Source organism: Gopherus evgoodei, chromosome 5 (assembly GCF_007399415.2).
Source record: "Gopherus evgoodei ecotype Sinaloan lineage chromosome 5, rGopEvg1_v1.p, whole genome shotgun sequence".
Lineage (NCBI taxonomy): Eukaryota > Metazoa > Chordata > Testudines > Testudinidae > Gopherus > Gopherus evgoodei.
In genome coordinates, this window is record NC_044326.1 from 75,759,209 (window position 1) to 75,881,104 (window position 121,896).

At 40.4% G+C, this 121,896-nt stretch overlaps 1 protein-coding gene across 1 annotated transcript; it reads right to left on the reverse strand.

Annotated features, from left to right (window-relative positions):
- Window positions 1–26,486: 26,486 nt before the first annotated feature.
- CPE (carboxypeptidase E) lies at window positions 26,487–112,921 on the reverse strand. Its single transcript, XM_030564550.1, has 9 exons — window positions 112,352–112,921; window positions 53,478–53,674; window positions 50,350–50,517; window positions 49,134–49,251; window positions 45,078–45,260; window positions 35,129–35,268; window positions 33,463–33,562; window positions 31,068–31,186; window positions 26,487–29,270 (listed from the first exon to the last, which is right to left on the reverse strand). Exons 1-9 carry the CDS (start codon window positions 112,653–112,655, stop codon window positions 29,172–29,174), a joined length of 1,428 nt encoding a protein of 475 aa, XP_030420410.1. The 5' UTR covers window positions 112,656–112,921; the 3' UTR covers window positions 26,487–29,171.
- Window positions 112,922–121,896: the final 8,975 nt, after the last annotated feature.

A 121,896-nucleotide genomic window follows, 5' to 3' on the forward strand; every position in this document is an offset into this window, starting at 1 on the left:
TGAAGCTATTTTAGAAAAACATACAGCTCCAGTTGTAGATTAATAGTCACCATTCAGAGTGAATGTGAAGAGTATTGCTTTGAAAAGCCTCTGTTGACAATATTTAATATTGATTAAGCATGAAAAACCCCTAGACAACCATTAGCTGGTTATTGGATCAAGACCTGCTGTTCTCCCTCTTTTATATACTTTGCTATTTCTTAAAATCTTGCATTGGTTGTGTGAATGTACTCTGTTATCTTATCTCCAAAATGCACTACTTCCCAAATAGCAAGTGAAAGGGCAATCTTTATTCAGTGTACAGAGACCTTGACTTTATTAACAGTAATGCACCATGCAGTGTTCAAATTAATAGCTATTCTAACAGCTCTATTGTACGGTTTTGTTTTGTTATCGAGTACTCTTGAATTTTCCTGCATACAGAAATGAAGTATACTGCGATTATCAAAAAATTGAGTCCCTTCCCTACTACATTTGTTCTGTAGATGCCAGGTTTTTTAGTTATTGTAGTTTTAAGAGGTAAGATGGTCTCTTTGTTCTCCTGACTTCTCTTAGGCAAGAAAAATATGAGCAGCTACAGTACTAACCAAATAAGAACATTGCAACTTTATATTTGCAAGGGAGGTGCATATACACAATGCATAGCGTCCATTCTAGATAAACATACTATTGATTGTTCTGGAAGGTGGATGGTTATCCAGGAGGTACTACAAAATAGAATATTTCACTAATAGTGTCTTTACAGGTGAGCACTTACGTCTGTGCCACAATCAGGCAGTTTATCTGGATGTGGGGCAATAGCGTTATCTGGGTATAGACCAGGATTAAAAAATGAACACCATGGGGCGGGGGGGAGGGGGGAAGGAAACCTTGCACACCTATGTGGCAAAGCTTTTTAGTCAAATCAGCGTAGTGTATATTACACCTCATTCTCTTCTGCTACCCTTTGGTCCCAAAAATGTGAAAATGCTAACTTGCTCTGTAATAGGTATTCACTGAGGCAATGGGATTAACTACTATTTAAGAAAGTGTAAATACTTATGATTTACAGCATAAGGCAATGCATATAAAGTTATTATCTCCTTGAATAGATATTCATCATCTGGCACAGTAATTGAAGAAATTTCACTCCATTGGTTTGTTTTTGCTTGTTATTCAGTTGGAGCAGCCTATACAATATTGCAGATTCTCATGATTTAACTGAATTTCTAACATTTCAGACATTTTAAGGGTCTTCATTAATTTCTGCCTTCAGTCTTGCAAAGCTTTGCCCTTATCTTCAGTCCCATGGGAAATGGCCACCATCTCCCATGGAACTGACTTCCCTCAGCAAGATGACTACCATCTCATTTGAACTGCTGCAGATCAAAGTGAGGCTGCTCCGTGGCAGGGGGTGGGAGGGGGGAGCTGTAGCATCTCCCAAGGTTTCTGGTGGGGTTAAAATCAAGATGCTCTCGGTCAGGTGCCTAACATGCTTAAGTGTTTTGCTGAATTGGGGCCTTAATATGTTATACATAGAACAAAAGATTATTCAATAGATTACACTATTCTGAACATAATTTATCCATCTGTTATTATATAGACCATTTATTTATTTTACACTATTTTTGTTATGGACTTGTACACTCAATTTTGGATGATGCTTGGATATCTATGTGACACTCTAGATACATCAGAAAGATCTATCTGATCTTTGCTACCTCAACTTGGTTTATTCCTTGTACCCACTAATCTGCAAAATAATAACTGTTTAAATTGTTATTGTATATTTCCTCTTAAAACTAAGTTATTGTCTACATTACTGGGATTCAGACTTGGGGTAACTACATCAATGTTGTTAGACTGGGCCAAATTCTCAAACATGCACTGAATTAACACAATTCAGGGCTTACACCAGTGCTGCTTATTTTGGTGTAAACCCCCCCTATATAAACCCCCACTTTGCACATTGATATAGTGAAACTGATATGAATTGGTATAGTGTAGACAAGGCATAAATCCTCTCAATCTAATGAGGATAGATTATGTAAATCATTCCACAAAGACTAAAATATGCATGGGTAAAGTATTAAATTTCAATCTTCACTAGCGTAAATGCTGCAGTGAGATTTACAAGTATAAGAATGTTACAAGCTTGCAACTCACCAAGCCTGGCAATGCCACTAGCCATTCTTTGTAAATGTTCTCTCAGCATTCTGTAGTGGGTATTTTCCATTTTTTAATCTTTTCTACTATTTTCAGTTCTATATAGTTTGCTAGGACACCGCCCACTGCAGCACAAGAATTCAGCAGAGGAAATTTAAACAGTGTTTATGTAAGCAGGGACTGAATGAATGCTTCCCTGACACGTAGCTGGGAGGAGGGAAGAGACCCTGGGTGTGTTTATGTAAATACAGTTTGCTTCTGCTTTGCTTAGGGCTTGGCTACACTCGAAACTTCAAAGCGCTACCGCGGGAGCGCTGCCGTGGCAGCATTTTGAAGTGTGAGTGTGGTCGCAGAGCCAGCGCTGCACGTACTCCACATCCTCATGGAGATTAGCTTGCAGCACTGGGAGCCGCGCTCCCAACGCTGCGGCACTGTTTACACTGGCGCTTTACAGCGCTGTGTCTTGCAGCACTCAGGGGTGTGTTTTTTCACATCCCTGAGCGAGAAAGTTGCAGTGCTGTAAAGTGCCAGTGTAACCAAGGCCTTAGATTTGCTAGATATTCAGCTGATGGAGCACTGTTTTGCTCTTTGGGCTTGAATATCCAAGCCCTGTGAAAGTAAGGGGGGGGGGCAGATCTCCCCAGCCAGGAGATCAAACAGGGTCCTCTGTATGACTGGTTCAACCTGTTCCTCCCCACTGTTCAAAGAATAGAGCTAAATAGTCTTCATTGGGAATTGCTTGTGTTATGTTAAATGGCTCACTGAGAGCTGAAACCAGTTGTGGGGAGATTGTATTCCTACCCAGAGCTGAAATCACTTGTGGCAAGACTGTGTTTCTGCTCAGTCTGCACAGAGCTACAATAACTAAGAGACTGCAAGCAGGTGGCCAGTGGGAGCTGCCAGCAGGGTGGCGGCAGAGAGGGGCAATGAGCAAGTAAGATGCCTCTTATCCTCCACCTAGACCGGCAAGAACCTCTCTGGGGAGATCTAGATAGTAGGAATTGACCAGTCCCACCACCCAGTGTATTGTAGAGTTAATTAGATTCCTTTCTTAAAGTGGCACGAACAGCAAAGTAACTTTGCTAGAAAAGTCAGAGGGGGTGGCAGAGAAACTTACAGTACCATATTCCTCCCCTTAAGTACACCTGCTTCCCCCCATTCCTCCCCCCCAAAAAATTATGGTTCTTCTTTCCGTGGGGGAAGGAGCACATAGGAGCGTTTACTGTCTTCTCTTTCCCCAAACATTCTTCCCCTCTGTCCCTCCAAGTTTCCAGAGTCCCATTCCCTATCCCATCACAGCAGCACCTTCCCCCAAAAAATCCTCTCTCTCTCTCATAACACACCTCATCTTCCCTAACCCAAGACTTCCCCCAAGCCTATCTTCCCCAAAGGAGTCTTGTGTCCTGACAATGGTGGTGTTCACCCCTAAAATGCCCACCGTGCTTATGTCTACAGCAACTCCCCTCTTCAAGATATCTCATCAAGACTGAATTCCCAGTAAGCCCATCACCACCAGCACTGTGCCCCCACAAAACTCACTCCTGACCTATGCTCCACTCAGCTCCCTGCCATTTGTCTTCGTGTGTTGAGTTCTGGGTGCTGTCGTAATACCCGAACCTCCTTCATGGGGTGCCAAGTGGGTGGAGAAGCTGCTGCTGGGGATCAGGGATCAGTCTTTCCTTTCAAGGCAGCGAAGCCCCTTCCTAGCTGGGTCCCCTGTTCTCTTCTTAGAGCTAGTGAATAAAAGGTTGTGTTGAGGGAGCCAACCAGTGAGTTGTGGCTCCAGAAAGAAGTCTCCTGTCTGTTCAGCAAAAGAGATAGACTGGCCCCTAATGTTAGAGGACATTTTATCTCCTCCCTGCACATCCAGTCATCTCAACAAATCAGGTGGGGAAGGAGATGGATAGAACTGCGTGAAGCAATGGGCTCAGACTGCTCCCTCCTACTGCCTCCTTCCCTCACCTCCAAGTGGGAGCTGAAAAGTAGGTGAAGTTACATTACTTCCAAGTTCTGCATGCACCGACTAGATCACCACACTGGTTCCTTCTGGCTTTAAAAATCTATGAAATCCTAAAGATGTCTCTGCAAACGAAGTCTAAAGGGAGAGACTATTGAGAAGAATACAAAAATTCACAAAAATTCCATCAAAACTTTTCCCATTTATTTTTCTAAATTTAGAAAATTCATCATTCAAAATGTTCACTGAGATTACAAATGTCAATAGAGGTTGACTATCTCTATTCCAAAAGTCCCTCCATTAAAAGAATCAACAAACAAGGTAGTTGTGCCTGTTCTCCTCAAACAGAGACTGTCTTGGCCTGGCCCAGCTGCACCACAAAATCGTTATCTATTTCCTCTCAGCCCAGGAATCTATCAGGCTCCATGGATTGCAAAGAAGCCATCCTTGTTTTGGACCCTTTTTACTTCTCTTTCCCACAGAAGCAATCATTTCTCCAGCAGAGATTAAGACACAAAATTGAAGTAATACACATGGCCAGGATGTAATTTTCAACAACTTAAAAAAATTTTTTTTTCAGATGTGTCAAACGGACTTATCACTGAGGTCTAAAGGCCTGATTTTTAAAAGGTATTTAGATGCCTAAAGAGCAATAGGAGTTCAGTGCAATAGGAGTTCAGTGCAGATAGAAATCCCACTAAAAATCCCACTAGGCATCTATTTGCATCTTTAGACACCTCATGTTTTTGAAAATATGACCCTATGTCCACAGCAAGTAAATCTGAAAACGAACTCATTTAAAAAAAATCCAAGTACAAAAAAATCTTTATAGAAAAAAGGAATTGGTCTCCTTACTAAGAGGTCTAAAAGAGTTGATTTCAATCATTAATAAGTGATACCAACTATATCCCCAGTGTTCCATCATAGCCTATAATAGGGGTTGGCAACCTCTGGCATGTGGCTCGCCAGGGTAAGCACCCTGGCGGGCTGGGGCAGTTTGTTTACCTGCCACGTCATCAGATTCAGCCGACTGTGGGTCCCACTGGCCGCGGTTCACCCTCCCAGGCCAGTGGGGGCAATGGGAAGCCACAGCCAGCACATCCCTTGCTCACGCTGCTTCCTGCTGCCCCCATTGGCCTGGGACAGTGAACCACGGCCAGTGGGAGCCACGATCAGCCAAACCTGCGGAAGTGGCAGGTAAACAAACTGGCCCGGCCTGCTAGGGTGCTTACCCTGGCGAGCCACGTGCCAGAGGTTGCCAACTCCTGGCCTATAATGTGATGTTACTTAGAAATGTCACCCAAATGGCCAGAAACTAACTCTTAACACTTATTCATCAAAGTAATCCTGTTGATTTAACTGAGATGTTAAGTCAAAAGGACTACTCTCTTGAGTCAGGATTGCTTATGGGTTGCAGTATCTTCCCTTAAAATATACAGGCCAAATTTGAGAGAGAAAGATATTTTTTTCACTCTTAAAATTCAGTACTGCTTACTTGTTTCAGTCCATAGCTGTATAACTTTTTTCCTCTTTTGGAATGTTTCAAAAAGGTGGTTTTGTTTTTTAATATGTTTGGTGAGAGACCTTTGCAGATGATCTTTATAACCAATGTATTTTTTTAAACTAGATTCATCAAGATTTGCGGTAATTCCAGAACTGACCCATGTTTCTCCTGGGTACAGACAAAACAGATGAGACAGGAGTCTGATCTGGCAATTTTAACTGCTTGAATAGGGAACTCTGAAATTATGTGGCTGGGTGTAAAAGGATTTTAGCCAGGCACGATTTTAATAAATATTTAGAAATTCACTCTAACTATAGACCCATCCTTTAAGTTAAAAGGAACCTTTTAGAACTTAGACCCACCCTACAAAGTAAGGAAAAAAACACTCCGCCTTCTTCAGAACATTATAGGCCACTGTGAATCCTTTGGCTTCAAATGAGTTATTCAATGTATATATCAATGTAACTGAGATCAGAATCAGACTGTGTGACTAACTTAAAACAAAGAAGAACAGAAAAATAAAGCCCACAAGAGACAAACTGCAAAATGTTACTCCTCCTTACATAATGCTTTGGAAACAACAGAGCAATGAGAACAAAATTTCAGCAGGAAATCCCAGGGGAGCAATGGGATAAGATTTTCTGTAGAAGCCTGTAACTGTAGCAATGTCCCAAGCTGGCTTGAATTCCGTTGTAAAACAGTTAGATATTTTAGCACTTCAACCATCCAGAACTAAATAGATGCTTCTTACTCTGAGTGTTGACAGAATTGTGCACATAGAGAAACATGTGCATATATGTATGTTTTGGTTCTGCCCCAAAATTCAGCCTTTTTGGAGCCAAATCAATGCATCACTAGAACAAGTTTTCAACAGTGATTTTCCTCTCTCCCTTGGAGTTGTTTCTGAAAGCCGCTCTGGAGAATTTTTCAATTTATACAAAAGAATATATAATGTTGCAGCCACTACTCTGAAGCTAAACTCAGTACTTCTTGGTCCTTCATCTAACCTACCTCCTCATTTATAAAAATGAAAGAACATACAAAATACCTCCTATTTTTGGTTAAGAAATGGTACTATGGTGTAATTCAGAAGCACAAGTTTCACAACTTGTGTGATATCCCCATTGTCGTTTGCAGTGTTGTTGTAGCCATGTTGGTCCCAGGTTATTAGAGACACAAGGTGGATGAGGTAATAGCTTTTAGTGGACCAGCTTCTGCTGGTGAAAAAATAAGCTTTCAAGCTGCACAGAGCTCTTCTTCAGGTGCCTTACCCATCTTGTCTCTAATATATTGCCCAATAGTGACACACAAACAATGGGTATGCACAGGTTCTGTTGCTTTCTGCAAACTAAAGATCACAACTCATCTGTGAATAAGTGTAATTCCACTCTATAAGTATTTTATATACAGGTCTGGATAATATGTCTTTTTGAGATGGATTATTTCAATTCAAGACTGGGGGCACTCTTAGGGACATCTTTAATTTTGGAGAATTAAGAGGACAAAGTTTCATTTCTTAAGATTAATAAACAACACCATCAAAGCAAAGTGAAATTGAATTAATCCCAGAAAAGTGCAAATACCTCCACTAGCCAGGCTGCAGGGGCATTAAACCAGAAAAAAGTCGTAATAAGTCTTTTAAAAATTCTTATTTCCTGTCTGTGCCATCTTCTTTGTATTTCCTTAGTACTATCACACAATGGAACATCACAGATGCCAAAAATGTTTTACAACCCATGCAATCTGTGGTATTTTTGGTATCACAAGTAGATGCATTGTGGAATGCCTTCAGCAAATCAAAGTTCTAAGCGGGTTTTCGCAGAGAATTTTTTTAATGACTTAATTTAAGCCCCCCACACCTGGCTAGGGAATTCATTTAGCATGTATTATTGGCTTAACTCCATTTTCACTTTTGCTTTGTAGGTCACCTTTTTTAAAAAATTAAAATTAACATATCCCTTGTGAGATATTAGAGTGGCAGACATCATATGGACAAGAATCAGCAGTATTGAAGTGGACTATAGGCACAGCAAATAAATGTGAAGAATTAAGATACCAGAGTAAAGAACAGATTCTCAAGGCTTATTTTCACTAGTGTATCAGACAGAGTCAGGGGAGCGTCAGCATGTCCAATGTATCACATGAATAAAGCACTGTGTTCTGGTCTGTTACGCAGACAGACAGGCCCGATTAGTGTTATGTTGAGGAGAGAACTGTAGATCAGAGATCTGAATGTGTGGCTGAACAATGGGCACAAACAGAAGGAAACTTTGTTTGGGGGGGGGGCATATAATAGTTGAAGAGGTTTATACTTGTTGGAGGAGGTCTAAATCTTTTAAATGCTCTAAGATGAGGGGCTATATAGAGGAGACAATGGGCTAAGACTGTGCAAACACTCAGGGCCGGCTCCAGGCACCAGCCGACCAAGCATGTGCCTGAAGTGGCACCTTGGGGTGGGGTGGCACTCGGGGGTTGTTTGTTTTTTTTGGTTCAGCCGAGCGGCACTGAAGGGTTTTTTTTTGTTTGTTTCAGCCAGGCAGCGCTCGGAGGAGGTATGTGTTTTGATGGCGCTCGGGGAGGAGAGGGGGGCCCCTAAGGCAGCGCAGTGCTCGGGGCGGGCAGGGGGCTTGGGTGCATAGCATTTGGGGGCATGGGAGCCTTGGGCGGTATGGCACTCGCGGGGGGGGGGGTGTTACGGCAGGACAATGCTTTTTTTTTTTTGCTTGGGGCAGCAAAAAAAAGTTAGAGCCAGCCCTGCAAACACTACAACCTAGGTCAATAAGTTTCCTAAACCATGTGTGCAGTATGTGTGTCTAGTCCCTGCTAATGAATGGATCTATGATGGTTTGTAATGGAGGCTCATGTTCATACGGCTCTTAGGACCAATAGTAAGAGCATGACCTTGCAGTGGGTGGAGGTTAAGGATGAAGCATGGCTCAGTGAGTTTGTGTCATATATTAGAAGACAAGGCCCATATTCTGTTATTGGGATTCAGTGTTAAGCAAGGCATTACAATAACTTTTATACTGATCTCTCGATTAATATTCAGGGACATACTTAAGGAAACAAATGTCTTCTTGGTCCAACACCAGAGGCAAACAGTCACCTCTCTTCTTTCACAAGCCACACTAAATCTTGAGCGAAGAAAATGAGTGAATTCTTGTCTAGGTTCCCTCAAATCAATCTGCTATGTAAGTCCCGGTCCCTGTGAGTAAGTTCCATACAGAAGCCAGCAGGGAGGAAGGAAGAAGTAGCTAAAAAAGCAGATGGGTGGACAGGGCGGAAATAATAAACAGTGAAAGAGACTTCTATACTGGAGAAGGTACTGGAAGAACTAATCAGGGACAGAATAAATGAACACTTGGAAAGTAAAGATAAATTAAACAATGGGATAGAACACAGAATGGCATTTGACAGAGTGCCTTTTTGAGAAGCTTAGGGTGATTATTGCTTAGAACTTCATACCTGCAGCCGCCAAAGTAAAATGCTACTCATAAATGCTGCTGTCTAGCACATTTTGTGGTTTCTTTAAAATAACTGAATTGAAAATTCTAAACAACATCTCTCTCAATAAAGATGTTTCAGACAGATTATAGGATAAGAATGCTGCCTGTGGAAAAAGATACAATGTATTGAAACACACTCAAATTTTTATGATTTAGAGAATATGTATTTGGGGCTTATAAACACAAGGGCTATCATAGAAGGGTTTCTCTGCCTGATTCTTTTTGATATTATAAAGCTGTCTTAAGAACTATCTGGACAATAATCAGGTGCTCTGCTGTGAACCAGAGGATAGCAGATCACACTATAATATCACTTAAATAATAAGTGAGTGCCCTTAATACCACCAAATAGGCAAATAAAACTTCTAAATATATTAAAAGCATCATTGAACAGTTGCATACATAAGACTTTCTACAAAAACTTGTCATAATATTCAGTCAGTTGGGTGAGATGTTATCTGAACACACACAATAACTTAGTTATTGTTGTTAAGTTAATTATCAGTTTTATTGAGCCCCAAGGCAAATCCAGAAAACTACAGCAAAGCCTAAGGGAAAGAAAAGGGTGGGTAGACAGAGTATACCAGCCACATAGCACAGTAGCATTTTGGGATATATAAGGAGGCTATGAAATAGGCATAAATTCACCAGAAAAGAGGAAATGAAAAGAAAACATCTGTGATGTATAAAAGATTCTAAAGGGTGTTCACAGAAGGATGTTACAAAGCTGTTTGAGCTAGTGTCAAATAGGAGTAAGGGATGCAAACCTAAATAAAGGATTTTAGTAGATTTCTGTACACTAGTAGCAGTTAATATGTGGAACAAGATACTAAAACATGAGTAGTCTAGATAGTTCTGAAAAGAACTAGACAGATAGAACCATATTAACGCAGTCGCAAGCAGACAACTGCATCAGAATCAAGAGTTGCACCCTCTTATGCCTGTTGGGAATTTGACCCATATTAGAATAAGGTAAAACTTATCTTCACAACTGCATCTTCAAAAGAACTTCACAGAATCTACCTGAAAAGGAAGTCATGGTATGTTGTTAGTAGTAATTTCTTTGAACAGGTGTTGTACTGCCATCTAGCGATCACTGTGTATATTATATACAGGCCCAATAAAGAAAGTAACAACGCCGCTAGCCGTCACCTACAGCCCCTGACTAAAACCTCTTCAACGCATCATCAAGGATCTACAACTTTTCCTGAAGGACAATCCCTCACTCTCACAGACCTTGGGGGACAGGCCAATCCTTGCTTACAGAGAGCCCCCCAAATCTAAAGCAAATACTCATCAGCAACCACACACCACACCACAAAAACATCAGCCCAGGAACCAAACCCTGCAACAAACCCCAGTGCCAACAGTGTCACACATCTATTCAAGGGACACCATAATAGGACTTAACCACATCAGTCACACCATCAGGGACTCGTTCATCTGCACATCTACCAATGTGATATATGCCATCATGTGACAGCAATGTCCCTCTGCAATGTACATTGGCCAAACTGGACAGTCTCTACACAAAAAAATAAATGGACACAAATCTGACATCAGGAATCATAACATTTAAACACCAGTAGGAGAACACTTCAGTCTCCCTGGTCACTCAATAACAGACCTGAAAGTGGCAATTCTTCAACCAAAAAACCCTTCAAAAACAGACTACAATGTGAAACTGCAAAACTGGAATTAATTTGCAAACTGGACACCATTAGATTAGGCCTAAATAAAGACTGAGAGTGGTTGGGTCATTACAAAACCTAAACCTAATTTCCCCAATACTAATTTCCCCCTACTGTTATTCACACCTTCTTGTCAACTGTCTGAAATGGGCCACTCTCATTACCACTTCAAAAGTTATTTCTCCTCCCTTGGTATCCTGCTGTTAATTGAATTGTCTCATTAAACTGACCTAACACTTGGTAAAGCAAATCACATCTTTTCATGTATTTATACCTCCTTCTGTATTTTTCATTCCATGCATCTGATGAAGTGGGTCCTAGTCCACGAAAGCTTATACCCAAATAAATGTTAGTCTCTAATGTGCCACAAGAACTCCATGTTGGTTTTTTTGTGTATATTGTGAAACCCAGGAATCACTAACGTAATCACACATCTAAATCACTTCAGGCCTTGCAAAACTGAGCGGAGCAACACATACAAATACCTTTAAAAATCTGGACATTAGTACACATATAGATCTGTACTTGTTGAATAATCTATACAAATCTTAAATTAATCTTCACAACATCCCCTGTAAAGTAGAAGAAATACCTGCTTATTTCATGGTTGAAGGTGGGTAGACTAGCTTGTTTCAAATAAGAAATTATCTAAACTGAGACACAGTGGTTATCCATGTGTTTTATCCAAGGCTACGCAATGAATAAATGGAGGAGCCAGATTAGAACCAAGGAGCTCCTAGTTTCCAATTCTACATGTAGTCCCCTGCTCATGCTGCTGCTGTAGTAATTGAGTAATCTTGTCCTCATATCAGGACCTCCCCGAACGTTGATATTCATTGAGAGACCCAAGTCAATGACCGTTGCCCAATTGTCCTGTATGGCAGCTGGCCTAAAGGAGAAATGTATCCTGCACTGGAGACAGGGAATGGGAAAGAGTGCTTCAGATGGCCAAAGACAGAATTTTTTAAAAATGAAATCAAGGAATCAAAGTTAGACTTTCTGGCTGTGGAGCCAAAGAACCTACTATGATTCCATCACTTACTTTCTACCATCAGCTACATATGCACACTTTCACAGTGGTTTTATACTGCCTCATATAACCAGTGGATTTTATCATCCCACCTCTACCTCTTATTGCTTGTACTAATAGTTTGCCATGTTAGCACACTATTTTATTTTTTCAATTTAATTCTTTATTTTATGCTGTTGCATAGGTTGCAGTTTCAATAAATGTATTTCATAGTCTGTTTTCTGTTTATCAGTCATCCTATTTTTGCAATTGTATTTGCTATTACTGCAGCTAATATTCAAAATATTTTCCCTTACCTAAATTCAATTTCAGTTTACTACTCAACAGCACAAACTGCTTAAAATTATACTTCATAAAATTACAACACAATCTATGCTGTGGTTTTAGTAGCAATCCACTAGACTATAAGAGACATTTACATTATGTCCTCTCTATGGGAAGGATGATCTTATGCTTAAGACACAGGAGTGGGACTCAGGACACTGATATTGTCTTTGGTTTTGCCACAATCTGCCTGTCTGATGCTAGGTATGTCACTTAGGCCATTGCTTTTCAACATGGTGCACTTCAGTTAGGTACTAACATCTCTGTGTAGGCACTGAAAAAAAATCTGTGCTTTTATTTAAGAGGTGAAGAACCAAATTAATGGGAAGTTCTGCATTAGTTATGATAGCATGATATGGCACTATGACAAGGGGGAAATGTCCTGATTGTAAATTAAATTTCAGGATGGATAGAAGCTAATTCTTGTGTACCAGATGTGTTAGGCTCTGATTCAGTAAGCTACATGTAAGCACATGCCTACCTTTAAATGTTTGAATAGTCCCATTCATTTCAATAGGGCTACTCACGTGCATAAAGTAAAGGTTGTGTGTACGTAGCTTGCTGAATCAGAGCCACAATCTTATGAAAACATTAAAAAAGTAGATAATTTGCCCATTTTTAATTAAATAAAGCCATTTGCAAAGATTAACTTATTGATATAGTAATTACATGTTTTACCTAGTGAATTGAATACAGAGACACTTAAGAAAGAAAATAATGTGGGTAACAAGAAATTTTAACTGCCATATTTTTGGTAAAAAAAAAAAAAAAAAAGTTTCCTAAAGAGTCAATTGGAATGGTAGTGTAGGCCTGAGACCTGATCAACCTCAAATTCCACCCCTGCCATTAAACCAGCCTTGGGTGAAACTCGGAGTTCACCACTAAAATTGAAAAAAGGAATGTTCTGCTACTGATAAAGCATCCCCACCTCAAGAATGTCCCTAATGAGAGTTATAACCACCAAGGTTGTGAAGACACTGGAAAATTAGGAAGGATACAGAAAGAGACTCAACAAGTGGCAAGATAAGCTCTGACTAGAGTTACCAGATAGCAATAGTAAAAAAAAAAAAACTGGACAGGGGGTGTGGGGTAATAGGCACCTGTACAAGAAACAGTCCCAAAAAACATGACTGTTCCTTTAAAAATGGGACATCTGATCACCCTAGCTCTGACCACCATTTTATGCTGACCATCTGCACAAATTGAGACGGTCACAATTAAGTTACAATATGAGTGTGAAAGATAAAAGGTTAATAACTTGGGCAGGAAGGAGGACACATAGGTGTCAGAGCATAATGGATTAAAATTTTTGTTATTTAGAAGTGTGGAATGATGTGAAAGGTTTAGTAAATGTGAAGGAGGGAGCTAGTTTTACCTATATAATGTAAATGAAAAATAAGGCTCTTTGGGAACCATTTCCGGACTGCGGTTCATCATCAAGCTGCTGGAACTCTGACCTCTCTGCATGACCATGAAATGCAGAGGCATCACTGGGAACCCTCAGATGAATGAATCCTGACTGGCCATTGGGTGATATTTGTCTGTATATTGGGAGTGGTGAGCATAAGAAATTTGCTTGGTATATGTATTCTCTGTGTGTGGCTAATAAATAGATGTTTAGAGCACAGCTGTGTAAGGCTCTTTTGCTGGGAAAAGGTTCCACAGACCTGTAGAGCCCTGAGCCCCGAGGGAAAGGACAGGTACTTATATTGACTGGGTTTCTTCCTGAGCCCTGTGGGTAAGGATAGGAAGGGAAAGGATGTGGGGTGCCTAAATTGATTGGGTCACACTTTGAGCCCTCAGTAGGGTATAGGCAGGGTGCCTTACATTGAAAAGGTAACAGTAGCAACTGTGTGTAATTGGGTATTTTTAAATCCTAAAGGGGAGGATAATGTGAAGCTCAGAATAAAAGTCTGAGGAGGTTTGCATCCCTGGTCAGGTTGCTAATGATATTGAGACTTCACTAACATGCTGATAACTAGCCTCTCATTACCCACCTTAAGTTATAACAACACTATTTGGCACTCAAACTAGCAAACAATTTTACCACTTTTAGGCAATTGTTACAATACTGTACCAGCATGGTAAGGATGTGTGACTCTCACAAGCAAGAATTAGGGCAAGAAGCTTCTCAGCATTAGCAGAATAGTAAATGCTTAATCCGTTTTAAGACGGGTATGAGATGAAAACTGACCCCCAGTGTACCTTTATGTATCAATTTTGCATGTCCACCTTCACCAATCTTTTTCACTGGATTCAAGAAAAAGTTCTTAGCCCCTCTAAAGCACATATATATATGCAAACACATACATACACACCCCTGCACTTAAAGAGACCTGTTAGTTTTGCACAACTCTAATCAGTTTTCATTTTACCTTGTCGTTATTTCCACCAATAAAACAGTTTTAATGGTTGAAAACTGAACAAAATTCATAATTTTCACACATTTGGTTCAGGTGTAAAATTGGCCATTTTCAGAAAAAAAAATTACTTACTCAGCAAAATTTCCACTGAGTTCAGTAATTGGCAGATTGGACCCTTAACTGGGAAAGCAGTCTTCTATTGAAATGGGAGATTTTTCAACTATTTAAAGAAAATGGATTTGAAGTTGAACCCCCTTGTTAAAAAACTAGGATATTCTAAATTGTAGTCCTAAACACTTCATCCCAAAGTTGTCCTGCTGTAGTGTGTCAAGTGCTTACTGTCACATTTCTGTTTTATAAGGGAAACAGTCAAATTTGAGGCAAGAGAGTAATATATTTAGGAAAACAGTGTAATTTCTCTCTTATCTGTGTCAAGGTGAAGTTTTTCCACACAGATCCAGTATCTCCACCAACTGATTCTGATAACCAGTTGTTTCTGGAACTTTGCTCTTTCAAATATTTCAGGTATGTGGCACTTTCACAACATGACACATTAAGCCAAATATTCATACACAAGAGGAAGCAGGTAATTGTGAGTGAAATATGCAGTAGCAGCATGTGCCAAATTGCCATGCCCGATGACATCTGAAAACTGGGAAGGGGGATGGTTGTAGGACAAAAATATGGACACAAGGTCATTTTCTACTCTCAGTAATAACGTAAATTTAGAGGAGTCTGAAAACTGAAGTTGATGGATTTACATATATAACTGAGAGCAAAAGTTGGCTATTGATTTTGATGGGAGCTTGATTGGACCATAGGTCTTGATCTTGTAATATGCAGAGTCCTATTAACTTCCGTTGGAGTTGGGGAGCACAGCATTTTGTGTGGAAGTGAGCAACAGCTTGTTTGCTTTAATATCACCCTTTTTTCTACAATGAGTTAATGATTAAATTATTAGAAGTTCATCCTTTCCTGGCAGATAACTAAATTTCTCTTTTCTTTACATGTTTTCCTCAAACAGTAGATTTGAGAGAGCAGGGTGTGAGTTTTTGGGGAAGTGGAGAATTTGTGGCCTTCCCAGAGGGGATCAGGATCTGGGAATCACTGCAGGATCCAGTTCAGATGGTGGAAGTTCCCTCGCTTGAGAGAACAAGTTCCCAGAGCAAATGAGAGATGCATGTGAGTTTGTTAGTACTGCAATTCTAGCAGTAACAGTTAGACTCACAATATCTGACACCTTCTTTAATCTAGGACAGGGTGTCAAATACTGAGTTTAAGGGCCGGATTAAGCCATTTGACATACAGTATTTATGTAGCCCACATGACATTTAGCATCCATCCAGCATCTATCCTTACAATATTTTTAAAGTAATTCTTTAGCCCTTGTAGTTTCAAGGTAGGGTGACCAGATGTCCCAATTTTATAGGGACAGTCCAAATATTTGGGTTTTTTTCTTATATAGGCTTCTATTACCCCCTACCCCCATCCTGATTTTTCACACTTGCTATATGTTCACCTATTTCAAAGACAAACTTTCCGACCATCACCTGACTGTAACCAATACAGAAATGGCTGCCTCAGCCTGCAGAGGGCTGAATCAAGACCCATTGGGGGTATTTACTCTAACACCCAGTTATGGCACTTTAACATAAGCATTAACTATTTAAATCACTTATTGTTTTAGCAGACAGCAAAGGGAAGGAGGTGGGAGGGAAGTCGGCAGGGTGTTCAGATTTGAAAGTTGCTTCAGGAGAGGAAATGCAGAGGGATAAAAAGAGGACTAACACTAAGACAGGGAAGAGGGAGTGAAACAGAAAAAGGTTGATGGGGAAGTAAGAGAAGCAAAGCACAAAAATAGCATTGTTCCTAAAGGTGAGAATATTTTCCCCATTGAATGATGCTGAACGAGAAAGAACAGAACAAATAATGAAAGTTTACTTTCCACATAAAGGCTATAATTTACACTTGGTCTTAGTCCCATTGACATTAAGGTGAGTGGGTTGTGGAGAAAGGCTGGTGTCTACAATAGCCCTAAATTGATGCTTTGGTCCACAGATAATTAATAATGGAATTGGACCCTCTATTATAGGTCATACTAAAAACATATCCCATCAATATCTAAGCACTACCAGCTTTATAACAGAGGCAGATATATAATCACTTGGGTATTATTATTACAAGCTGTGTTAGTAAAGCGTTAGTTGGTAGACACATGCAGAAATTTCTTCAGCTTCTGACTTTTGAAAGCAAGATTTTGATCCAGTCAAATCCATTCACAAATTATAATAGTCACATAGAGATATCATCATCCTCTCTCTGACTGGGAGTTACACAAACAATAAAAACTACATGCCCACATGGGGAAGACAAGCTAAGACTTCTTAGTTCAGCACAATGTATATCCTCCTTGTTTTTCTATATGAACAGCTTCTGGCAATGCATTTATACAATGTTAAATTCAGAACAAACAAAGAAATCTAACATTTCTCTGTCATCTGCTAAAGCAGCTAGACAGGAATTAGAATCCCAAGAGCCATCATTGTTTTACATGAGGAAGTAAAAGTGTCACACCTAGTCAGCTTGTTTGTCAACTACTTTACTCTCATGTCAAATTTTAAAAAGTACAGTTCAGGGAACATTGCAGAAGGGAAACTGAAACCCCACCTAGCCCATTCCATTTCACCTCGAGTGACATTTAAAGAACCTTGACAATAAAAATGATGTCTTGAGGAGAACCCTTCAGGTCAAGCTAGTGAGCACTGAGTTTCAAATTTTAGTATTATTCTGAACATCTTTAAATTAAAATGTTATCCTCTATTAACTCTGTGTGCATGGGGAAGTAAAGTGAATGTAAACAGGGATTTATAGTGAACAAAACTGTGCAGCCTCAGCTAAAGACATAATGTTTGCTACTGCATGGGTTAACATGATAATGTACTCAAAATCATAGGACTGGAAGGGATCTTGAGAAGTCATCTAGTCCAGTTCCCTGCACTCAAGGCAAGACTAAGTATTATCTAGACCATTCCTGACAGGTGTTTGTCTAACCTGCTCTTAAAAATCTCCAATGATGGAATTCCGCAATCATCCTAGGCAATTTATTCCAGTGCTTAACCACCCTGACAATTAGAAAGCTTTCCTAATGTCCAACCTAAACCTCCTTTGCTGCAATTGAAGCCCATTGCTTCTTGTCCTATCCTCAGAGGTTAACAACAATTTTTCTCCCTCCTCCGTGTAACAGCCTTTTATGTACTTGAAAACTGTTATGTCCCCCTCTGAGTCTTCTCTTCTCCACACTAAACAAACTTCATTTTTTTCTATCTTCCCTCATAGGTCATGTTTTCTAAACTTCTCACCATTAATGATAGTCTGTTTCTGCAATGATAAAACAGTCTGAAGCAGGCTATGAACTTTGTTGAACAAAATGGTTAATTTGCCTCCCCCTGTGGAAGTATAGTTTCTATTGCCATTAATAGCCATTATGAGATTTTAATTATAGTATATGCATGTCTAGGTGAACTCCAGCATTAGGAACTTAAGTTGGAGGCAGGCACACTGTAGGAAATAAGTCTCTACCTAAAGGAGTGGTGTAAGTAAAGGTAATCAGGGAGAAACACAGTTCACCCTTCTGCTGAAAGATGATTCTGTGGTTAAGGCTGTTACAGGGGATTCAGGAAATCTGAGGTTTTGTACTGATTTAATTCTCACTCCCCTCACTGAAAAATTACATGATAGTACCCTTAGTGTATATGAACATTTGTTATTCAGAGACAGCTAATATTTAAAGGAAAAAAATCTATTCTATCAGCTTTCTACCTAAATTTCTGTATGCTTATTGTGTTCAGTTCCTCATTTGTCACTGTGTAACTACAGTATACTTAGGCCAGATCCACAGCTGGTAATAACTGGTGTAGCTCCATTGAATTCTATAGAGAAGGGATTGTTTACATCACCTGAGGTTCTTTAAACTATACTGATGTGAGTATAGGATATAGTGAAGAAATGTTTACCTAAAAAGAAAGATTAGATTAGAGATAAAGCTTAAAAAAAGTAGCTACTAAATGACAGCCATTATGAGCTCTGAGTTAGAAAAGTTAACTCTGGGAATTATTAGTTGGTAAACAGATGTTTGTAGGTGCAATTTTTTTTTTAAAATCACCATTCTTAAGATGTTCTTGTCAGTTGTGAAAATTCATGATATGATTGTTTGATGACCCTTAGTGGAACCTCTCTTTGAAGGAGAAGAATTAGTCACAGATTAAAAATATAGTACAACCTTACTATATTTTCCTTAAGCTTTATATTTGTGTCCCTGTCAGTAAGTTCCACTCACCCCTTGGGCACCTCTTCCTGGCCACTACCAGGGATTAGCTCTTTTCAGTTGTTGCACCTTCCCTCTAGAGATGTCTTTACCTAACACTGCAACACCAAGGGCTCCTTCTTCATGATTTGGCCATCTGGCCAAATCACTATGCTTGTTTACCTCTTCCAGAACAGCAAACTAGCTAAGTCTTCCCATTCACTACCTAGCCAGTACCACCTCCCTAGTACATCCTCTGCAGTCCCTTTCTTTACTCAGCCTCTGGACTTTATATAGGCCCCTCCTATTCCCATCCAGCTGAGCATCATTTAATCAGTCCCTGCTCCCTGCCTCCTCCTCCACCTGGAGACTTAATTGGTCCAACTAGTCATCTTAACTCCTCCAGGGCTTGTAGGGGTGGTTACCTCATCATAAGCCCCTAACATTAGAGTTAAAGGATTGCAAAGGGCTCAAATTCCCAGTACTACTCGATGGCTGAGAATAGTCAAGCCACTGTAGCTGTCTGGCTGCAGTTAATACAGTCTCCTAATATTTCCCCCTATGAAAAGTTGTTTGGTTTAGACCTGTGATCCAAACTATCCAAAAGGCCCAAGGCAAAAAAAGGAGCAGTTTAAAGTACTCTAAAGGACTGTTTTCCTGAGGTGGAGAAGATGGTGGGTTAGAGACTGTGGGCTCATAGAAACCATTTTGAAAGTCTTTTCTTTCTTTGATACAAATACATCTTGCAAGGTAAGCTGGGAAGTGTAATACCAATAAAAACACGTGGTCCACCATTTTGAAGGTGAAATCATTCCTGAATGGCGTGTGCTAGAAATTAAAGGCAGCATTTCAGAATGGTTGACTTAATGATTTTCACAGGGCCTTTTTGTAAATAGGACCCCTTTCCCTGTAGACTGGTTCAGTGAGGAACAGAACAGTGAGTAAGCCAATTGCTGCCCAAACAAAGAACAGAAGCTCTGAGGCTCAACTTCAGATTTGTTGTTTTATTTTAAGTTCCACACAAATAGTAGATTAAAAGAACATCGAGGTTGCAAAGAAAAGCACTCAAAGCCAGAGAAAGCTGAAATTAAGGATGTGTGCATGACTTTATCTTTGCTTTCCTTGTGTGACTTTAATACTACATGGCCTACCTATCTATCTACCCCAAGTCTTATATACAATCTCATACTATAGTTTGCCATGACATTGGAGTCTTGGTGGTGTAGAAAATTGTGAGTAAATGGAGACCGAATAGGGGATCCACAGTGGTCTGTAATCACATGAAGGAACACATCATTGCCCCTACATATCCGTCATCTGCACTCCCTCATCCCAAAGAAGCTGCCCTATCCCTCAGGAAAAAAACATAACATCAAATCAAGATTTTTTAACTGAACTTTCTTTTCATTAGAAAGCAGGAATCATCTCTTTAACAATTCCCGCACAGAGGCCCAGAATAATGGGTAACTTCTTACAAATGCTGAGACGTGGATGTTCTGTGACTGTTCTGTCAACTGCTGCCAGCATATCCCCACCTTTCAGATGCTAAATTTGTCACTAGCAATATATTCCATTTGCCTACCTGAGCAGCTAGAATCCAGAACTAGAGATGCTACCTGCCTGAGCTTATAGATTTTAAATGCAGAAGAGACCATTATGCTCATGTAGTCTGATTTTTGGCATAACATAGGCCACTGAATTTCACTAAGCAGTTTCTGTGTCAAGTCCATAACTCATGGTTAGGCTAGAGCATATCTTTAAATCAAGGTTGGATGTCTTTCTAAAAGACTTCAAGTAATGGAGAATCCACCACACTGATTGAGTTGTTTCAATGGATAATTACACTTACCGTAAAGAAATTGTGACTTGTTTCTGTCTGAATTTGTCTAGTTTCAGTTTCCAGCCATTGGATCTTGCTATGTCATTGTTTTATAGACTGAATAGCCCTTTTTTATGCTTTGACAGCTTTGTTAGTTAGAGAAAGATTTCCCATTCACATACCAGAGAACACTGTTAGAACTAATGAAAAAACATTTTGCTGCCTTGAAAGTTAAGTGTTATCACTGTACTCTAGCAGTTCAGAACATTTTTTAAAAGTTCAGATTCTGGTTTAAAAATAAATGAGGAGTCCAACTGAAGGAGAATTGGGCAGGGGTGACACCAGCCTCTTTCCAGTGAGGGGGAGGAGGCTCAGGTGGGCCTCAGCCCCCATTCACCATGAGACCCCAATCCTGCCCCTTCCCTCCCCACAAGGCCCTGGCCCCTGGCCAGGTCAGAGGCCAGAAGCAGGAGCCAACCAGTGCGTGATGCTGGCAGATTGCAGATGGTAAGGCCACCCTTGCGGGGGGTGGGAGCCTGGCTTCAGGGCGGCCAAAGCCCTTGCAGTGCTCGGGGAGCAGCAACAATGGGGCAGGGCCCAGGGGCAGGTCAGTACAGGCCACTGTGGGGAGGCACAGACTCTCCACCTGCCCTTGGTGGTGTGACTTGGTGGGTGGGGTCATGGGCTGTGGGCTGCCCCCCTCCAAGGCTCTCTCCTGTGCTGTTGCTGGAGCTGTGTGCTCAGCCAGCAGCCACTGCTGTCTCCGCTCTGCATTCAGGTGGCCAGAGAGCGGCAGCTGCTACAGGATGGCTAATGCAAAATTTTGGGTGGCTATAGTCTCCACAACCCCCACCTCCCAATACCACCCCTGGAACTGGATATTTATTTTTTCCAGCCCCAAGAGATCATCTAGTCCAACCCCCGGCTCAAAGCAGAACCAATCCCCAAATAGTCCCCTCAAGGATTGAACTCACAAGCCTGGGTTTAGCATGCAATGCTCAAAACACTTAGCTATCCCTCCCCCCATTGAGTCATTTAACAGCCTGTCCCTCTAACCTAGGTTTTATACATATACATACATAAAATATAGGGAAATACGTACCACAAAGATTGATGATGAGGTTAGAAAGTGAAAACCTTTGAGAACTACATAGTTCTCATGTAAATTTTTCAAAAGCATTGCCTTTTGCACTACACTAAATATTTGTTTGCCCATGCAGTGGACTTTCAATGGGACTTAGCTCCTAAATCACTTAAGTGCTTTGGAAATACTTTTTTTTTCTTTAACCTGTGTATTTCTGTCCTAGGGATATTTGTAGGTTAGAAACTACAATGCTTTATAGCTAAGATGAAAACAGAAATGTCTCAGATATAAAGTAAGGAGAGAAATTAATTTCAAAAGTCTATGTGAAAAAGTTTTCCAAATAAGCGACTTTTCAGAAGAAAACTTCCATTAGATCAATTTCTATATTCCAGTGACAGTTGTTTGCATTTAAGTGTGCTCTGTGTGTGTGTGTGTAGTTTTCCAGGAGGCTATTAACTAAGCACTCTTGTAAGGTAATATGCCAGAAATGTATGTAAAGCTATACCTAACAGCAGTGAATACTTGTCTTGTTAATTTGGGTTTATCCTGGCAACTTGTAATACCATCAGAAAACTAATTGCCCTAATTGATAATGTCTTCCAAATTTTTTCCTTCTTAAAAAAAAAATCCATTGCAAGCTATGTCTAACTTTTAAGATATTACGAAAATGATCACAAGATTGTGCAAATGTTTCATGTCTTGAAACTGAAATGGCATATAATCATATATACAAAAGGTCATTTGATGCTGGGGTTGTAGTGTATATTTGGGTCTAGATGGAAGGAGCAAGCTCAAGATGGTGTTTTTGCCTTTATTGGGGCAGGAATGTATCGTGTTGTTGTGATCTGGTTTAGCAGTAATTTCCCTCTTCACTCAGTCTTGCAGTCTGCTGCAGAAGGCTCAAGACAATTATTCCCTTCTCACCATTTTAAACCAGCACCTTATTTTTCTCACTTCCATTTGCACACCTGTGCATGAGAAACAGGGACATGCAGAAAGTTCTAACATTGGCAGGCCAAGTCAGAAGCCACACCTCCACTCTGAAACTTTCCTTTTCAGAATACTATGGTATCAAGTCAACAAAGCATTTATGCATGTAATTAACTTGAAACACAAGAGTAGTCCCACTGAAATCAATGCATTTTGCTGGATTGGGACCAATGTGCTATGGTAGTCACACAAACCTATCTTTCAGATGACTATTTTTAATAAACAAGTCTCATTCGCAAATTCCTATCACCTATCCTACCATTACCAACAGTCCTTTAGTGTTTGGAGTTTGTTTACCTTCTCTTGGGCGCTAATGTTGTTGGAATGTGGAAGAGGTTTGTTGATCCTGCACAGCAGGCGTTAGATATTTGAGTCCCAGAATGTGCTGAGTACAGAGCAAGAACTTGGCCAACACTGCTCTCTCTGTGCAAGGGTGCTGCTTTTGCTTCCCTTGTTCCTTCTTTATTATTTATACTGTTTTACAGTGTGGTCACATGAGGCAATGTGGTTTTCCTATTATTGTTTAGTATTTCTACCCAAGTAGCTCCCAGAGGCCCCACACAGCACCCATTTACTAGGTTCTGTACAAACACATACAAAGACACAGCCTTATGGAGTTTATGTTCTAAGAAGTGGTCTAATGGACTATGCATGGGATTTCAATTAATGAATGCTTGTGCGCTACTCTGTGCTGTTACAATGACTACCTCTTCAGCCTTGTTAGGTGTCTTTGGGCAAGATTACCCACTGTGCTGATGCCCAAGAGCAGAGGGAGGGCACAGGGTGCCTTCTATTTGTACCCATGTGTGATGAAGTGGGATTTTTTAGTAATATTTTGATGAATCCTATATGTGCCTCAGTTTTCCTTTGTACATTGCATTGCTATCCAGAGGTGGGGAAAAAAGGGTTAAGTCTGCTCTCAAGGCAGCACAGGAGACATGAGTGTGTGTGTTGCCATCTCTCTGAGCACAATGAGTGGGTCATTAAGGAACCAGCTGGAATGTGCTGAAAGTGACCCATATCAGTGCAGAATCCAAAAGTGACCAGAACATCCTAGCGAACAATGACCTAGGGGAAGGACATCCCCCAACCTCTCAGCAGGACACTGAGCAGAGACCAGCAGAGGTGCACTAGGCCATGAAGTGTGTACAAGCTTCTGACTAGGAATCTATCTCCAGCGGCTTCAGAGGGAAGAGTTCACATGAAACAGAATGCTTGAGCCTCAGACTCGGAAGCATTGAAGCTGTATCAGGGCTGTAACTACACATTTTAGTGCCCAGGGTGAGCAAGCATATTTGCACTCCCTCCTAGACCTCAACATGCGACTCTTTTATTCCTACTCCCATCCTGCCCTGCAATTCCCACTCCCACTCACATTGTTTGGAGAATTTTTACCCCACTCCCACTATTATGGCACTAGGTCCTGCAGGATCCCAGTCTTGCAAGACTCTACCCTCTACCATTTTCCTACCACTGATCCTGTGGATCCATGACATCAGAGTTTGGTTCTGGGCACAGTGTGGTTTTTGTGTTCCTTTGAGCCCAAGGACTATGCAAGACTATAACCTAAAATGAACAAGGAGATACCAGGACCAGAGCCCTCTTCTCTCTTCTGTGACCATGCCCCCGGCTCTAGAATGCACTATGCATATTTCATAATATTGGGTGAAATTCTGGCCCCATTAGAGTCAATGGGAGTTTTGCCAGGGACTTCACTGGCATCAGTATTTCACCTATTGTCTTAGTGAGCTCCCCCTGGGACGGTGTACCACCACAGTGCCCCCAATGTGGGCTCAGCCCTTAGGAGCACATAATAAAGACCTTGCCTATTCTGACTTAATTTCCTCATCTGTAAATGCACATCATACATGCCTAAGAGAGAGATTGTAATGATTAATGAGCCAATGTTTGTGAAGCACTAATTATTAATAGGAGGCCACCATCAAGACAATGGGAGAGGTGGTAATCCAAAGACACTCCTTCCTTTGCTATAAAGTTTGACAGTTAAATTGTTGCAGGGGAGGAGAAGACATGCATTTATTTTGCTTACCCTATAAAAGTCTAGTAGGTGGCAGGTGTCCAGTTCCCTGATGAACCAGACATGGAAATGGGTTTGGAGAAAGATGTCCCCTAAAGAACCTGGGGAACAGGTTTGGGGGTCCAAATATCTAGTACAGCAAGGAGATAATCCCTCCTGCCCTATACACTCAGCCCTCTTATGAGGGAGCATAGTAGGCTTCCAGCAATGGGCTGGGACCAGCTGTGGTGTGGTAGGGGACTAACAGCAAACTTCACCAGGTGGAAATGATTAAGGAAGGAATCTGTACTATGAATTTTTGCTAATTAGTTCCCAGATGAGTGAAGTTAATAAGCTGCAGCCTAATTAAACCACACAAACCTTCCATTTTGTCTTTCTTCCTACGTCTGGGACAACCAGGTAGATGTCTGACTAGGAGCCTGAAACAAAGCCCAATTAAGGGGGTTTCTATTGATTTCTCTCAGCTTTAGATCAAGCCCTAAATGTACAGAGAAGATGTTGACTGCACTGATTCTAGGGCTCCAATCTGCTTGTAGCATTTTGTTGCTAAATATTTAGCAGAAAGATCTAGCTCAGGGTTTCTCAAACTGGGGGTTGTGACCCCTCCAGGGGTCATGAGGTTATTACATGGGGGGTTGTAAGCTGTCAGCCTCTACCCCAAAACCCCACTTCACCTCCAGCATTTATAATAGTGTTAAATATAAAAAGAAGTGTTTTAATTTATAAAGGGGGTCACACTCAGAGGCTTGACGTGTGAAAGGGGTCTGCAATATAAAACTTTGAGAACCACTGATCTAGCTCATATCACAATGCTGAACTGTTTCCAATAACCTTCCCAGATGCTGACTGCCCCAACTGTCCCCTACACAGTTCCTAAAACTGCCAGCTTCTCTCCTGGATGACTTCTTCCATGCAATCGTGTCTTCAGTATAACAATCTGTGGTACCTTGAGATAATAAAAAATGTAATATAAAGGCCATAACGATACTATACAGAGTGCATTATTCAGTCTTGCATTTAATTCAGTGTAGATCTAGATCTGTAATAAAAGGTGCTTATGTGTTGGTTGTGAAAATTAATGTTGAAATATAATATCTAGGACTCAGAGGAGCAAAGTGAAGGAGACAGGCTGAGCAGAAATCAGTGTCTGAAGGCCACCCAATACAGTTATACTACAAGCCCCTTAAACACTATTGCAAAGATTTTGGCAATACTGCTGTACTCTTGCAATCTTGTGGTGTCTGTCTTAGAGCCTTTGCTCCTGGAGGCATAGGATTATGCGAGAGCCTTCGTTTTTCATTTTTTTTTTTTAAAAAGTAAGTTTCTGGCCCACATGGTTGTGTAGAAAAAGCTTAGAAACAAGAACCAAGTGCATCCTAGAGGTTCAGAAACCAAAAGTTTTGTTTTTCTTAAATCTCATGATTTTTAAAATTCATGATTTTTGAATGCTGGGGTTGGCAATACTGAAGTAGTGAGCATATTAATAGCTGGACATTTGTCACCTGCATTATTGTTAACCATGGTATCTGCCATTCTAAATATAGAGATTCCAAGAAATACTGCAGTAAGATCAACACCTGAAACATGGCACACATTCTGGGCCCTTTTAGCATTCAGGAAATGAAAAGGGGGTGGAAGTTGGCCATAGAATGTACTCATACATTTTAAACAGACCAGTCTATTTATTGTACAAGAGTACAGTATGTGCCTTTTTCAACCAAAGAACTCTGCATCACGTAACACACTTTTAATCTTCCATTGCAACATATACAATCCTACAGGACAGATCAGTTCAGCTAGAGAAGCTACATAAACTATTTATTGACACTCGTGATTATACTGTTCTTAAGCATTTTTACATACAGTAAGAACAGTGGCAGTGGTTCTGGTGCTGTAATATTTAATTACTTCAGCCTGTTTCAGTACAACTAATAGCAAGCAGACATCTGAAGTAAAACAATGATAGCTTAAGGGACATTACATTTCATTTACAAATGCATAAAACAATAGACCAGATTGGCATGCATGGAATACAAGCAAGGCTTAGAAATACATTATGAGGTTCAGTTTGATGTAATGTCTGGACTATACCACAGAATTCCCTATGCAGAAAAATTGGCTACATGATAGGAGTTGCACCATATAACAGCACCTTCTGGCCTAACATTATGCTGTTTTATGTTTTATTTTGTACAAATGTACACTTGCCTTATTACAAGAATTTACAGGGTGAAAGCAATTTTGTAGCCATTGCCAAATGCCAGCACTCCTTTGTTTTAATTCATACCACTTTTTTTTATTTTGCCCATTTTATCAGAACCCAGATCAGTAGTTCCATACATATAATCATACAGACAAGTGGGTTTGTATTTAATGTCTCTACATTTTAAGCTACTATGTAGTAAGTGTTCATGTCTGTGTGTCTCCTCGACTTTTTACACATACTGGGGTGGAAGGTAAGGTTACATTTTTTTTTTTTTTAACCAAAATGTCTGTGCATTGATGTCTCTTTTTGGTGTTTGTTACAAAGGTTCTTCAGCATGATTCTTACTAGAAGAGTTCCCTTGGGATTTGTAGTCCAGCATCTACTGCTTTACTGTAGCAATGATCTACATGTTACACAGTCATTTTTTGGTTCAACAGGACTCAGGTTATTCATTTTCATTAGTGTTCAGTATAGGAACATATGCAGTATCTTGGGCATTTTATTTTAAAAGTTAAAGAGCTATGTTTGTTTAAGAAATGCAGGAAGTGCAAGGACACAATTTGCTGTGAATGTCAAGCTAGAATCTTAACTTGATCTGCTTAAGGCCTCTTCCTGAACACATGAAGTAAATGGTAGTATTCACATTGACTTCAATGGAAGCAAGACTGGGCACTGATGATCTAATTTTCAATCCTGCAACCGCCATTGACTGAAAATGCAGGCTAATAAAACTACAGATTTATTTGAGAGAGGATGATACAATATTCTATTTCTTCTGTTCCATTACTCGTTGGGGAAAAAAGTCAAACACCTGATCCTAAATTAAATGACACACAGCAATACACTCTAAACTTTCAGTCAGATCCTAGCTGGTATAAAGTGGCATAGTTCCATTGATTTCAATGTAACCATGTCAATTTACACCAGCTGAGGATCGGGTATTCTGTGTTTATACTTTTACATTTAGACACCTGAAAGTTTCATTTTTCATGGACTAAATAATGAAACAAACTGGTTCAGATACTTAAAAATAAACTGGAGGTCCAAAATTTTTTCCAGAACTGAAATGTATATTTTTTTCCTGTAAAATATTTTGGTAAAATTTTAGTATACATATATATATTTCACTTTTACCCACCTGTGTTTCTCCTAGATTTAGACAAGACCAGCAGCAGAACAAACAAGAGTTTCAAACAACACTACTACTGCCTGGCTCAGACCATTGAGCACTAAAAGGAATGCCTGTCCTTAGTTGATTTCTAACCCATTTTGTAAATTGAAGAGGGTCAGATGGCTTCGGATGAGCACTGGAATTTTTGGCTACTCATCCAAACCACACTGAAACCTTTGTCAGTTCTTCCATAACTGGGTATCTAGTGGTTATATATCAGCTGAAACACTGAATGTTTTCCTCACGGGAACACCCCACAAGCACAAGAAGCATATTACCAAAATGCACATTTTGCAGTGTTTCTTCTTTTGCAATACAGAATTTTAATTTGGTTAGTGAGTGACCAAAAAGCCTCAAATCCAACCTTGGAGTATCAGTAACAGATTAAGGGATAAAGTTACATTATTCCCTGTTATTAATATTGGGTCTTCAGTAAAAATGCTTATACAAGTTCCTTCCACATTACTAAAATGAAGCTATACGTTTGTTTCTTATTTGTTTAAATAGCTTCCACCACCAAATTTTATACAACTTTATACTGGATTTTAATTCCTGTAAAACATTACTTACAACACCAAACTGTTATTGTACACCTTTTCAACTACATTCATTATAACTCAATACAGAACATCTTCTGCTCATATATATCGCCAGACATTTCTGGCAGTATCTGAAACTGACTAAGAATTATGGGTATTTTTAAATCCAGAGTTAACCTACAAATTCTGGACTTGCAAATTACACATAGAAGATTGTATTTCCACTTAGGCTGCTGAGACATTCACTCTTTTTTGTGTATCGTATATGTAGGAGAGTGAATTTTCTATAACAGTATGAAATAAAAATTAATAATTTGTATTTGTCTAGTTAGTAGCCTAGTCATTTTTTTAAGTAGTGCTGGTACTAATCAAAAGATTACTGAAAAAAATCAAACTTAAATATTGCGAACTGCACAAGATCTAAAATATAGGGTCTGTCCACAGCACATTATACTAAGTCAACACATAATAGATTAAAAGCTGCAAATTCAAAGACTTCATTTAGAAATTTAAAGTTTCTGACATCATCTTCCACCACTCCATCAACTCTTCTTTCTCTTCTTCTTTTCTTTCAGACAATGACTCCAGCTCAAAATCAACCTAGGTCAGAGAAACAATCCAAAAGGTGACTTTTTAAACACATGCTGCAGGGAATGTAGGGCAGGGAAGGGAAGTCCATGTTTGGATTAATTAACTGAAAGGAATTATAGGAGAACAAATATTTATTGGGGGAAGTGCCCTCATTTTAAGCTAGGTTTTTCAAAAGAGCCTAAAGGAGTTAGGTGCCCAACTTTTATTGAAATTCAATGACAGCTGGGCACCAAACTCCTTTAGCATGCAATGATATGAATTACCATTGTGGCTTTGCCTACCACTACAGGGAGAAAAACATCAAGATCAGAATTCAGGTAGTTGTCTGCTGCATGGCAGAGCAACACATATGCTACCTTATGCCACCACAGAGTTCCTTCTCATATACAACACATTATTTTAGGTATGTAATAGGGTGACTCGCCCACTGAGGGCTGGAGCTAGCCAAGGCTGATTACAAAAGCAGACACCTGGGATAGAGTAGGTGATTGCCCTAAAAAGAGCAGCAGGAGGAAGTAATGAAGTCTTGAAAGCTGTAGAGACCGCAGTGAGCATGACAGGCTTCTGTAGGGAAGACCATGAGAGTGCTATGGTGGCTCCTATTGGAGTGAGAGAATGGTTTGGGCCTAGAACCAGACCAGAAAGCTGAATTTTAGCCAGGTGAAGTCTGAGAGTACTGGGCCCAGCTCATACTAGACACCCTGACTGGGAGAAGGATGTGGGGCCTGGGAAGCCAGAGAAAGCTCCTGCCAAATACAGCCTAAAAGACTTTGAATTGGAGCTAGATGTGTGAAGAAGGACTGGGGTATCTCTACCTATAGGAGGCTGACTAGACTGAGGTTGAGGCTGGAGGGGAATGTTTTAATTACTTATCAACTGTGAATTACTAAGGGATCCTGAAAAGGGGGGGAGGGGCATTGGTAGCAAGAAACCATGGGCCATGAGAGGACACTCAGTAAATAGCAACCCTGCTACAATGTGCTGTAGTATGTCCTAATAAATGGTGTCATATTAGGTTGACTCATTGTTCACTGTCTACCAGAAATAATTTTAAAGAGAGGCTCTGATCTAAAATCTTCCCTGATGCATCTACATCATCTCTAACTACAGAGTTACATAGGTTTGTCCTACTTTAGTTTTTACGGGGAAAATTTACCTTTGTGCAGAGGGTCAAACCAACACTCATAAGTTACTTAAGTCCCACTGAAGGGCCAAATAAACCCAAAAGTAGGACTTAAGTGGTGTAAGTGTTCTAGTGCTGGCCCTCTGCACAGAGGTTAAGGAGATTTTCACCTTAACTGAATATTCAGTTGCCAAAAGAACATGAGAATGGCCATACTAGGTGAGACCAAAAGTCCATCCAGCCCAGTATCCTGTCTATTGACAATGGCCAATGCCAGGTGCCCCCGAGGGAGTGAACCTAACAGATAATCTAATAATAAACATCAAATCTAAACTAAAATGCCAATGTCCACCTGTGTGTGTGTGTGTAATTTTTACCCAGCTATGCGTTTCCTGCTTGGAGGCAAGACCAGTAGCAAAAGAAATGAGACACCTTCACACAACACTGCTCTTGCTTGGTGGAGGCCAACAAGCATTAGAAAGAAAGAGTATGCAGTCTGACTAGATATCCAACCCATTTTCTAAACTGACGAGGTTTGAGTATATAGAGAGTTATGAATGAAAATCAGCTAAGGTTTTGCTTTAGACTTAAGTTTTTTATGAACTATATGAATATACATATAACAATACTTCACTATTCTTTTTACATAAGGAAGACAAACCAACCAATGAGGAAGAACTTACCCCAATGGCAGGGCTAAAGGGAACAGCCACTTTTTTAGTTATTGCTAGATAGCCTGGTGCTGAGGCTGTAAGTTTGTAGTTTCCTGGTGTAAGCAATCTCCAGTAATCACCATCATTGGCTGAAAAGAAAGAAAAACATTGAATCTGAAGAAATGAAACGCATTATCCCAGGCTAAAAAAGATGGGCTGTAAATGCTATTACAATATAATCCCGGAAATACCAGCCTGGATTTTGATATCCAAGCAATTATGCAATGATGAGAGCCAATTTTTATTTATAAAAAGTAGTTTTCAACAAATATAAATCACTCTTCGCTACTGATAAAGCTCTTGTGGAAATAGGTAATCTGAGAACGGTCACTCTATACTAAGGAATCTCTTTAGGTATATAGTATCTTTTTAATGTATATAGTTTGCCACCCATCAACATGTGTGTGAGTTAAGGAAATAAATCCCCATTCATCAAGATTAGAATACTAGCAATTATATAACCAGGTGAGAGAAGCATCATTTTTATCAGGCTGACCAATAAGTGAAGGGAGGGACCAGAATATTCTATGTAATCTTTCCTTACAGTGAACCAATGAAGGAAAAAATAAAAAAAGCACAATCCCAAAGCTGCACCATAGGACTAACCATTTGCTCTATTACACCAGTTTTACACCAATGGGTGGATAATGAGGCCCACTGGGCATTGTTTATAGTGTAGTACTTCTTCAGAGTTTACAAAAGTCACTTTGACAAGAATTCTCCATCCCTTCATACTACATAGAGTTTAGAAGAACCTTTGGAAGGGAACTCAGCAATGCCACTTGAAATCACTGCCATTTTCCTAAATGCTTGCTGAGCAATTCTGCAACTACACCAGCACTTTTAAAAAAAAACTTTCATGCCTAGAAGGGAATATTATAGAATTGTTCATAAATAAAATGGACAGTGTCAGTATAATCAGAGTTGGTGAAAGTTCTATTGAGAAAGCTTCAGGAGGCATCAAACTAAAGTGCTCTCCAGATTTTTTCTTTAAAAAGACAGATTCTGTGAAAAAAAATGATCTATTATATTAGCTGGCACTGTAGCAAGACTGTATGTTAAAACATACACAAAGGAGCAGAATTAAGATTCACCATTCACTTTTGAGATTTCCTGACTTTTGACCACTTTATTTCTAAACCTTTTGATATTGCATTCTGACCTTTCAACTGGAGGGTATAATCCTCTCTCTTTCCCCCACGCCGGCTTCTTTCCTTCTCTTAATCCCTATGCAGCTCACTTCTGGTTGGTGGCACTACTGCCCACTTTGCCTGTAACATGTGGGCATATCACAAAGCGAAATGCTACTCGGACTGGGTGGTAATCCCATGAAATACAATTCAGTGGAATAGTGGGATTCAGTGCCAGGGAAATGACTGTAGCATACAATAATCCACAAAATATGGGAAATTTATTTAATTAGCACCTTGCACCAAAAAAAAATGCTATTTAAAATGACAAACAATGAAAGTATAGGTAACACTTCACACATTGTCAACGTGAAACTACCTCTGAATCAATCTCGAGGGTAAGATTCAGCAAAGATGAAAAGGTACAACACTACTAAACAGCATGTTTAGAACAGGAAATGAAGAAGTACACCATCTCACTGAAGCAGCAAGGAGCTTATCTAGGCAGAAAGCAATTACCCAAACTGGAATTTGGCAAGGAGATTAGGGGTTAACACTCCTAATCCTGCAGAAAGTGCAATGGGATCTTTAATGATCACAAGGGATTTGGAGCAGAGTTTTAGGTTTCATCCTTAACATAGCACTTCCAAAAGTACATTGCTCAAGAACATAGTCTGGACATACACCAAGTCATTATGGAACTGTCACTGGTGTGTTTGTAGTTCAAATTGATGTATCTAAACTAGTTTTAATCTTGCTAGCTCATATCCCATAGCAGTGAAGCCACACCAGCTGGCTTAGAGATGTCAGCCTGAGCTACAATTACATCCCGTGATTACAGTCTAGACATATTCTCAGAGAGAAAGGTGTCACCTACTGAGTCAGCAATAATACTTCATTTAGCATGTGGGATTAGGACTAAAAGTATTGGCTCACTGGATTAGACCAACAATTTTAGTCCAAACCAGTCTCCAACTGCAGCCACTATCATCACCTTCAAAGAACAGTGCAAGAAATTCTGCAGATGGCAGATATGAAATATCCTGCCCACCAGGAAAACTTCTTCCTAACCCCAGGATATCTCCCATCTAAGTACCGATGCAGCCTGAGCACACTTAGCTATACTAATCTCTGATTAGATCGGAGATGCTGTGTCTCCAGGTTGCATGCTACAGAGGCATAGCAATATATTCTAGCACTCCTCCTTAGTTAATCACCTAAGGTGTGACACCCACCTGATGTAATGTCATGGTTTATTCCCTCCACAGAAATGGTAGCATTGGCAATCGGGTTTCCCTGAAGATCTCTAACAAATCCTTTCACTCCCCGATGTATCTGAAAAAAGCCAGAGATACATGGGAAATTACTTATGCTTTTTTTCCTAAAGGAAAAGGCAGCTGTTTTAGTCAGTAAAATATCTGAGACTGCATGTTATCCACCCCATAGCTACATGCTGAAAATAAGCAGCAAGGATAATTTCTGAACCTCACACTGGAATATTACAAAGTGATGAGCCAACGGAGTTCAGCTGTTGATATGACTAATTTGTTTTTTGCTGTGCAGCATTCATTACAAATGTGCAGAAAACCATGAATGGAAGTATGCATTCCCTTGAATCCTTTTGTTATTGAATATTCTCACACTCAATGAAAGGTGTTGGGAGACAGCCTGATAAACATCTTTCCCATAGGCTGTTAAGTTTTCTCAAATATAAGAATTTTTGGTCTGATCCTGCAAGGCATTAAGAACTTAAAATGAGTTGTGAGCAGCCTCAACTCCCAGTGAAACCAGCTCGTTTACATGAGGCAATCAGCCCTTGGAGGACTGAGCCCACAAGATCCAATCCCACTCCTATTGTAGTTAATGGTAAAACTCACATTAATGTCATTGGAGCATGAATCCTCGTTTGGAGACTGTACCCTGGGTCCTCTGGTGTGATGTGGCCATTTTTGTTGCAATACCATTGGACTGCGACTCTAAAACCAGCATCACCAGCCAGTATAGGGCATTTAGCAGGCAGAACTACTACCAGGTGCAACAGGTACAGATGGGGATAGGGTATGCAACTGAGGCTTCTCTACATTCTGTTGTTCTTCAGCTGTCGTTTAGGCACCATTAGCAGCTGCCATAATTTAGACAAGAACATCCTTTAGACAGCTCTAATTTATGACAAAGGATTAGCCTGGCACATAGCACAGGAGAGCAGAAAGGCCATGTACCCTCTACTGGGTAACACTACACTCTCCTCAGCCATAGCTGAGAATCTGGCCAGTAAGTATCATGAAGGAAAGTCCAGAAGATGAGTAAAATCCTCTACCAGGTGAGAGCAACTGAACTTTGGTGATCTAGCCAATAGTTCAATAGAAGCAGGCAATTTAAGGTGTCATGGTATCGACAGTTCTGAAAATTCCTTGTCAGGCCATATTTAAATTAAAATTAACTCATGTGCAAAGCTGAAGCTTTTTTTAAGACAGTTAACTGGGGGATCCTGTAGCAAAAGGGTGAAATTCTGTAGTGCAAATATATTGCCTCTTCATCCCACATAAAACTAACAGGCAAACTCCGTGATTTATTCATTGCAAATATTTGATCTGGCAAACTTTGGCATTTTTTTCATAAATAAATTATTCAAGAATAAATGTGTCCCATTCTTCAACAACTGTACTAACAAGCTAATTTTCTCATCATAATCACAGGCATATACCTGTTAACTATAGCATATCAACCAAAAATCAGATCTCGATCCCGATGGGTTTGAATTTTTAACAACCTATTAGTTCTGGGTTTACCCCATGGATGTGTGTGGAGTAATCATAATTACAACGTATAATCAGATTAACACAGTTGGCAGTTTCTGTTTAGTTGCATTACTCTACAGAAAACTCTATTTTGACCATTTACCTGCTCAATATAATTGACAAGTGAGTTCTTGTTGTCCTCCCAGTAGCTCTTCAGAGTTTCCTCTGATGGGAATTTTTCACAGCTGAGCTCCACTGTGATTTCAAAGCAGTTGCTGCTGAGGTAATTGAAATCCTGCATTCCTGCAATATCAGCAGAGAGGTATGTTGACACTGTTTGCATTGCTCTGAGGTAAGATGTACTGACAGTGTCCAGTGTGGAATGTGGAACTGTTGGCAAGGAGGGACTTATGAAATGCTATGGGGAATTAGGAGAAATCTGCATTAAACACAATGAGTCAGATTCTTCTCTCCCATTGGTGTAAATCTAAAGCAGTGGTTCTTAACCTGTGGCCCAATTAGCACATGGCTGTGGCCTATGTGACATCCTTGGGCCATATGAGTAGTATATATATTTTGTGTATGCAGCCCACGTAACAGAGAGCTGTATACATGGCACACAATGGTAAATAGGTTGAGAACCACTGATCTAGCATAATTCCACTGAAGTTACTGGAGTTTAAACCAGAATGAGAGAGAAGCAAATCAGACCCAATATACTGTTCTTGGGGGGGAGTTCACTAAAAATGCTCATTTCACAGAAAACACTGAATTTCTTGGCAATCATGACTGCATGTAATGATTGTACCAAATCTGGCCTGCATATTCCTATGGTACATTTGGCATGGAAAGCCTTTTTTTTCCTCCTTAGGAACTAAAAACAATTTCCAGGTGTGGTTCAATTATTTCCAGATGAAAAAAGAAACTGACCATTATGTGCACTGTAAGCCTCTGAATGACAGCTAATGACAAGGCAAATAAAACACCACATAAATACTTTGAAAAAGGTATTTATTAGGGCTGGTCACAATTTTGCTTTTCAGCAAAAAAAAATTGCTTTTCATCACAATTTTTAGGGTCTACTTTCCATGGAAAAATTTTTCAATGATTTTCTGCAAACAAACAACCCTCATCCCCAAAATGAAATGTGTTCATTTTCACTGAAATTTTCAGCTGGGGTGGGAGAATGGAGAAGGGAGGCCCATAATTTCCAATCAGCTAGAGCATTTATTTTTCTTGGTTTGTTTTCGTTTCTTTCAAACTCAGCACCAGAGTAAAAGAAATGGGAAATAGACTTGAAAATGATAAATGAAAAACATTGTTAATGCAACTTTAATTAGGAGAATTTAAAAATGGACAATAGTATTTTTGATTAGCTTTGCATTTATATGCTCATCTGCCTGACCTCAATGAGTCATTATATTCACTGAACCAGTTTCTGTGTCACCCACTCCACCTCCTCTGCACAACTTAGGCAGCACAAAGAGGCGTGGAAGCCAGTCATGTTTCCCCGGATGAGGATTCACCCATTGTGGGGGAGTTCCCAGAAAACACAGGATTTGTATAGCCAATTCCTATGCCACCTCCTTGTAGTTTTCAGTGTAGGGCAGGAAGAAGCCTGGCTGAAGTACAGTATACCTTGGCAATCCCCATATGGATTATTGTCAAAGGGCAATTACAGTAGTCCCCAGGCTGCTCTAAATTCCCGTGACTGGGATCTCAAAACTGGCCTCAGAATCAGGGAACTGCAGTCAGCTTCCTGATGCCATCCTGCCCCTTCATGGTGGGCACAGTAGAGAATCTGGTCCAATACATGCAATGAGCCTGAATTCATGTTACCTGTCAAGCTATAACTTTCAAATTTCATGACTTGTTTGTAACCTACTTCTATAGCCTCTAATAGCTAGGCAAAACCTTCATTTATTCTAAAGTCCAATTTATCTTCCCATGATTACACTAGAGACCATTTGGACACAACAGAAAATATCTGCTGTGCAATTTCTCAGTTTTTATTGTTTAAAAAATAGGCGGGGGAGGTTGGTTGTTTTTTTACCCGAAGCTCTCACCTGTGGCCCAGGTATTGCAAAGGTATCTGAGCAAATAGACTCGTATAATTCAAAACTCATACACGCATAGGACTTGCCATACTCTACCAGGCTGTGCTAATGGGTTACACAGACTAACTGTGTGTTGTGTGAAGGCCTTTTCTTTCATACAGTTTTGAATCTGCCACTTTTCAACTGAAGTGTCCTCCTTTCTTTGTACTGAGGTTGCACCTGAAGGCCCAAGTAAGATTTGAGCTGCTCATGTTATGTGCAGTACAGACAGAAAGAGACAATCCCTGCCCCAGAAAGCTTACGATCGAGAGAGAGAGAGAGAGAGCGGGAGAAAGTATTGTCATTACAGATGGGGAATTGACACAGAGAGACTAAATGACTTACAAGGAGAGGCTGAGGGAACTGGGGTTATTTAGTCTGCAGAAGAAAAGAACAAGGGGGGGATTTGATAGTCTTCAACCTCTTGAAGCGGGGTTCCATAGAGGATGGAGCTAGGCTGTAGTGGCAGATGACAGAACAAGAAGCAATGGTCTCAAGTTGCAGTGGGGAAGGTCTAGGCTGGACATTAGGAAACACTATTTCACTAGGAGCATTGTGAAGCACGGGAATGGGTTACCTAGGGAGGTGGTGGAATCTCCATCCTTAGAGGCCTGGCTTGACAAAGCCCTGACTAGGGTGATTTAGTTGGAATTGGTCCTGCTTTGAGCAAAGTGTTGGACTAGATGACCTCCTGAGGTCCCTTCCAACCCTGATATTCTATGACTTACCCAAGGTCACACAGGATATCTGTGGCATAGTCAGGAACTGAACCAAGGTCTCCTCAGTCCCAGTCAAGTGCCTTACCCAGGTACACATCTTTCTAATTACACTTTTAAATAAACTGCCTCTTTACCATTCCCTCCCATTGTCTCTTTCACCATAGCTGACTGATCATTCTATCCCCGTTCCATCCTACTCACCACAGAGAGAGAGAGAGATACCTAAAAATAAAAAAGTGAATAATAAAAGATCTTTGAGATGGTGCATACAGTAACTGAAATTCTGGAGAGGAAATGTCCTGTCCTATGCCCGCTGTCCTGTATCACTCCAGCCCCTAGTCATGACCTCTCACCCTCTTGGAAGAGAGGGAATATGAGGAGACTCTGTGCATAGGGGACAGACTTCACCTTTTACTATAATGCAGTAGTCATATTGTACATTAATGGGTCATTACTGGGAATGGCTTTTGATGCTTTGCAAACTTCAGACTATCACCTACAACTTTGATTCACGTCCCTCATTGCTGATTCAGAGTGGGGATTTTCTAGGGAACCAAGTGAGTTGAATGTTCCTTTAATCTTTTATTCCACTCCCTTGTAGTTAAGGGAGTTTCACAGGATTTACGTTGGAATAAATGAGTTTAGAATCTGGACAAAACAAATTTTCTTCCATTTTAAAATATAAATATTATGTTGGGGGCCAAATCCTCAGAGCTGGCTGAGCATCTGCAACTCCCACGAAGCTCTGTTACTAGTTAATATATGAACTAGTGTAATACTTTATTAATATGTATGGGTAGTATATGAAGACAAAGTACATCAGAGCATTTGTTCTTAGGACTGTACAAACTAAAGCTTTGGGGGTGATATGCAGAGAATGAGCATCCGACCTGCCTCATGGTAAAACCCAAAATAAAATGTCCTTGGCTTTGACTCAGCAATAGGCAACATGAAATGTGATTTATGTCAGCAATGAACTGACAAAGTGCCAGGCACGACTTACAGCATGCCTGAGAATAAAAAGACACTTAAACAATAGACTAATTACAGAGCAAGTTAAACTGCTTTGAGATGCTATTTTTAGGCTGATACAAGAATCTGATCAGACTCAGTTGATCAAGTGCCCTTGCAGGGCTACTTGGAGTACTGTATTGTACATATTACAGCATTAAACTGTAATGAGTGAATAACTGCCATAGGAGGCTTATGCTTGGGAATGATTTGCTATTATCTCTTGCTCCTGCCTATATTATACTGTACATAGATATTACACAGAGAAACTACTTTAAGAGAACATTATTAAGATGGCAGAGTCAAGCACTCAAAAATTTTGGAAATGCCAGAATTAAGGTTCCCTCTGTAAACTTAATTCAGCCCCCTGATATGTATATATTATGATAATCTCTAATTGCAAGATCACACATTTTTTTTTCCACAGGGCCATTCCTCATTCAATACACTGGAAATGAATCAGGATTTGCAATGAAGGAGATTTGTGTAAGGGACCCCAGACTCCTCCTAACTAGCCTGCTATTTTCATCCTTCATCTAATCTCAGTCTCCCCCATCGACTGGTTCCCAATCTTCATCCCTCATGTCCTTCCCTGGCTCCCAGTTCCAGTCTCTTTGCCCAGTCATTCCTACTCTTCCCCCTGGATCCTAGTCCCCTTCCCAATCTCCTTACCCAGGCAGCCCCATCTCTCCCTTGCTTCTAGTTCCCTGTCCTAATATTCCTGACCAGCAAGTCAGTCAGTCTTCCCCAACCCCAACTCCATATACATTTCCCTCTTCCTCCCTGCACACTCCACCAGTCTCCAGTTTTCACACTCCCTGGTGGATCCTCCCAATCTGTTTTGCCACCTCTGAAAATCTAGCTGTTGTCCCCTCCACATTCAAACCAGGCAGCTTCCTCTTCTATGCTTCCTAAACCCAGCAGTGGGGGCATTGTGAATGTATGACAGACATGTTCCCTACTCTAAGTTCAGGTGCCTGGACCCCACCCAGCTCACAGCAGCCCAGAGCTGCAATTGCAAAGTCCTGCACAGTCCTGGGCTCCAGCATGTCTAATGTGGATGGAATCATTTGGAACCTGCAGGAGGGCTGCCCTGGAGCTGCAGACCCTGGAATTGCCAGAGAGCTGGGCAGACAATCTGGCAGACAACTAGGCAGGTTTCCAGAGGAACTTAATCAACATTGAACCCTCTCTGCCAAATATTTCAATAAACTGGCAAATTCTGACCAAAGAAGTTTCACTGGAATTTTTCCAACCAGCTCAAGCTTCCATTGACTTAAGTGGGAGTTTTGTCAGAGCAAAGAATTGAGTTAAAACTAAAGTCTGCCTCATGCCCCTGAAGCCTACGGGTGGAACTATTTCCTTTCCCCACATAGTAAATGGGGTCAACAACTTCTACCACGTTGCATCCCATAATACTTTATGGAAATATGCTTTTGAATGTATATATGACATAACCGGAATATGTTTTATGCTACATATGCCACATAACATATCTCTGTAAAGGTTATGATATACTGAATCTATTAATCCTATTTGTATGCATGTATCATTTTTGTATTCAAAGTTATGAATATTGGCTGTGTACTGGTTTGATTTTAAGTTACCTTAGTAAGGCATGTGCAAGAAGTATGGGTAATAAGCAGGAAGAACTGGAAGTGCTAATAAATAAATACAACTATGACATTGTTGGCATTACTGAAACTTGGTGGGATAATACACATGACTGGAATGTTGGTGTGGATGGGTATAGTTTGCTCAGGAAGGATAGACGGGAAAAAGGGAGGAGGTGTTGCGTTATATATTAAAAATGTATGCACTTGGGCTGAGGTGGAGATGGACATAGGAGATGAAAGTGTTGAGAGTCTCTGGGTTAGGCTAAAAGGGGTAAAAAACACAGGTGATGTCGTGCTGGGAGTCTACTACAGGCCACCTAATCAGGTGGAAGAGGTGGATGAGGCTTTTTTCAAACAACTAACAAAATCATCCAAAGCCCAAGATTTGGTGGTGATGGGGGACTTCAACTATCCAGATATATGTTGGGAAAATAACACTGCGGGGCACAGACTCTCCAATAAGTTCCTGGACTGCAATGCAGACAACATTTTATTTCAGAAAGTTGAAAAAGCTACTAGGGGGGAAGCTGTTCTAGACTTGATTTTAACAAATAGGGAGGAACTTGTTGAGAATTTGAAAGTAGAAGGAAGCTTGGGTGAAAGTGATCATGAAATCATAGAGTTTGCAATTCTAAGGAAGAGTAGAAGGGAGTACAGCAGAATAGAGACAATGGATTTCAGGAAGGCGGATTTTGGCAAGCTCAGAGAGCTGATAGGTAAGGTCCCATGGGAATCAAGACTGAGGGGAAAACAACTGAGGAGAGTTAGCAGTTTTTCAAAGGGACGCTATTAAGGGCCCAAAAGCAAGCTATTCCGATGGTTAGGAAAGATAGAAAATGTGGCAAAAGACCACCTTGGCTTAACCACAAGATCTTGCGTGACCTACAAAATAAAAAGGCGTCATATAAAAAATGGAAACTAGGTCAGATTACAAAGGATGAATATAGGCAAATAACACAGGAATGCAGAGGCAAGATTAGAAAGGCAAAGGCACAAAATGAACTCAAACTAGCTATGGGAATAAAGGGAAACAAGAAGACTTATCAATACATTAGAAGCAAGAGGAAGAGCAAGGACAGGGTAGGCCCACTGCTCAGTGAGGAGGGGGAAACAGTAACGGGAGACTTGGAAATGGCAGAGATGCTTAATGACTTCTTTGTTTCAGTCTTCACTGAGAAGTCTGAAGGAATGTCTAATATAGTGAATGCTTACGGGGAGAGGGTAGGTTTAGAAGATAAAATAAAAAAAGAGCAAGTAAAAAATCACTTAGAAAAGTTAGATGCCTGCAAGTCACCAGGGCCTGATGAAATGCATCCTAGAATACTCAAGGAGTTAATAGAAGAGGTATCTGAGCCTCTAGCTATAATCTTTGGGAAATCATGGGAGACGGGAGGAGATTCCAGAAGACTGGAAGGGGGCAAATATAGTGCCCATCTATAAAAAGGGAAATAAAAACAACCCAGGAAACTACAGACCAGTTAGTTTAACTTCTGTGCCAGGGAAGATAATGGAGCAGGTAATTAAAGAAATCATCTGCAAACACTTGGAAGGTGGTAAGGTGATAGGGAATAGCCATTATGGATTTGTAAAGAACAAATCGTATCAAACTAATCTGATAGCGTTCTTTGATAGGATAATGAGCCGTGTGGATAAGGGAGAAGCAGTGGATGTGATATACCTAGACTTTAGTAAGGCATTTGATACGGTCTCGCATGATATTCTTATAGATAAACTAGGAAAGTACAATTTAGATGGGGCTACTATAAGGTGGGTGCATAACTGGCTGGATAACCGTACTCAGAGAGTAGTTGTTAATGGCTCCCAATCCTGCTGGAAAGGTATAACAAGTGGGGTTCCGCAGGGGTCTGTTTTGGGACCGATTCTGTTCAATATCTTCATCAACGATTTAGATATTGGCATAGAAAGTACGCTTATTAAGTTTGTGGACGATACCAAACTGGGAGGGATTGCAACTGCTTTGGAGGACAGGGTCAAAATTCAAAATGATCTGGACAAATTGGAGAAATGGTCTGAGGTAAACAGGATGAAGTTCAATAAAGATAAATGCAAAGTGCTCCACTTAGGAAGGAACAATCAGTTTCACACATACAGAATGGGAAGAGACTGTCTAGGAAGGAGCATGGCAGAAAGATCTAGGGGTCATAGTAGACCACAAGCTTAATATGAGTCAACAGTGTGATACTGTTGCAAAAAAAGCAAACGTGATTCTGGGATGCATTAACGTGTGTTGTAAACAAGACACGAGAAGTCATTCTTCCGCTTTACTCTGCGCTGGTCAGGCCTCAGCTGGAGTATTGTGTCCAGTTCTGGGCACCGCATTTCAAGAAAGATGTGGAGAAATTGGAGAGGGTCCAGAGAAGAGCAACAAGAATGATTAAAGGTCTTGAGAACATGACCTATGAAGAAAGGCTGAAGGAATTGGGTTTGTTTAGTTTGGAAAAGAGAAGACAGAGTGGGGACATGATAGCAGTTTTCAGGTATCTAAAAGGGTGTCATCAGGAGGAGGGAGAAAACTTGTTCACCTTAGCCTCCAATTATAGAACAAGAAGCAATGGGCTTAAACTGCAGCAAGGGAGATTTAGGTTGGACAATAGGAAAAAGTTTCTAACTGTCAGGGTAGTTAAACACTGGAATAGATTGCCTAGGGGAGTTGTGGAATCTCCATCTCTGGAGATATTTAAGAGTAGGTTAGGTAAATGTCTATTAGGGATGGTCTACACAATATTTGCTCCTGCCATGAGGGCAGGGGACTGGACTCGATGACCTCTCGAGGTCCCTTCCAGTCCTAGAGTCTATGAATCTATGTGGGAAGCTTCTTTAGAAAGCAATTTGCAAGTTAAGTGCCCAATCAAGAAACACTTAACGGACAATGGATCTTGGAAGGCTCCAATCCACAAAAGAAGTCTACTTGAGGACATTCAAGGTAGCATGTGAACCATGGCTGCTACTGGCAAGTTCTGAGTCATGCATGGATATGTGACTCCAAAACTCCATCTTGGAGCTGGACTTTGCATAGGAGAGAGGAGGGGGTCTCCACTCACAAGAGAAAATCTATTTAAGCTGTTGGAAGACCCCTCCATTTTGTCTTCAGCTGGCTCAGGAGATATCCTTTGGGGGTGGAGAGGCTACCTGAAAGAAACTGGAACAAAGGACAGTAACCACAGGGGTGTGAGTGATTGCTAGACCCAAACTAGAAGGAGGCTAGTCTGTAAAAGAGGCTTATTGGAACATCGGAGGGTGATATTTTATCTGTGTTCAGTTTCTTACTGTATTAGGCTTAGGCTTGCGTGTTTTGTTTTATTGTGCTTGGTAATTCACTTTTCTGTTATTACAAGAAGTAGGATTTAAGTGGTTCCAAATATTTAACACAATCACTTTTTACTTATTAATTAACCCAGAGTATGTATTAATACCGGGGGGAAGGGGCAAACGGCTGTGTATCTCTCTCCATCAGTGTTATAGAGGGCAAACAGTTTACGAGTTTACCCTGTATAAGCTTTATACAGGGTAAAATGGATATATTTGGGGTTTGGATCCCATTGGGAGTTGGGCATCTGAGTGTTAGAGACAGGAACATTTCTTAAACTGCTTTCAGTTAAGCCTGCAGCTTGTGAGATGTGGTTCAGACCTGGGTCTGTGTTTGTAGCCAGCAAGTGTGTCTGGCACAACCAGCCAGGGTGCTGGAGTCCCAAGCTGGCAGGGAAGGCAGGGGCAGAAGTAGTCTTGGCACATCAGTTGGCAGCCCCAAGGGGGTTTCTGTGATCCAGCCCATCACATCTGCCACCTCCACTGGACCCTGCAGAGAGCTCTGAATGAGTCTCAGGATCCACTGACAGGGAAGAGGCAAGAAATGAGAAAGGGATGCAGGAATCTAAGGCCCTGATTGGGCTCCCATTGAAACTGATGGCAAAACTTCCGTTGTCTACAGTGGCATAGAATGAGGCCCTAAACACCTCCTAGAAGGCACTCTGCACCTTTCAAGATTGTGCCCACAGTGAATAGCGGTCAGCAGTCTGCCATCCCTTACCCCAGGTATCTTTCTTTTTTTCTCTTAGATCGCCAGTAGTGATAAATTACTCCATACTCCCATAAGCAATAGTGTAACTGTGTTTAGTGGGCATTTTTCTACTGTGCATGTATAAAAATCAACATTTCAATGGTTTATACATCCATTATTTTTTAACATTTATTCTCTGAATTATCTGTTACAAACCTGGAGATAACAGTTTTCATACCTTTTTGTGAAAAAAGACAAATAAATTTTAATTGCTCTCTGACTGTAGAAAATGGCTTAATTGCAGTTGTCTGAAAACTGAATTGCTTAAACACTCTGCGTCTTCTGGGTATGTAGGGTGAAAGATAACATATTTGAACAAGCATCCTGGTCAGATTCCCTTTTCACTTTGTGTATGTTCTGAGCTGAGCACATAAGGAGTTCCATGCTTACCTCCCATTTGCTTCATGGGAGTTTTGCAGCTACAGTAGTTAAGAAAATATTCCCTAAGGATCCATCTGAGATTCAGCTTGTGTTACACCAGCAATTTTGTTCTATTAATTTGTCACTGAATATCTGATTTTTAAAGTAACCATAATTACTGACCATCCTCAAAAGCAACTGAATCTGTACTGTACCATGAAGTGGCACTGACCTCCAGGAACACTGTACCAAGCACCACCGTTGGTTGTTCCATCTACAAAACTACTGTCGTCATCATTCTTACGACATGGTGGTCTGTTTGGATCAGACATGGCTGGGTTAAAGGATGAATAGCCCCGAGCTAAGCTTTGAAAAATCGCATCATCAGGGCAGGAGCTGTATTCATGAGTGCTACCTAGAATAAAAAGTCAGACATGGATTAGCAGGTTAGTCATACAGACTAGGACTACTGGATTATGAACTCATTAGGGCACGGACTGTGTCTTTTACTTTTCTGTGAAGTACCCAGTGCACATATAGCAAAATAAAATATTTAATAATTCTATTACTTCAAATATTAATACTACCTGTATTGCTATTTAATATTCATATCAATATTATTGATGTACCTGCATTAATATTACTGTTAATTTTACAGTACTAAACACCCCCAACATGTGCTAGGCATTTTATAGACCAAAAGAAACAAAAAGAAGTCTTTCCCTAAAGAGTTTACAATCTAATATTAAATGATATGATGAGCGAGAGTAACAAACAATAGGGAGAAAATGAGTTGAAGAAGGACAAGGATTACAAATAAGATCAGATGGTTATTCATTTTAAGCCTGTGCACTTGTTAGTAGTTGAAGTAATAAAATACTACTACTACTATGTGCAAACTGGTAAAATGATTCTGCTGCAGAGTAAACCATTTTATAAGAGACTACATGTTGCCGAGTAGTGCTAGCAAAGAGAAACTGCAATACAGTTATTTTCACTAACATACATGTCATTTTCATAACTGCATTTATTAAAGTACCAATAGTTAAATCTTGACATCATAAAGAACTCATCCAACTAAGTATGTCACTAATGTCTTAGTTTGCAAGCCATAGACAAACAGCCTCTACTTACATGTCAGCCATTGTACATATAACCACTGGTTCACATATTTGGTAATTACCACATGACAATGGACTATACTTCAGACAGATGATGAGGATGACATGGAGAGTTATACATTGTGGGCAGAAAGGGTGAAATCCTGGCTCCACAACGGTTAATGGTAAAAGTCCCATTGACTTCAGCGGAGGCAGGATATCACCCAAGCTGCTTTTGCCATCTGAGGGCTTGTCTACATCAGAAAGTTGCAGCGCTGGTGAGGGAGTTACAGCACTGCAACTTAGGAGGTGTACACATCTGCAGGGCACCACCAGCGCTGCAACTCCCTGTTTGCAGCGCTGGCCGTACTCCCGTTTTGTCTCGGGTGTAGAGGATCCAGCGCTGGTGATCCAGCGCTGGTAATCAAATATAGACACTTACCAGCGCTTTTCTTGACCTCCGTGGAATAAGCAGGTATCCCAGCATACCTGAGGAAGCCTCTGGTAATCAAGCTGGTCTCCTTCCCCGGCTTGCTCTTGCGTTCCCCGAACCCCAAGCAAGCAGGTCTCCTTCCCTGCGGTTTGCAGGGTGGTTCGGGGAACGCGAGAGCAAACCGCGGCGAAGCTGGTCTCCTTTCCCGGTTTGCTCTCTCGTTCCCCGAACCCCCGAGCAAGCAGGTCTCCTTCCCTGCGGTTTGCAGGGTGGTTCGGAGAACACGAGAGCAAACCGCGGCGAAGCTGGTCTCCTTTCCCGGTTTGCTCTCTCGTTCCCCGAACCCCCCTTGAAGCCGCCCAACAGCGCTGCAGTGTGGCCACATCTAACACCACTTGCAGCGCTGGTTGCTGTAAGTGTGGCCACTCTGCAGCGCTGGCCCTATACAGCTGTACTAATACAGCTGTAACAACCAGCGCTGCAAAATTTTAGATGTAGACATGGCCTAAGTCACATTGCTTGGGAAGTTCCTAGCCTCATGACTCAATATTTCACTACCATTTCTTCACTGACAGGAGTCCAGACCTTCAAAACCCATTCCCTTCTCCCTGATTAGGAAAATCTAGTGTATGACTACAAAGGATATAATGTAGGGCAATGGTCCCCAAACTGTGGGGCACGCCCTCCTAGGAGTGTTTGGGGAAGCACACTGTGTAGCGGGGCTGGGGCCAGCCCACACGAGGGACAGGGAGGGAGTGCCATGTTTCCAGATCCCTTCTAGTCCCAGACCAGCTTCATCCCCATCCTTGTTCCTTCCCTAATCCCATTCACCCCACAGTCCTGCTTCTGCCCCCGACCAGGTCCAACCCCAGTCCTAGCTCCACTCTGCCCCCAGCCAAGCTGTGCCCTCATTCACTCTCCCCAGACCACCTTTGCCCCCAGTCCCAGCTCCACTCCATCCCGACTCTGCCCTCATTCCCTCTCTAACTCCAGACCAGCTTCCCCCATCCCCATTTCTGCCCCCAGCTCCATTTTAAGCCTGTGCTCTGCTGCTAAGGAAGCCTGGGCTGTGCAGTAATGGGCGAGACACGGATAGATTCCGTTAATGGTAAGGTGGGGGCACAACTGTATAAGTTTGGTGATGTAAGGTAACTGTTTCAGGATCTTCTAAATTAATTCATCATTACAAGTTTGCACTAAAATTATAGTGCAAATGGATAAAATTTCCTGAACCTGATTCTCCACTGTGTTATATCAATTATATGCCAAGTAGCCCCACTGAAATCAGGCCCTTCTAACTGTAGAAAATGTATCTTCAAAAACTAGAGTGAAAGATGACGTTAACTATCTTTGAACCAATAAATATAACTAATTAATGGATAATCTACTTAAATGGGTCATTACTATACAGTTGCATGGTATTTTCACTCCACTCCTAGGTGATTAGGCCTCAGCTAGAATATTGTGTCTAATTCTGGGCACATTTCAGGAAAGATGTGGACAAATTGGAGAAAGTCCAGAGAAGAGCAACAAAAATGATTAAAGGTCTAGAAAACATGATCTATGAGGAAATATTGAAAAAAAAATGGGTTTGTTTAGTTTAAAAAGGAAATTGAGGAGGGACATAATTTTCAAGTACATAAAAGGTTGTTATAATGAGGAAGATGAAAAAAAGTTCTCGTTAACCTCTGATGATAGGACAAGAAGCAATGGGCTTAAATTGCAGCAAGGGAGGTTTAGGTTGGACATTAGGAATAACTTCCAGTTAAGCACTGGAACAAATTGCCTACGGAGGCTGTGGAATCTCTGTCACTGGGGGGTTTAAGAGCAGGTTAGACAAACACCTGTCAGGAATGGTCCAGATTAGTGGTTCCCAAACTTTACCAGCCTGTGAACCCCTTTCACTAGCACGTCAAGTCTCGCGAACCCCTCCTTAAAAATTAATATTTCCAGGGATTTTCTTCTTTACCTGAGTATAAATTATAAAAGCAGTGATCTTGGAAATACAAAATTTGTTTTATGACTTGCTTATTACACACTATTTATTATTATTTATATCATGATAGTATTTTTATTACATTATGAAAATGGTAACACTCTTCCAAGATCTCACTTTCGTAGCTTGTATCACTTTGAACAAGCCTGTTATAAGACAAGGCTCCTATGTTTCATCAAGGAGTATCAGATATGAAACAGCAGGAAGGTATTTAAGAAGCCAGCTCAAACAGTTCCTCCTACACAAGCATTCAGGTCTTGAGCAGTCCAGGCAAACAACGCATGTACAACAAAGCTTAAATTTGTTCTTCATAATAATTTTAAAAACAATACTAGCTGTCTATTTAATTTTAAAAACAGCAAAAAATATCCACCTCCCTTTCTGTTTCTTATAAGGAGTCTTGAACTTTAGATTTCCTCAGTATGATAGACATGCTTGCTTTGATCTGCTTAGCTCTTGGAAGTCCAGGGGCTGCAGGCTGCTGGCCCCATGCTGCCTGGGATCCCTAGGGATAGCTCCATCCGCCATTAGGGATTTTTTTTCCTGAGACACGTGTAACATTTCACAAACCCCAGTTTGGGAACCACTGGTCTAGATAATACTTAGTCCTGCCATGAGTGTAGATGACCTACTGAGGTCCCTTCCAGTCTTACACTTCTATGATTTGGAAAGTGAATCTTAGTTAGCAACCATGGAAGGACAGCATATCTACATCCAATTTGTGTCTTTGGACATACGAAGCTAATGTATAATACACACCACTGCGCGTTTCATCATATGGATAGTTTGCAACAAGGTCTCCTCCATGAAGGTTGGCTGAGAGGACAAAGGGAATATCCATAATCCAGTGAATGATACTTTTAGTTTCAGGAGCAAGCTATAACAAAACAGATATTTTCAGCAATTAACCTTGATAATCCATGTAGTAGCATACCCAGCAGTCTAATGCCTTTTAAATACAAATTACAGGCTTGATTCTGATCACACTTATGGCCCAATCCATCTAAGTCAATGGGAATCTTTCAACTGGCTTCAAGGCAGCTGATTGACATTAGATGTCATTAGATTGTACAGATGTCAATCTGGAGGTAGCTGCATTGACTTTGGTGAATTCACATTAAAAAAAGGTGTAAATTAGGTCAGAATTAGACCCTATATTTATTGCATCTCAGTGTTTGACTTTACCCTGCTACACATAGCACAGGAAATATTGCAAATATTGTGGTAATTTTGAAAGCCATGAAAAAATAAATGTGGATTTCAGTGACATCCACTGTACATTCTATGCTGTACAATGGATAGATAGTTAAATTAAACCTGTGCTTAGCTGGTAGCCACTTTTCATCAACAGGTTGTCAAAATCTGTAATCAAAGGCTGGCTTTTAGAGCCATAGCCACCTAACAGTATACGTCAGTGTACCAGGAGTAGTTCCTGAAGCATTCTGCATGTGAAGATCAGAAGTAGGCAAAACCTCTCCAGACGTGTTAAACCCATATATATTTAAGAATATGGGTACATAAACAAGAACTGAGTTTCCAGCAGGGAAGATCAATGTTAAAGTGACTTCTGGCAGTGTTCCACAGATGGCAATACCAGGGCTGTCTGTTCGACAAGGGAAATGTAGGAAACAAAATCAAGGATGACTTCATAATCTCTGGTCTTAAAAAAATTAAGGTTGGAATTAAGGAGAGTGACTGTGAACTAACAGAATGGACCAAAAAAGACTTGCTACAAGAAAGGAGGAATCCAGTTTATGAAACATTCAATAGAAAGAAATTAATGGTGCACTAGGAGCGGACAGATTTAAGATCACAAAATAGATTAGTTTAAGTAACAAAATAGTCCAAGTCCAGAACTTTGTCTTATTTATTTAAAAACATAGGCTTCTTGATGTAAGAGCCAGCAAGAGAGCTCTCTATGGAAAAGGATGAAACACACTCAATGATTTGGTGGAAAGTACATGACATTATTTACCTTAGGATTCTGGTCCACAGCTTTCCTCATGTTTTTCAGTAGGTGATTGTTTGGGCCACCTTCTCTCTCATTAACGTAAGCTATTCTATCCAGGTCAGGGAAATTACGGTTCAGGTCTATTCCTTGAGCATTACTTCGGCCGACAAACCAGTCTTTGAGTTCACCAGGCTGAAAGGGAAGAGGGAACAGAAAGAGAAAACAAAAGTAATTCAGGTCATCTGTATAGACCAACACATATGTATTAATATTATTATTTGTATTACTGTATTTGTATTATTTGTAGCACACAGGGGCCCCAGTCCTAGCCCAGGACCACACTGTACTAGGCACTGTACAAAACAGAACAAAGATCCTGCCCCAAAGGGCTTACAATCTAATTATCAGAAAGAGACAACAGATGGATAAAGACGGGAGAGTACAAGTAAACGAGACAATATAGGTGACAGGCAGTGGTCTTTGCACGATGGCAGCCTAACCATTCCGTGGTTTTTGTACACATCATAGCAAAGGAGAGTTTTGATGAAGGAGTTGAAGGTAGTTTTGTGGATGTTTAAGGGGACCACCTTCCAGATGTGAGGGGCAGCATGGAAGAAGGCATGAAAGTGCTCGTGATGGTGGAGGTCAGCATCATCGGCAAATCAGAAAACAGCAACAGGTCAATAGTGAAAGAGAGATGATAGATAGGGTGGATTGACTATGAAGTGCCTGGAAAGTGAATACTAGCAACTTATATTTGATGTGACAGGGAAGGGAGAGGCCAGTGGAGAGATTGAAAAAGAGGGGTGACAAGGGCTAGGAAAATTATCTAAGGAGCAGGATTCTGAATGGATTTGAGCAGGGCAAGATTGCATTTGCCAAGGCCGAGAACCGGATGTTACAGTAACTGAGACACAAGATGATGACAGTTTGGATGCGAGCTTTAGCTGTATGATGGACAGGGAAGGCTGTATCTTTGAAATGTTATGCAGAAAGAATCAGCATAAACCTAAAATAAATTTGCACTCTGGCCCAAAGCCTTGTGTCATAACTTACTAAGGCAAAACTCCCACTGAAGTCAACAGTGTTTTATGTGAATTTGCACTGAGAGAGAACTTTGGGATTTGGCCCTAGAGTTGGATTATTGCAGATCAGTGAGTGTTAGTAGCTTAAAGCTGAGGTTAAAGGCAAATTCTCTTAGGAAAGGCATCCTTGCATGGCAGAAAGTTCAGATTTGTATTATCATGCTTCAGGTCGTATTATTTCTAAAAGATCAAATACTGAAGTTCTTATGCAGACAAACTCCTATGAAAGTCAATGTTCCTCATCCAGAGGAGAGTTGCAGCTGTTCAGAATTTATCAGGGATCAGGAACAACGTGAGTTTTGCATTAGCAAGAACTTCCAGATTTGGCTATGATGCTTCAATTTGCATTAAAAAACCATATTTATTCCCTGAAGCCGACCAGTGACAGCGTGTACATAACTACTCTGATGATTATTTGTATTCTCTCTCATTATAACTTTAGCTAATGGAAAATTCATGGCAAAGATATCATTTTGGTTTAATTTGTGGGGTGTATCAAACCTGCCATAAAGCTCCGTACACTGTAGCACTATACAAATAAAATTTAAGTAACACTAAAAGCAATACATGTAAAGACCAGTTTCCTTCTGAAGACAGGAAAGAGGTGCTTTCCCATTTTAAATCAAAGTTTTACAAAAGTGATTTAACTTGAGAAGGATATATGGCGATCAACTGGTAATTTATGGGAAATATAGATTCCACTTTGCTGCCACTAGAGGGAGTGCTAATACTGAACATTTTTTAGAAATAGCGATGGTAACTGATTCAAACATGACTGTTTCATTTCCATGAGTTTAACAATATTTTAATAAACAGAATCTTACTTATTTAATAATATATAAGCTTTCATGTGGTAAACTTCAAAATTACTATAGTAGTAATTTTTACAATTTAATGTACTCAAAGTCTAATGAAAATATATTTTGTTAGCGATCTAAACTATAGTTATTTGATATTTTTATTATAAATCATAATAATGATCACGTCTTTATTAAAGGTGCAATTATAGATCTTAATAGTGACCATACACTAAAGCCCCAATCCTGAAAACACTTCTTCAGATATTTAACTTTAAGCATGTCAGTAGTCCCATTCATTTCAATGGGTATATTCATTGGAGTAAAATTACAAGTGTGCATAAGTGCAGAATGGTGGATGAGTAATCCATTAATACAATTTTATATCTGCATGATAAGATCACAATTTTCTTGACTGTATTCATTATCCTAAATTTGCTGAATAATTCTTGGTCAGTAGTTGGTTTAGAGGATGCTTGTTCAGAGTCTTTGATAGTTGAAATTAAAGCAGTTTTATGAGACATATAAGTCACATAATATGTTTCTGTTCCCTGATTGGATGGATGTAATTCTTAGAATCAGGTTTTCAGTGAGAATACTCTTAATCAGGGCTGGCTCCAGCTTTTTTGCTGCCCCAAGAGGTGTAGAAAAAAGAAAGAAAGAAAGAAAAACCCGATTGAGCTGCCGCTGAAGAGGAAGAGAGGGAGTGAAGGACTTGCCATCGAATTGCCGCCAAAGACTGAAGTGGAGCGATTGGGCTGCTGCCAAAGAGCCACCGAAGAGGAAGGATTCTCCTCCGAATTACTACAGCAGACCCAGATGTGCTGCCCCTTTCTATTGGCTGCCCCAGGCACCTGCTTCCTTCGCTGGTGCCTGGAGCTGGCCCTGCTCTTAATTATTACTTAAACTTGCAATATTCCATTAAAATTTGCTGTTTGGAGGGAAAACATTCTGGTCAGTGAACTTATTTGATAGAATAAGTATGAAATGTGATAACAGAAAGGTCATGAATACAGTGAATTAGTTAAACTAAAATGAACATTTGGAGACAATTTTTTGCAGTATTTGCCTAGCTGTATCATATACCTTATTAAAAAGGACAGTTACAATGTATTTTACTATTAAAAATAGTGTTTCAGCTGGACTAATCAAAAGTCATTGCAGTAAAAATTCATATATTTCTGAGCTTGTTATATTAGCGGTGCTTTTCACTGAGTCGGAGGTAGATACAGAGAGTGATTACAATTCTTATATACGTTGGCTTACAAACCTGGGATGCTGCCTTCTCAAACCCATCTGGATTTAAGGATGGCATAATATGGATGCGTGTGCTGTGGATCAAATTCATAATTGTCTCGTTTCCCTTCTGGTATTCATTACACAGGTACTGAGCTAAGAAAATAAGCAGCTCCCTTCCAACAGCTTCATTCCCATGCATATTCCCGATATATTTAAATTCAGGCTCCCCTGCAACACAAAGAAGAAACATTCCTTAGACAGATGCAAAGAATATTCGCCAAAGCCCATGGACAAAGTGTGGATCAGTTCCATATTACAGCTGTTTCTAACACTATTATTATAGTTCTATGTCCCCACCCTTTGTCCCTGAAGATCTAAGAGAAAGAGATTGAGAATTTCCTTCAGGATAGTGAATTTAGATTTTCAAAACAATCCAGCTAAATAAACAAAGTAATCCTTATTAAGGAGTTTGTCTAAGAGTTGAGAAAAGACACCAAATTCTGATCCAGTGTACCAGTGTAAATGCACCATTAATATTAATTGTGTGTCTCTGCATTTACATTGTGCAACTGAAATAATCCAAATTTAGCACATACATTTATTGTTTATAAAGAATAAATTCACTTTTCAAGAAAGGAAAAGTATTGCTAAATTAAACTTTTAATTGTTAATGTCATTTTAGGGCTAGGTTAAAACACCCACTACTTGCAAAGATTTTAAACTGGAATGATAATTTTTATAACCCTTCCAATGAATAGCTACTGCTCCTAGTGGTCTGAAAGTCCTATTTAACAACTGTCTGGGACATTCACTTCAGATTTATAAACTTATTGCAGTACCTTGATGAGTAGAATCTGTGTTTTTTCCTTAATTAAATAAAAACTCCAATCTTCCCAAATTATGCTTATTGATCATTATCATTGTAGCTCTAGATACAAGAGGAATGTGCAGGAGAGAGTTTGTGGTCCCTAGAGGCATGAAGAATTTATATGCATTTATTATTTTTAAGGTAATATCTTGGGCCCTGATCCTGCAAACATTCAGGCACATGTTTAATTTTAAGCATGTGAGAATTCTAACTGACATCAAGGGGACTCTCATGCTAAAGGTATGCATATTCCTAAGTGTTTGCAGGATTGGGGGGTTAATTTTCTTTTTATCTGTGTTCATCTCTAGATATGAATATTTAATTTTTATTCCATTATAACTGCTCTCATCTGATCATGGAGTCTTTCAATGATATGCTTTGAGTATCTAATTTTGAATACCTGATCTGATCTGTATTAACTGGTGTGTCATATGTAAGACACGGGAAGTAATTATCCCACTCTATTTGGCCTTGGTGAGACTCCAGCTGGAGTATTGTGTCCAGTGTTGGGCATCATACTTTAGGAAAGATGGGGACAAACTGGAGAGAATCCAAAGGACAGCAGCAAAAATGATCAAAGTTTTAGAAAAACTTTATCCCTGAACCTGTAGCAATTTTACAGGTTATTACCACTAAACCCAAACGTTCTTGTTAAACCCTCTAAAACCAACTCTTCTTCTCTTCATTGCTTTATCAGTTTTCTATCAATAACATTCCTCTGGACAGTGTCCATTTAGTGCTTCAAGTAGAGGTGCATGAGCAGTAGCACAGTGATATCATCACTCACTCTCTCCAATAATCCTAACCTTTAACCCTAACCCTTCTGCCTGCCTAGGTCATGTTTCCCCTTAACATGCCCATTTAGTGCTGCAGGCAGAGGAATCTCTGCCTATAGCACTAAGTGGGCATGGTTAGATGAACCAAAACAGTTTTGAGTAGGCAAAGGTAAATGATCTTGCCTGAACCAGGCATAGTGTGGAGGGAGCCACAGTACAAATCTCTATTCTCTTTCCTACTCCACCTATATAGCAACTGATCTGAAGCAGCCTTATTCCTGTCCTAAACTCCTTCAAAGCACCTCAGTCCTGACCTGCAGTTTTATTTGCTGAATCAATTCAAGCAATGGGATTGAAGTATGCTAATGAACTGGAGGGAGTGATGACTGGCTGAGTTACCTCTGATGTCACAATGATCCAACCAGCAGACCAGATTCAGTGATGAATCCTGATCACGTCACCTCAGGCACATTGCGCATATGCTAAAACTTCATTTACCAATGTGCTTTTCTATGTGACATGATAATCAGCCAACGTTCATACTCTTGCAGTTTAGTCAATATTACACTTGAGTATTTCAACTTCAGAGCTCACTCACATTAAGGACATGAACATGCAATTTACCTGCTGGAAACAGAATTATTTTCCCTATAATTTCAGGCAGGAAAAGGTAGCGACTTGTCAGTGTTTTAAGGCACCACATGTCTGTCTGTCCAGAAATCCTTTAAGAGCCAGTAGAGGTATCTGCTGCTCCCTTTCTGAATATGGCTACTACAATTTACAATCCTTCATAAATCATCACGTTCTTGTGAAAAGACACTGTCAATTCAAATTTGATGTAAAATGTTGATTTTTGTAAAAATTAACTTCCCCCAAACCTAAGATCAGTGTAAGTAATTCTATGTTGTTGATTTTTAAAAAATTTGTAGACAAGTTTTCAATAAAGAATTACAGTGTTTGCAATCCAAAAACCTAAAAATGAAACAGACTAAAAACAAACATGAAATTGACTCAACTGATTCCCATGGCTCAGGATCAGAGAAATGCAAGAGTCATTTCAATTAATTTTCAAAAGCAGCATCTAAATTTGAGCACTCAGTAACTGGATGTCTAACGTTAGCCCCCCTAGATATCTGAATTTGGGGACTCAAAATTGGAGTCAATTTCTGAAAAGGAGGCCTAGCCTCTCTGTGCCTTAGTTTTACCTATGGATGAAAAGTCCTAAAAATATTATTATTACAAGATAATCTTATTAACATCATCATCATCTAGTAAGGTCATCACAAAAAAGAAGCAGCTTGCCTCAATTTCTGCTTCCAAAGAATTCCCCTCTTTTTTTTTTTTTTTTTTAAGACTGGCTCTTGATAGCAAAAACTAAATGAAAAGGTGGCAATATTTTTATTGGCAACCCAGTACTGAATTTTTCAAAAATAACTTAATATCTTTGGTAAAGCACAAACTCCTTCAGTTACTCTGGTTTTTACATAGATCCTGAACTGACCTCAGAGTGCATTAGAGCCTAAGAACTGATTAAGGAAGAAGTGTTTTAAAATGTTAAGCTTTTCAGGTGACAAATTGACAAGCACTGCTACATGTCACTAACCACTTCTAAAGGCACTGTCACCTAATAATTGTTCATTTCCTAGAAACACAATGTACGGAACTAATGTTAGATTGTCCAACTAAAGATAATTTATAGAAGAACCACTTATTTTCAAATAAAGGCTATATCACAAATGCAAGTTTTTTAAAAACAAATAAACAAACACATCCAGATAATTCTTTGAATGCCTGTTTAAAGGCAATAATGCTTTTAAAATATTGGTTTGGGAAGTTCCTGGAGCTTTAAAGTGTTTGAACTCATAGACAGACAGATACATTTGGCATCTACTAATCAAATAAATTATGAGTCCAGAGGTTGCCATTCAGTTACATTTGTTGTAATGTTAAGAGCTAGCATGGAAGAAATGTATAATAACTCATGTCATGGAATGGGGGGGGAAATCATATGAAGAAAGAGTAACTGCTGAAAGATTGAAGTGGTTTATAAATGGCTTTGCAAATGAGTTGGAAATAACCTTAGAAAGGACAGACTCCTTGTTCTGCTCTCTCATATCCCCCATGGAAAAGCTAGCAATATTTCTTAGGTAATAGGGTTAGTGTTTCTGATTACTTCCATTTGCCTGTCATTGTTAAATATGACAACCTGTAAACTATTCCTGCAGCTACACAATGTTGCAAATCTTGGAGCTCTTACCAAGAGGAAATTCATTACTCTAACTGTATTTGAGGACTTTTCCATGCTCTGTGATTTTGTTTGTAGTTCAGAGAGACAGAAAGTCTCTGGGGATCAATTAAATAAAAGATCAGGGGGTTATGTAATGGATTTCTCTGGTCCATATGAAAAAAAATGAGATGGAGAAAAAAAAGAGGAAATACAGTATAGCTTTCTGTTACCTGGTAAACTAAATGACTGCAACCTGACTGATCTCTCTCAGTGAGTTGTGTGAAGTCAATGCTAGTATGTTTCATTTAAATTCTGCAATGCAGTGTTATTTTCTAAATCATTATATATTAGCAGCCACAGATAATTTTAGGGCGGGATTTTCAAAAAAAGCAATGTTAACCTAACTCTGCTCCCACTGAAATGAACAGGAGCGTTACCATTTAGTTAAATGAAAGCTAAGGGCTTGTCTACATCAGAAAGTTGCAGCGCTGGTGAGGGAGTTACAGCGCTGCAACTTTGAAGGTGTACACATCTGCAGGGCATCACCAGCGCTGCAACTCCCTGTTTGCAGCGCTGGCCGTACTCCCGTTTTGTCTCGGGTGTAGAGGATCCAGCGCTGGTGATCCAGCGCTGGTAATCCAATGTAGACACTTACCAGCGCTTTTCTTGACCTCCGTGGAAGGAGGAAGCCTCTGGTAATCAAGCTGGTCTCACTTTCCCGGTTTGCTCTCTCGTTCCCGGAACCCCGAGCAAGCAGGTCTCCTTCCCTGAGGTTTGCAGGGTGGCTCCGGGAACGCGAGAGCAAACCGCGGCGAAGCTGGTCTCCTTTTCCGGTTTGCTCTCTCGTTCCCCGAACCGCCAAGCAAGCGGTTCTCCTTCCCTGCGGTTTGCAGGGTGGCTCCGGGAACGCGAGAGCAAAGCGCGGCGAAGCTGGTCTCCTTCCCCGGCTTGCTCTCTCGTTCTCGGAACCCCGAGCAAGCGGTTCTCCTTCCCTGCGGTTTGCAGGGTGGCTCCGGGAACGCGAGAGCAAACCGCGGCGAAGCTGGTCTCCTTCCCCGGCTTGCTCTCTCGTTCCCGGAACCCCGAGCAAGCAGGTCTCCTTCCCTGCGGTTTGCAGGGTGGCTCCGGGAACGCGAGAGCAAACCGCGGCGAAGCTGGTCTCCTTTCCCGGTTTGCTCTCTCGTTCCCCGAACCGCCGAGCAAGCGGTTCTCCTTCCCTGCGGTTTGCAGGGTGGCTCCGGGAACGCGAGAGCAAATCGCGGCGAAGCTGGTCTCCTTCCCCGGCTTGCTCTCTCGTTCCCGGAACCCCGAGCAAGCGGTTCTCCTTCCCTGCGGTTTGCAGGGTGGCTCCGGGAACGCGAGAGCAAACCGCGGCGAAGCTGGTCTCCTTCCCCGGCTTGCTCTCTCGTTCCCGGAACCCCGAGCAAGCGGTTCTCCTTCCCTGCGGTTTGCAGGGTGGCTCCGGGAACACGAGAGCAAAGCGCGGCGAAGCTGGTCTCCTTCCCCGGCTTGCTCTCTCGTTCCCGGAACCCCGAGCAAGCGGTTCTCCTTCCCTGCGGTTTGCAGGGTGGCTCCGGGAACGCGAGAGCAAACCGCGGCGAAGCTGGTCTCCTTTCCCAGTTTGCTCTCTCGTTCCCCGAACCGCCGAGCAAGCGGTTCTCCTTCCCTGCGGTTTGCAGGGTGGCTCCGGGAACGCGAGAGCAAACCGCGGCGAAGCTGGTCTCCTTCCCCGGCTTGCTCTCTCGTTCCCGGAACCCCGAGCAAGCGGTTCTCCTTCCCTGCGGTTTGCAGGGTGGCTCCGGGAACGCGAGAGCAAACCGCGGCGAAGCTGGTCTCCTTCCCCGGCTTGCTCTCTCGTTCCCGGAACCCCGAGCAAGCAGGTCTCCTTCCCTGCGGTTTGCAGGGTGGCTCCGGGAACGCGAGAGCAAACTGCGGCGAAGCTGGTCTCCTTTCCCGGTTTGCTCTCTCGTTCCCCGAACCGCCGAGCAAGCGGTTCTCCTTCCCTGCGGTTTGCAGGGTGGCTCCGGGAACGCGAGAGCAAACCGCGGCGAAGCTGGTCTCCTTTCCCGGTTTGCTCTCTCGTTCCCCGAACCGCCGAGCAAGCGGTTCTCCTTCCCTGCGGTTTGCAGGGTGGCTCCGGGAACGCGAGAGCAAACCGCGGCGAAGCTGGTCTCCTTCCCCGGCTTGCTCTCTCGTTCCCGGAACCCCGAGCAAGCGGTTCTCCTTCCCTGCGGTTTGCAGGGTGGCTCCGGGAACGCGAGAGCAAACCGCGGCGAAGCTGGTCTCCTTTCCCGGTTTGCTCTCGCGTTCCCGGAACCCCCCTTGAAGCCGCCCAACAGCGCTGCAGTGTGGCCACATCTAACACCACTTGCAGCGCTGGTTGCTGTAAGTGTGGCCACTCTGCAGCGCTGGCCCTATACAGCTGTACTAATACAGCTGTAACAACCAGCGCTGCCAAATTTTAGATGTAGACATGGCCTCAGTTAGGCCAACATGGAATGATTTTGGAAAAATCCCATCCTTCATACCCTTGTAATTAACCACCAGAAAATAGAGCAGAAGAAAACAGAAACAAAAATTCATGAAGCCCTTGGCAGATGGCTACTTTGAAGCAAAGTAACAGATCCATTTTTTTTATCTCGTTGAACTCAAGACAGGTCCCAACTCTCATATCTGAATTTGAAAAGTAAATATTAAAATAATCCTAATTTAATATAAAAGTGAAACTATAACTTTGTGTAGCATATTAAACTATTAGATAAACCTAAAGAACAGCTGAACTTGTACAGCTCATCTTGGCATTTATAAGGTAAGAAGCTACCTCAGTACTATTGAATGAATGAACACCCAAAAAGTTCAGAGGGCCTAATTATGCCTGTAAAATGGTGTCTGAAACATTAGCCAAATCACTTTGGTTTGGAAATGAAGTTCACAAAATTACTTTTCTCGATGTATTCCCACTTCCTTCACCGCTGAACAAAACCAGGAAATGCAGAGGTGTGTTGCGCTTCATATTCAAGCTAGTCATCTCCACCATAAAGGGTCTTCATGACTCTGTGCTTTTCTGCCTTAAAGCTCTTCTCTAATAACCTGTCACTCACTGCTAAAGCCTTCTCTACACTTGAATGTTATTTAAGATTAAGATAGTGTGTAAATTTAAAACACAATAGCTATTCCTGGATAACTTTGTTTGTGGGTACTCTTATTCCAGAATAAGCGTGCCCATAGGAATATAGGACCACATTAGACCTAAGTAAATTGACTTTGGATTTTGACATAAGCAACAGGCCAAAAGTATGTGAGCAAAAAGAATGAATTTATGAGAAAGGAGAATTGTTTGTGTCAACTTGTAGTGACCCTCAGAATATCAGTGTGATCTTATTTTAGGATTTGGGCTAAGCAATAGAAATAAAGAAAACATGGTCAATTGGGCACCAGGTGCAGAAAATTGGTTAGAAATGTGTAGTCCAGCAGCTAGGGGGAAATATTGTCAAATAAGATAAGAAGAAAACCTTGAAGAAAGTAGAATATAGTCGTAAACTATACTTGATTTTAAAGTCCAGTTACCAGCAATGACATTGTTTGTTACAGTATATAAAAAGCAAGATTTTCTAGGGGTTCATCAGAGCTTTTCCTTATTTCGCCAATGCTTATAACTGTATTGTTGCTAGGGTATAGGATATACAGGTGTATATACTTAAATTCATATATTAAAGGTAACCAACACCATGTGTGTGGTAGCTGAGTCATGGTAAACACTAGCATACATATTAGAGAAATTATTTCCAACAGTGCCTCATTCCTATTAACTTAGTCCACTTTCAAACGTATTCCAGAATAACTCCATATGCAGACAAGCCTTTACTATGCTTGGAACAGCCTCCCTCATGATGTAGGCCAAGCATCCTCTCACTCTGTTTCTAGAATCCCTCCTTAAGACCTATTCTTTCATGAACATTCCAAGGCTGATCTCCCCCTGATGATGTGCCCTCTGGTACTTACACTTCAAGTGTTATCTGATGTACCCATCTGAATTAGACTGTCAGATATTGTGGACAGGGACCACTTACTTTAATGGACGAAAGGATCAAACTATATGTCTATTACTTGTCCACATAAGCCTTGTCTTCACTGCTAAAAAAAGGTGTGCTTTTTACCTGAGGGTAACTAACACATGATCTATCCTGAAATAAACACACAATGCAGATCAGGCACTTCATTTTACCATGAGGTAGACTCACCTTGAAGAGGGTAAAGGTCTGTTTACTTTTCAGTTTACTTCATGGTAAAACTGAAGTGCCTGGTCTCCACTGTGTTTTTACTTTGGAGAGATCATGGATATTATTTCCCCATGAGATACAAGATGTACCTTTTCTTCACTGCTAAAAATAAATTAAAGCAGGGCCATATTGCCCTGTGAACACTTCTGGTGCTATGTAAATGAATAAATAAATAACCAGGCTTTCACATTATAATAAATAATTTGGAATAATTTCTAGCTGCATTCATTTTCTGAAAAACTTCATCTAAATAGGAATCAGTATAACTCAATAGCCATGAAGTCCTGGTTTCTTAAAAATTGAGAAATTTAGTGAATAGATGGTTAGAGTTGTTCATTTTAATTCAAAGCAGATAAATAATGAGTAAGAATTAAATTAAAATTTTAAAAACAATAAATCTCTCTCTGATGGGTTTGGCCAAGAGACTAGATTAATATTTGTTTTTGTATTAGATTGATCAGATTCAAATTCTTCCCAAGTGCTTTAGAAAGAAAATGTGTAACAATACTTTGCACTCATAATATGCCTTTAATTCATCATATCCTTATGATGGCAGGTGTTATCAGCACTACATTAAGGGTGAGGATAGTAAGGAAAAGAGACGTTAAGTGACTTGACCTGGTCAGTGGCAGAACTGGGAACAGAACCCAGCTTTCTGTCTCCCACTCCGTTGTTCTAACTGCTAAACAAGACTGCCTTCTCTGGAGGTAGATGCTGATAGTGCATGACTGTGTGAGCAAATGTTCACATATCACCATGAATATTAGCTGTGGAATACAACAGGCCCTGCTCACCTTGTCCTCTCTGTTTATTAATACCAGCAAACTTTTAAATTATTTACACAGTCTGCACAGTGGTTAAGTGTCATTTCAAAGGGATTGGCTGTATTCCTATAGTTTGGCTGGCACACGATGCAAAAATATTTCTTTAATCTGCCAATTTGTCATTGCAATGTATCTTTTTAATCACAAGGAAGTTTATACATATGACAGGTTTAGGTGGGTGTATGCAAGGTGGTTCATTATCAAGTTCATCTGACAAGCTTTTATCTCTTCAGAAGACTCTAAAGTATCAGTGATTTTATTTAGCTATAGAAATGTCTGACACTATCACTGTGGTTCAGAAGAATTGGATTAACAATTCCATTCTTTATTCCTGGGGTAAATATGTAAGAAATTTAAAACTAAATTATAGCTCAAATCCTCTTTATAATACACTGCAGCTGTTACCAGTGGGAGACATTCAGAACTTTGGGGTCTATTCACCTATTGTTGTGCTTTAGTGACTGATAACACTAAGAGGATAAATCGCCCTCACTGAGTTCATGAGACAAAAACTAAGCTGAAAAAGTCCATTCTGTCTGATGCAATCTTATGTGAGAGGCATCAGTAAGACTACAGAAAAAGAAAAACAGCAAGAACTTAAATTAACTCTCTCTACTATTTTTGTAAGTTATTCACTGGAAACAAAGAAAATCGCTACTTACACCAAAATACTTCCTTTCCAGGAGGGACTCATGCAAAAGGAAAACATAACCAGAAAGCGGTGCAGGCCCAATTTTACATTGCCCTGCAGTTTCTTTGTACCAACTAGGCTAGGGAAAAGGGCAGGAACAAACCCAGCTCATGGAATTTCTGCATCACCTCCACAGTAGCTTCTGGAGCAGTGGGACCAGAGGAGAGAAGGAACATAGTGAGGGAATAGGGTGCAAAGTCAGGGCATTCTAGGGTTGCCACCCATCCAGTTTTTACCTGGACAGTCTGGTTTTTGGCTTCTGTGTCTGAATGCCATTTAGGGTTACAAGGTGCTCAGTTTTTGGGGACCTGGCAACCCTAATTTATAGCACCCAAACTCAAAGTCCGGGTACTGCAGGGCAGGGAGAGGCACTATGTCATTAACTCATGCCAATCCCTGCTCAGCCGAGGCTGCCTCCTACCTGCAAGCATGCTTTTTGGGACAATCCTGTGATCGATGAGAGGAAAGGAGAGAGGAGTGAGCGACAGAGGCCAGGCCTTTGGGGGAAGAGGTGGAGCAGGGAGCGGGGCCTCAGGGATCCGGTTACCAACCATTAGAAAGGTGGCATTCTCATGCCTCAGTAATTCTATGCTCCTGTACAGGCCCATAGGCATCACTGCAACAGGGATGCAAGTTAGAGCAGCCTTCAGGACTGCTTTAGCCTGAGCCTTTCACTGCCACTACTAGTGCTACAGCAGCTACACTGTTATTTATACTCACGCTAGCTTGATGAGAGCTAGCATGACTATGTGTCCATGAGCAGGGACTAGAGCAAGCCTTAGAGAAGAGGGATTTGTCACTTCAGGAAAGTGAAACAGCCATCAAATCCTGCAGAGCCTGAGAATCCTTGCTGAAAATAGACTCCAAACCTGAGACTCCAGCGGCATCCCTGCAAATCCTGTTCCTTTCTCCAGATTTCTTCCCCCGTTTCCTCAGTTTCTCTCCCAGGAACCACAGTGGCATTTTTGCCCCCCACTGCAGCAGCCTATTCCTGATCTTCCTTGTCCTTGGGGAGCTAATGCTGATTGGACCTAACAGCAACTTGCCCTGCAGTTTACATCCTACTTCCAGGGGTGCATGCCAAGTAGGCAACTGCTCCTCAGCTTTATCCCTGTACCTTCATTCCCATCACACCCAAAGCTCCAGCCTCCAAGTTCTAGTGCAGGGAGATTTCTGCTTACTTTGGCTGCACTTTCTTTGCTGGTTTTGGGGTCTTTCTTACTCCTTTGCTTCTCTTGCCCCTGTAGGAGAAGTGTGAGGAATCTGGCCCTCAGAGATAAAAACAGAACAGCACAGGTAAACCACGTTTGTATGTGAATTGTAACTGGTGAACAGGGGCTGGACTGACAGCACTAGAATCCTGAAACAAGCCCACAGAACAAGTACAGTACAGAAGGCAGCAAGGGAGGCTTCCTGACACTGCCCCAACAATATGCCTCAGATGCAATCATGGATGGACTCTTACTAGCAGTGACGGCAATTTGTCTCTATGGCAATTCAGTGTGTTTTATTGAAAATAATCTCTGTCTTCCTCTCTCCCTCCTTAATAAAATTCTGCATTTCAACAGCATGATGCATTTTAAGATAGTAACTGTTTCCGGAAATTGCCAATGACTAAGGACTTGTTTACCCAGGGAAATTGACTGTACAGCTCCCCTGGGTGGACACTCTGTTCTGGAATAAAATTTACTTTATTCCAGAATAATTATTCCACTTTCCTCACATAGACAAGACCTAATGCTCATTAGCTTTTGCTTGAATTTACTGTTATTTGTCAAGAAGTTTGTGAAAGGATTTTTAAAGTGAAAAACCATCTTTATTTGATCAATTATAGGAAAAGCAAGCTGACAGAGCAAGAGCTGACAGGAAAAAAAAATCTACCTTTATGAAACACAAACCTATGAGGACTAACAAAGGACACAAATTACATCAGAATATTAGGTTTTATGATTTGATGTGCTTCAGTACACAGTGACCAAGAAAGATTGCAGGGTAAGTTATCTTCTTGTAACATCCAATATCTTTTGTGATGCTCTCTTAAAAGAGGAGGTCACATAATAAAAGTGGTCTCTTGCACACTTTTCATAGTACCAAGCAGTATCATGTAACCACTTCAGAGGGTTCGTTCTTCCTGTCTTCACTGTCAGTGGTTATTGCCACATTACAATGCTAGAATATTTTTTTAAATCTCTACCAATTTTGGTTTAAAAGTGAAGAATCTTCAAAATCAGAACCCTTTGCTCGTGCAAGTTGTCTGATCCTGATTCAGGAGCGTGATAAAGTTCTTCCTCTACCTTGGTGGGTCCTGCACTTATTGGCAGATTTTGCTAGCCTCAGAGATCTTCCTGTATTGGATCAGGAATTGGGAGGTTTTGGGGGGAACCCAGGCCCAACCTCTACCCCAGGTTCCAGCCCAGATCCCTGTAGATTGCAGCTGTCTAGAGTGCCTTCTGGAACAGCTACATGACAGCTAGCTAGAATTCCCTGGACTACTTCCCCGTGGCCTCCTCCCAACATCACCTTTGTCCTCACCAGAGGACCTTCCTCCTGATGTCTGTTAATACTTGTGCTCCTCAGTCCTGCAGCAGCATGTCCTCTTACTCCCAGCTCCTTATGCACACCTCACTAACTGGACTGAGAGCCTTTTTATACCAGGTATCCTGATTAGCCTTAATTAATTCTAGTAACTTTCCAATTGGCTACAGGTGTTCTAATGAGCCTGCCTGCCTTAATTAGTTCTAGAAAGTTCCTGAGTGTTCTGGAATAGTCTCTGTTGTTTTACCCAGGGAAAAGGGACCTGCTTAACCTGGAGCTAATTTTTCTACCTTCAACCACTCTCTTGTAGCCATCTGGCCTGACCCTGTCACAGGAGATAAAACCTCAGCAGCAGTGCAGGAGTCAAACCTAATGAATTAAGTAATATCCCTGTGTGACACTACATCCCCATATTCTTCATAGAGATATTGTTACAATATGATTATGGTGTAACTATGATGTATTTTATACAAATAGTCATGTGACATTCAGTAAATCACTGGTATATGATTATTCTGTTTATATGATATATCACTTTTGTATCTGAAGTTTGGAATATTGTCTATGCATCTATTACAAATGTGTTGCATTCTGTCTAGTGGGCATTTTCCAAGTGAATCAGTTTAGATGGCTTGTTGGGAAGGGCCATTTGGGAGAACAATAGGTCTTAGAAGATGTTAATCTCCCACTGGGGAGACTTCCTGAGAAAGTTACACAGAACCTCTGTCTCATGATGACTGATACAGAGGCATGTCACCAAGTCACCTGGTACTGGACTCCATGATAATACTAGTGTTTTTCCACTGACCAGGTGTGGGAATCAAACTGGGAGAGACAAAGGATTCTCATCATATGCAAAAACTATTTAAGGCAGGGGAGTGATATCACCGTAGTTGGCTCTTCACTGACTTCCCGCTCAAGAAAGAAGACTGCTGAAAACACCTGAGAAGAAAAAGCTTGAACTACGGGAAAAGGGCTGAACTCGGGCTAGAGGGTTGCCTGGGCTGTGAAAGGAATAACTGCTGTTTTAAGGTGCATGCAAGTGCAGCTTGCCTTCAAGAATCTCTGAAATCTGCCTAAAACATATCCAATTGCTACACATATCCAATTTCTTTAGTATATTTAACCTTAGGTTGCGTGTTTGTTTTATTTGGTAGGTAATCTGTTTTGATCTATATGCTATCCCTTAAAATCTATCTTTTGTAGTTAATAAACTTGTTTTTGTCTGGTCTAAAATCAGTGTGTGTAGAAATCATAACTTGGGGCAGAAAGCTATGTATATTCCTCTCCACATTGAGGGAGGGGGCAAATTTCATGAGCTTACACTGTACAGTTCTCTGTTCTGTGCAAGACAGTATAATCTTGGGTTTAACACTTCAGATGGGGTGTGCACCAGAGTAATTGGACAGTTCTCTAGCAGAGCTGATCTCAGCATCTGTGTGCTGGATGTGTTCCTACCTTTATGTGTGCTGGTAAAGTGCAGTCTGAATCCTGGGGAAGGGCTTGGCAGGCTGCATAGCAGTATGGTGTAAAGGGAACCCAGGCTGGTGGGTCAGGCGGGCTCGGTGGTACCCCAGTTCTAAGCGGCATGGCGGAAGGGGAGGGAACCTATCGCACCCTTCTTCTTAAATCAGGTTGTTTGTGATCAATTCCAGCATGTTTTAGCAGCTAATAGTCTCACAAGCTTCTGAAGTTAGAGATGAATGTTTTATGCTTTCTGAAAACTGAGATTAAAAGCTTTTAGATAATGTGCAGCTTTGATAATAGCTCTAATTGTTCTTGAGACAGAAACCACTACAGCAGGCCAGAATTGAAAAGGAAGGAAAAAGGAGGCAAAATGGTAATCAGAATGCTATGATTTTATGGTCAAATACTATATCTTCAAATATCCAGTGTGATACACCATTGCAACATGTATGTACAGTATGGATTATTTGTTTTTAACCTCTTGGTTAACTTGATATCCTTCCTCAAAGAGTTATTCACCCCTCACACCAGGCAAAAACACAGACCTGGATGGCCAGACCAACATGCAATGCTTCCTGGGCCAATATGTCCCTACTCACATATTTGTTAGAAACATGGAAATCCTTTATTAAATGCGCTCCTATGTCCGTGTAAACAATAAGACAGGAAAAGAAATGATGATAATTTAATGTAAGTCAGATCTAAGGAGAGGAAGCCAGTCTGATGTAAAAGCTAACCTAATCAGGCTTGGTGTGCAAGAGGAAGAAATGAACCGTATTACAGTCTGTTGACTCAAGAATAATGATATCAGCCTACTGAGCTGGGTAAAATCTTTGCCTCAGTAGCAAATGGGGGGAAAAAAGGAAAAGAGGCTGTTTCTAGAGGTTTGTTTGTTTGTTTTTCCTCTTCATACAAGGGACTGCCAGACAGAGAATGCCAGATGGACAGTGACCTTGGAACTGGAAGCTGAGACACAGCATTGCAATTGTGAGTCGCTATAGGCCATTAATATATATGGATTTCATCTTGCTTAACAGTCTGTAACAGCTTTAGCATCTGCTTAGGGATACATATCATAGTGACTTGCTAACAGTCAGATTGTTTGCTATATACGAAAAAAGGTCAGGGATTGGTAAATTCCCTCAGGTTTCCCTCACAGAATGTCCATTGGAGTTTGCCTTCAGAGAAGCAATCAGCAGGTTCTAAACTCAGAGAAGGCTGAGTCAGGCATGAGATTACAGTCCAAGTACCCAGGAAAGGACAGCAGAAATTGCAGTATCTGTCACACCTATGGGGATGTCTACACTGCAACATAAGCCTGTGTTTGAGCCCAGCTCAAGCCTAAACCCCTTGCATCTACATTGCAATTGTGCTAAGCAAGGGCTCAGACCTAGGGTCTCAGGACCTGCAGGGCTGGAGAGTCCAAGCTCAACATAAGCCAGGGCCCGGCATCCAAGCTTATTGCTTTGCAGTGCAGACATAGCCCCACCTGACTCAGGTCTTGAGAGTCAACCACAAATATCCCACAATTCAATGAGACAACTTCCTTGGTCCTCTCTATTCCAACAATCTACTCTACTGAAAATAGAAGCCATCCCCACCATTTGCTAATGGCAGCAGCTCAGCTCATCATTAATCCATTTTCTTCTGATCACTGATCTGCAAGCACACTGTCAGAGAGCCCTCTAGATTTGCAATGGAGGGTGAACCTATCAAGCTTTTTGCAAAGCAGACTGCTTCCTAGTAATGTGCAGGGTGGGCAGCAAAGTTTTCCCACAGTGCACCATGATCCTAGGGTTAAAGCAGCCATATTTCAAGGAGGCAGCACTAGGGACTATGGGATATGGTTACTTTGACTTGGGTCTATGCACTGCAGTGTGGATGCCATAACACTAGGTTCAAGCACAGGTTAGAACAGTGCTAACAGACGGTTAAAATACAGTGTAGATACTCAAACCTGGGGTTCCCTAACACAGGTCAGCTGACTCAAGTCCCACTAACCCCAGGCTTACATTGCAGTGTATACATACCATAAGAAGGCAGTGAATGAACTCCAGGATGAACATCATGAAATTTATAACTAAACAATTGCATGCTGATCTCTGCATCTGACAATCCTGTTTCATGCAATTTGATACAATAGAAATCTACATGATTTATACCCCCCACCTGCAGACAGGCAGAAGGGCTAGTTAAAAATAACAAGGCATATTCTTTACAAAAGGATGACTAATAACCATTTCTCACAGTTATAGCCAGTCTGCCTCCATTAGACTACACATATCCAAGTAACAGGCAACAGCAGGATCAGGAACTGAATCTCTCTTCCCTATCTGATTTTTTAATTCTGCTAAGAAACATTAAAAGCTACAGTAAATCCAGATTTTGTGAGCTCTCATCTTTTTCAAAAGTTTCTATCCCTTTTATATTGTTAGCAACACATCACAGAGGCTTTTCTTGCCAATGCACCAAAAAACAAGTCAAGCTGATGAGAAAGAACATTTTCTTTGCCATTATCTAAGAACGTAATGCTGCACCAATAAAATCAAGGAGAGTTTTGCCACTAGACTTCAGTGGCAGCAGGATCAGGCATTTTGGGATTGATTGGTCTTCACCTTGTACCTAGTGCAGTCTTTCACACCTATGGAAAGGGAGTGCAGAACACTATGGGCCTGATTCTCCAGTCACACTAGTGTCAATCCGAAGTTTTGAAATCAATGAGGTTGTGCCAGAGTAAAATCACTGCAAGCAAAAAGGCAATTGTGCCCTACCATTCTGATCTGATAGTGTCTTACACTCATGTTATACAGGTATAAATGACTACACAAGATGCAAGGCAGTGAAAAATCAGAACCCCAGCCCTTTTAATGTGCCTGTGATGTATATTGTATGCCTGCATACATTAATAAATATTCAATATTAGAGCTGGTTGGAAAAGTGGGGCAGGGATGTTTCCCACATATCATTTTTATTTATTGGTGACAAATCAAAACCCAAGCTTTTTTAGCTGAAAACCAATGTAGTCTGGCCGCGAAGCCTGGCCATTGAAAAAAATGGGACCACAAGGCAGCTGAACTACAACTCCCATGAAGTACCACAGTGGCAATTCAAATCAGCATTTTTGTTATTCAGATATATTGGGTTTTTTTGACAAAACATCAAAATTATCCAAAGAAAGCAGACACTTTTCATGAAAAATTTCATTTAATTGAAAATCAAGTTTTCCATTGAAATACAAACATTTTCCATCAAAACTGACCAGCCCCATTCAATAGAATAAGAATAATACCATTGATTATCCACCTGCTTATTGAACAGCAAATCAGAAATGATTGTTCCCTGGTTAAAGTATTTTCTGCTTCCTCTGCTCTCTAGAGATACAGGTACCACTCTCTTTTGCCTGAGTCTAAAGTAAACAAGAGTATAATTAATTTTTTTAAAATTGAAACAGGGACTTGATGAAGTGCAAACCAGTGCCCAGTGTGATTTATGCAAAACCTGTACAGGAAACAAACATGGGAGCAGATTTTTATTTTAAATTTTTCTAATTGGCCTTTGTAAGTTTTGCTATTTTGCCTTTTTTTAAACAAAAAAAAATTGTAGCTCTAAGAAGTAAATGAAAAATGAAAAAGACTGTTAAGATACATAGGAATAGGAGAAGTACTAGGAGCCCTAACTAGGGTGACCAGATAGCAAGTGTGAAAAATCAGGACGGGGCAGTGGGTAATTGGCACCTATATACGAAAAAGGACCAAATATTGGGACTGTCCCTATGAAATCAGGATATCTGGTCACCCTAGCCCTAACTCTTTAATCCAACTTCATTAATCACCTTGCTTCTGAACAACTTTTCCAATTGTACCTTTTGTACACAACAGCAGAAGAGAATTAATAGATATGACGTGTCTCTGGAAACTGTGTGGGTGGAAAATGTCAAACAGCACCAGGAGACAAAGAAGTGTAAACTGTAGCTAAAACTTCAATACACAGATAAGGAGATACAGCATGCAGATGGCCAAATAATCTCTGTAAGCAAAAGTGTAAATTCATCAGAGCTATAGGAACAATTTCTTCACAAAAGGCCCTAACCCTGAAAAAGCAGCTGAAATCCAATCTGGAAGTGACAGCTTAAAGGCCAAATAGATTTACCAAAATACTTCTAAAGCTTTAAAAACACATGTACATGGAACACCACACACACACACACCCTATCTTTTTGGGTTTGGTTAATACAAAACGAGCTCGAGATTCTCAGCATGTGACTGAGAGCACTGTGGAGATGATGTCGTCCAAGCAGCATTGTACTTATGCTAAGACTCATCTTTGGTACTTCTAGGAGGAACCCTGGTACCTTTCATGATGGACTGCCAGGTGAAATAAAAGTGGGCCTTTTTCCCTATTTGGCTCTGTCTTCATCCTCCTCCTCTCTCACGTCTCATTCTATCTTGTTCCAGCCTCTAACCTGGACAAAGCACTAGTAAATATAATGGATGAAGTCTTGGTCCCACCAAAATCAATATCAAAACTCCCATTGACTTCAATGGGGCCAAGATTTCACCCACTGTTGGGAACAATCCCACATTAGCAGGGGGAGAATGAGATGATCTAATAGGTCATTCTGCCGCAGCTGCTTTCTCAGTCCACTCCTCTGCAGATTTTTCTTTAACACCCCCATTGCTTGCACTACGCCAGCCAGATGACTCTCTTCCCCATATTTTACTTCTCTCAGACTATTAGGGCAGAGACTGACATGGTTATGGGAGAAGCACTGTCTTCCTAATGTGAGTTGAAGAGTTTACAGAAATAATTGCTTAGATCAAGTAGGAGGAAAGGTGTGGTGCATGGCTAAATACACATTTGACTAACTGTTTAGCCAAAGCCAGTAATTTATGGAACAAAGAAAAATTGTGGAGTAGTGTGGAAAGTGAAATCCATCTTTTTTTTGACCCACTGGTCTTGGATACATGTTTATACATTATTGGATTTATGTATTATATACACACATACCCAATGTCCTTCACTCTTCTTCTCAGGAGTTAGGAAGGTCATTCTGAGTTCATGTAAATATTTTTCATACCATGCTGTTCACAAAGTACTCCTTATATATAAAAAACACCTAATTTTAAACAAAAGGAGTAGCATTTACAGATATTTAAAATGGCAAGAAAAAGAAAATAATTGGTACATTTTGAAAACTAAATGCAAACCATATGACTCCAATGGAGAAATAAATAGAATTCTTTTAGGGAGCAACCCAATAACCGCTGGTCTTCACTAACCCCCCCATGCCCTGCGATTGAGTGGTTTGTTTCTATTTAATTGCACAATGTGAAAGTAAAGCCCTGTGTGCCAAGCTATTGTTTCAGTATATGATTAACGTAAAACTGCTGTGATCATTTTATGTTATAAATCTGGTTCTTGAAATATTTTTATTTCTTTTTCCTTTTTTAAAATGCACTTTACTTAAATTTCTCTCATCTTGAACTTAAGTTTTATGACCGAATCTACAATGACTGCCAAAAGTATGTTTCAGTATATTTTATCCAGCTGTCTGCCAAGCCACAAAAGGAAAAGAGAACTTGGGCTCAAAATTTAAAGTAAAATTTAAAAAGCATTCAAATTATAGGAACACAAGAACATGAACGCTAAGGGGCACAAGATTACGACATTGTCCATTACACGTAGTACTGAATGGAATATCACAAACCTATGAAGGAGAAATCAACATAAATCTTATGTAAACACTGTGCTAGCTCAATAGGCAGTGAAAATACCCTCCATCTTTCTCCTTTTCCAAAAATGTACCACTGCTCCTTGAACTGACTTGACTCTTTTTCTAACTGCAACGGTTTGCATGTGTATACAACAGAGCCATCCTTTTTATTATATCTACTAGTGCAAAAGCAATCATTAAAATTATATTTATATTTCCATTATAACCACATTTTCCCATGCTCTTTTAGACCCTAATCCAGCAAAGTACTTGGGCCCAGATTTTTAAAGGTATTTAGACATTGAGTCACTCAGTGTTTTTCTAATGCCTAGCAGATTTAGTAGCCTTAATCTCATTTTCCAAAGGGATTTAAGCATTTAGGAGCCAAAACCTTATAGATAGTCAATAGCATTTAGGCTCCTAAGTGCCTACATCCCTTTAGAATATGAGATTTGGGCTTCTAAATCAGTTAGGCATTGGAACATTGAGTGCCTCAATACCTAAATACCTTTAAAAATCTGAGCCTTAGACATGTGTTTAACTTTTAGTACACATATTGATTTCAATGGGATTATTCTCATGCTGAAAATGTTAGTATTTTGCTAGACTGGGGTATCATGACCTCATGCAAAAACCATCAAAATCAACAGGAGACTTTCTATTGACCCCAATGAACTTTGGCTCAGTCCCTTACATTGGAAGATTTCATTTTGGGTGGAATTTTGGTCTCTGTCCAAAGATTTTTTTTTAATTATTTGTTTGTTTGTTTATTTTAAGGAAAAAGCTTGACCATGATCTGTTTGCACAGTTCTGAATTATGTGAAGGAGTAAATAAGATTCCTATTAAAAAAAATTCTAAGACTTTTTCTTACAGATGAATTTCACAAGCTGAAACTTTCCAGGTATCTTGTTTTCACTGAGCACTAATCTCCAGGCCAGTTGTAAAATAACAAATTATTATGGATTGCATATGCATAGTATGAAATTTAGAGTCATGATACTATTTACAGGACTTTGGACTAATGTGCATACAAAACAGCAACATTACTTACATCAGTGTAGTTTTGTGCTCCTGTTTCATTGTGGATTTCTATAGCTGTGAACATTTTTGACTAATCAGCTGTGGAAGTGCACAGCAAAATCGGAAGAAAGTGAATAAAAATATTAAAATGTATTTTTCTTCCTTTATTTAAGAAATGGGAAATTATATTTAAAATCTTATATCATTGTAATATTTAGCTGACAATTGTAAGCCTCCAAAGTTAGGAAATATAAAATTTAAGGGGTCAAAGTTATCCCTGGTGAATGAATGCTCAATGAAGCCAATATACCTATACCCGTGGTCGTTGGAAGACTTTTTATAGTGGGAGTGCTGAGGGCCATTGAACAAAACTGTAAACTCTATATATGATGGAAACCACTTCAAGCCAGGGGTTGCTGTTGCACCCTAGGCACCCCTAGTTCCAGCACCCTTGCCTGTACCAGGGAGGAATGCAGCCCAGGATTCTCATGATAACCTATACTCATCTACATTGTACATATTTGGGCTAAACTCATCTCTGGTTTAATTCAACTAATGTCACTGAAGCAGCACAGGGAGTGAATTTGAATCATAACGGTATTTTAAATTGCTAGTTATGCCATTAAATATTTTCCATAATATTTAGGCCTATTTCTAACCTTAAATATGCACAAGCAACTCAATTTCAAAAGAAGTAGCACAGCTAAGGGCAAAATTGACTCCTAGGAGCCTAATGCCTTTTCTTATAAACAGGAGGGAGCTGGGTTCTCCAAGAAATACCCTGGACTTTAAAACTGCTCTTCCCTTGATCTGCTGGAGCTTAGCATCCTGTACAGTTCATCTTTTTTTCTCAGGCTTTTATGATGGGGCTGATCTGAGGTTTGGGTTTATCGACAACTGGTCAACATTGATTTCTGCAGCAAGGTGGGGAAAAGCAGTGCTCTGTGTTCTATTTTGTATTGTGTGTTGTAGTTGTATATAAATCCAAATAAATATTTCTGCATTCATGGCACACCCAAAACCCACTGAATTCAATGAGTGTGCTTGGACTATAGGATTGAGCTCTGTATCCCGCAATGTGTGTGAGGACATTATGACAACTTTAACTCAGGCCTCTTGCATTCTTGTATCTTCTGACTTGTGTGTGTTTAAAACTGAAACCTAAAATTACTTACATTTAATTTATAAATTAATATATAGAAATTATACACCAGCTGCTTCAAAACTAAAGCTTAGTTTAATTTTAATTCATCATCTCCTCTTTGCTTTTATTTTTCCAAATTAAATATAATTTTCTTTCTTTCACAATTTGTATTGCAGTTAACATCTACAGCTCAGATGACTGGAGAACTTACAAAAGTTATTCATTATCATTTCCAGCATGAGAGAGGCAGATCACAATCTATCAACTGTAAAAATGTTTGGTTGTTATTCACATAAATTACATAAAAAACTACACTGGTTACAAAAAAAGAAGAAAAGTTAATATTTGTCCTTCAGCTGGTTGCCTCTACCAGAAAAGTCTGAGCATCTGAGTCCCATGTTTTTGCTGCTGCTGTCATAGGCAGTTCCTAGTCCAACATTCAAGAAGAGCTGCAGTAGCACTGTGAAGTAAAGTACACTTCATTGACTTTTTGCAATGTTGAATATATTCTCAACTTAACTTCACTAAGCAGTTGTAGCTCTTCTTGATATGGAAACTGGAACTGCTTATAATGCCAGAAACAGCAGCATAATCATCAAACCTAATAAATGAGATGACAACCAGACTTTAAAAATCAGATCATTCTGATTACTGTCTTGTTGCAATTTCAGCATGATTTAACAGTCAGAAAGGAAGGCTAAAAACTGGGATTAGAAATTTATAGATGTGCAGCATTGGTTCATCAGAATGTGTTATACTGAGGTCCAATATCTTGCAAACCATCAGGTTACAAGCAACACACTATATAACATGGAAAAACTGGTATTATCAGCCTTACCTTAGGGAGGTATTATTAGTTTCTATGCATGGTAGTTCATGAGATATCAAACCGTAAAGTATTCACTGCTCCCTGCAGCCAGGCAAATATATAGATCATTCACCAGAGAGAACAAGATGTTTTCCTACAAATCAAAAATTGCTAGTTGGAAGCTAGGGATTAAATAATGGTATGCACAAATATGAGTTAACACAGGTTAGTCTACACATAAAGTCCTGTGGCAACAAGTCTCAGTCTCCGCTTCATGGGGTTTGTGCTATGGACTAAAAAAGCAACATAGACATTCCTTCTCAGGCAGGAGCACAGGCTCTGAAATCCAGAGAGCGGGCTAGATCCCACAGCCAAGGCTCCAGACTGAGCAGGAACATCTACACTGCTAGTTTTAACCCCACTGCATAAGCCCCACACGCCCAAGTCGGCCGACCCAAGCTCTGAGACTTCTTGATGCAGGAGTTTTTTTCCAGTGTAAAAATACCCAGTTTTTCTTTTATTTCTGTTGAAACAATGTGCTCTTTTTGAAATACTTGACCCATCCATTTGCCCAGACTCTCTCTCTCTCTCACACACACACTCTCTCTCAAAATTATATAGCTTTGTCAGTTATATTTTATGTTCTTCCCAAGACTGCTACACTAAAGTGTGATAATTTCAGTCTTATTATTTATTATTTGTAGTATTGTAGCACTTAGACTCCCAGTCCTAGACCAGGACCTCATTGTGCTCGGTACTGTACAAACACAGAACAAAAACATGGTGTCTGTCTCAAATAGCTTATAATTTAAGTATCAGACAAGAGATAACAGATGTATATAGCAGGCATACGAGAGAGTACAAAGAATCAGTGAGCTAATATTTGTCCACATGTTAGGCAATGTTCTCAGTGCAACAGCAGCCTCACTGTTGTCCCATTTTTATAAGCATCGTGGCAAAGGAGAGTTCTGAGCAGGATTTGAAGGAGGATGAAAAGGCAGCTTTGTGGATATCTACAGGGAGTTCCTTCCAAGCATGAGGGAAGGCACAAAGGCGTTGCTTTGAGATTACCCAGACATAAAGTGTAGCGGAAGAAGAGACAGGGACCAAGCATAAAGCCCTACAGAACCTTCACAGAAAGTTGGAGAGGGAATAAAGAGTATAACCTCTAAAGGACACACTGAAGGAGCAATTAGAGAGGCAGCAGGAGAACCAGGAGAGGACAGAGTCATGGAAACTGAGGGACTGGAATTGTGTTGCAGGCAGCTGACAAGTAAAGGGAGGGTGGGAGACGACTTTGAGAACATACCCTCTTAACCCCCCTGTTTTGATTGACTGTACCAAAAATTTGGAAACCATGAAGCCTATAAAAACAGTACAGGAGTGAGCCAGCTATTGCACTGAGAACATTGCCTATCATGCTGACCAATATCAGATCATTGATTCTTGTACTCCCCTGTATGCCAATGAGGGAAGATTCAGAAATTGGGGTTTGTTTAGTCTGGAGAAGAGAAGACTCAAAGTGGACATGATAACAGTTTTAAAATACATAAAAGGTTTTTACAAGGAGGAAGGAGAAAAATTGTTCTCCTTAACCTCTGAGGATAGGACAAGAAGCAATGGGCTTAAATTGCAGCAAGGGAGGGTTAGGTTGGACATGAGGAAAAACTTCCTAGCTGTCAGGGTGGTTAAGCACTGGAATAAATTGCCTAGGGAGGTTGTGGAATCTCCATCACTGGAGATTTTTAAGAGCTGGTTAGACAAACAGCTGTCAGGGATGATCTAGATAATACTTAATCCTACCATGAGCGCAGCAGACTGGACTGGAAGACCTTTTGAGATTCCCTTCCAGTCCTGCCATTCTATAATTATTAGTAGTATGAATTATTTGAATTCCAGAAGTGCCCAAAGGTACCAGTTGAGGAGCCTCAGGCCCCATTTGTGTTAGACAGTGAACAAACACGTAGTAAGAAACAGTCTCTGAAGAGTTTCTAAAGGAAACATATGAGACAGAGAAAGGGAGTATGCTTGGTTGGCTTTACCTGTTTCTAAGCATATCGTACAACTCTAATCTTTGGGGTAGGAAAATCTGAGTTAACTTTATATGAAAAAGGGCAAACATAAGACTTTTTATTGAAACCATATTTAGAAAGACGATACAACTACATTTTGTGAGGAGCAGCCAATATTTGCATTCACTGAAAGAAATAATAATGTTCCAGTGAAGACTGAAATCAAACAGAATACTTGAAATTAGACCAAGAATGCAACTAAATGTAAAGGATTTCTGAGATGCACAGTATCCAAGTCTGAAATGAGCTTATTGAAGTTGTGACTTTTCAGCTGGAATAATGCTATTGTAGGCCAAATTCACCCAAAGTATAACTCCACTGAGTTGAGGGAATTACATGAGTGATGAACTGGTCTGCTGTGATTCAAGCTCCTTCTCATTTTCCTTTGCAAATTCTTGTCTGCAAAAACTGAGGCATTTATATGCTTTTAACAAAACGCTGAATATTTCCCCAAGGACAAAATGGCAATTCATTTTTCACCCCCAACCAGCTCCAGTCCCAAACCCAAATGATGGTCTAAATCTTTACATTGGGACCCAAAGAAAACACAAAAATAAAGGAGAGGGCAAAATACAGCACAAATATAGCAAAGAACCCCAATGGAAATACAGACAAAAATGAACTGAATGGACAAATCGTTCCTGAGGGTTGGACTGTGGCCGGGATGGTAAGGTTGTGCTGCAAAACTCTAGCAAAATTTCACTGAAGTCAATGCAAGTTTTGCCTAAGGAAGCAGAGACACAAGCAGAGCTCCCATTTACATGAGTAGATCTAGGTGATTACTGGGGAAAGAACCAACTTGCTTTCTGTAACAGCAATCGCTTCACATTACTACTGTACAGTATTTACCTCTGGGAATCAGAGCAGCTTCTTAAAAGAAAATTAACATTGTTTCTATAAACAAAGGTTTCAAGTTATTATTCTATTTTGTTTAAAAAATTGATCAAGAACTGTACTTTTAAGCCATTTTCTGTTGCTTTTGTTGTCTTGTTACAGAGATTTTCACCAAAACAAAATACACTAAGAGCTGACATTTTGAGAGCACGTTGCTGTGCACTGGTGCAAGTAGGATCACTTCTGATATTGCAGTTGTTGTTGTCTTCTGTTGGTCTTTACAGCTAAAACACAGCTATTTATTATTTTAATAAATTCAGACCCAGATAGATCAATCCTGGAACATAAGTACTTTATGGGAAGGAAGAACAATGTGTTATGAGTAGGTTTCTTTTAGAATTTCTGATCTGTAATCACACCCACACAAATCCACTTATATCCCACTTAACAGAACACACAAAGTAAGTCATTGCAAAGTGACGCTTGTCCAGATAAATCAAACTAAACCAGGGAATATATCTGTTGTGTTCATTGAGCCTTTCCTGCACAGTTTTGTGTGATTCCCTTTGAATTATCTGAATCCCAACACACATCCCCTTCCCTACTGAAGAGAGAGTGAGAACAAACCAAGTTCTTTTCAGACACTCGGTGAATGAAAAAGACAGGAATCAAGAAACTAGAGAGAGAGAAAACATACTAAGACACTAAGTCTATCTCCCTGCTAGCTCAGGATTCTTTCCTAAAGTATTCTCAAGAGTTTTTTGTCGTCTATTTTCAAATGACTAGCTATTTAGCTTTCATAATTTCCCTGGGGGACTATTCAACAGTCTAAGATCTGGCAGGATATTTTCCTTTATTCCTTTGACCTCCCTAAACAATTCCTCTGACTACACTCTTGGCATTTGCATCATTTCTCATATTCCCCCTTAGTTGTCATTTAGCCAACCCAAACATAGACCCTTTAATTGTATTTGTTGCTTTCCTCTGATTTCCCTCCAATCTGTTGTCATCTTTCTCATACTGAGGTGACCATAACTGAAAACAGTATTCTAGGAATTCCCGTCAGTGCTACAGAGAGAAAAAATCTCATCGTTCTTGGTGATAGAGTGTGGTTTCAGAAGTACTGGTCATGCAATAGTAAGGGACCCCTGTATAACCAGTAATGTGACTAGAACACTATCGGTTAACTGCCAACTAGAGCCTGCAGACACTGGGCTGGTCTACACTACGGGGGGAAATCAATCTTAGATACGCAACTTCAGCTACGTGAATAACGTAGCTGAAGTCGAATATCTAAGATCGGATTACTCACCTGTCCTCACCGCGCGGGATCGATGTCCGCGGCTCCCCGTCGATTCCGCAACTCCATTGGGGTTGGTGGAGTTCCGGAATCAATATAAGTGTGCTCGGGGATTGATATATCGCGTCTAGATGAGACGCAATATATCGATCCCCGAGCAATCGATTTTAACCCGCCAATACGGCGGGTAGTCTAGACGTAGCCACAGTGATGGATGAGCCTGGCGGAAAATTGAACCACTAAGAAAAACTATGGGCCATGTTCTGCCACCCTTACTCACATTGAGTAGTAACTGATTGGTCTGTGTTTGTTGAGTGCCCACAATGGGGTCTGGTCCATGTCTGGGATTGCTAGGCTCTATGATTATATAAATAAAATAAAATAATAATTCCACAAATAGCCCCATTGATTTCAGTGGGGCTGCTTGAGAGTAAGGTGAAAACCAGTGCAAACTAGTAGATCAGAATCTGGCCCTATGTTTGTAAGTTACAGTGTAGGTGCATCCTGTTCACTGAGGCAAACAGTTCCTGTGCTATAGCTCTGTGCTGCATTACAAGTCTGTTCTATTGTGAACTTAATCTCCATGGCTAATTCTCTCTGATAAAGAGTCTGTTTTATCTTAACATCTGTGTGTAACCTCTTCCTATTCTAACCAAGCACCCTACCTAACCTATCTAACCCAATTACACTATTATCATCAACATCCTTTCAAAGCAGTGCTGGGCAGGGACCTTCCCTTTTCAAAACAAGCAGCTGCTAAATGTAGCTAAACCATTCTATACATATAAGAAAACAGAAGAGAAGGGACATAAATAATGTTTTCAAAAATGCTGCCCCGATGGACATATTATTCCAAGGGGGCCCACTCCTGATCTGTGTGCCTGCATTTGTGAACAGAGCAAGTGATTATTAGCCTAGAGAGCTAAGCATGAAATTGTGGATGGTTTTGTTGTTTTTACAATCTAAAATGGACAGATAAAGACTGAGATTCTGCAGTGAACCTGCAAGAGGCACTGCACAGAACTGAGCCCAATGGAAGAGTAGCCTGGGGTGGCTTTAAGCCCATCATTGTGCTCTCCCAATCCTGGCTGTTCTGGGGGCTGAAAAGCCCCATTAGTGTAACCTATGCTGCCCTATGGGCCACAGCACTGCCAAGAATCTCCCCATCGCTGCACATTCCTCCCAGCCCCAAACCCAGCATGTTCCCCATGCCATGGTTTGCAATGGTGTCCTCAGAGGCAACCTTATTATGGCTGTCCTCCATACTGCCTGCACTGAATGAATCCTCCCTCCATCTGTATACAGAGCTTTTAGGGGTCATTTAATCTGGCTATTTTACATGGTGTAAGGGGCCACAGCTGGCCTGAGGACCTCATCCAAAGTGTAAGTAGGGTTTTGTTTGTTCCACAAACAAATTAAAAGATTGTGTTCAGCCTGAACTTTCAGTATCCAAACAAATACATATCAGTGGAGGAGGAGTACATTAGATGATGTCATTGTACTTGCAATTTCCTACAAATCTTATCTGGATCTCTCTGCTAAAATCATCATCAGCACAATAGCTAACAATGTTGATTTAGCTGTGACACTCTGAGTACCTTTCCCAGACCCCACAAAGAGCTCTGTGTAAGCTGGAAAGCTTGTCTCTCTCACCAATAGATGTTGATCCAATAAAAAATATTACCTCACCCACCTTGTCTCTCTAATATCCTGGGACCAACACTTCCAATGTTGGTATTTAAACTCTTATCACTAGGATTTAGAGTCAACTCCATGTTGAGATAAAAGTTAACATCTATTAGAGCTATTGCTCGAGTCTGTAGACTCACAAAGTCAGTACTGCTTTGGTTCATACTTGTAAAGCTATTAGCACAAGAAGAAGGGCTATCAACTTAATTTTAATGAAAACTTAAAATTCTGCAAAATTGAGAACTCTGCATATCAAAAAGGTGCAGGATAGAGTTCCTGCCCAGCCATGCTCACTTCAAACTCTGCTCCTCACCTTTTGTAAATGAACAAGGAGAGGATTGTTGTCTGAATAGAAGTACTAAGGCTGTGATTTAGCATGGTACTTCAGTCTGAGCCTAACTTTCAGCATTAAAGTACTCCAGTGAAGCCAGTGCAACAACTCAGATAGAAACCACCTTATTGCATCAGAGCAGTGGTCCACCTGCTCCAGTATCTTGTTTTCAACAGTACCAAGTAACAGATGCTTCAGAGAAAGGTGCAAAACCCCCACAGCTAACATGCTTAATGATAAACATTTAAGTCCTGTGGTGAATCAGGGCAAAATGTAGAGTATTACCTTGCCATAACAACTACTTTAGTTTATATACAAAGTTTGTTTTATTTATTTGGTTGATCTGGTTTGTGTTTTGTTTCTGGTTTTTTTTTTTTGAGCGGTTTATCTGTTTTTTGTTTCTGTCAGATATGATTGTAACTATACATAAAATCTAAACAGATACTAGGCATAAAAAAGGGAGGTTCTGCTGTTTTCAGATGGCAGCACATGCAGAATGTAGAACCTAACTATGCTGGTGAATTAACCATATAAAACAGATGTTTCTCTCATAAATAATTTACTCTCTGTGACTTCTTAATTTCAGAACAATATAGAAGTAAGATAGAAACCCCGAGGACATGTTCTATACGTTAATTTTCCTTCTGTCATATTTACAGAATTTAGATTCTGCTTTTGCATCAATATATTTTTGCAACAATATGAAGAGTTATTGAGCCTGGGAGTAAGCACTGTGCTCATTATTTTTTGTGGGCTTGGTCCCATAATTTTTTTTTTCAGAAACACTTACCTGAGCAGATACACTAAGAGCCAAAGTGAAGCCCACTAATCCACACACGCAAGGTGAGATGGACCAAGACAGATTTAGTATTCTTATAGGAGAGACTCCAACCCCATTCCATGCAGACTGTGTTATATCAGTGATCGGCAACCTTTCAGAAGTGGTGTGCCGAATCTTCATTTATTCACTCTAATTTAAGGTTTCGCGTGCCAGTAATACATTTTAACATTATTAGAAGGTCTCTTTCTCTAAGTCTATAATATATAACTAAACTATTGCTGTATGTAAAGTAAATAAGATTTCAAAATGTTTAAGAAGCTTCATTTAAAATTAATTAAAATGCAGAGCCCCCCGGATCATTGACCAGGACCTGGGCAGTGTGAATACCACTGAAAATCAGCTTGTGTGCTGCCTTCAGCACCCGTGCCATAGGTTGCCTATCCCTGTGTTATATTATATATTTTTTTCTAATTATTCTCTGAGTTTTGCCCCACAGATATGTAGTGGAGGGTGTGAATGAAATGTGGGCCAAAATCTGCCCTCAGTTGCATGGTGTAACTTTCATTGTCTATAAAGGGAGTTTCACCATATAAATGAGGGCAGAATCAGGTCTTAGTCCTTTTTGTTTTGGTTAAGAGCATAGTAGGTTTTTGACAACTGTGAAAATTGACATATAGTAGAGAAGAAAGGGGGTTTAATCACATATCTTGTACAATGTAAGTGGTAGTCCACCCGCAAGTCATGGGTAGTTGGAGGAAAGGTGAGATTAGGACATGCTAGGGGATGCTATGGATTGTGATCTAAAAGATCTCTGAAGTAAGGGAGGGGAGACCCTGAGACAAAGGGGTTACTGCCAAGGGGAAGCACCCCAGATAACGGGGCACCAGGTCCGGGAGGGACACGGAGACCAAGTGGCAGCAGGACACCAGCCTGCAGAGGGCACTCTGGAGGCTGGGTGAGCTAATTCCTGACAGAGACCAGCAGGAGGTGCCGCAGGGGTGAGTCCTGCACCGCTACAGATGCCAACTTCGGTTGGACAAATTCCTGGAGATTTCATTACATGACATAATCTTTAATTAAAGATTAATCTTTGGTTCCTGGAGACTCCAGGGGGGTTGGCAACCTTATGGTGAATCCAGCATACGCACCCGCCTTGCTGAAGGTTACATGGTCTCTATTGACCCAAGCTGACTTTGTTGTGTACCCGAAACTTCCTAAGAGTTTTGAATAGGCCAGGAATGCAAAGCCCAAATGGATGGAAAGATAAATCTTTTGACCCTTTAGGAATTAGGAACATGGAATTATCACCCATCTTTATTCAGAATTAGACTGATTTATACACTGTTGTATTAAACACAAAAGATGTTTCTTCTGTGCACTTCTAGCACATGCCACCTACCCGCCCACCCACCATCAGAATTGCCCTTGTCATTTTTCAACATATTCTCCTTTTTACAAAAATTAAATAAATAAATCTATATTTTAAAAGGAGAGGAGCAATTAAAATGCTAGCTGAGGGGATCGGAGAAGCAACTGTTTAAGCAGGACCTTTTTAAAACTGAAGAAAATATATTAATGCTTTCTAGGGTTGTATTGCATATAGTTATGTATGTTATTATAATGCATATTTTCCTCTGGAGATTACTGTAGAAAACACTTAAGTCACAATGTCAATGTAAAGTTTATGCCACCTTCACTCTTTGGTGCCCGGGTCAGGATTTTCTGAAGGTAAGAGATGATGCAAAAGATATTTAGGTGTGGCTTTGGGAAAAGCAAAGCTTTCCTCCCAGGAAGCACAGCTTCAGAAGGGGCTTTGGACTTCAGGTGGAACTAATGCAAGTAGTCACATGAGGGCAACTGATAAGAGAATTATGAATGGGGTGAAGGATGTGGTTTATAGAACAATGGTATATCTGATCAAATGAGAGAGGGGTGAAGTGGAGGGGGCAATAGTGTGAACTCTTTCAGACTCCAGATGGCGTAGGTTCAATTCCGCCCTGTGGTTTAAAAGTGAGCAAACATAGTGGGTTCAAAGAATCATAAAACCTGGAGATGGAACTGTAGATTCCATCACTAATCCTGAGAGACTATTCCCTAACAAAAAACAGTGGGGTGGAAATGCGCTCTCCTCACCAGTGGGCCAAGAGAGAATGCCCAGTGGAAGAATCTTATGCTTCTTAAGATCCAACAGTAGCCTAGGCAAGGAGAGGAAGATGCATCTCTTTCCCTCCTGCTACTTCCCCATTCATGCTCTGACCCCTGGCCCAGTGACACTGGGCTCTCTCCCTTCCTCTTTGTACCCCCACAGAGCTCTGGTCTGGCAGGGGAAGAAGGGATTCTATAGGCTGTGAAGCCAGCTTCACAGCGTCATAAAGTTGAAGGCAAGAAGGGACCACCAGACTGTCTACACTGACCTCCTGTATATCACAGGCCAGCACCCACACACTAACTCCAACAAACCCATGCTCCTTCGTAGTACCTTAAAGTAATTGCCTCTTTGGAGTCACACACTTCAAACCTGTGCAGATGATTTTCATGCCATTCTCCTACTTAGTGTTTGGCTTATGTAGTTCCTTTAATCCTTTCTCAGAGACTTTTTTTTCCTTATTTTTGCTACTCTTGACAAACTGCCAGAAATTTAGACAACACCGTGCTGTTATTAGCATGTTCAGAACTGAAAGCACTACGTAAGCGTGATCTCACCACAGTCTCAGCCTAGCCTTTTGTTGTGATTTATCAACATGAAAAAATACTGCATTTGGCACAGTAATCAGTGTCTACTTAATGGAGATCTGTGGTGAAGTAGCATGTATTCCACGGCTCAGACATGGGTATCTATACCGCTTTATCTGAAACTTTCCCTTCAGCAATACTCCACGGCTCCTTTTCTTTAGGGCAAACGATATGATTCAAATGCAATAATTGAAAAAAATACATTTTTTCCACAAAGCAAAATATACATTCTGATCACACTGGGTATTAGTGCCTTGGGGATAGACTAATTTAATATATGCTGCCCCTCCTAATATGGCAGATATATTAATTTGTGAAAATCTCTATTTTCTGATAGCCTGTGGATGATTACTGGTATTCTTTATTTATTCGGTAGTGGAGTACGCCTCAGGTGATAATGTGTATATGTTTATTCTATTTACGTCTTTCAGTAATTCAAGTGTTTGTTTTAAGCTGACTCTAGCCAAGATTGGAGAGGTGGAGGTGGGGATGCAGCACTGTAATATGGAAAGTGCAGTTACATTTAGAAAGTGATTATACAAATGTCATGAAGTTCAGAAGAGATTTGGGTGCTCCCCATATGAAGCACAAGATTAAGTGTATTACAGGACTTCTAAATAAGCCCTTTTCTCATTATCTCCCTTTTGCAACCCCACAACTCCAAAGCACATCCACCTGCTTTCCTGGGTTCCATAATAAACTGGCACCTTACTCTCAGCCTTGTTTGCTGGCCATCCACTTTATTGCTCAGTTGGTTCCCCCCAGGCCCAGCACCTTCTCTGTTCCCCACTAGTCTCTATCTCCAGTTTCCTACAGTTTTTCTCCCCTTTAATTATCCGTAACATCTGTTCCTAGTCTCTCCTCTGTCTCTCCTCCATCTCCTCCCTCAGTCAGTGCCTGCTCCTTTTCCCCTCACATACTGCTACTCATTGAGTTTGCCAGTTGATTCAGCTGCCCCTGCATTGTTTATGCCTACTGGAAGTACAGGGAGAAAGATGTCACTTTTGCTACCTGCTCAACAACTATCACCTGACTATCTGGTAAACACTTTAGCACACACAGACTTCTGTTGGAGAGGAAAGCACTGAAAATCACTAGCACTAGGCCTGCCACAAGGCCTCCATGGACTCCCACTATTCTAAGTACTGTGCAGATTTTGGGGCCCTTATTTACACATTGGAGGGCGGTTTGTAAAAGCGTTGCTCAGGTAACATATCAAAAGATGAAATTTTCCCAACTACTAGCCCTGCAGATTTAAACTGGAATCTAAAAATTAAACTGTGCTTTCTATACTCTATCTAATCCATCTCTGTATTTTCATATTACACTCATCACCAGAGTGTCATTACCAATAATAAAAATTTTGCAATCAAAGTTTAGCACTTCATTTGGTAGATGCTTCACAAGCCAGAATAGATCCCAGCTCATTCTTCCATAGCTGGGTTGTCTCTGCTGTGCTAACAAGAACAGAAATCTTTTTGTTATAAGTAAGCAGATATAATGTGTATATTTAGTAGAAAGATACATTTTCTGCAGTCATATTTTGGTACACAACCTCATTTACTCAGGCAATGAGCTCATCAGCTCTCACAAGGTAAGCAGATTGTGACCTGGTTATAATAGCATGCTTCCAAAGAATACCTGGGTGTTGTAATAAGAAATGTTAATAATTCAGTAGATGACAATTTTCTCTGATAAATTTTAAGCCAGTCATGTTGCATGCTCTGTAACTGAGTTTAACACCTTTCAGATGAGCTGTAGACATAAGAATTTAACCCACTTTTGCTTCTTAAAAATCCCATGGCACTTTGCACAAGAATAGAATTACTAACCCTGGTCTACTGTCTAAATTCCACTTTGAGCAATCACACTGCATGAAGACTTTCTGTTTTGTAGCACCCTGTGCATTCCTGTGATGAATGAAATTATTCTTCCTATATATAATACTTCACATGTCACTTTCTTTCTTTCCTTCCAAGGATCTCAAGGTGCTTTGCAAACTTTAATGAGGTACATAAGTATATCCCATTTTACAGAGAGGGAGACACAGAAATTTAGGAGTACATTTTTATTTCAAGCCTCCATTTAGGCTTCTAAGTGCCTAAGTCCCTTTTGAAAACGGTATTTAGGTGCTTTAGAAAGTTTTACCTAGGGTACCTAGTGCAACAAAGGAATGCATAAAGATTTAAACCAGAGTAATGATAGAGACTGAACATACAGGAAAAATTGTCTGACAATCTGATTTCCAATTCAACCATGGAAGAGTCTCCTAATGAAAGAGATGGAAGCTCCTCCATGTGAGTCATTTAAAACAACTCAAGACTAAGCACTGAAGAACACTGTAAATTAATAATGCTGAAATACATAAATACAATAAATAACAATAACTTCTATCTTTATGGATCTATAAACATTCAATGCTACAGGGTTGCCTTTTTATTTCAAACCTTCTTTCTGAATAAAGTTGTGCCTTGGATATTGCCAAGAAAACAATCCCACCCGATATTGATATCAGGTAATTACCCTTACACATTTTAAGTTTGATTCAGTATTAAAACTGAAGCACCTTCAATTACACAATGAAACTGTCAGCATTTCTTCCGCAGCTTTGAAAAGTCTTGTCTGTGCTGTGTAAGTATGCTTGTCTTGACTTACTCAAAGCAAATGTTCTCCAACAAATTTCAAATCTTTTTAGAGGGCATCCTTATCCTGTGATACTCCTTACAGAAATCCCCCTTAGAATAGCGAGTACATAGTAAACACTTTCAGTTACTAAATTACAGTTGTTCGCATAGCGACACACTAATACTCTCAGTAGAATTCTTTTGTTTCTTTTTAATCTGAAGAGCTTTCAAAGCTTAAAATATGGTGATTGTTTTATTTCTTTTTATTAACAATTATGGGGAAATAAACAAAATGCTTATTCAAGATACACCTTATGGTTTAACCCATCTTTAACCTACCTATATTTACCCCTTCAGCATATGAGAAAATTTTAGAAAGTTGTCCTTTTATATTCTGTTCCCATTCTCTGAGACCCCTTTTAATTTTCCAGCAATTAGTCCCCTTTTCCCTTTGAAATCACCAAATTATATACAAAACTCTTTACTTTAACATGGTTTGTGCTTCATTTAAGACTTTGTAGGCACAAACATTTTAATTCCAATTCCTATTTGTCTCCTTCTCTGTCGCCTGGCAACTGTGTAAAATCTTGTTTATTTCTTTGAACCCTTTTATGACTTCCTGCTTCCTGAGTAGCTCATCCAGGGTCTCAGCCAGAATACACTGAAGTAAATGAAAGAATGCCCTTTAACTGCAAAAGCATTGGATCAAGCCTCCTGTCTCTGATTCACACCAATATTTTCCATGGCTTTCAGCTCATCAAGCAACCTGTTTTCACTCACTCATGAGATTACAGAATCACAGGGTTAGAAGGGACCCCAAGGGTCATCTAGTCTAACTTTCTGCCAAGATGCAAGATAAGTTATATCTAAACCAGTTAGATGGCTAACCAACCTCCTTTTGAAAGCTTCCAGTGAAGGAGCTTCCACAGCCTCCCTAGGCAGTCTGTTCCATTATCCTACTGGTCTTATGGTTAGGAAGTTTTTCCTGAAATTTAATCTAAATTTGCTATGCTATAGTTTGAACATTAGCTGTCATTCACTCTAATGGGGCAGGCTGTGCATCCTCTTGTGTTCACTCTTCAGTTGCAGTCAAGCTTTGGCCTTGGAATTTGGTTTGTTTCTATTTGTGATTGTATATATTTCCATCAGACCGGGTTCTGAATGAGCGCCTAGAATTAGTTCCATTATTATTATTTATTTGTATTTTAGTGATACCTTGAGACCCCAGCAAAACTGTAGCCTCATTGCCTTATACAATATACAAACAGATCCTGATTTTCACAAGTGCTAAACACTTGCAACTCCCTTTACTTTATTTGGAGTTATATACGTGCAAGGTATTACTGACGTACTATCTCCCCTATTTTAATCCTGATGTAGCCTTATAGGCACATGGCCATACGTGAGTCTTTAAACATATCCTGACTGACTTCCTTTCTGCCTCTTACTGCTTGGAGGCCTTACACAATTGTTAAGCTAGCACATATTAATGTTTTGTAGAGATCCGTTATAGCATACATTTTTAGATTACCAATGCATACGCACATGAGTGTCAAATGTGTCCTTCAAAATAAAGAACTATGTGTTCATTCTACCTTAGTATGTCTCATCTTCTAAATTAATGTGAATCGTAGAATCCAAAGCATGAGATACAATGCGTAAAGTAATAACTTGTATGTATGTATAATCTTCATGATATGACAACTGAGAACTGCCTGAGAGTCAACAATGACCACTAAAGGAATTACTTATAAAATATGCCTTTCACAAAAAATTACCAGATATGCAAAAGCACACTGTTTCATATTGGATCACTCTGGGATAGAGTATGTGGGAAAATACAAAAATATATCAAGTCTAGAAACAAAGTTTCAAGGTTGAATTCAAATGGTTACTTAAATGGAAATACTTACATTAATTAGAGAGCTCCTCACTTATGTGCACTACAAAACGTCTGGGGACTCCTACTTTTAAGCGCACTGTGTCTGTTGCCATGGAAAGGAGGCACAGTCTCCTGAGAGTGTGGACATCATGGATAAAACATCCACAATTAACAGCACCGGCCATAATATGAGAAAAATATCTATAATCACAACCAAAAAGAATAGAAACTTCTAAATTTCCTTTATTCTATTTAGCATTTGAAACCTCAATTCACTCAAAGAATTACGGAAGCAAAATTATTCCAAGGTTTAATTAAGTGACTGATGCTCAAAACCCTGTAATTTTTTTTTATTTTATAAATAATTATGTAGTTTCTTTAGTGATTATAGACTTCAACTAGCTCTCTCCATAGTGCTGCATGTATTAGCCTTGATCTTGCAAGCTACTCCACATGCGCTGACCCCAGAGCCCATGCAGAACCCCACACACTTCAATGCTACTGGATTCCAATGCAGCATTGCAATAAACTAAGCATACCTCTTGGTTTTATGGGGACAGCCCTGGTTTTCAGATGATGCCCCAGTACCCTAAGTATGTCTTCTCAGATGTCCCAAATGTCCTGGTTTTTCATTTCATCAGTCAAAATGTTCTGTTTCTTTGTAACTGTCTAATGTTTGTTCAAGACATATTGCTGCACTGATATAAATATTTTCAACACCCCTGCTTCAAACTCAATACACAGCAAGTATGTGTTTGTGTAACGCATTGTTCAAAATCAAAGTCTCTGATAACCTGTTAGGTGACCTCATTGTAACACAAGTTTTATTAATGAAGCCTCCCAGAAGGGTGGGAGCGTGTAGAGGCAGGATGAGCACCTAGTGATTCCTCTGTACCGCTTCTCTGTGACCTAATATATTGTTCCTGGTGGAGCTTTTCAAAACAGAATTGAATGAATCAAAGAAAGGAGCCAAAATGCATAGCCCTCGAGTATACCACAACCCTAAATGTGTTGCCACTAACATGTACTAGCTTTGATTTTGCAGATATGGCCACCTTAGATTAGCTCCATAGCCTCCAGTCCACAGAGGAAAACAGCAGATCATCATCAGTCCACTGACAATACTTTTTTTCCCCATATACAATATATGGGCAGGACTTTCAGATCTTGAAAAGGTACTTATGCATTGCTCCACTCAGCAATGCAACATCTAATGTTAGGTGTCCTGCCTCCCAATGGAATCCTCAGCCTTGAGTTAGGTGCCCAGGATCCCTATACAATGCATGGGGAGAGTCAGGCACCTAAGAAAGGAATCCTCAGAAGCCAGCCATCTAAGCTAGCCAGGAGTGAGGAGAGGAGAGCGGCTTAGATGCCTAAGTGTCTGATCTGGTGCTCTTGGCTGACAGGACAGAGATAGGCATCTCGTTCTGCTTGGGATCCTCAGTCATCAACACTACCCTGAACTCAAGCACCTAAGTCAGCTGCTTAGGTAGCCCACAAACTAGCAGTCAAAATCATCTCTCTCTCTCTCTCCTGCTCATGCTCAATACCTCTCTCATACTGACCCTCTGTGTTCCCATGACTCCAGATATCTTTTTTTATAGGTGCTGTGCTGCCCCTCCACAGACACACTTATCGATGGCCTACATCCAGCTCTCCTGCTCTGGGGTCTGGCAAATATCAGGTCTTAGACATGTTCAGAGCATGATGCCTAAAGAAGGCCTAAAAGATATATTTTTAAGTAATGACTGGGTTTTACTTTAGAAATCCACCAAAAAACTCTATGGATAACTGTAGAATTAGCAGGATGATGACATCACATGTACCAAGGAACTGAAAGCTGATTAATCAAGAAGGGTAATGATTTTTATCCAGATTGTTTAAAACTGTCTTTTATTGGTTGGCTGGTTTGGTTTACTTGTTTATTTTTGTTAAAACCCATTTAACCAAAACACTTTTAAGAAAAATCTTTCTTTGGGATTCAAAAAAAAATGGAAAAAGCTCCCAATACACAGTTCTGAGCCATTCATGAAGTCAGCCAACAAAACAAAACAAAACGAGAGGCAAGACTTGGTATCCCCAATATTTCTTGTATCCCTCTTTAAACATTATAAAGATAAAAAAAAGGCTCAACCCTTTTTTCTTTCCTGGTCATCTTTGAAAGGGTAAAATTCACGGGAATAAAAAACAAACTTCTGTAAGGATTTAAAAACAAAAAGGGTCTTTAAAGAGCTCAGTAGAAAAGACTGGTTAATCTTTGAATGGAAAAGGAGATTTGGAAGTTCTATGGAAATTGGTTCTAGAAATACAAAATCAAACAGCATCAAAACAAATAGGGGTCGAATCCTGGCTCCACTGAATTCAATGGATGTTTTGCCATCAGCTTCCATGGGCCAGGATTTTACCTATGAGGCATATTATTAAACAATATGAAATTTTGAGTCAAATAAACATTTCATTTTGAAATCGACATTCAAAACATTTTGTTTGACCTGAACAAATTTGTTTTGGTTTTTGATTTCAGCAACAAAAAAATTCAGTTTAAGTTTGAAACTAACCTTTTTCTTTTTCCAGTTTGGCCACTAAACCAAAAGATCATTTGCTCATTGCTACTGCAGAGTGCTCGCAGGCGATAGCTCAGCTAGGAATACGCAAACCCCTAACAGTTCAGATGTGGTAGCTTATCCATCTTTTTGCAGCCTTGCCATTCATAACATACAACCATCTCTCCAGAATCCTTCCACATGCTTCTCACCCCAGCTCCCAGGCAGGTCTGTCTGTTGAGGGAGAGCACAGTAATACATTACCCTCCCCACTTTCCCTTTTTTGTCTTCTTCAGATAAGGGATTCCCCATGTTCATCTGACCATTTATGATCTTAAACAAGATTCTGCATCTAGAAATGAGCTATGGTTCAGGGAGGAATCTCTTCTATTCCCCGCTAAAAACTCATTCCTAGTTTTCACCTTCTGCTGGTGTTACACTGGGGAAATATAATTATTGTTAATACACTGATTGGCTAGCAAAATAATAATCAAGGCCTTGTCTAGTATGTAGAACTAAAAACCTAATTTATGCTGCAAGGCCTCTAAGTCAACTTGAAGTACATTATGGTCTAAAATGAATAAGGGATTTTGAGAGATGGTGTGTTCCATACTACATGAAAGTGATATAATGCATAAAACAAAAAGGAAGATAATAACACTTGAAGAAACTCCCTTTATATACAAAAAGCCCGATTCTCAGTTACACTAGGACTCCTTTACACTGTTCTGGAAGAATAGAAGGGACATTTAAATGGGGCAGAACAGGATCCTTTATAATAATCCTGGTCTATGTAAAACTATGTAATGGCTTGTAGCAGGCCAGTTACCCCATTCCTGGAATAAAAGGAGTGAGAGCAGCTGAGGTGTGACCAGTTCAACCAGGCCCCAGCTGGCCCTGACAAGAGGGCTGTGAGTGGAGCGAGACAGTCTCACTCCAGGCCTGGAGTGAGAAGGGCCTAGTTGCCTGGGAGCACCGGTACCTGAGGCAGCGCAGTGTTGGGGAAGGGCAAGAGGAGCTGGGGAGCTCCACCCTGGCAACTCCCCTAGCTGAGGCCTTGTTGAAGGCCAAATGAGGTACTGGGGCTGCAGGGAGACAGCTGGGCCAAAAAAGGCAGCAGGTCCAACCTCCTTGCCAGTGATGAGTGGCCATTACAGACTGCAGTCTGCCCCAGAGAAAGGGGGATAGATGATGACAGCAGTAGCCACTGAGGCAAGGTGAGTACGGAGGGTTGGGGATTCCCCTGGGAGGGGAGACCCAGAGTGTGGGCACTGCTGTGGGGCAGAACCCCTAGATAAGAGGGAGAGATAGTGGGGGCCTGCAGCAGGCGAGACACCAGCCAGCAGGGGGCACTCCGAGGATGAGGAGGTAATTATCAAGACTGGCCAGCAGGAGGCGCTGTGGCAGTGAGTGCTGAATCTACTACATGGCTCTACATTAGACTCGTTTCTACTGCCCAATATAGGAAAAGAGGAAGAAACATGGTTGGACTGCACTTACACCACCCCCATTAACTAAGTATTTAAGCACTTTAAAATCTTTAATGTATTTATCGTCACAATGCTCCTACGAGGTAGGCCAGTGCTATTATCCCTGTTTTACAGATGGGGAACTTTGGAGCAGGAAGATGAAGTATTTTGTCAAAGGTCACAAAGGAAGTTTTGTAGAAGTTCTGGGAACTGAACCTGGATCTCTCAAGTACCAGACTAACATCCTCACTGCTGGACTATTCCCTGATTTTCAAGGCTATTCTACTCTACTAACAGGGACTATGCACTGGATGCTGCTTAAAGATGAATTTTGCTGAGCACAAGGACTACAAATCATATATAAATCTAGCCGTTAAATGGACCCTGGGCCCTATGCTGGCCCTTGGCACAATTTAAAAAAAATAGTAAAATGCTTTTTGAGTAAAACACCTACCTAAAGATAGTTTTAATTAAGATACATTATAGCTCAAAGATATCTCATAATGGAATAGGGATTATAAATTCTAATTCTATAGTATGAGACAATATACTCGTGTAATGTTTAAGAAAAGTTTTGTAAATGAGTTCCAATAGTTCATGGATTAGGAACCCAAATTTATGGGGTTCCAGGGGCTTCTGTATAGATTATTTAGGTTAATCTTTCTATCTACCCAATGGGGCTCAGTGCTCAGTCTAGAAGATACCATCAGAGATGCTTAGTTTTGCAGTTCTCAAACTGTGGATTTGTCTCCAGAGATAGCATGCTTGTTAGCATCAAAAATGCTTTTAAATAAATAATATGTAGAGGTAAGAAATAACAGACCTCAACCCTATTGTCCCTCTGCAAATTTGTGTACACAGTCAATCCCTTACCTCTCTCTAAAAGTGCAAAGTTTCAAGAAGTTCAATGAATACAAGATTGTTGGGGGTAAAATAGATCTGGACAAGGAGAAGAAGTCTGGAGATAAATGTGAGACGGAAGGGACAAGCAGTAGAAACAAAAGTGAAACTGTTTGAGCAGCATATTCCAGAAGTTTTGAGCCTGACTGTACCCTTCATTGATTTGAGATCTACCATACCGTTCTCTCACTAAAAGGGAAAACCTTTCCTCTACCTGTGGGTAAGGCAGGCATGGGTGCAAAATGCAAACAGTGCAACAAAGAAATAAAAGGCGTGGTTGCCCGAATGAAACTATATCATGAGAAGTGTTCTTTCTCAGGAGGAAGCTGCGTTGAAGATGATGAAAGTAACGTGTCTGAACATGCAGGATCTTCAGGTTGGTAAACGTTTTTATTTCATACTTCTTTCTTAAAGACTGCCTGTCTTCTTTCTGGACTATTCTTGAATTCTCATGTTTCAGCAAAAAATATAGTTGTTACTCCATGGTACTAGCATTTTAGATGCAGTTGTGATTAAAAAAAAAATACATAGCTGAAATAGGCAGGTCTTCTTTTTACAATTTCACCTTTAAAGTAGTACTGAGTGTCAGTGAATGCAATGAGTAATACTAAATGAGCAGTATGGTAATAATAATTAAATAACTGCATTGGCTTATTTTGTTTAAGAGAATCCATCCTCAACATATAGGATTCTGAAGACTATCCACCTTCAAAATCACCATCATTTTCTATAATTTCAGAGTTATCTGCCAATGAGAGTGTTTCAGTCACATCATATATATTACATAGTCACAGTATATCACCTGTGGCAAAAAGAAAAAAAATCTCCATCACCCAGAAACAACCATAAAGAAGTTTGTGATAAGAACCAGCAGATTACAAAAAGAGGTAATTGATGAAAAAATTGCCCAGTTTGTTTATGCAACAAACTCTCCTTTCCGTATGATTGAGAACCCACACTTCATTAACATGGTTCAGTCATTAAGACCAGGATACAGTCCACCCAACAGAGCAGATGTCTCAGGCAAATTGCTGGATAAAGTGTATGAAAGAGAAATTGAGCAGTGTGCAAATGGTCTAGAGGGTAAAATTATTAACCTGAGTCTTGATGGATGGAGTAGTGTCCACAATGATCCTGTTATATGTGCTCGTGTGACAACAGAAGAAGGGAATGTCTTCCTTACAGAAACAATTGATATATCAGGAAATGCACACACAGCAGAATACTTACAAGAAGTAGCAGTAAAAGCAATAACAAACTGTGGGGAAAAAAATTCAAATGTCCAGTACGAAGCTTGGTCACAGACAATGCCGCAAATGTATCCAAAATGAGAAGAAATTCTTTAGAAGAGAGTCCCAAGCTAATAACATATGGTTGCAGTGCTCATTTGATGCACCTCCTAGCCAAAGACTTCAGTGTTCCAGAAATAAAGGCTAATGTTGTTGAAACTGCAAAATACTTACGTAACAACCACTTTGCAGCAGCTGCTCTGAAAAAAGTAGAAGGAACTAAGCTAACTCTCCCACAAGACGTGCAATGGAACTCAGTAGTGGGCTGTTTTGAGCACTAGATCAAGTACTGGCCTAATCTGATCACAGTTTGTAAACAAAAATGTGAAAAAATTGATGGCACTGCCACAGCCAAAGTTCTCGACATTGTGCTTAAGAGAAATGTTGAACACATGCTGAGTACCCTGAAGCCTATTCTGTAGCCTTGAACAAAAGGCAGGGAAATAGCTGTTTTAGTGCTGACACTGTTGAAATTTGGAAGGAACTGAGTGAAATCTTAAAAAGAGAAATATGCAATGACAGAGTTAAATTACAAGCATTAAAAAAAAAAGTGCTTATCCTATTTTAGTTCTAGCTCATTTTCTTGCAAATATTCTCAATACTCTGTACCAAGGTCAAACCTTAACTGCTGAAGAAGAGGAGTTGGCTATGACATGGACGCCCAACAATCATCCCTCCATAATGCCAACTATTATAAACTTCAGAGCTAAGGGTGAACCATTCAAGAAATCTATGTTTGCTGATGATGTTTTAAAGAAAGTCACACGAGTGAACTGGTGGAAGTCACTTAAGCACTTGGATTCAGAGACAGATGAAGTGATAATCTCACTTTTAACAGCAATAGCTTCTTCTGCTGGTGTAGAAAAAATATTTTCTTCCTTTGGACTAATTCATTCCAAATTGAGAAATCATTTGGGACCTGAAAAAGAAGGAAAACTAGCTTTTCTTTTCTAGATTATTAACAAACAGGAAAATGAAGATGAAGACGACTGAGTTAGCTTCAGAAGTCAATATTTTAAGTTTCTAATGTTGACCTCACTGACATAGTCTATTTAATTTTTTTTTAATTTCATTTTACTATTTTAGTTTAAAACAATTTTAACAAAAACAAACCTGATTTTTGAAAACTTAAATGTTTAACTAAAATGAAAAATTCATATGCTGGTTTTGCTAAAATGTTTGCTATTGAAGAAAAAAATCCAGAATACATAATGGCGTTATTTTAGTTAAATAAAACAATTTAAATACCTGTCTGGTGGTGATCTCCTCCTAATACAGCCTGGAAGGAAATCCTCCAAATATTAATGATCAGCCTGTTCAACTGGAGATAGTTCACCTCCCAATGACTTTATAAATATCTGCTTCAATTACCTTTGGTAAATTAAATAACCAAACAATCATTTTCTGATATAGCTGTAAATGTAATCTGAAACGTTTTCAAAATAAATCATTTAAAAATGTATAGCGTACTTTCTAAAACTGAAACCTAATATCTATCTCTGAGTTGTGAAGAGTATGTATTAAGGTTATAACAACCAACAAGAATTCACTTCAATGTAGAAATCCATGATTAAATTTGAGACTTCCTGACTCGTGATTTAAATCATGATATAAATAATGATTTAAATCAATTTGATTTCAATCAAATCCACCTTGGCACCCCCACAATAAAAATTGTTCCAGCACCACTGACAACGCTACACATATATTTACAAGGAACGCTGTAGCATTTGGCCAACAATCTATACGATATAATTTCAGCCATGACAATCAGCAATCCAAGATTATTTGCTCTAGAACTACATCAGTTAAGTGTAAATTAAGTTCAAATAACAAAATATAACCTTTTGCTGTTATACACTGGAAGTCAATTTATAATTAATATAGTAGGAATGATGCTAGGGCTGAGTTGTGAATACAATAGGGATCAAAAATGATCCTCTTTAAAGCCTTCTGAAGACAAAACAGAGCACCTGTTATTATGTAAAGCATCAACAGGCTTAACCATAAGGCCTTGTATTTCAAGTGTACATTATAATCAAAAATGATTTGGGCACTAAAGCCAAAACTTCAGCAAGGCAGCTTAACAGTAAGGATTTGTGAAGTAGCTCCGAGACCCTTTTTAGTATGTAACTGCACTATTGCACACTAAACCAAAGTGATTACCCTCTGTAAAATGCATTGAGATCAAAGTGCAAAGTAGCATTATAAAGTGTCACTGTTAATAAGTTTAGAATATGAAAATGTTTCTATCATACTGTATAATGCCTCTCATATGTTCATAATCAAGATTGATTTCAATACATTACAGAGGACGAAATTCTGTGCTGATTTACTCCCCCTACAATCCTTCTTTGCTATCAAGAGTGTAAATCCACACGTTTGGTCTAAAGAGCATATTTCAAAACTGTAATGCTTAAGCTTTCTGTGGGAGCTGGTTTTATTCTGAATTTGACACCACTTGATTCATTCATCTAGTCCTACAGTCTTGGGAATAATTAAACACTATGATATAAATCACCAGGAAAAAAAAAATCAATGGAAATTCAAAAGCATCCTATGTAAATCAGTAGTGTACTATAAATATATTTTAGGTAAATCAGCTCTTCAGAGGATAGCAATTCCCATGCTACATCTTGCAGACAATGGTAAAGGCAAAAGAAGATTCATGCTTATTAATAGATCAATGGCATTTGGGATTTTATCTTACTTTTCTTCTTCTTTTTAAAAATATTTTTTAAATGTTTTTAAATTCTGTAGAATCATTCCAAAATAAAATGGGCACTGATTCCTTCTTGAAAAACAGACCCCAAAATAAGTTAATTATAGATTATTGGTTTTTTTTTAAAGTTAAACTGATATGTATTACTCCAACTCAAAACAACACTTAGCACTTACTGGGGACTTTTCATGTATAGTTCTCAGGCTAGAAAGTATCTTCCAGTGTACATTGACAAGAATTCCTATTGAAAAGGGAACTATAGCTGTAAATGCACAGGCCCTAAAGAAATGTGCAGGAGTACATTTGCAGTGAATACTTTAAAACGTGTATTGACTGAATATTAAACAAATCTCAGAAATTCCCTGTGCTGCTGCCTAGAACTGGCACCTCATTCTCTATCACTGTACATGCTGTGACTTTTTAGAATATGTTTAAGGCATGAGTACTCTTTTGAAATACTTCTTTACTCTTATAAGATGCATTTTAAACATAAATCAAATCACTTTGGCCAATTCTTTCTGCAACAGAACTGCACCTTTAAATACAACCAACACCAGATGGTCTCAGCATATAAAGCAGCAGGAGACAACATATTAATGCTACTCAAACAAGCAACTTGTGCTAGTAGCAGACCAATGAAATCAGTCTCAGACTGCTAATCCGCTCTGTCACCGTGGCAACATCTATTTCAGACAATTCTTCAATTTTCAAGTCAAATGAGTCTGCCTGCTCTAAAACTTCTCTAGCCAAGGGTCTGATGCAAGCAGGTGCATTTTCATTTTTCATTGGCTACAACTACAGAATTTCATTTACTTTGATCATCACACGAAGCTCCAGGTGAAGTTTTGGTCTTTCAGTCTGGTCGTTTGTTTAATTATAGGCATTTCTATGGCGCTCATCAAGGTAATATTGAGTGTTCCACAAATATACAGGGCTAGATTGTAACTTGAACTACCTGCTCATATAGGGGCTTAAGAGAGAAGAACCTCCTTTATATTCCTGTTCAGGCTATGGAGATAAGTGTTCAAGAGGAGGATGCTGTACATCTGCTAATCCCCCTCAAACAGTTGGTAGGCAGGGCGGGGCAAAGCTTGGCTCCTCTTTTTCATGCATCAAACAATGTAGCTGAGCCAGCACAAGAGTTGTCATCATTTGCTGCTAGTATAGGCCAGGAGTAAATTACTACTCCCACCCCATCACAGCAAATGAGAAGGGAATTGTCCCATACACAGGGCTTACAGCCAAGCCACAGCTGAAAGTTCAAACCTTCCTTCATCAGTGATATACAAAGAGGCATGTTCTCAAAAGGATACCTGTGAGTCAGGCATCAAGTCCCATTCTTCATCATTTGGATTTGTGTGCCTCTGGCCCGATTTTCTAAAGTGCTGATTATCTGCAGTTCTCATTGACATGAAATGGAGTTGTGGGTGCTCAACTCATCTGAAATTCAGGCTCTAGCTAGCATGGACCTTTTAAAATCTGCATCTAAAGGCCTGAGCCTGTATTTTTCACACAGGTAAATCTCCCATTAAAGAAAGAGAGTTTTGCCTGAGTAAGGAGTACAAGTTTGGATCCTAGATTCACCTGAATTTTACGTATGTTCCAAGAGCTGCTTTTCTAGCACTAGCATTATGACCAAAAAACAGAATTGGCCAAAATCAGTAAGTACTTTCTGCTTTTCCCGTTGAAAAAATTTTTAAATTCTTCATTACAAAAGATAGATGTGCTGGGAAGATGCAGTTCATGCCTTCTAGTAGACATCCTCACTCAACCCACGATACTCTGAAGTAAGAGATTTTTAAGAGCAGCTGGGACAAACACTTGTCAGAGATGGTCTAGATAATGCTTAGTCCTGCCTTGAGTGCAGGGGACTGAACTAGATGACCTCTCAAGGTCCCGTCCAGTTCTTTGATTCTATGTGTTGAGTGAGCATAGGTGCTGGAACCAATTATGCACCCACCTTATAATAGCTCCATCTAGGTTGTATTTCCCTAGTTTGTTCATGAGACGGTCGTGTGAGACAGTATCAAAAGCCTTACTAAAGTCAAGATATACCACATCTACCGCTTCCCCCCTATCCACCAGGCTTGTTACCCTGTCAAAGAAAGCTATTAGGCTGCTGCCATGTGTCACACATTCCTGCAGCCCAACTGAGATCCTATGCATCCAGCTGAGAGAACGGAATGGCCAAGAATTGCTGCAAGCAACAAGGATGGTGCCTACTAAGCAACACGGCAGCCATATTTCTCTCCTCTCACCGCTCCTCCTGCTGGATGTTAGCATGGGAAAAGCAGCAAGCCCCAGGAAGGGAAGGAGGCAGCAGGAGCAAGCTGAAGAGTTGGCAGAAGGTAAAGGCCCCATCCATTTTCAAGCATCCACCTACCTACCTACCCCAGCTATGACTACAGCTGCCAAATTCTGTGCTGCTTCATGACTAACCCTCACCACTGTTTGGTACAGGGAGTGCTGATCATAAACTGAAGTTTATTCTTATATGCAAATTTTTAAGTATGCAAATTATCTCATTAAATAATTTGTACTAAATATTTCACATGAGGCTGCTCAAAATTTGACTCCAGGAATAACTAAACCTCAGACCAGGAATAATTAAACCTCAACAAAGTGTTACTAAAACATTATGGGGCAGATTTTGACTATGTGGAAATATCTATGTAAGAACTTGGAAACTCTGCTTTTCTGTTGCAAGGGTGTTGTTCTTTCATTGAAGAAACCAGGAGTCTGGCTCACAAATCCTGCAAATCTCATGAGATCCATGTACATTATGGAATCTGGTAAGGACATATTGCCATCCCACACTAGTTCTGGGATCCATTAAAACCATGCTGCTGGGAACTCTCCTCACCAATACTTGCCCCGGGACTCCCCAGTTTACTCAGTTGCGCCAGCACAGAGGTGGTTTCACAGGAAAGTTAATACAGCTGCTGGTTGTTCCCCTGAGGCCACAGACTAGCCCTCCTCATTTTCAACTCCCTCACAATGAACAAATTCTCTGGACCTGTAGAGTACTCTGCAGGGGTGGGTGGGAAAGAGAAGAGGACTTCCACAGAAATAGTAACATTCTCCTTTCCATACACACAAAGGAGATCTGGGTGCAGATCCTTGGGTATGATCTGGGCTTGTATTATTGTAGGATTTTATTTCTATAAAGACAAATCTCCAGTTTAATTGGGAACTACAGATGCTCAGCACCTCCCAGGATCTGGCTGATTTTTTTTTCCCCTCAGACAATTCTGGTGCTTTCTTTTAAAAGAGAATGAGAATGGATATTTTTGGCAGTTGTACCATTTTCAGAGCCTGTGTGTGTCTGTATGACAACAAAAATGTTTGCCTTGGAATTATTTTCAGTGAAAGTAGGGAAGAATGGGGGGAAAATAGTGTCCCAGTTCAGAAGAGGGAAGATTAGCACTAAGAAACAGGAAGGTGGAAAGAGTCACTGTGGGGGATGTTAGCTGAAGGCTGGTACATGTTTTAAGAGGATTGCAAATGATGAGCTGCTATAGAAGGACAAACTGAACAACAAATTACAGAGAAAATATGGAGTAATTTGGTGACTCTGTAGCACCTCTTATACTCAAGATACATCAAAGTATTTTCTTTGTGTTCCTGTCTTTATTGTATTTGTAATCTCCCCGGCTTTATTCAGTGCACTTGGAGAAATATAACCTCAGTTTCCAACATCGGCGCTCTTGCATATAGGAGACTGGCCCCATGTTCTCCATGACCTCCCTCCAGAAAGATAATGCTAAACACTATCACTTAACAAAAAGTGCTGTCTACTTAAACATTAAAGATATAATAAAATGAGCCTTTCTCTAATGTCCAGTGTTAAAAACAAGTCACTTGCCATATTCAGTTTGCATTAATGCTTCACCAAAACAGGAGATGATAATAGATTTTATCAAATAGCACATGGGATTTCTATTTCTATTTCTAGATGGAGAGAGACTGACAGAGGCAAAAAGGAACAAAATATTATACAATGAAGAGCAATTAACTGTAAACAATAAGGCTATAAATAATAATATCTGATGTTCTGATGACTTCATGGTAACCAAGAAAATGAGGCTTAAGTGGTTTCTATTGTTAACATTAGCCTAAAATTATGTATTCATTATTGCCTAATTCAAAGTTTTCCTGTAAGATGTTTTATACACTTCTGATCAATTCAGTCAAGATTTTAAGAAGTATTTTAATTAAATTCACAGGTTGGGTCCTAGTCCCTTCTAGAGCTGAGTGAACCATCATAATTTCGAAAAGTCAGAAAAAAAATAATTCCAGATTGGACTGAAAACAAAAATTGTCCAATTTTTTAGTGTATCAAAAACATTTTAAAAATCATTTTGAATTCAGTTAAATGAACTATTTTGTTCAATGTGGACCATTTTTAAATATTTTTCTATTTTAAAAAATAAAACATTAAAGGAAATTTTGAAACAAAATGTCACTTCAAACCAAAAAACTGAACATTTTGAAAATGCTGAAAGGGCATATTTTAATTTTTTTTTTAAATGGGGGAGCTGGGACATTTAAACGTACAATTTGTGGAAGCTTCATGAATTTGCAAAATATTTGGTGTTGCTGAACCTGACATAAATTTTGCCCAGGTTTACCCCTGCCTTGGTCCATATACACCACTCCAGCAGCAGATAGCAGCTTTAAACAGGTCATAATGGGCCAAGGGAGAATTTCCTCAGTTCAGGAACAGCATAAAGCCAATTTAAGTGCCCTCTCATAAAATATCAGAGTTGGAAGGGACCTCAAGAGGTCATCTACTCCAATCCCCTGCTCAAAGGAGGACCAATTCCCAACTGAATCATCCCAGCCAGGACTTTGTCAAGCCTGACCTTAAAAACCTCTAAGGAAGGAGATTACACCACCTCCCTAGGTAACCCATTCCAGTGCTTCACCACTCTCCTAGTGAAAAAGTTTTTCCGAATATCCAACCTAAACCTCCCGCACTGCAACTTGAGACCATTGCTCCTTGTTCTGTCATCTGGTACCACTGAGAACAGTCTAGATCCATCCTCTCTGGAACCCCCTTTCAGGTAGTTGAAAGCAGTTATCAAATTCCCCCTCATCCTTCTCTTCTGCAGACTAAACAATCCCAGTTTCCTTAGCCTCTCCTCATAAGTTATGTGCTCCAGCCCCCTAATCATTTTTGTTGCCCTCTGCTGGACTCTTTCCAATTTTTCCACATCGTTCTTTTAGTGTGGGGACCAAAACTGGACACAGTACTCCAGATGAGGACTCACCAATGTTGAATCGAGGGGAATGATCACATCCCTTGATCTGCTGTCAATGTTCCTACTTATACAGCCCCAAATGCCATTAGCCTTCTTGGCAACAAGGGCACACTGCTGACTCATTTCAAGCTTCTCATCCACTGTAACCCCTAGGTCATTTTCTGCAGAACTGCTTCCTAGCCATTCGGTCCCTAGTCTGTAACACTGAATGGGATTCTTTCATCCTAAATGTAGGACTCTGCACTGGTTCTTGTTGAACCTCATCAGGTTTATTTTGGCCCAATCCTCTAATCTGTCTAGGTCCCTCTGTATCCTATCTCTACCCTCCAGCATAATCTATCACTCCTCCCAGTTTAGTGTCATCTGCAAACTTGCTGAGAGTGCAGCCCACACCATCCTCCAGATCATTAATGAAGATGTTGAACAAAACCGGCCCCAGGACTCTGCTTGAAACCGGCTGCCAAATAGACATGGAGTCATTGATCACTATCCACTGAGCCTGACAATCTAGCCAGCTTTCTATCTACCTTATAGTCCATTCATCCAGTCCATACTTCTTTAACTTGCCGGCAAGAATACTGTGGAAGACCATATCAAAAGCTTTCCTAAAGTCAAGGAATAACACATCCACAGCTTTCCCCTCATCCACAGACCCAGTTATCTTGTCACAGAAGGCAATTAGATTAGTCAGGCATGACTTGCCCTTGGTGAATCCATGCTGACTGTTCCTGATCACTTTCCTCTCCTCTAAGTGCTTCAGAATTGATTCCTTGAGGACCTTCTCCATGATTTTTGCAGGGACTAAGGTGAAGTTGAGTGGCATGTAGTTCCCTCCTTCTTCCCTTTCTTAAAGAGGGCATTACATTAGCCTTTTTCCTGTCATCCAAGACCTCCCCAGATCGCCATGAGTTTTCAAAGATAATGGCCAATGGCTCTGCAATCACATCTGCCAACTCCTTTACCCATGAACTTCTGCTCTTCCAGTTTTTCTAAATAGTCCCAAACCACTTCTTTCTCTACAGAGGGATGGTCACCTCCTCTCCATATTGTGCTGCCCAGTGCAGCAGTCTGGGAGCTGACCTTGTTCGTGAAGACAGAGGCAAAAAAAGCATTAAGTACATTAGCTTTTCCACATCCTCTGTCACTAGGTTGCCTCCCTCATTCAGTAAAGGGCTCACACTTTCCTTCACTTTCTTCTTGTTGCTGACATACCTGAAGAAACCCTTCTTGTTACTCTTAACATCTCTTGCTAGCTGCAACTCCAAGTGTGATTTGGCCTTCCTGATTTCACTCCTACATGCCTGAGCAATATTTTTATACTCCTCCCTGGTCATTTCTCCAATCTTCCACTTCTTGTAAGCTTCTTTTTTTCATTTAAGATCAGCAAGGATTTCACTGTTAAGCAAGGATTTCTCCTGCTGTATTTACTATTCTTTCTACACATCCAGGATGTTTTTTCCTGCAACCTCAATAAGGATTCTTTAAAATACAGCCAGCAAATACATAGAGATATACCTATCTCATAGAACCGGAAGGGACCCTGAATGGTCAATGAGTCCAGCCCCCTGCCTTCACTAGCAGGACGAAGTACTGATTTTGCCCCAGATGGCCCCCTCAAGGATAGAACTCACAACCCTAGATTTAGCGGGGGCTGGAGTCAATGACCTTTCAGGGTCCCTTCCAGTTCTAAGAGACAGGTATATCTTCACTTATTATTAGTAGGGGATTCCTGGCTGCAGCACAGACCATCGGCAGCCAGGGGAAAGGCTCCCATAAATTAAAATAGGCTGCTTTAATTTATGCTGGATGCATTTTAGCCCCGACAGCAGCCCATATGGCACAAAGATGGCAAAAAGCCACCTTCCACACACATACACACACCCCACCCCCATTCCTCCTGTGCTACATCTCTTAGGAGACACAGCACAGAAAATTACTCACACAGTGTGCTAAAGATCATTCTGTCCTCCCCCATATTTGCTTGTTTTTTGTACGATAAAACTGACCACCATTTTTCTAAAATTTGTATAGAGTCTTTTAAACTTACAAACTGATTTAAAAGCATTATGAAATGGGTCATTATGAGGCAGTAAAATTCTAATGTCACAGGCAATTTTGCCAAGTAATCTATCACTCACTATCAACTTTACAACCTTTGGGAGAAAAGGTTGTATTTTCTGCTGATGTCACAATTGTGAAATAAGAACAGGAGTAGCTGTGGCACCTTAGAGACTAACAAATTTATTTGAGCATAAGCTTTCGTGGGCTAAACCCCACTTCAATGGATGCATGCACTGGAAAATACAGAGGGAAGATTGTGTGTGTATGTGTGTATATATACACACATACATGTGTATGTATATACACACACACACACAGAGAACATGAAACAATGGGTGTTACCAAATACATTATAATGAAAGTGATCAGTTAAGGTGAGCTATGAAAGTTGTGAAATAGACTCTCTGATGACATCTTAAGCATCAGGTGTGAGCTTTTTTGCTGGCTGGCAATAGCTTTATTTGCTCTGTTTATTAAAATATATTGTAGGCCTAATTTTTAGTCCAGCTTTAAAGAGGCTTCTCTTTTTTTGTACCTAAAATTTTTCAGGTGCAAATAACTATAGTGCCTACATTTAGGTTTTGTTATTTAGGATCAAGACTGCCAAAAAATGGATGCCAAAAGTTAGACTCCTAATCCACATACGTGATCTGCTGGTTGCTAAGTACTTCTGAAAAAATCAGGCCACTTATTTAGACATAGAGACACCTTTAGACACCTTTGCCCCAGCCTACCCATTTTCTCAGGTGCACTAAGCAGAGCAATAAGATACAGAGCTAGTTCCTGTTCCTGCACTTTCTTGTTCCTTCCTCAGGCAGAATTCATGGTGAAATCACTAAAAGCTTTGCCTCAGTGAGGACGAGGATCAGGAGATTAATGGTTGAGAAACCAATGCGAATAGGTCTTGATTACTTATTAACTTAAATTTTAGTCACAAAATGCTGTAGTAGTATACTATTAGTTAACTGTATAAGTTATGGTTACAGGGCCCAGAAAGCTATTTTCTTGGATGATATGGACCGCCTGCTCTCATTGAAATCAATGGCAAAATTCCCATTGACTTCAATGGTGCAACATCAGCCCCTCTATATCATTGCTATTACCAGATAAAATCTTCTGCATAGGATTTGGCTGTCCCCAGTCACAAAGATTCCATCTGCATCTACTGTGTTTGTCCCCTTGGAAATCATATTTCCAGAGGCTAAGCCCATGATTTTTCTTTTTAAACTGAAGGGAAACCCTGTAAAATCCTTAGAACAATAGGCAAATTTATCCTGCAACTGAATTACAGCAAAATACTGTTGGGTTTTTTACTTTGTTAGTTTAATTAATAAACAGAATGCTTTTTTCCATACACAAGATGGAGAGAGTACATACAATTATTAAAGAAAAAGCAATGCCATACTTTTTCCTTTCACCTTGCCTCCTTTCACCTTAGCCTCTCAACCAAAGCACTCTATATAATAAAATAATGAGTTTCCCTTCACACACACATTTCATCTGAAGATCTCAAAGCATTTTACAAAAGAGGGAAGAAACATTGCATGAAACCCTAGCCCTGTTGAAGTCAATGAGAGTTTTGTCATTGACTTCAGTGGGGCCAGATTTTCACCCATTATCCCTCATCAAAGTAATAATCAGTTATTTATTGTCAGCCGTTGCCCCATAATTTCCCATACCTACTGTCCCATCTTCACTTTTGCCATTTTTGACAAGAGCTTGGAGAAAGTTGTCTTTTCTCACCTAACCAATTCTTCCAAAACTATGTCCTTGATCATTTCTAGACTGGGTTCAGCTTCCACTACCTTAACAGCAATAAAACTGCCCTTCAAGATCAATGATTTGCTTTCAGCTTACTCTGGTTCCTTCTCCATCTCTTTAAGCATACTGCTGTGTCTGATGCTGCCAATGTTGACTTCCCTCTCTATCTGAAACTCTTTGCTAGAGTTCCAGAAATTTTCATCTACTTATTTAGCCATGCCTTTTCTGACAATAGCAATGGGCTCTACTCTCCTGTTTGAGTTCTGCAGTACTCAAAAAGGAACTGCCACCATCAAAAGTACATTTAATTCCCTTTTAATCAGAATCCAATCTCATCATCATGGATCACAAGAGAGTCATAGGAAAACATTTCACCCTAAATCGCTTAAGTTGTATAGTATTCAGGATTGCACAAAATGCAACACATTCTGCTAGTGTTTAATTCACAATCAGAAACTTTTGGCAAAGTAAAACTTGGCCTTCTCCTACCTTTAACATTTACCAGATCTATGGGAACAGTTCAGAAAAAGTCATTCTTGTTTTCTAGTGCATAATCTGTGTTTTTTTAAAGGATTGCCAATATACTTCCTACACTTATGCAAGAAACCAGATTTGTTCCTAAATAGCCATTCCTGTTTCTAATGTGCATATTATGGGTTTTTTAAAAACCTCTTAATTTATTTTTATCCCAGCAAATATGAGGTCTTAAAGAATCATTCCAGTTGCTTGGGTAATTTAATACATGCTTACATAAATGTCTTTTCCATTTTTTATGTTTTCTTATATTGCACCTAAATTAAATTGTTTCCTTTCATGAATAATTCCTTAAAACCACAGGTTGATGCACATGCTTATGCACATTGTGCCTGTGTGCATATATTAATACCTATGTTTAGGTGACATCTGCCTGTTGATCTGTGTTTAGAGATATAAAACATTTGACAAAGATTATGGTTTGCCAGGTGTCTGGTTTTCAACCAGAACACCCAGTCAAAAAGGGACCCTCCCCAGCCCAATGCAAATGAGCAAGTGAGTGAGAGTGGAGAAGAGCGAGGCAACGGAGGGAGGGGGGATGGAGTGAGCAGGGTGGGGCCTCAAAGAAGGGGCGGGGCAAGGGTGTTCGGTTTTGTGCCATTAGAAAATTGGCAACCAACCTTTTGGTTCAGCTTCACACAATAAATCAAAGGGTGTCCTGTTCTGTGCTTCTTTATTCCTTCACGGTCATTAAAAGCAACAACACAAATAGCTTCTGTACAGCTTTTACTTATAAAAAGATGCTACTTTTGCAACTCAAAAGGTATAATCAGAGTTTCTTTAAGAAATGTGAACTTCCTGAAGTATGCACCCAGACAGAAAATGTTTGTATTGCTGCAGCAGCTGACTGTATAATTCAAAGGGTAGCCTAGCATTCTTATCAGGTCTCTACAGTTATCAGCTCTCTGCAAATCACTGCCCTGTTGGCCACTATTTTTAAAAAAAAACAATGACTCCGCGTATTTTTATTGTAAGGACAGGCTGGATCACAACTCTGAAGTGTGTCACAAAATTCTGTAAATCGTAATTTAATGATAGATTAAAATAAATTATATAGGGCCTGATCCTGCAAGCCTTAATTACATGAATAATCCTTACTCATGTGGCTAGTCTTCACCCCCTAAAGAATTCAGTGTGGACTCCTGATGTAAGCAAGGATTACTCACATAGATAAAGGTTGCAGAATCATACTCTCATTTTCTAGCATGGTTGATACAGGGCTCCACTGTTTTTGCTATAGATATCACAAAGGCATACACAGGAAAATAAAAAGTGACATTGTTTACTAATCTGAAGAAAATTTCTAGCATTTTTATTATTACTGAACACATTTCTAAAATATCCATTAATAGTATTTAGGCAGTCAGGGTCTGATCCTAAGGCCACTGAAGTCATTAGTAGTTTATCCAATTATTTCAATGGGCTTTGGTTCGAGCCCTTAGTTAATGTATATATTCAGACACAAGATATTACTCTCTAGACATCCTAAGAAAATCCAGCAAGGTGTTGAGTGCTTCTTGAATGCAACTGAACGTAAAGGGAGCTCAGCACCTCTCAAGAGGTGTCTTAGCACCTTGCAGAATCAGACCTTAAGGCTTTTATCCAAACAATAAACTCTCTCAGTTTAAATCCTGGTTAATCTTTAGGGGGAAAAAATACACATTTTCAGCATTGGCTGCTACAACTTGCTAAGATATGTCATATTACACATATTTGAATCAGAGGTTCTCAAACAGTATGTTCAGCATGAACATTTTAATTACAGCAAGGGGATCCTCCTATGAGATGGTGAACATCCTTAGTGTTCACTGCAGTCATTTACAGGGTCAATCCCAAAGAAAGCTCCCTATCCATGGTCCATTAAAACATTTTTTTTTTAAGGACGAAGTAAGGAAATGATATAGAGCCTGATCCTGCTTCCACTGACGTCAGTAGCAAAGCCTCCAGTGAGTTCAAAGGGGGGCAGGATCAGAGCTTCCATGCGAATTATCTTCTCCCACCCCACAATATGTAAAATTGTCTTTTTCTTCCTATTTTAAATAGTTTGAGTGAATGCTGGAAAAATACATAATAATAAAAAACAATAACTCTCAGAAAGCCATAGTAACATCTGTACATCATTCAAATGTGTACATTAAATAATCATCATCAGTGCTATTTACCGCTTATTTTAAATATCATGCTTGCTATCAAGATAGCCCCAAAACCAATGATAAAATACTTTAACTCATTTCCAGTTTTGGTATTTATATTTCATTCCAAAACTATACTAGTGTTATCCTATATTTCCCCCTCATTATGCCTTTTTATTATGTCAGATATCCTGCTACCTCTCATTTTTAACATTGTTATCAATAGCTATGGTGCTGTCAAAAGCAATATAACTCCCAAAGAATGCCAGGCAGGGGTATAATTACCTGAGGTCAAAAAGACAATTAAAGATAAAGCTCAAATCATGTGGGGCCTGAACCTGATGGGTGCTCAGCACTCATACCTCCCCTTGAAATCAGTGCTAATGTAAGTGGGTCTGCCCCCAAACCTAATGAACTCAATGGAAAGACTCCTATTGACTGCAAAGGGTATATATCAGACCTCAGCTGTTTAGCACCTTTCAGGGTTAGGCCTTTAAAAACATTTGGAAATAATTTTTTATACAAATGAGTAAGCTTGCACTGATTAGAAATACATTGTGTACATATATAAAACCAATATACTATAAAGGTCAGTTGTAATCACCTGCTTAAACTACCTCAGAAGGTAAGTACAAATAACAAAGTGTTAATTTCTCTCCCCATAATATAACTGGTGCAACTGCTAATCATTAGCTGTAACAATATGTGCTTCTACTATTCCCAAAGACAACACAGCATTTTACACACTCAAAGGTGACCTAGATTTCTGCACAGACATGTTAGATTTTAAATTGTAATTTTGTTTAGGTCAGGAAATGAAGGTAATTTCCAATATGCCTGCACATGGTATTCCCTCATAAATCAGAATTAAAGGGAGATCTTTCAGTCCCTATCAGTAGGGTGATCAGATGTCCTGATTTTATAGGGACAGTCCCTATTTTTGGTCTTTTTCTTATATAGGCTCCTATTACCCCCATCCCAATTTTTCATACTTGCTGTCTGGTCACCCTACCTATCAGGGTCATTGTTTTCTGGGATTTCTAATATGACTTTTATTGGATGTTAATCATATGGCATTCATTTTAATGATAAAATTAAAAACATGATCAACTAAAAGACTGATAGAAGCTTCCATATATTCATCCCTGCTAGCAAAGCGAAGATTTTAATAATAATGTTATTACTGGGCTTTGAAAATTTAAAGCACTGCAAGTGTCATTCTATTCTGTCTATAGCACTACAAGTAGCTATTATGCCTAATCTATGATTCCTATACCCTATAAGAAATAATTGTTCAATGATTCATGTAGCCTTGATATACTAACTACTATTTCCACAGTCCCAATATTACATGATTGCTATTGCCCTACATGTACTAATATTACTGCATTCCTATTGCCTAAGAACTACTAATTCGTGTATTCTTCCTATCTCCTTATCAGGGCTAGGGATGATGCCTATCCCCCGCCCCATGGCAATACTAACCCTGCAGTTATTCCCGCTGCCTGTAAGCGATATTGACATGATCCCCCGGCCTTGGCAGTGCCTGTCCCTCCTCCCAGGGCTAATGCTGGCTCAGGCAGAGGGGACCTCAGGGCGGAGAGGGCTGCGCAGGGTGGGTGGCAGTTACCAGGCTCGTGTCTCCCGGGGTTATCCGAAATCTCGATGACCAGCAGCTCCCTGCCCTCGAAGCTTCGCCCCACGGTGTAGATCCTGCTGATGGAGGGGCACTGGAGCCACACGGCCACCAGCGCCTCCCGCAGCTCCGGGTAGCGGTGGTACTCGAAGGAGATGCCGTCCTCCTGGCTCAGCCTCCGCCGTCGGCTCGCCCCGGCGCCAGCCTGGAGCTCCGCCGCCTCGGCGCACAGCAGCCAGCAGCAGGCATTGAGCGCCCCGCACAGAGCCAGCAGCCCCCAGCCCCTTCCCGCTGCCATCTCTCAGCCGCCTCCTGTGCCTGCTCCTCTGCCGCTTGCAGCTGCCTCTGCGCTTTGTTCCCCTTGTCTCCCCTTCTCCGCCTTTTCCCCGCCTACGCTGCTCGCACCTTCCCAGCCAGCTAAACCTGAGCCAGCCAGGAAGCGGGCAGAGCCAGGCGCTCCGCAGGCTGCACTACTCTCCGCGGCGCGACGGGGAGAAGCAGGAGATACCACTGGACGCAGGGAAGGAGACAAGGGCTGGAGGCGCCGCATACCCTGCGGGGGTGGCGTTCATGGGATCACTCCGCTTCGTCTGGTGCAGAGACGGGATCGGGAAGGATGGAGTGGATTTATGCAGGGACACCACGCGGGCAGTCACCCCGGGGCTGCTGTTGCTTCTGTACAGTACAACCCTATATTACAGATAATCAGCCAGATGGGAGACGGTCACCTAGAGTTGTATTTAGGTTAAAAACGGGGGATAGCGAGACTGCTAACAAGACTGATGTGTTCTTATTATGGGGACATCTAGGGCCAGATTTAGGGACATGTGACCCAAGTGCCCCGTTTGGGGTGCTGTTCTTGTTGTTAGCAACAAAGGGGGAAATAAGAATGTTTGAAGTAACATGTTTCAGGTATTCCCTATGTGGATTCATTGTTCACTAACCTCATAGAATGTTCTGGGCCTTTATAGAATCCTGTGACACCTTCCAGACTTTCTGAGAACATTTTCCTCAAACCTCCTAGAATGATGATGGAGTATCAGATATTAAGTAATAGATCCTCATGGACACAGTTACAAATCTGACCATGAAGCCACAAAGTGACTCTTGCTGGGAGAGCCCCATTGACAGTGTAAGGCCAGCAAGTTACCAAATGACTGAGGTTTATAACGCACTGATGGTACTGGCACAGTCACATAAAGCTGAAGCCAGAATCGGACCCAAGGCACAAAGCCTGGCAAACCATATAACTAACTTCAAATTTCTGGTCTCAATTGTTGTTTGGCACAATATCCTGTTCCAAGTAATCATTGTAAGCAAGGTATTACAAACTCAGTCGATGGATATGGTGGCCACTACCATTTCGATGAGAAGCTGCCCTGGTTTCATTGTGGCCTATAGTGACAATGGATTTGAAGAGATCATCACTGCTGCCAAAGAAATGGTAGAAAATTTAGGAGTTGAGCCTGTCTTCAAGGAAACTTGTATTCATCCGCAGAAGACACAGGTTTGGGGGGGCAGAGATGAAGTGATGGGAAGCTCTGAAGAAAAATTCAAGAGGTAGTTTTTTTGTTCACTTGTTGACACTGCTCAAGTGTCCATTGAAAAAAGATTCAGACAAATGAAGCACCATGAAAAAACCTGGGGGCTTTTCTGTATGCCAACAGACTGGAAAACACTCTTAAACAATTTTACAGGTCTTCACTGGATGCTGACACTTGGGGAATAGTTCGGAAGTCAATGATAAAAATATTGAATTGGACAACACTCCATCATATTTTGCCAAACGGGAAGCACTCTCCATTCCAAGTTCTCCAATTCATTCACGATGCAGTGCTGAAGGACACTTTTCCTAGTGTGGATAGCTTTGATGATTCTGCTCACGCTGCCAATCACAGTCATGAGTGGTGAGTACAGCTTTTTTTGAAGTTCAGGCTCATTAAAACATATCCTTGAGCGATGATGGCTGACGAGACACTGACATTGCTTGCTATTTTATTGCTTGAAAATGCGATTGGCCAGTCTTTGGATCTCTCTGACTCTGTGTTTCTTGAGGGCAAAGGTGCGAAAAACAACCTTTTGAACTAAAGGACTAGGGTTAACATTCTAAGGCTGTAACCTACTATAACAGTTTAATACTGCTCCACCCAATGTTGGTGCACAGTTCAATTTATTGATGTTAGTACATTTCAGTTATTCTTAAAATTAAAAAGTTTCTGTAAGCTTAGAGGAAATGATTTTTTTTATTTGCTTATATATGGCATGAATAAATACAGATTTACAGATCATAGTGTGCAGATTTATCATCTTCTATGACAGGGATGAATCACGCGTGGAAATCGTGCATCAAAGTCATGAAATGGGCTACAAATGCAATAAAAATATGTATTCAAAAGTTTAACCAAATGGGTGGGGGTGCCAAAGACGCTCCTCATCTGGGCTGCCATTTGGTCAAGAACCAGTCCTGGAAGCATCCTGGCACCATTATACTGTTCCACAGTTAAGATTTACAATTTAATTATAAAAATTTGTTTGAGATCAAACTTTTCCATACAGTGACTCAGCTTTGGAGGTACATTTATTTAGGTTTTTTTTTAAAAAAAGTTTAATGCGATCCTACCACCCCATTAGATCAAAGTGGTATTGGCTCTGATCTTGCAAACACTTTACTCAAGGGAACAGTCACATTAACTCACAACATTGGGGACTGTTTGCACAAGTAATGGTAAGTGAAAGATGGGATCCATAGACTATTTCTGATTTTCCATGCATTTTGTGCACACTTTGACAACATCCCAGAAATGTCTCCTTTTTGCAGACCACAATGTCCTGCAGAGTGTAGACTAAGCTATTTTGGTCACCAGAGCAGCTGTGTTATTGATGGTTATAAAACTACCTACTATGCTGTGCATGCATAATCCAGTAACCTGTTTTCATTAACTGCTTTCAATATTCATATCATGGGTAATATCAGAATAGCCCAGCAAGGGACTTATACAACACTTTAAAAAGTGCCCTCCTTTATACTCATGTAACCCCATATAAGTCAATCCAGTGGCAAGGATATAAGTTAGTGCAGAATCCTGAGGAATGGGGGGATCTCAGGGAGGTCAGTGGTGTATACTGTGCTCTATTGGACCCCCAAATAGATTTTGGACATGAAGTACTAAACTTTTAACAAATATTGCAAAATTTACATGTATTTGATTAAGTTGTTCTAGCAATAGACAGGTCTGGCAAATAATATTAACATCCAAATAGTTAATGATTTTTAAAAATATTTGATGGCTCATATCATGCAAGGATCAGAGTGCAATTTTCTTGCTCACATGGAGGAGCATTTTCTCATGTTCAATGGGACTCCTCGTGAGTAACTGCTCACCAATGTGAGGAAGGGGGGTCACAATATGGAAATCACAGGACCTCTTAAATTAATACAATTCATCTCTTTGTCAATGCAGGATTGTCCCCTTGGGTATAATATCTATTTTTTCCTAAACTTATTTACTAAAGCCCTAAGAGATGGACCTCCTCCCCCCAGCCTTACCAAACATGTTCTCAGAACATTTTCTTAATATTCCACCTGAGTTATTCTTTTCTTAATTTCATCCTCGTCATTCCTAGTTACTCCTCAAACCAGGCCCTAAAGTAATTAATCTTGTTTAAAATTTTGTATGGCTATGTCCTCACCTGAGTTAACCTGTAGTTAGCCAGTGAGAGCTCTGTGTTTCATATCAGTTCTCATTCACTTCCATACATGTTTCTTTCCCTGCAATACAGTGCTGCTATCAAAAACCTAAAATACAGTCAGACCCCATTTCCTTTTATGTATCTCAAGAAGTGAGTTAATAAAACCTTGCACTTACAGCTCCTTCTATCAAAACATCTCAAAACTCCTTACAAATATCTGTCCACAAAACACCCATGTGAGGCAAGTTTTAGATTCCTCGGTATAGGATGAGGCACACAAGACATTAAAGTCAAAATTTAGGTGTGTAAAATTAGGGCTGTAAATCCATCTTTAGGCACCTAAATAAAAATGACCTGATGTTCAGAGGTGCTGAGCATCCACAGCTCCTATTTACTTCAATGGGATCTGCATGAGTTCATTATCTCTGAAAGGGCCTGATACAAAGCAGATGGAAGTCAACGGAAAGGCTCCTCCATGAGTGCTGGATCAGGCCAAAAATCAGGTCACTTATTTAAGTATCTAAATAAGGATTTGGTTGCCTAAAATCAAGTATCTAGGATCCAGGTTTTAAAATGGTAGCTTAAGTGACTTGCAGGAGGTCTGTGGCAAAGCCATGAATAGGATCCAGGTCTTCCAACTCCTAGTCTTGTGCATTAAGCACAAAACTATCCTTCCTTTGTGTTCATTTTCCCTATGTCAGGCATAGATACCATTGCTGAATATTTTATTTTAGAAGGAAAGATTGTCAGAGATAAAAGGCACAATCAGATACCACAGTAACTACTCATGGATTGGGACTTTTAGGAAGTTAAAAACAAGGGTCAGAGTTAAAGCTTAAACCCTAGTCTTAACTCTTATCATGCTAAGCATTGCAGGAGTCTCCAAATAGCTCATTTTACATAACCATATTGCATGTGCTGTAGTAACTAGTTCAACAGGGTGAGCTAAATATAAAGTTACATCCCTGTGATGCTGAATTTCTATATTTGGTGAGTGTGTCTGACCCTTAACATTATTTAAACACACATAGCAGTTTGTGGCTTAATACATTAGAACTGCAATTATGTAGAAGATCACACACCCGTCCTGATTGCAGGTTAGAACCATCCAGCACCAAGTCTCTCTCAGAATTGTACTATATCTGCTTTACCAGCCGATAGCACTCAGTACAGTATGATGATGCAAAACTTCCAGCTGTGTTCTTAAAAGCATTTAAGAATTTAAGAAAAAGTTTATTTTAATTCATTTGTATGTATAAAGTTTATTTATGGCAGTGGATGCATTTCAGCTTCTCATGTCACACCTAAAGTGTAACACTCTTACACCATTAGGATAGCAAAAACAAACAGCTTCCCTTCCCTGCCCTCCTGAGAACCTATTATTAAGGCAACATCCCAAGAACATGTAATATGGCAATATTATTATGTGATGACAGTAATATTGTTTTTGTAGTTATATAGGAAATCAAATTTGAATGATCTCAAAGCACTTTACACTCATTAAACTTCAGGTGATCCAGTGATGTAAGTAAATGAAATTATCCCCATTTAACAGATATCATTATCATTGTAGTGTTGTTTCTGCCAGTTCTGGCTCGCTGGCGCCCTCTGGCGTTGAGTTTGAAGATGGGGTTGCAATTGCTGGTGCTGGTTACTGTTCCAGTTCCGGGCCTGGGACTGGAGGTGCTGTGGCTGTTTCAGTGGTTGGCATGGAATCTGGATCCACTACCTCTGTCTGGGTCTCTGGTAACACAGACGGGGCCTCTGTGGACGGCTCAGGAACAGGAATGGGTCTGGAAGCTTGCCTGGTTTGGCTACGTGTAACCATTCCCACTTGCTTGGCCCGCTTCACCTGGTTGGCCAAGTCTTCTCCCAGTAGCATGGGGATAGATAATTGTCATAGACTGCAAAAGTCCACATTCCTGACCAGCCTTTGTACTGGACAGGCAGTTCAGCTGTAGGCAAGTCTACAGCTTGTGACATGAAGGGGTAAATTGTAACTTTGGCCTTTGGGTTGATGAATTTGGGGTCTACGAAGGATTGGTGGATAGCTGACACTTGTGCCCCCGTGTCTCTCCACGCAGTAACCTTCTTTCCGCCCACTCTCAAATTTTCCCTTCGCTCCAAGGGTATTTGAGAGGCATCCAGGCCTGGGGATCTTTGGTGTGATGGTGGTGTAATGAATTGCACTCTCATGGTGTTCTTGGGACAGTTGGCCCAGTTCATTACACTTAAAGCATCTTCCATCTGATGGGTCAGTGGGCCGAGGTGAGTTACTGGAGACTGGTGAGGTGGAAGAATAGGGCGTCTGTGGCTTGACTTGGGTTGTATGTGGGGTCTTTGGCTGTCCTCGGTTGTAAGGTTTATGGTCGGTGTGCCCCCTGGGGTATTCGTTCCCCTTGACCGTAGCTTTCTTGTTTTCTGCTACTTCCATCCATCTGGCTCCAATCTCCCCTGCCTCAGCGAGATTTTTGGGTTTTCCATCTTGTATGTACCGTGTGATGTCCTCAGGAACACCATCCAAGAACTGCTCCATTTGTATGAGGAGGTGCAGTTCTTCCAAGGTTTTAACATTGTGTCCTGATATCCAGGCCTCATAATTTTTCCCAACGTAGTAGGCGTGTTTGGGAAATGACACATCTGGTTTCCACTTTTGGGTTCTGAAACGCCGACGGGCATGATCCGGGGTTATCCCCATTCTGTATCTGGCCTTGGTTTGAAAAAGTTTATAGTCGTTCATGTTCTCCTTAGGCATTTCAGCTGCCACCTCTGCTAAAGGTCCACTGAGCTGTGGCCTCAATTCTACCATATACTGGTCTTCAGGGATGCTGTACCCAAGACAGGCTCTTTCAAAATTTTCCAAGAAGGCCTCAGTGTCATCACCTGCCTTGTAGGTGGGAAATTTCCTGTGCTGTGGAACGATAATTGGCGCAGGGTTGTTAGGGTTGGCTGTGTTTTGCTTAGCCTTTTCTAATTCCATGGCCTGTCGGTGGGTTTCTCTTAGGAGTTCCAACTCTCTCCTGTGAGTAGCCTCTTTTTCTCTTTCCCTCAGCTCCATGTCTTGTAGTCTTTTTTCCAGTTCTCGCCTGTGTTCAGCTTCTTTGATTTGTTCTTCGGCTTCCATTTTTTTTGTGGTAGGCATGGTTCCTGTTTTTTTGTGTTGGGATGCCCTCCGGTGTTTATCTTCTGAACTGCAGGCTCTGTTGCCTCCTGGGGTCTGCCTAGCAACAGTGCCTTTTCCCTTTTTTTTCTTTAGCTAATCTTTTCAATGTTAAGTAAACCAGAAAAACCACTTTATTTGCATGTATATAGTGCTGGTATTTGCCTCCTAATGGGAGTGCTATTGTGTCACAAAAGACTCTTTTGTCACAGCTTAATGGCTCCTTGCTTAATATGCAAGCCAGAAACTTGCCAGAGAGAGCAGAAAAAAAAATTCTCTCTGGTTCCCTTTTAAAACCAAACTGTTTCTCTCTGCTAAAAAGCCCCTAGCAGAGAAAAGAAAAATATAATATTCCTACTGGCTTCTGGATTTTGTCTATCCCGTAACCGCTGCCACTCATATCATAACTCTAGTCCCAGATTTGGACCTTAGCGTCCAAAATATGGGGGTTAGCATGAAAACCTCCAAGCTTAGTTACCAGCTTGCACCTGGTACTTGCTGCCACCACCCAAAAAATTAGAGTGTTTTGGGGCACTCTGGTCCCCCTGAAAAACCTTCCCTGGGGACCCCAAGACCCAAATCCCTTGAGTCTCACAACAAAGGGAAATAATCCTTTTTCCCTTCCCCCCTCCAGGTGCTCCTGGAGAGATACACAGACACAACCTCTGTGAATCCAAACAGAGTGCCTCCCCCTCTCCGTTCCCAGTCCTGGAAACAAAAGCACTTTCCTCTTCACCCAGAGGGAATGCAAAATCAGGCTAGCAAATCCAACACACACAGATCTCCCCCTGATTTCTTCCTCCCACCAATTCCCTGGTGAGTACAGACTCAATTTCCCTGAAATTTCCCAGTAAAGAAAACTTTAACAGGTTTTAAAAAGAAAGCTTTATATAAAAAAGAAAGAAAAATACATACAAATGGTCTCTCTGTATTAAGGTGACAAATACAGGGTTAATTGCTTAAAAGAAATATGAATAAACAGCCTTATTCAAAAAGAATACAAATCAAATCACTCCAGCACTTATATTCATGCAAATACCAAAGAAAAGAAACCATATAACTTACTGTCTGATTTCTTTGTCCTTACACTTAGAAACAGAAGATTAGAAAGCAGAAACTACTTCTCCAAAGCTCAGAGAAAGCAGGCAGACAGACAAAGACGTCAGACACAAAATTCCCTCCACCCAAAGTTGAAAAAATCCGGTTTCCTGATTGGTCCTCTGGTCGGGTGCTTCAGCTGAAAGAGACATTAACCCTTAGCTATCTGTTTATGACAGCCACACACCAAAGGAATTGCACAAGATGTTAGCTTTCACACCCTTATTGAAGAAGTAAGCCTCAACAAAAAAGCTTGGGCCACAAGAAGAATTGTGGATATTGGGGGAAGAGGTGAGGCCACACTCTGCCTAGATACCAGCTGAGATGATCTTGCCTTAGGATGGAGTGCTGAATAGCATGGCATGGAAGAGACTCAAATGTAAACTGACTGTTTTCTGTAGCTTTATATGGAGTCAGGGATGGTTTGGGTGGGGTTGAAATTAAGACTCTTACATGCTGCAACAGTTCTGTGCCTTAATGTCTGAACCCCAGTGAACCCAATGAGCCTACAGCACGACACCAGAGTGGCATTTAAAAAAATTATTCAATAGGTGAAGGTGAACGTATTTAACAGTGGCAGCCATAGAGCTGGAATAGCTACTACTATGGTTAGTTGAAAACCAAACTCAGCGGCAATAGAAACTCCTGCAACAATGGACAATTCACTAGCAGTAACTGATAGAGGGTGCCATCCTGCAACAGCAGATAATGGCAGTGCTGGAACTTCCAATCCAGGCATCACCCCTGCCTTCAAGATACGCTGATGTAGTCCCCAGCCTATCGCTGATGACAGCATCTCAGACCACAATGCTCCTGGAGGACAATCTGGAGTAATTTCTTGTTACCTTTTTAGAAGATGACATTCAGAGGTAAATGCACTCATATTGGTGGGCTGCAGAGCATTTTTTCATAGAAACTCATTAAGACTGGAATTCCTTCCTACTCCTCATCGGCTGGAGCTGAAGTGTGGTGGGTTGTTTTAGAGGAGAGACTTGTTAACTCTGAAATCTAGATGGAATATCTGCTTGTGGTGTTGGGGGTCAAGTCTGGGCAGGGAGAACTATATTGGGATGTGGATGGATAATGAAATGACTCTGGCCACATACTGTCTCTGGAAAAGTTCTAGCATTGACATAGACATGTTCACCATCAATCTCTGGGGTACCCATACACAGGAATACTGGCTCTGTGGTAGACTTACACAAGGATCACTCATTTATGGCAATTGGCTCTCTGCTAAGGAAATCTGCCAGGTTGTTGCTGACACCTGGGAGGTAGAGAGCCATAGTTATCTTATGTAAGTGACACTATGTCAAGATGCTGATGGCTTCCTGGAAGAGAGGACACAGACATGGTTTAACTTAGTAAGTAAGTAACCTCAGTAAGGTTTAACTTGATTCAACACAGTTTATTCTGAATTCTGTATATTTATTCACAGGGATATGCTGGAGAAACCAATGGAGTAACAAATGTTTGAATTCCGTACTATTTCAGTTGCATAGTGCTGTTCTCTGCTATACTGCACCAGCCCTTCAGAAAGCATCACATTTTGTATTGGAAATTGGTAATCATATACTACAAGGAAGCTCAT

What these genes read in the sequence shown, in the direction of transcription:
- CPE (XM_030564550.1), bottom strand. Translation starts at nt 112,655, where the DNA reads ATGGCAGCGGGAAGGGGCTGGGGGCTGCTGGCTCTGTGCGGGGCGCTC. An exon ending in CTGTGGACCAGAATCCTAAG is followed by an intron (nt 49,252 to 50,349) that starts GTAAATAATGTC and finishes GTTTTGTTATAG; the next exon opens with CTTGCTCCTGAAACTAAAAG. An exon ending in TTGGTACAGTGTTCCTGGAG is followed by an intron (nt 35,269 to 45,077) that starts GTCAGTGCCACT and finishes CTGATATTGCAG; the next exon opens with GAATGCAGGATTTCAATTAC.